Below are 144179 nucleotides of genomic sequence, written 5' to 3' on the forward strand. Positions count from 1 at the left end.
AGAACTGAAATTTCCAAAAGCCATCTTGGGGATTTGGACATGATTACAAATAATCCAAATCAGGGGTCCCTTAGAAAGCTTTGGAAAGATCTTAGGGTTTACCAGTGGTCTCCAAAGGCACCATGTCCATCCAACAGGTCATGGTAACAACCAGAAGAGGACTCAGAACCTGCTGTTCCTTAAAGCACAGGCCTCAACCAGCTAAGCTAAGAGACAATATCCATTATCAGTTAGCTATATAGGGCCTATAACATCCAATAGAGCAATTCAGATTCCTTCCAGTAGAGGGCAGTGGCTTGTTTACACACTGGCCACTCTGCAACAGTGTTATCCCTTCTCTCCTTAGAAGACACTTTTCTTGCCTAGTGTCCAGGCTGTATTCCGCTGCAGAGGCAGCTGTGTCCCAGCAGTAGGTGCATCAGTTGCCACCTGCTCATTCAGACAGAGCCTATAAAGCTGCTGGCGGCTGGCTCTGGCAGAGAGGCAGCACTGCAGGAACATGAAGGATTATTATTATCATCAAGAGAAAATGAGAAATGAGCTCATTCCTAAAAAAATATGCTGCACTGAATATTCTTCACGCAAACACGCTTGATCCTCTGTCACGTCAGGCAAGTTTCTCATATTAGGTAAAATAATGGCCTTTCTGAAGAGATATTAGTGGGTTATTTTCCTTTTGGTGCAGGTGGCATTAAGATGAGAGGCCCTGGCTATTGCACTGTCAATTTGTTTAATGTTTATTAGAGGAGCAGGTGATTTCTATTAAAGGGAAGTGACAGACTGTTCATTAGGTGTAGATGCATGTTTATTAAATTGGAAGCCTAGAGCAAGCAGCCGGGCTCATTCACATCCAAATTCCAGGCCGATCCATTTTATTTTGCACCTGGAAGGTTCAGAGCACAGCTAAAGCAGAAGCAGTTCACCAGGCAGAGGATGGGAAAAGTGTCACGTTCATGCACAGACATCTCTTTGCAAAATGGAGACTGAGCTGGGGAAGTACAGCTTCTGCATCAAGCTTCACCATTTAATTTCCCAGCATCCTAACTGGAGAGGTTTGGGAATGGAGGGAGGACACAAAGACGACATGAGGATTTTGTCTTTCAAGCCAGGCCTTCTGCTGCTGCTGTCAGGGTGTGTCCTGGCTCTTGACCTAATAGGAACATAGGAGTTATTCTATGAATTCATCTAGTTCAGCATCCTGTTTCTAACAGTGCCAGCACTGACAAGAATTGCGCATGCGATCGGCAATTATACCTTAACCTGCCCATAGGAGAAGATTCTTCCCTGCCTCCATCAGTTAGTGCTTCATTTGTGCTCTGGAGCAGCAGAATTTATATCCCCTTTTTTCTTTTATCCACTCTAATGTAACAGTGGATGTTTCCGTTATCCAAACAGAAGTTTAATCCCTATCAGTCCTGGCACCCAGTGCTTCGACTTTCATTCTTCCCAGTCCAACACCACACAATTAATGCATTCCACGATTAAATCTTTCCCTTACAAGCATCTAGTTTATTAATAAGCGTACAGCAAGAGCCATTAGCATTAGTGACACCATTGTTAGAATGATGTGTCCAGTTCTGATGTCAGCATTTCCAATAAGATGTTGAACTATTGGAAAGGGTTCAGAAAAGAGCCAGATGAATGATTCCAGATCTGGAAAACTTGCCTTAAAGTGACAGATTTAAGGAGCTCAACCCATGTAATCTATCAAAGGAAAGATTAAGAAGTGATTTGATCAGAGTCTTCAAGAACCTACATGGGAAAGAGAATTCTGGTAGTAGAGGGCTCTGAAACCTAGTAGACAAAGGCAAAATAGGATCAAATGGCCAAAAGCTGAAGCTAAATAAACTTGGGCCAGAAATAAGGTGCAATTTTTTAACAGAGAAGGTAATTAGACACTGGAACAATTTATCAAGGGAAGTGGTGGATTCTCCATCACCAGAAGCTTTTAAATCAAGACTGGATGCTATTTCTCAAAAGTTATAGGCTTGGTACAGAAATTACTGGGTGAGGTTCTCTGGCCTGTGTTATACAGGCGATCAGACTAGATGATCATAATGGTCCCTTCTGCTATTAAAATCTATGGACTATTGAAAACCCAGCCCCAGGTTCTAGTCCTGACACTTCCTGCTCCCTGAAGCTCTCTCGCTGTGTGAAAGGCAGCCTCTCAAATAATAGGTACCACTTCTTGGCTACCATCATGTGATCCTGATTCATGCGCAGGTCAGAGCTTGGCCTCGATTCCTTGCTCAACCTGTGATATTTTATTTTCTTCTGAATCTTGTTAAGCTTCTGGCTCCAGGAATACAGTTCAGCAATGAGTTCTACAGGCTAATCAGCAGTTTGCACATCTGATTCTAGAAGTCAAATTTTCTCTGCTGTGTTGCACTGGTGCTTAGATCCTTCCATGATGGAGTCCATGTAAGTAGCTAGATAGAGCTTTGTCAACAGCCCCAATGACTAGCAAGAAAGAAGAAAGCATACAAGCTCCACTTATGGTTGGCCAGGCTTCAATGTGATGTAAAAAAGAGTAGCACTGCTTTAAAACAATGGATTTTTCATTTCAATTTTCCCAAAACTGCTGGGAAAGAGGAGCCAATGTTTTTAAGCTTAATGTTTTATAAAGAAATTTTCCTCTCTAATGTCCTCTTTAGGAATGGAGGATTGTGATGAACTTTGTGTCTGTATATGCATGGACATGTGCATACTAGTCTCTTAGTTGGATGAATCAGGTATGCTCAGGTGTGGGTCATAGGTTCAATATTGTTAGTACCTAATGGAGATTCTCCTCTAGCCCAAGTGATAAGGCTCTGTGATTTTGGAGAATGTGGACCTGGGATCTATCCCCACTGCTGCACTGAAGTTCTGAGTGACCCAATGCTGTGACATGGTGACAGTCATCAAATCCTGTAGAGCCACATCGATTTGTTACAGCAGAGATCATCTGACCATGGGGAATACGGTTAAGTGACTTAAGCACAGGCCTGGGCGTGAGGGAGTCATGAGCAGATCTGGTCAGGAATTTGTCAACAAATGTTTTTTTATTGGAAAATGCAAATTTGTCAACACTGAATTTTTTTGTGGGAAATGGTCAAATTCAATAAATGTTTCAATTCATTTTTTTTTTAAATAAACCTAGTTTCCAAATGGTCAAAACATTTTGTTTTGACATTATCTGAACAAAATGTCTGGTTTGCCTGTTCAAAACAATGTTTTGTTTAGAAATTATAGCTAATTATAGTAGAGAAAAAAATGTAATGATCAAAATCAGAAACATATTTTGAGTGATCTGAATGGAAACATTTTTTGTTTTGTGAAAATTTTCCAGAGTTTGACTTTTCATCCTAATTTGGGATGGGAAATTTTTTCAATGTTTCAAAAATGTTTTGTGGGACAAGAAAACTGTCATAAACAGATAGCTAAGGGTTAATGTTCTTTTACCTGTAAAGGGTTAACAAAGGGAACTCAACACCTGACCAGAGGACCAATCAGAAAACAGGATTTTTCAAATGTCAAGGGAGGGAAGTTTTTGGGTGGGTGTTCTTTGTCTTGGTTCGGTGGCCCTCTCGGCTCTGAGAGTGATCTCTCTATCTCCAGGCTTTCTAATCTTCTGTTTCCAAGTTGTAAGTACAAGAACAGTAAGACAATAGGTTTATATTGGTTTTTTTTGTATTTACATGTGTGTAGTTGCTGGAATGCTTTAAATTGTATTCTTTTTGGATGAGGCTGTTTATTCATTTTTTTCTTTTAAGCAATTGACCCTGTATATTGTCACCTTGATACAGAGACCATTTTTTTGTCTTTTTCTTTCTTTTTAAGACCTGTTTGAGTTTTTTCACTGGTTAAGGCTAAGGAACGAAGGGAGGGGAAAAATCTCTTTGTGTTAGATTTACTAAGCCTGACTTTGCATACTCTCTGGGTGAGGGGAGAGAGAGATTTGATCTCTTGGTACTTGTGTTTCAAGGACCTGAAACAGGAAATATCCTAGAGTACCCAGGGCAGGAAAATCTGGGAGGAGGTAAAGAGAGGGAAGGGAAGTGGGTTATTTTCCTTTGTGGTGAGACTCAGGGCATCTGAGTCTTGGGGTCCCCCAGGGAAGGTTTTGGGGAGACCAGAGTGATCCAGACACTGGAATTTTCTGGCTGGTGGCAGCGATATCAGATCCAAGCTGGTAATTAAGTTTGGAGGTTTCATGCTAGCTTCTCATGTTCTGAACTCTAAGGTTCAGATCTGAGTAGGAAAGTTATGACATGAGTGGCAGCGATGTGGAAAGATAAGAATACAGAAGTCAGTAGGAATATTATTTTCTTTTCCTCTGCTAGGGCTTTTAGGCAGACAGAAAGGTTTTGGTTTTAAAAGGAGCCAGAGAGAATTTTTTTTTCTGTTCTCTCGCTGCAGTTTGGCTTGCATATTAAGCAAGGAGCTATTAAGGTTGACAAAGGGTCTTTTGTTAAACTATTGCACTCTGATTGAGAGTCAAGTACCCAGCACAACACACATGCAAATAAAGTGGTTTTTCTGGTTTACTTTACATTTAAAAGATTAGCTAGAGGAAGGAAAAAAAAAGGCACTGTTGCTAAGCAAACCCCAGGAGACAACAGAGAGCCAGCAGTTCAAACAATAAACACCAGAGGGCACCCCAACACAAGAAAGCAGGAACCATGAGTTCCAAGGAAACCCTGAGACAGGAAAGGGCATGGCAACAAGCCATGGACAAAGAAAATGAACATAGGAGACGGATGGAACTAATTAATGCAGAACTAGCCAAGGAAGAGGCAGCCCACAAAAGAAAACAAGAAGAAGAAGAGGCAGCCCACAGAAGAAAACAAGAAGAAGAAGATGCAGCCTACAGAAGACAGATAGAACTCCAGAGGGAGACCCACCGACAGGCCATGGAGTTAGCGCAGGCTAGGCAGCATGCTCCAGCCAATCCTAACAACCCTTCGCCAATTCTGGTTCCACAGTACAAGAAATTTCCCACCTACAAGGCAGGTGATGACCCTGAGGCCTTCTTAGAAAATTTTGAAAGAGCCTGCCTTGGTTACAGCATCTCTGAAGACCAGTACATGGTAGAATTGAGGCCACTGCTCAGTGGACCCTGAGCAGAGGTGGCGGCTGAAATGCCTAAGGAGAAAATGAACGATTATAAACTTTTTCAAACCAAGGCCAGATACACAATGGGGATAACACCTGAACATGCCCGTCGGTGGTTCAGAAACCAAAAATGGAAACCAGATGTGTCATTCCCCCGACACGCCTACCACATTGCAAAGAATTATGAAGCCTGGATATCAGGAACAAAGGTTAACAATCTGGACGAGCTGCACCTCCTGATACAAATGGAGCAGTTCTTAGATGGTATTCCTGAGAAAAGAGAGAGGTACATCCTAGATGGGAACCCAAAACGGTAATCGAGGCGGGGGAGATTGGAGCCAAATGGATTGAAGGGCAGAAAAGAAAAAAGCTACTGTCAAGGGGAATGAATACCCCATAGGGCACACCGACAATAAACCTTACAACCGAGGGCAACCAAAGACCCCCCCTACAACCCAAGGAAAGCCACAGACGCCCTATTCTTCCACCTCACCAGTCCTCAGTAACCCACCTCGACCCAGTGACCAGTCAGCTGGAAGATGCTTCAAGTGTAATGAACTGGGACATATAAAGGCCAACTGCCCAAAGAACCCCAACCGAGTGCAGTTTATTACACCACCCTCACACCAAAGATCCCCAGGCCCAGATGCCTCTCAAATACCCTTGGAGCGAAGGGAAATTTTGAGAGTGGGCAGAAAGAAGGTTACTACGTGGAGAGACACGGAGGCACAAGTGTCATCTATCCACCAATCCTTTGTCAACCCCAAATTAATCAACCCAAAGGCCCAAGTGACAATTTACCCCTTCATGTCACAAGCTGTAGACTTGCCTACAGCTGAACTGCCTGTCCAGTACAAAGGCTGGTCAGGAATGTGGACTTTTGCAGTCTATGACAATTATTCCATCCCCATGTTACTGGGGGAAGATTTGGCCAACCAGGTGAAGCGGGCCAAGAGAGTGGGAATGGTTACATGTAGCCAAACCAGGCAAGCTTCCAGACCCATTCCTGTTCCTGAGCCGTCCACAGGGGTTCCGTCTGTGTTACAAGAGACCCAGACAGAGGTAGTGGACCCGGATCCCATGCCAACAACGGAAACAGCCACAGTGCTTCCAGTCCCAGACCAGGAACTGGAAAAGCAGCCAGCACCAGCACCAGAACCAGTGCCAGCACTGACGACAGTGCTTGCAAATCCATCTTCAACCCCAACGCCAGAGGCCGCCAGCGAGCCTGAACTGGCAGAAACAGCAGACAGCCACACCCAAGAGGCTCATCCAGAGCCTGAAATACCCCCTGGTGCACCAGTGGAGAGCGGTTCACCAGTAACGGAAACAACCCCAGCACCTACATCGCTTCCAGAGGGACCAAGCCCAAGTCCACAGTCTAAGGGAGAACTGGTGTCTCCAGCTTCAAGGAAACAGTTCCAGACTGAGCAGGAAGCAGATGACAGCCTTCAGAAAGCTTGGGCGCCGGCACGGAGCACCCCACCGCCTCTCAGCTCTTCTAATCGATCCCAGTTTGTTGTAGAACAAGGACTTTTATACAAGAAGACTCTTTCTGGTGGACACCAGGAAGACTGGCATCCACAAAAATAGTTGGTGGTTCCAGCTAAGTACAGGGTAAAGCTCTTAAGCTTAGCCCATGATCATCCCAGTGGCCATGCTGGGGTGAACAGAACCAAAGACCGGTTGGGGAAGTCCTTCCACTGGGAGGGGATGGGCAAGGACGTTGCCAAGTATGTCTGGTCTTTTAAGATGTGCCAGAGGGTGGGAAAGCCCGAAGACCAGGTAAAGGCCCCTCTCCAGCCACTCCCCATAATTGAGGTCCCATTTCAGCGAGTAGCTGTGGATATTCTGGGTCCTTTCCCAAAAAAGACACCCAGAGGAAAGCAGTACATACTGACTTTTGTGGACTTTGCTACCTGATGGCCAGAAGCAGTAGCTCTAGGCAACACCAGGGCTAAAGCTGTGTGCCAGGCCCTAACTGACATTTTTGCCAGGGTAGGTTGGCCCTCGGACATCCTTACAGATTCAGGATCTTATTTCCTGGCAGGCACCATGAAAGAACTGTGGGAAACTCATGGGGTGAATCACTTGGTTGCCACCCCGTACCACCATCAAACCAATGGCCTGGTCGAAAGGTTTAATGGAACTTTGGGGGCCATGATACGTAAATTCATCAACGAACACTCCAATAATTGGGACCTAGTGTTGCAGCAGTTGCTTTTTGCCTACAGGGCTGTACCACATCCCAGTTTAGGGTTTTCACCATTTGAACTTGTGCATGGTCATGAAGTTAAGGGGCCATTACAGTTGGTGAAGCAGCAATGGGAAGGGTTTACACCCTCTCCAGGAACTAACATTCTGGACTTTGTAAGCAACCTACAAAACACCCTCCGACACTCTTTAGCCCTTGCTAAAGAAAACCTAAAGGATGCTCAGGAAGAGCAAAAGGCCTGGTATGACAGACATACCCGAGAACATTCCTTCAAGGTAGGAGACCAGGTTATGGTCTTGAAGGCGCAACAGGCCCATAAGATGGAAGCATCATGGGAAGGGCCATTCACTGTCCAAGAGCGCCTGGGAGCTGTTAACTACCTCATAGCATTTCCCAATTCCTCTCTAAAACCCAGAGTGTACCATGTTAATTCTCTCAAGCCTTTCTATTCCAGAGACTTACAGGTTTGTCAGTTTACAGTCCAGGGAGATGACGCTGAGTGGCCTGATAGTGACTACTACGAAGGGAAAAAAGACGGTGGCGTGGAAGAGGTGAACCTCTCTATGACCCTGGAACATCTGCAGCGGCAACAAATCAAGGAGCTGTGCACTTGCTTCGCCCCATTGTTCTCAGCCACCCCAGGATGGACTGAACGGGCATACCACTCCATTGATGCACGTAATGCTCGCCCAATTAGAACCGCACCATACCGGGTGTCTCCTCATGCCCAAGCTGCTATAGAACGGGAGATCCAGAACATGCTACAGATGGGTATAATCCGCTCATCTACCAGTGCATGGGCATCTCCAGTGGTTCTGGTACCCAAACCAGATGGGGAAATACGCTTTTGCGTTGACTACTGTAAGCTTAATGCTGTAACTCGTCCGGACAACTATCCAATGCCAGGCACCGATGAGCTATTGGAGAAGTTGGGACGTGCCCAGTTTATCTCTACAATAGACTTAATCAAAGGGTACTGGCAAATACCGCTAGATGAACCTGCCAAGGAAAGGTCAACATTCGTCACCCATGCGGGGGTGTATGAATTTAATGTCCTTCCTTTCGGGCTGCGAAATGCACCCGCCACCTTCCAGAGGCTGGTAGATGGTCTACTAGCAGGACTGGGAGAATATGCAGTTGCCTACCTCGATGATGTGGCCATTTTTTCTGACTCCTGGCCCAAACACCTAGAACACCTGGAAAAGGTCTTTGAGCACATCAGGCAGGCCGGACTAACTGTTAAGGCCAAAAAGTGTCAAATAGGCCAAAACAGAGTGACTTACCTGGGACACCAGGTGGGTCGAGGAACCATGAACCCCCTACAGGCCAAGGTGGATGCTATCCAAAAGTGGCCTGTCCCAAAGTCCAAGAAACAGGTCCAATCCTTCTTAGGCTTGGCCGGGTATTACAGGCGATTTGTACCACACTACAGCCAAATCGCTGCCCCACTGACCCACCTGACCAAAAAGACCCAGCCAAATACAGTTAAGGGGACTAATGAGTGTCAGAAGGCCTTTACCCAACTTAAGGCGATGCTCATGTCTGACCCGATGCTAAGGGCCCAGGACTTTGACAAACCATTCCTAGTAACCACCGATGCATCTGAGCGTGGTATAGGAGCAGTTCTCATGCAGGAAGCAACGGATCACAACTTCCATCCTGTCGTGTTTCTCAGCAAGAAACTATCTGAGAGGGAAAGTCACTGGTCAGTCAGTGAAAAGGAATGCTATGCCATTGTGTACGCCCTGGAAAAGCTACGCCCATATGTTTGGGGACGGCGGTTCCAGCTACAAACTGACCATACTGCGCTAAAGTGGCTTCATACTGCCAAGGGGAACAACAAGAAACTTCTTCGTTGGAGTTTAGCTCTCTAAGATTTTGATTTTGAAATTCAACACATTTCAGGGACTTCTAACAAAGTAGCTGATGCACTCTCCCGTGAGAGTTTCCCAGAATACTCTGGTTAAAAAATTGTCCTTCATATGTAAAAGTCTTGTAGTTTACATACTTAGTAGTATATGTAAAGGTGTATGTGTTGTATTCATCTGTTTCTTCAAAAGTTCTAGGAAAAAATCACCGCCAGTGATGTTTCCCACTGTCTGTGATTTGGGGGGCATATCATAAACAGATAGCTAAGGGTTAATGTTCTTTTACCTGTAAAGGGTTAACAAAGGGAACCAAACATCTGACCAGAGGACCAATCAGAAAACAAGATTTTTCAAATGTCAAGGGAGGGAAGTTTTTGGGTGGGTGTTCTTTGTCTTGGTTCGGTGGCCCTCTCGGCTCTGAGAGTGATCTCTCTATCTCCAGGCTTTCTAATCTTCTGTTTCCAAGTTGTAAGTACAAGAACAGTAAGACAATAGGTTTATATATTTTTTTTGTATTTACATGTGTATAGTTGCTGGAATGTTTTAAATTGTAATCTTTTTGGATAAGGCTGTTTATTCATTTTTTTCTTTTAAGCAATTGACCCTGTATATTGTCATCTTGATACAGAGACCATTTTTTTTGTCTTTTTCTTTCTTTTTATATAAAGCTTTCTTTTTAAGACCTGTTTGAGTTTTTTCACTGGTTAAGGCTAAGGAACAAAGGCAGGGGGAAAATCTCTTTGTGTTAGATTTACTAAGCCTGACTTTGCATACTCTCTGGGTGAGGGGAGAGAGAGGTTTGATCTCTTGGTACTTGTGTTTCAAGGACTTGAAGCAGGGAATATCCTAGAGTACCCAGGGTGGGGAAATCTGGGAGGAGGTAAAGAGGGGGAAGGGAAATGGGTTATTTCCCTTTGTGGCGAGACTCAGGCATCTGAGTCTTGGGGTCCCCTAGGGAAGGTTTTGGGGAGACCAGAGTGATCCAGACACTGGAATTTTCTGGCTGGTGGCAGCGATATCAGATCCAAGCTGGTAATTAAGTTTGGAGGTTTCATGCTAGCTTCTCATGTTCTGAACTCTAAGGTTCAGATCTGAGTAGGAAAGTTATGACAAAAACCATGTGCAATTCAGCTCTGCTCCTGGGGGCTGATCCCAGCTCTCCCACTGACTTCTTGAGTGGCCTTGAGTCTCTCTTTTTGAGTGTCCCACATCAGTGAAACATAAGCTACAACTTACAAAGAAAATAAAACAAAAATCTGCTCTCCAGTAAGCTCTCCTTCCTCGGTTGTGTACCTGTCACTGTGAAGACAGGACAGTGCACTGCTGCACACTAATAAATCACTTTCTTTCTTTCTGCAGCTCTGTACTGTTGTTGAGTGATTGTTATTTGTGACTGACTAAGTTTCTGTTCTGAGGACACTTGATTGAGAAATGAGCTGATGTGTTTAGCCAGCCCTTCACCCAGCTGGATGCAAAAAAACATGTAAATGCTGCCACCCAGAGGCAACACCTCCGTATGGAAGCACAGACATGTCTACATGGCACACTTCTTTTGTTGGCATGTAGAGTAGTACATACACTGGTATCCCCCCAGCACAGGTATAAACAGCAGTTCAGATGGTGGGGCACTGCATAGGTAAGTTCTGTAAAGACATACCTAAAACCCCAGTGTGTATATATCCTGTCTACACTGCTATTTTTAGCAGCTTAGTGTCCTGCTGCCTCCCAACTGCTGCAGCCTATCCCTGCTTCAGGGAAAAACTCTGCCAGCAGGGAAAGGCTCTGGCATCTTCCTGCGACCAGAGCCTTTCCTCACCACAGGGCTCTGGCAGAAGGAAGCTAATGAAGTCTTTCCCCGCTGCCTCCCCACCACCAGAGCTTTTCACTCTTGCATGTAGCTATGCATACTGACGTGCAGCATAGCTGTAGCTTTAGAAACAAGGAGATTGGTTTCAGAGCCAGAATAATATCATTTTTCACCCCACAGATCATAAACACACAGGTTTCACTTCACTACTGAAATGCAGCTACCTCTGGAGTGAGCAAAAGATCAGTTATCTCTGTTTTACAGATAGGAAGCTGAGACATAGAGTGATTAAGTGACTTATCCAATGTCAAATAGTAACCTGTGGCAAGGACAGGAACTGAGTCCTAACCTGGTGCCTTAATCTCAGGACCATCCTTCCTCTCAAGTGTTCTGTTTTAGGTCACCTAGAAGGGCTTCTGCCTACAGTCCTTGGTGCTTCTGGATTGAAACTTAGCTTTGGTAATATGCAAGGGACAAGCACAGAAAATCTTGCCATCAGATGAGGTTCCACCTTAGAGAAATCCCCTTGGAGAGTTTTGGCGATGGCAGATCCCATACCTGGCAGTTCCAAGCAGGGTCAGAACTTCAGACAATTTTGGATTGTTTACTCGCTGTAACCTGTGATCTCAAAACCCTTCCAGAAAATCCAGGCATGGAGAGAGGTTGTGAGTACACAGCCAAATTCAGTGTGTGTGAACAAAACATGCAAAACCAGGGGAAAGTTACTCAGCTTAGGACAATAGTCTTTTTATCTGGGAACTTATTTCAACAGCCTTCAATTCCTGGCTCAAGCATTTTAGAGTCTTAGATGAGTAGCTGATTGTAATTGTGGTGTGTCAAAGTGTAGAGGGACATACACAAATAACAAATCTGCCAGATGGCAAGCTGTCCAAGTACAGTCTTCACCATTCAAAACACGTCCCATTAGTTCCAATCACTCACAGTCCCTTTTGGCGCTCAGATGGGGGAGGGAGAATTAAATAATGACTCTGTTTAAAGGCCACAATAATACATTCTGTGCCCACCAGACGATGAGTTGCTAGGCTGTTATTTTAACATTTGGTTTTCATGTGCATGCATTCCCCCATTCAGGAGAAATCATCACTTTCACACTCAGCTGGCCTGATTGCATGAAGAAGAATCTGATTGCATTATTCATCTGAAAGCTTCATAAAAGACTTTAAAACTCTTGAGGAGCCCTAGAGCTTTTGATGAAATTATATTTCAGTGGGGTGGAAGAAAAAAAAAGAAAAGAAAAAAGTACTGAGTTAACTGGTTGCATCTGAACCCAACTTAGCAGCTGCAGATCTGGTGGCTGGGCCTGAATGGAAGAAGACGGGCTGTTGTTTTTATTGACCAATTTATTGACTATGGCATATTGCGCTACTCCTCTTCTGTTTTTCTCCCCTCTGGCCAAGGCCTGGCTATGACACCAACCCTTCAAAGACTCCTTCTTATATCAGAATGCAATAGCTTGCTAGCTAATCGCTAAGGAAATGCTGCCACCTTTGTACAGAAAGGTAGAATGGTAACTTCTCCTGAAGAACTAGCTTTTCCTTAAAATATGTTGATGAAGAAGTTTAATAAACCAGTCTTCAGACAGAAGAGAAAGAGAGTTCCCTTGTTCAATTCTGGCCGTTTGAGCTCTTTTCATCACCTCTTGTTTTAAAATACAAATGTCCTATTGTTTGTATTTCTCTTTGAACTGTTGGACCCAGGCAAGAACTCCCAACTGATCACCCCGGCCCAAATATTATGGATGCCCCAAAGTTGAAGCTTTTCTGGATCCAAATTTGGCAAATAACCCCAATTTTTAAGGCATTATTATTTATATTATTGCCTGGAGCTCCAGACTGAGATGGTGTTGTACTGAGAAACAGTCCTTGCCCTAAGGGTTTACGATTTAAATAGACAAGATGAACAAGGAATGAAAGAAAGGAAGGATTTTTCTCCCTGTTTTGTAGATCAGAAAGTGAGGCTCAGAGAGACTGTGAGATGCCCCTTTTTTTATACTGTGCTACAGCCAGCAATTGAACCATGATTTACTGAGCTCCAGTTTAATTCTTTAATCACAAAACCATCTTTTCTCTCTATTAATATTATTTATTAAGAAGAAGGTCAGAGTTTGAGAGTAGGATTGTTTGAAAGATTTTCAGTGAAAAAGCTACAGGTTATTTATGAAATGAACAGTACTACAATGTGTCTAGTATCAGAGGTGTAGCTGTGTTCGTGTTGATCTGTAAAAAGCGACAAAGAGTCCTGTGGCACCTTAGCGACTAACAGACGTATTGGAGCATAAGTATAAGCTTTTGTGGGTGAATACTCACTTTGTCAGATGCATGTACTACAATGTGTTATGACTGCAAAGAAAAATACACTAGTATCCCTAATAATAAGAGATAGCCCAAATTAAAAAAGCCCTGGATCCAGATACATCTTTTTTGCATCTCCACCTTTTGTCTTCCTGTAACAGCAGTGACATCACAGTGCTGCATGTTGATAATGATGTCACAATGATACTACAAAAGCATAGTGTGTCTTAGAACATCACAGATGAGCAGTGGAGGAAGCTGAGAAAGAAGCAGGCAGAGAGAAATGCCTAGTACTAACCTGCATGAGAACAGAAACTTCTGTACAAAATACGTGCAGTTGGCTTTTATCCTCTCGTCTTTGTCAATTTTCTTAGGAGGCCTGTTCCTCATAGTAGCTGCCAGGGTAGCCAAATATGCTTACAAGTTCATCTCAAAGTGCATTCCCAGCACAAAGGTAAATACAAAGTCTTCTTGAAGTAGTGCATGTTTGGGTGCTGACATGGGAAAATCTACATTTTAGAAGTCTTGGGCCTTTTAAATTTGGCTGCAAAAGAAAAGGAAAAGGAAACTAATAGACAATCAGACCTAAAATGCAGGTGTCTGAATATTGTAGTGAGAGGAGATGCTCACAGTTTTCTACCCACAGAATAAATCTGCATTGGGTATATATTCTACTAATTAATAGCCATACTTATAGGACAAGAAAAAAGCCCGCAAATATGGTAAGCTAATCACAGTTAGCTGATGCTGTAAGGACAATGAAAGCCCCAGTCCTGGGTCATGTTGGGGTCACATATAAGGGAAAAACAAAAGGGTGAATCTTGCAGGTCACATTAAAACAACAACCAAGAGCTGGGATATTCCAAGGCATATGTGAGAGCAATGTTTAAATGATCCAGAGTTCATAGGTTGAATTCATTCTTGGTGCAAGCAGGAGTGACATCTCACAAACTCCATGGAAGATGTGCTGGCTTACTCCTGGATGAATTTGACCCAGTTTCCTCCAGTCCAAGGTTACAAAGGGCCATAACATAAGGGTTGTCGACATATGTCATCCATGAGAGCATAAAATACTCCATCATCAGACAGGCCATGGTCCAGGCAGTCCTGTATCCTATCCCAAACAGTTACCCAAACAGAAAGGCAAGCAAACCTAGCATAATGGATCTGGTCAAATGCACAGTGCTATGTATGGGGATACAATGTCTTTTCCATTCCCTGCAGGCAGCCAACTGATATCTTGAATCATGAAGTTTGATTACTCTGGAATACTGTTTAATTCACATTTAAGATGTACAGTTATATAGCTTATTGATGGTAATAAACCTATGTGGCTGTTTGCAGGAAGAATACTTTCACTGCTTTCTTTTCAGAACTGTGTGTGTGCATATGAGTATTTGTGTGTATGTGTTCTGTGTGTTTGCGCTCAAGTGAATATTTGTGGGTTTGGGTTTGTGTGTTATGGGGGTGGTTTGTGGGGGTTTGATTTTCTTCTGACAATTTGTTTTCACTAGATGCCAAACAGTTATTAATTGACTATGTGGTCACGTGACTACCATGTGGCAGAGGAGAAACAAACCTATATGCTGTTGTGATGTGACAGTGGGATTCTGTCACGTCTGTCCAACATGACTTCTAGCAAAGTGAATCTCAGGATAGCTCCTGCCACCTCATCCAAGGAAATTCTTCCCGTTAGCTCACCTGGGAGAGCTGCAGACTGGGCACCATATAGGTTTTCTTTCTAGTCTGGCGTATTGGATGCATGTTGCAGGATCCCATTCAATGGCTTTCATGATCCTAGCAAGCCATGTAAACTCTGGTACTTCCTAGGGTCCCAAACTATTTGTGTCTCTCTTAGGAGGAGCACAAACAACGTGCTCAGTGGCTGCCCAAAATGAGGCAAATTTCAATTCCCTGGAAAGGAGCCTTCCTGGAGTCAGTGGAGATGATGCTGTCAGCTCAAACATGTGTGGGGCGTGTGCTGGTAAGTGGATTGGTTGGCTGGGTTTCATCCCCTGCTAGGGATGATAAGGCCTGTCAAACAAGTCTTCTGAGATTCTTGTAGCAAAGTGAAGCCCATTGGTGGTGCTCCAGCAAACCACACACAACAATTGACCCTGTTCCTCTAACCAGACATGATTGGGGTGGGAGGGGAATCTGAAAAGACTCCCTAAGCAGAAGAAACACAAAATGAAATGGTAGATGTTCACTACCCTGGGGTCACTCCAGGTCAGGATGGAAGAAGATTGCTGGGTCAAGTTGCACAGTCACTCTATCCTGCGGATAATCAAAGGGACTCAGTCTTCATGACCCATTGGGTGTTTGCCCCCTTAATTGAGACTGCAAGTACAGGGGCCAACTATGACAGCAATTTATTTATTTATTTATTTAATGTTACTCAACTAGGCTGAAAGTAGCTTCTCCTTCCATCAAAGAGTAATGATCTCTGTTCACTAATGCAGATGATGATGACTGCAGTAGAAATGCCTGTAAATGAAGTTATTCTGAATTAATAAACAGAGAAACTTGCATTTACCCAGTTTTTTAATGTACACAGATCCCTAGATGTACCTGGGACTTTATTGCAGAGTGTTTCGTAGATGCATACTGCTTTACATAAACATGGAAGAAAACACCTCTCTCTCCCAGGACGCTTACAATCTAAGTCAAACAATCATTATGAGCTAGACAAAATCAGGCACAAACCTGGACCATATAATACTGGGAAGAAGATCCATCAACAGTGACCCTTCATTTCCCCAAGTGCTGGGTAAAATTACTGCCACTTATCATCAGAAATTTATTGCCCAACTTATCTATCCTTCCTCTGTGTATTAGATATTGGTAAATTGGCATAATGCATTAGACATTACTGCAGCTATGTCAATTAACAACATCTGAGCATCTGTTGCGACTGATCTAAATTATAAACCATTTCCTACCTTTGTCACAGAGCTCAGATAACTGATTATTTGTTTCCTAACTTTCTCCCCAAAGTCACAGATAAATTCCACAGGGGATGCTCTAGCCGTGTTTTTGGAATCTATGTCAGTTTCAGACAGGCAAGTAACATGACATCTCCTGCTTGATGCCTACGTTTTTAGGTGATACTGGTGTTCCTACTGAGTATTGGATCCCTCATCATTTACTTTATCAACTGTGCCTTGTAAGTAGAATCTAGGAATTTATCCAAAATGTTTATTGCTTCCTTAAACATGGGAACAAGCTGTAGAAGCCCAAAATGATATATGTTCTTAAAGGGTGGTCTTGTGTCTACAAACACAGGCAAGAGGAGCCTAAGAGAGTTGCATACCCAGCTCCTGTTGAATTTCAATGGGAGTTGCATGCCTAACTCCCTTAGGCTCATTTGGAAATTACAGCCTTATTTTAAGGAGGAAGTGGCCTTATAGTTAAAATCCAAAAATGGGACCCAGGAGTCCTGGGTTCAATTGTCAAGTCTGCCAAGACCTTTGTGGCCTTTGCTTTGTCACTTAGGGCCAGATTTTCAAATCAGTTCACACCTAGGTAGGGTGACCAGATGTCCTGATTTTATAGGGACAGTCCCGATAATTTTTTTTCTTATATAGGCATCTATTACCCCCCATCCTCTGTCCCGGTTTTATGCACTTGCTATCTGGTCACCCTACACGTAAATTAAGTGGCCAGATTCTCCAAAGTATGATGCTCAGCATCCTGAAGCTCCCACCTGGGCTTCTGGAAATCATTTCTGATCATCTGACCTCATTTCTGGGGACTGAGCATTTTTTAACCTCTGACGCTGAAACTCTCTCTGCCTTAGTTCCCTTGCTGCAAAACAGGGATAGTGATATTTCCCTGTCTCACAGGGTTGTTGTAAGAATAAATTTATTAACACCCATAAACTGCTCAGATGCTAAGGTGAGGAGGGGGCATATAAATAACTAGATAGATAATAGATTATCTTATAGCAAACTCCAAATCAAGTTGGTTCCAATTAAGAGTTATCTTTTTTTTCCCAACTACTGGTGCAGCAAAGTCAAATAATATCAAGCTGACAAAATCCAGCTGCTTCTTCCATCATCCACAGCAATAAAGAAGATAGCTGATGATTCTACTGATGATGCATCAGGCAGAATAGAATCCATCTAGTTTCTGCACAGCTGCATTTGATTGGAATTGCTAATAAGAGTGAATCCCATTTGTGTCCATAAAAATCAACAGATCTGATAGTGAGAAAGAAGGGACTATGTTTACATGCAGTTGCTGTTCTGAGAACAAGACAGTATAGAAATGTAATTGTGTTCTTTGTGACATGCTCTGGTCTAAAAAGTTAGGTAGTGATAATATCCTCTTTGAGTTATCCCATTGAAACTGATCAATGAGAAGGTTATTGTTCTAAAGAAGACCCACACAACAGAGCTCATGATGTTCCTGGGCAAAAGGGGAAAGAAAATGGGCTATACTTTAAAATTAAATGTTTGTAATTACATTGTAGTTACACTGTGGTTACAATAGCTAATTACCACTTATTCATGTCACCAGAAGTTAACTACATTACAGAATTACACTTTATCATCTCTTTGATTTCATACTTAATATATGGATTTTTAGCTTTCAGGAACATTCATTATATTATATTTACACAATAATCACCCACTCAGTCATATAAATGTCCAGTTTTGCAAATTAAGTAATAATTAGAGGTGCAAGAAAGCATAACTAAAATGTAATTACACTGTAATTGCAGTATAAATACACTCACTGAATTATATAATGTAACCAGAAAAGAAAACATTCCATGAACATTCTTCTGCTCAAATTTCCTTAAACTGAATTCTTTTTTCTTTTCCCCTCATGGAGCTAATATTTTTTTCAAATGATCTTAGGGCCAGATCTCCATGTGCTCAACACCCACAATTGGGGCCAGATTTTCAAAGGAGCTCAACACTCAGTAGCTCACATTCTGACACTTATAGCCAGATTTTCAAAGGAGCTCAGGACCCAATATGTTGAACTCTTTTGAAAATCTGGCCTCTTGTTTCGCCCAAATGGGAGTTGTGATCTTTTTGAAAATCTGACCTTTGTAAACAATTTGACAGAAATAAAATAACTAGATTGAGTAGGAAACCTACTGTGGCCTCCAGCAATCTTCACCCAAAAACATATATTTTACAGGAAGTGCTCAGGGGTAAAAAATATATTAGTATGTAAAGCCTTGTGATAAATTTAACATGCCACAGCAGTGTTACTTTTCTCAACACTTTATTTAGACTGCTGCACAACACTGGGAAAATAAAATGGAATGTTAAAACAAAATAAATAAAATATAAAAGCTTTGGAACAAACTGAAGTGAGTTCAAACAGCAAGGGTAAACCTCAGAAGCAGAATTATGCATCAAGTGCAATCCAATATTGTGTTTAATCCCAAGACATCAGAAACCTGCCAAACAGTTAGGAATAGCTACAGAGGGGAAAGAGTTTCTTTTCAATAAACAAACAAGTACTTACTTGTATTTATATCCTATTCTTTCCATGAGAAAGTATATTAAGTTTTTACACTGGTTGACCTATAAGGCCAGGTTAGCTGGCCAGATCTCTCCAGTTAAGAATGCGCTCAACATGGAAGAGTCTTCAGCTGGTGCACAGCCAACTCCTAAGGCAGCCCTCACAGCCAACTCTGGCATAGGTGGCATGCCAGAGATAGCAGGTGTGAGAATCTAGAGCTCTCTCAGGGTGAAATCCTGTCCTCACTGAAGTCAATGGCAGCTTTCCCATTGACTTAGTGGGGCTATGGTTTCACGCTAGGGGCATGTCTATACTGCGTGTGAAGGTGTGATTGCATCATATATAGGCATACTCCGGGTTAGCTTTAAGCTAATTAGAGTGGGTAACAACTGGCAGTTCAGGCTTCAGTCCAGGCTAGCTGTTTAAATTCAAGTCTGCCGAGGAGCCAGGGTATGTATTTGGTTTGCTAGCTCACACTGAAGCCTGTGCTTCCATGTCTTCACAACTCCTGTTATCTGCACTAGCTAGATTAAAGCTAACACAGGTATGCCTACCCATGACACAATCACACCTTTGCTTGCAGTGTAGACATACCCTACAAATAAGTGTCTAATAAAATGCTATATAAATATATGAAAATTAAGATGTCCAATAAATTTGCCTGATTCAAAAAAACAGTTTAACTCACTAATGTTAATGCAAACCTGATATTAGTTTATACATCCCAACTCACTGAGAAAGCAGAGATTTAAATTGCTTGGTGTATTCTTAACCTGTGGTTTGGGAAAATTCCACAACCAAAACAAAAGCCAGATCAATGGCCATTGCAGGTTTCTGTACTGGATACAATGGATGTTGAATCAGGACCTAAATGTGTAAATGGGACAATGACATCATGGAGGTACACACGCATTTCAACTTTATTTGTGTTAGATTCTGCCAGTGTCTCTCTTACATGGTGGCACTACAGAAAGAGTATGGATTAGAATAGGGGACTCCAAATCTTGGTTCCCATTCCCAGCTCTGCCACTGATTTCATGTGTGAACTTGGGCAAATCACTTAATCCCCCTTTGTCTCATTTTGGGTCTGATCCAAAGCCCACTGAGGTGAATGGAAAGACTTATTGACTTTAATATGCTTTGGATCAGGCTGTGAATCATCACAAATATGGAGGAATAATCCCTAATTCATAAGTATCTTGCAAGAGTTTAATAAATTAGTTAGTCAAGCATCTGGAGATTCTTGCATGAAAAGAGCAATGTCAATGCAAATAATGATGACTTTTCCTCCCTTAGCCCTGTAGAGCACTACTTCACAGACCACACCCTTTCTATAGATATGAGCTTCAATGCATTCTTCCTCTTCTATTTCGGATTACGGGTAAGGGCATTTTACAATCAAGCTGAGTTAAAATAATAAGTACTTGGAAATCATTTAACAGCATGAAGGAACATGAAAGGAATATTTCTCCTCTCATCACAATATGAAGCAGGAATTAACTCAACTGAAATCAATGGGATTACACCAGTATGGAACTGGCATGAGATCAGAATCATGTCTCAAATTCCAATATGTAAGCGAGACTGGACATTTCTGATAGCAAGAGGGAATACCAGGGGCCTCATTACAAAGGGCTAGGTTTTGATATCCTTCATCATATAGTATGACGTAGTATGTGACATTACTCCATACTAACCCCAATAGTGAAGTAAGGCATTATTTGCTATGAGCAAGGTTATCAGAATCTCTCCCGTGTTAACAGCTATGATGGTCTGACTGTTATGTTACTGTACTGGGTATCAGGATCTGGGTTCAATTCCTAACTTTGCTGCAGACTCCCTAAGTGAGCTTAGGCAAGTCATTTCACTGCTTTGTAAGATGAGGACAAAAATAGTTCCCTACCTCCATGGATGTTGCAAATTAAGTGTTGTTAGAGTTTGTGAGGTTCAGGTACCATGGTGATGGGGAGGGGCCATATCAGTACTAAGATAGAAGTAACCTCTTTGTGAACCATGTTGCTGCCAATTAGGAACATAGAATTTGCCATACTGGTTCGGACTGTTGGTGGCAGTGAGCAAAACCTGATGTTTCAGAAAAAAGTGAATACTTATTTAATGCACCAGACTGACTGTTCATTAAAGAAACTTCCCTCCTGTCCTGACAGCAATGTCTGTGCTCTGAAGCATGAGATCTGATTGCCTTAGCTTAGCTTTTGTAGCCAAGGTACAAATGTTATCAAGGCTCATAAGAATTTTCTATCTTTCCATTTTTAATCTGTTTTTTCCCCAGCCTGATAAATTCTTAAACCCTTTTTGCAGATCCCACTGTGAACAATGTGTTCCTTGCCCCTAATCCTCTAACCATCTAGTCAATTAGCTAGATTTCACCTCCATTCTCCTTGCATGGAGAGGATCATAGTGTGCATTTGTTAAGATACTACTGGCTGCACTGATGTGAAATACACTTTTGTCTTAGTTTTTGGCATTAGAACTCTGGCAAAGTTTTTAGAAAATAGGATTTTCCTTCTGACAGATTTGGGTAACAATGGCTGTGGGTTTTGCCAACCACTGGATTTGCTAGTTCAGTGTCATCGGCACTTAGATTCCAAGAGAAAAAAAAAAGATGGGTAAATAGATGTCAGTGGAGATAGGGTTCATTACCGTGACTGTGAGATGATGGACCAAATCCTCCTGTTGTAACTCCATTCTCCTCTGAAGTCACTGCAGTTCAGCTACACTAGGAATTAAGTTGCCTCAAGCTGCCCAACTTTAAAACAAACTGGGAAACGTTCATTGGGTACCCACAGAAGCCTCATTTCTGCTCTGATGTGCTTCAGTCTCACACCGTTCTCATGCTCCTTGATTTTGCCTGTTTTCTGTAGTTCATGGCAGCAAACGACAAGCTGAGATTCTGGCTCGAACTCAACTCCATTGTGGATTTCTTCACCATCCCTCCAATTTGTGTTGCCTACTATTTAAAGAGGAACTGGCTTGGTAAGTAGGACTTGGAGATCCAGTTTCCCATTATTGTTATTTCATGTCTTGTTCCCAGGATTATTTTACTATGCAGAGGTGAAGGTGATTTATAGGTATGAGAACTTCAGTCCTTATAGTTTTGTATAATACAAGGCCTGTCTTGAGGGCTTAAATTGAACTCAAGAAGCACCTGGTCCTGAAGCCAAGTTTGATATGACATTGGCTACATAGATAAAAATAGAAGTGTGCATGTTTGCTTACATGCATGCACGCACACAGAGACATAGTCTTGTTGCTAGACTTTGCTTTTCTCTGTCCTTTTCCTTTGCTGTTTTCCTGCAGGTTTGCGGTTTTTGCGAGCACTTAGATTGTTAGAACTTCCCAAAATATTGCAGTTTCTCAAGATCACCAGGACTAGGTAAGTCAAAGTCTGGTCAAGTGATGTCTGCCATATATTATTGGCTCCTGGCCCCTGTATTTTGGCTGGCTTAGAAAATGGAGGAAATGGGTGTAATTCATTGCTGGACAATTCTGATCTAGAATTCCATGTGTATTGCATCTGGCCTCTGACCCTGAATCTAAACTGCGCAAAATATTCTATATCCAACTTTGTGGCTCTGGCTCATCTATTTAGAAGGAAAAAGGAAAATCAAAAATATTATGTCCACTTGGAGGTCTCTTGCAAGAGGCAGATGGAGTCATGCAGGCAGTTGAAATTGTAACATAACTTATGCAATGTCTTTAATGAGATTTTCCTCCTCCTGTCCTCAGTAATTCAATCAAGCTGTCCAAATTGTTAGCTGCAGTTCTCAGCACCTGGCTCACAGCTGCAGGATTTATTCACTTGGTATGTACAGTTAGTTCCACATCCTTCCTGGATAACCATAAAACAGTGCTTAGGCATTTTCTCTTTGTACATTTTGCTGGAGGAATGTAGACGTTTACTTGAGAGAGATGAGACAGAAGTAGATATTGGTCTGAAAGACCATTGTAAGGGTCTGTCTATACTACAGAGATTTGACCAGCATAGCTACAAAGCCATATTTATGTCAGCATAACCCCATAGGGTAGACAGCCTACATCAGTGGAAGGGTAGGAACACTGCCTCCCTAAATGATGATAGCAACATTAATGGAATATAGGACAAACAGGAAAGCAGTTTCTCCTTAGCTGCACAGTGACAAGCTGTTCCTTGGCAGGGAACAAGGGTGAGGTGGAATCAGAAATTAGTCTCCCAAAGGAGTAGGGGACCGTTAGACATCAGCTCAAATCCCTAATGCAGTCATGTTGTACCTGAGCCAAGCAGAATTTACACCAACTCAACTTGCTTGGGTGTGTTACCAGATTAATCTGTACTGGGGTAAGCCCCATTTTGCACTACTGTCACGTATCTGCATCATAGGGTGACCAGATGTCCTGATTTTATAGGTACAGTCCTGATTTTGGGGTCTTTTTCTCATATAGGCTCCTATTACCCTCCTCACCCCCGTCCTGATTTTTCACACTTGCTGTCTGGTTACCCTACTGCATCGGGGGGTTACATGTGTTTAGCTATGTGGATGTAGCTACAACAGGGCAAATTTCATGTATGTTATTTCCAGCAAAGAGGTTCCCAAACCCTAGCTCACAGGGCAGATGAAGGTGAGGGAGGTAAGCCCTATTATATATTTATATATTGGAACAGGGCAGCTGGCAACTCATCCAACAGGGAAATCAATGGCAAAGAATCATTATGACTCTTGCTAGGAAATAAGCAGCAGATCCTATAGCAACAAAAATGCTTGTTTCATATATGGGAAAATAAAAAAAGAGAAACAGCAGCAAGATTTGCCACTCAACCAAACTTTTCCAAAAGGCACTGAAATGTATCCATGACACACTCATTAATTAGAGATGGACCTGAACCAAAATCTTGGATTCAAAGGCTTTCCTACCCTTTTATAATTCCGGCAGGTGGAGAATAGTGGAGATCCTTGGGTCCACCATCAAAATTCCCAGTCCCTGAGCTATTTTGACTGTTTATACTTGACAATGGTGACCATGTCAACAGTTGGCTTTGGCGATGTTGTGACTGTAACGTCCTTGGGTCGTATTTTCATGATTTTCTTCATCATTGCTGGTTTGGTAAGAAACCATTATCTCCTTTCTACAAGTGGCCAGTTCTCTAGAGTTTAATGCAATGACAAGATGTTTAGTTGATTTGAATGCCAACACCAAAGCTCAGAGTTCAGCATTTCTACTGTGATAGATGTTGGCATGACTAGCAGTAGAGCAGGGAACTGCATTCACTTGCCTTTCTCACCATACAAGAACCAGGGCACATTCAGTGAAATCCAAAGGTGGCAAATTTAAAATGGCTAAAAATAAATATTTTTTTTCTGAACATTGAACAATTAGTCAGTGGAACTTACTGCCACAAGATATCATAGAGGCCATGAGCTTAGGACGATTCAAAAAGGGATGGATATATATCTATTAACAAATATACCCAGGATTTGAATAGTAAAAAAATTGCAAGTGTTTAATATATTAACCCTCATGCTTCAGGGCACAAGCTTTGTCTAATCAGAGTTAGGAAAATATCTTATCTTTCTTCTTCGAGTGCTTGCTCATATCCATTCCAGTTAGGTGTGTGCGCGCCTGTGCACGTTCGTTGGAAGATTTTTACCCTAGCAACACTAGGTGGGTCGGCTGGGCGCCCCTTGGAGTGGCGCCGCTTGGCACCAGATATATACCCTTCAGTTCCTTCTTACCGCCCGTGTCGGTCGTTGGAACAGTGAAGCGCGGCTTAGCTGACCTCCACTTCCCTAGCTACTCGTAGTTCTCGTGTATATAGTTATATAGTTATAATCCTTTTATATATATATTTATATAGTTATACATTTTTTCTTTACTAGCATAGTTAGTTTAGTAATAGTTAGCGGGGTTCGGGGAGTAGCCCCTTCCCTGCACCCAGTGCCGGAGTCCATGCCTGGCTCACTGGGTTTTAAACCGTGCTCGACCTGCCACAAGCTGATGCCGACAGGAGTTCCGCATGACTCCTGTTTGAAGTGCCTCAGGGAATCGCACTTGGCAGCTAAGTGCCCCATTTGCAAGGCTTTTTAGCCGAGAACAAAAAGGAGCTGGACTTTCACTTACCCCTCCACCTTTGGCACCGAGCGCTGGTCAATCGGTGGGCAGAAGCGCCTCCTCAGCACCGGACCCCACCGGTACTGCCAAAGCCTCTTGGCACCAGCCATCACCAGCACCGAGGTCGACTCGGCACTGCTCCCTCTGTCCGAGGTTGAGAAAGCCTACGACTCCTCCTGCCAGTGCCTGACAGCTCCCCGGCACGCGCCATGGTTGAGCTCCCTGCTCCTGCTGCTTCCATGCCAACTGTACTGCAGCCAAAGAGCTTGTCTAAGTTGGATCGCCCGGCACTGATGCCTGCAGAGGCACCGATGACGTTGGCACCGTCGATTTCGGTCCCATGGAGTCGTCGAATCCAGTGCCTAAGAGCACTCCAGCACGCGCCATGGTTGAGCTGCACCAACTGCACCACAGCCAGAGACCCTGTCTAAGTTGGATAGCCCGGCACCGACACCTATCGAGGCACTGACAAAGTTGACACCGTCGATCTCGGTCCCATGAGGGCCATCGAATCCGGTGCCTGACAGCTCCCCGGTACGCGCTGTGGTTGAGCTTACTGTTCCCTCCATGCCAGAGACATTCCCAACGGCGGGGGATCTCATTGCCATGACAGAGTCGATGCTGCCTGAACCTCCGGCACCACCGGTGCGGGTAATACAGTCTCTTGCCAAGCCTCCCTTGATATGACCATCCTCTGTCGGCACAGCAGAGCGGCACCGTTTGTGATCACGGTCCCGCAGACGCTCCAGGTCCTGTTGCCACTCCCGCTCCTGACACCACTTGCAGTCCTGGTGTTGTTCTCCTCCTCGGTACCGGTTGCACTCGCCGCACCAGTCGGTATCCCGTTCGCCGACCAGCTACTCTCGGCACCATTCCAGCTCCCGGCACTGCAACAGGCACCGTGACTCCCGTAGCCGCTCCTGAAGTCGAGCCTCGAGATCTCGGTCGACCTCCCTGCACCGTTCTGGTCGCAGGTCTGGATCTCATTCCAGGTACCGGTATGCCTCCCGGTACTGGTCCCCGGTGCCGAGTTGGGCAAGGTCCGATAGAGTCAGAGACTCTGCCCATGGTTTTTCAGCACCTCCATGGCCATCCAGACACACATCAGTGTCATCCCACGCGGACAGCTCTTATGCTCAGGACCGCGATTCTGATGTGCCCACCAACAACTTGAGAGCCCATCAGGACCTCCTAAGGAGGGTAGCACTCAATATGGACCTCCAGGTGGAGGAGGTCCCGGAGATAGAGGACCTGGTAGTGGGCTTTCTACTGGCGGTTGCCCCACTAGGGGGGCCCTACCCCTTTATTCGGACCATCCAGGCGAATGCTGATACTATATGGCAGTCCCCAGCCTCTATCCCTCCTGCGGCCAGGGGAGTCAAGTATAAATATATGGTGCCCTCTAAGGGGTACGACTACTTGTATGTCCATCCTCTTCCCTGCTCACTAGTCGTTCAGTCCGTTAAGGAGAGGGAACGGCATGGTCAGCAGGCGCCAGCCCTGAAATCAAAGGAGGCTAGGCGAATGTACCTACTCGGCCGCAAGGTGTACTCTGCAGGGGCCTTACAGCTCTGTGTGGCAAATCAACAAGCCTTGCTTAGCTGCTATAATTATAACAGCTGGGTGGAGGTGGGTAAGTTCATGGAGCTTCTCCCTCAAGACTCCCGCCAAGAGTTCTCTGCCCTCTTGGAGGAAGGGAAAAAGGTGGGCAGAGCTTCCCTCCAGGCCTCGTTGGATGCTGCAGACTCAGCAGCCAGGTCTCTGGCCTCGGGTGTTGCCATGAGGCGCATCTCATGGCTTCAGGTTTCAAACCTCCGGCCGGAGCTGCAGTATATCATTCAGGACTTACCATTTGATGGTAAAGGCCTCTTCGTGGCAAAGACAGCCCCAGGCTGCAAAGCCTGAAGGACAACAGGGTCCTAATGCGCTCTCTCAGTGTGCTTACGCCGGTGACCAAACGCAGGCCTTTCCATCCCCAGCTACACCGCCATACTCTGTGCCTAGCCAGAGACAGGACTTTGGCAGACGGCGTGGCCGAGGTGGTCGCAGACCACCGTCAGGACCCCTAGAGGGCCAAGATCAAGGTCCCTCGCAATCACCACCGGGACCAAAGACGAACTTTTGAAGGTGCACCCGAGGGCGGCGTACTAGTTACAGGCCGGGATCCCACTCCTACTTCCTCCCGGCGTGGTCCCAGTTAACTTCAGATAGCTGGGTCCTACGCACGGTGGGGTATGGGTACCACCCCCAATTTGTTCCAACCCTGTCCCCCTTCAGGGACCCCTCTCACGAGCAATTCCTCTTACAAGAGGTGCAGACACTGATGGACAAAAGGAGCAAGGGGTTTTACTCCCGTTATTCCCTAATCCCCAACTCGAACGGAGGTCTCAGACCTATCCTAGACCTGCGAGGACTCAACCAGTTTATGATAAGGTTGAAGTTCCGCATGGTATCCCTAGGAACCATTATCCCGTCCTTGGGTCCTGGAGACTGGTACGGCCCCCTCGATATGAAGGCCATGTACTTTCACATCACCATCTTCCCTCTGCACAGGAGATACCTCCACTTTCTAGCCAACCGTCAGTACTTCCAGTTTACGGTCCTGCTGTTTGGCCTTTCTACAGCCCCACTGGTATTGACCAAGTGTATGGCCGTAGTCACCGCCTACCTCCGCCGATGTCACATATGCGTTTTTCCGCATCTGGACTATTGGCTTATCTGAGGAGACTCCGAGACATAATCACTCAGCATGTGGGCATCATCAAGGATCTATTCACACGTCTAGGCCTGATGATTACTATAGAAAAATCCACTCTGGTTCCCACGCAGAGGTTAGACTTCATAGGAGCTATCCTGGACTCCGACCTAGCCTGAGCCTGCTTACCACAGCCACGGTTTCAGGTAATGGCAACAATTATCCGAGATCCGCAGACTTTCCCAATGACCTCAGCTCGCACTTGTCTTGGTCTACTGGGTCCCATGGCTGCCTGCAAGTTTGTAACCAAACACACCAAGCTCCATCTCCGTCCTCTCCAAGTTTGGTTCAACTCGGCATACCGCCTGGACAGGGACCCAATGGTCATGATAGTCACCACTCCCTCGAGTACCCTAGGCTCCCTAGAATGGTGGCTAACTCCCTCCCTGGTGTAGGCAGGGATGCCGTTCCATCCGCCCCAGCCCTCACTGTCCCTGACAACGGATACGTCATCTCTCGGCTCGGGTGCTCACCTCAGTCACTTTTGAGTTTAAGGCCTTTGGTCTTCTCAGGAGCTGGCATTCCACATCAATGTCCAAAAATGAGAACAGTCCCCCTGGCGTGCCAGGGGTTCCAGCAGCAGCTGCAAGGCCGTGGTGTCTCAGTGTTTACAGCCAACACAACAGCCATGTGCTACATAAACAACCAGGGAGGGACATGGTCCTCCTCCTTATGTCAGGAGGCCATCCATCTCTGGGACTTTTGCATGGCCCACTTGATAAATCTGGTGGCATCCTTTCTCCCAGGCATTCGGAACACCTTAGTGCTTCGACTCAGCAGGTCTTTCCTGTCTCACGAGTGGTTGCTCTGCCCTGATGTGATGCATTCTGTTTTCCAGAAGTGGAGACTTTTCCCCACATAGACCTATTCGCTTACCACGAGGACAGGGGGTGTCAAATGTTCTGTTCCTTCCAAGGTATCTCCCCGGGATCGATATTGGATGCTTTCCTGATGCTGTGGAAGGGCTTAACTCCTTGATGCCTTCCCACCATTCCCGCTGGTTCATTGGGGCCTGCTCAAACTCCGCAGGGGCAAAGCGCGCATCATCATGATCACTCCGGCGTGGCCAGGCAGCACTGATACACCACGTTGCTGGAACTGTCAGTAGCCAACCCAATTACCCTGCCACTCCACCCAGACCTCATAGCTCAGGACCACAGCAAGCTTGGCCACCCGGACCTGCAGTCTCTTCACCTCACGGTGTGGCTGCTGCGTGACTGAACAGGGGTAGCAGGAAGCCTTCCACCTGGTCAACGTACCTGGCCGAGTGGAAGCGTTTCTCCTACAGGTGCGAAACGCTTGATCTTACTCCTACTGAGGTCTCGATCCCCTCTATTTTGGACTACCTCTGGCCTACACAAGCAGGGCCTAGTGGTGTCATCGCTGAGAGTACTCTTGGCAGCCATCTCTACCTTCCTCCCAGGCTAAGGTGGTCGTTCCGTGTTTTCACACTCTATAGTTTCGAGGTTCCTCAAGGGCTTGGAGCGCTTACACCCTCAAGTACTCCGCCCAACCCCAACCTGGGACCTCAACCTGGTTTTAACCAGACTTATGTCTCCCCCATTCGAGCCATTAGCGACCTACTCGCTGCTATACCTGTCTTGGAAGACAGCTTTCCTCGTAGCCATTACATTGGCCAGACAAGTCTCCGAGATCAGGGCTCTTACGGTGGTTCCGCCGTACACTATGTTTCACAAAGACAAGGTGCAGTTACGACCGCACCCGGCTTTCCTCCCTAAGGTGGTTTCGGCCTTTCATGTTACCCACGCTTAACACAATGGGAGCAACAATTGCACTCCCTGGACGTCTGTAGAGCGCTCGCATTTATATTGAGCAGACAAAACCATTTCGTAAAATGCCCCAACTCTCTGTCGTGGTAGCAGACCGAAGGAAAGGCCTACCAGTTTCCTCTCAGAGGATCTCATCTTGGGTGATGGCGTGCATCCGCACTTGTTATGATTTGGCTGGTATTTCCCCAAGCCACATCACTGTGCATTCTACCAGGGCTCAGGTTTCATCTGCCGCCTTGCTGGCTCATGTACCTACCCACAAGGTCTGTCGTGCAGCTCCATGGTCCTCGGTCCATACCTTTGCTTTGCATTATGCTCTGGTTCAACAGTCAAGATATGCTGCAGCCTCTGGCTCAGCACTTTTACATTCTGCCACATTTCACTCTGATCCCATCGCCTACATAAGGCTTGGGAATCACCTAACTGGAATGGATATGAGCAAGCACTCGAAGAAGAAAGGACGGTTACTCACCTTTGTAACTGTTGTTCTTTGAGATGTGTTGCTCATATCCATTCCAAACCCACCCTCCTTCTCCTCTGTCGGAGTAGCCGGCAAGAAGGAACTGAAGGGTGGCTGGGTTGTCAGGGGTATATATTCGGCGCCATAGCGACGCCACTCCAGGGGGCGCCCAGCTGACCCACCGAGTGTTGCTAGGGTAAAAATCTTTAGACGAACGTGCTCATGGTGCGCACACACCTAACTGGAATGGATCTGAGCAACACATCTCGAAGAACTACAGTTACAAAGGTGAGTAACCGTCTTATTTATATGTCACTCATCAGTGTTGTATCTGATCACCTCATAATCACTAATGAACTGAATCCTACAACAACACTATGAGGTAGGGGACTACTATCCCCATTTTAAAGATGAAGAATTGAGGCATAATGGTAGATTAAGTGATTTACCAAGGTCACATAGGGAGGTTATGTGTGAGGTGGGACTAGAACATAGGTCATCTGACTCCCAGTTATATACCTTATCCTTTAGATCATACTTCCATCACTATAGTAGGCATCTGGAGGGTGTGTCTGTATGGAGAAGTTGCTCCCTCTCATAACTGCCTACTGCAGGGTTTCTTGTACTTCTCTTTGAAGCAGCTTGTATTGGTGAGTGTTAGAGCTAGGATACTGAGATAGATTTACACCTGAAATAAGCAAGAAAATTTGTGTATCACACATGTACCCAGTGGGCATTCCCCCAGTCTTTATGATGACTATAGGATGATCAAGCCTTATTGTGAGCTTCTATAATGGCTCACACTTTAGGGCTTGAAATTTAACATGGATGGGGTGTTCACTCCACACCACGCCTGAAGGGGTTAACGTGGCTCAGAAGAGGACTAATTAACTTAGTAGGCTGCACATAGGGGGAGACTTAGGCTTCCATGACAAGCATTAATTGAAGATGGAGTCCATCTGGGCAGCAGTTGATAGGGGCTTGTATAAAATCAGGAAGAGAGAGCAGAAGGGAGTTACAGTGTGGAAGTGTAACAGTCAGTGTCTGGGCCTAGTGACAAGAGAAGGTGGAAGTCCTGGGATTCTGACCCTGACAGAAAGGTTTACCCAAAGTGGGGATGGAGAAGAAAGCTGCAGAAGGAGGGCCTGGGTGTCCTAGCCACTGGGGAAGTGCAACAGTCTTGAACTGGGGAGTCTGCCTGGAATGGCAGCTGGTCTGGTGAGACTTTGTTACTCCAGAAAGGGAAAACTGTACAGTGGTCTGACCAGAGGGCCAAGCCATGAAGTGGAAGCACTGCAGCTTCTAGAGAGCAAGAGGGGTCATAGCATGAGCTACCAAAGGAAGTGGGTGTCAGAATGGACAGAGCTAATCCTCAGACACAGCCACAAGAGGATTCAACGAGTAGTACCTTTGGACAATGGGAAAAGCAGAGATGGCTCTAAGCAGGATTGTATTTCTTGACACTCTAGGTCTTATTTGCAAATTTTATCCCTGAAATTGTGGATATCGTTGGTGGCAATCAACAATACCGAGATTCGTATGAGGTAGTGAGAGGGAGAAAGTAAGTGCGATTGTTTATATTGTCTTTGCAAAACAAAGAGAAGCTTACTAGTTACTGATTATATCAGAGGAAATAAGGAATAATATGAATCTTCACAAAATAACTTGAGCCAAATCCTGAAACTATCTGTCTTTCCACCCATCCGTCTTGGCCCTCATCACCAAAGCATCTGAGTGCATATCTAGTCAACAACAGCTCTCTTCAGGATGAGTTTTGTTTCTAAGGATATATCTATACATACAGTGCTGAAGCATGCAGTTGCACCGATACAGCTGCACTGCTGCAGCGTGTATGGTGAAGACGATCGAAGCTGATAGGAGAGAGCTCTCCTGTTGGCATAAAAAACTCACCTCCACGAGCAGAAGAAACTTCGTCGGCGGGAGGAGCTCTCCTGACAACATAGCACTGTACCCACAAGTGCTTATGTCAGTATAACTTGTGTCACTTGGAAGTGGTTTATTAACACCCCTGAGCTCTGTAAGTTATGCCAACATAGGCTGTAGTGTAGAAATAACCTAAGAAGAGAGGAAGTTTAAATTAAAGATAGACAAGTCCTATCATTTCAATTAACCCATCCCTTTCAAACAAAGCAGGATTGTTCCCATGTATTCTTCAGTGCTTAGTCCATTCTATTTTTCAGTAAAACCAGTTGACATTTTTCAAATTTCAGCTGAAAATGTCACTGAAATTTAAAATATCAACAAAAATGGAGGGGGGAATGATGTCATTAGATCAACATTTTCAGAGTTTGAGGGTTTTTTATTTTTAATTTAAAAAAAAAAGGAAATATGTCCCTTAATTTGTCTTGACCTGTATGTCAGCCAACTCTGTTTTTCAGTGACGCAAGTGATGGAGCTCACACCGTTTCCTTGGGGGAGTATCCCACTGTATTAAAGAAATCACTTGTAATATTTTTTCCCTGATATTCATTTTAAATTATTTTTGGCTTAATTTTATCTCATCACTCCTACTTATATATTCATAGACTGAGAGATTTTAATGCTAAAAGGGACCAGTGAGATCATCTACTCCAACCTCTGGCATGGCATAGAATTTTACCCAGTAACCGTGTATCAAGCCCATAACTTGTGGTTGAACTAGATCATCTCTTTCAGAAAGACATCTCTTCTTGATTTAAAGGTTCGAATTGACAAGAGTCCACTATAGATCCTTTGGTAAATTGTTGCAATGATAAACTACCCTCACTGTTAAAAATGTGCATCTTATTTCCAGTTCAGAATTGTCAAGCTTCAACTTCCAGTTATTTGGATTTTGCTATGCCTTTGTCTACTTGACTAAAAAATCCTTTACTACCTGATATCTTGTCCCTGTGTAGGCACCTACAGACTCTGAATAAGTTACCTCTTAAACTTCTTTACAGTATCCCCCAAACCCTTCCTAAATGAGTCCTTTTTCCCATTGGTGTCCTCACTATTTGAATACTTGTAAAGGGTTGTATATCCCCCTTGTTTACAAAATAACCCTTCTAACCTACAGGATCATGATATATGGAATCACGATCACAGCTACAGATACAAACAAAAAGGCTTCCACACAACTTGAGTTCCAACTTTGTTGCTATATTTACCCAGGACCACACTCTGTTTGGAACTCTATACAGCACACAGAGACATGTAGGGGCTAATTAATTGTTGCACACAATGCCATGCTTATAATAAGCACTCTACAGGTTTCAAACATAACAGAGAGTTCTCTGAATCTCTTTCTGTAGGTACATTGTTGTCTGCGGTGATATCACTCTGGAGAGTGTGACAGCTTTCTTAAGAAACTTCCTGGCCCAGGACACGAGAGATATTTGCACTGAGATTGTCTTTCTGGGAGAGTAAGTATTCCCACTAAACATTTCAAAGTCACTTCCTAAGCACAGTTGTTTGGGGGAGCTAGAGGATACTTCTCTTGCCTGGTGGCTTTGGGCAAGGGAAGTCACACTGTGTAACTAATGGGAAATAAGAGCAGAGGGTCATGTGAGACCTTCCCACCTTGGGAAGCTTTATGATAAAATCTTCTCTGTGCTAAATGTTTAATGAGAATAAAAATGTTCTCCTTTTTGAGTGTATCTTGCATTTTGGACTCACTCTATATGAGACTCTATGACCCACCCAAGGATCTCTTGGAACTATCTGGCAGAGTGCACAGGGGTAAATAAGGATTACAGGGTCTAGTATCTACTTATTGTCAGATAATATCATTTAATTTCTCTAGTGAAAGTCTATGTCACACTGCTCATCATAATCACAAAGACATGTTTGTATGGAAAATATGTGAGGAGTTATATATATACAACAAAATATATTCTCTAGGTCTGTTAAGACAGGTCACCAAAAGGTGATCCATATACTACTGTCTGTCAGGGGGAGGAGACATTTATCTCTCTTTGGCTGGTCATGTGCAAATTAAGTATTGCCTGGTTCACAATGGATTCCCATTTACAGTCTGAGCAAAATGAGTGGGAGGTGATTTTGACTCTGGAGCACTGATGGGACTGGCACTGGGGTAATGCATGCAGTTCTGGCGCCCATATTTTGCGGGGGATGTTGAAGAATTGGACAGGATGTGGAAAAAAGCCACAAAAATTATTAAAGGACTAGAAAAAATACCTCACAGTGAAAGACTTAAAGAGCTCATTCTGTTTATCTTCTCAAAAATAAGATTGAGAGGTGATTAGATTAGTGTTCATATATCTTCACGGGGAGCAAGTACAGTGTACTAAAGGGGTCTTTAATCTAGTGGAGAAAAGCATAATAAGAACCAGTGGCTGGAATTTAAAGCCAGACACATTCAAATTAGAAATGAGGCATAATATTTTATTGTGAGGGTGATTACCACTGGAACAAACTACTAAGGGAAGTGGTGGATTTTTCATCCCTTGTTTTCAAATCAAGACTGGATGCTTTTCTTGGCCTTAGCCAAACATAAATTATTGGGCTGAATACAGGGGTAATGGCGTGAAATTCTCTGGCTTGTGTTATACAGGATGATCTAGATGATCTCAACTTCCCTTCTGGTCTTAAAATCTATTATTCTGCGAGGGAAGGTTGGGTCACGTCTCTTGTATTTGGAGTAATAGTAAATGAGAGTGCGGAAATGAGTTAGGAAAATAACTGAGTTTAAGGGAAGGAGGTGACCTGAAGTGCACAGGGAGGAGAGAAACGGACTCATGGTTCCACCTGGATGCAGATTACAGGATCAGGGCTTTAGCAAGTCTTGCTTTCTGCTTCTCATGCAGTATCACTATGCTGCAGAGTGTGGCTGTGCTCATTTAAATGGAATAGTACTTCTTTAAATTCCATGACACTTAGGCTGTATAAAACCTAAATGATGTGCCTTCGCTGATCTGCCAGTGTCCCTTTTACGCAGATTTTTAAAACGGCACATAAACAAAAGAAATATTTTTTGGGAGGAAGGGTCAAGAACATTGTTATTAGGGGCTGATCAGCCTTTTCCTTCTGTTCTGAATCTTTTATCATGTAGAACTCTTCCTAGTCTGGAGCTGGAAACTGTATTCAAATGCTATTCTGCCTATACCACTTTCTTCCATGGCTCTGCACTGAACTATAAAGATCTGAAGAGAGTTGCGGTAAGACCCGCTTTTTTCCATCCACCATTTTCTTTCCAGGAGTCACAGTTTTGAAAATCCAGGCTCCAGCTGAGCTCCATCCACCCAAATGGTTAAATTCTGCCACTACTAGCATAGATTAGATCCTTATCCAAGCACTCCCATGTATTTCAATGGAATAATTTGCAGAGTAAGGTGAAACTCAGTGTGAACAAGGACACAAGAATCTAATCCTAAAAGTTTGAGCTTAATGGGTTAAGACTTGGAAAGATGGAAAATGAAAATCAATGACAAAACTGATTTGGGACCAATTGGCCTTAAAATAAACATATAAAATGGTTCTCATAAATGTAGCATTTTTTGGAAAGTAGAGATTCTTGACAGTAAGTCAGCTAAACACAGAGGATTATTGTACTTCATGTGGAATCAAACCCTGAGTCTGCTTTTCTTTTCTGAGAAACAGATGGGATTTGCAGATGCTTGTCTGATCCTAGCAGACACTTGCTCTTCGGACCCTTATGTTGAAGACAACTCCAATATCATGAGGTAGGGTGAGATCCTCCAGCATTCTCTTTCTGCATCTGGGTGATATTAGCATCGGCAAACACAATGAGTGGACCCAGGAAGGAGCAGAATGTATTTACCCTGTCACAAGTTTCTCTGCAAGCAGAATCCTAACATCATCTTTTGTGTCAGAGGACCAAGGAGACAGACAACTCTCCTCCCAAACCCTACAGTGGATGATGTTTTTGCTCTCTCACCCTCATGAATACTGTTGCAGCTCTCAAGGGGACAGGTGCCTTTATCCCGAGGAAACAGTCCTGCATTCTCAGGTGGCCTACTTTGGGCAGTGATTAGGCTAAGTCAGTACTTGTATGTGAGAGTCCTAGAGTGCATGTAGATGCTGTATTATCTGGTGCTGGTGATTCAATAGGTGTGTTGCTCCTCTTCAGAATCATTACAGAAATACTGTTCTGGCCCAAATTCCAAGCTAGATGATTATTTACATTTTTTATTTTATTTATTTTACAGCACCTAGCACAGTGGGGTCCAGGACTGGGGCTCCTTGGTGCTACTGCAATACAAATAAATCATAGACTACTTGTTACTGCCTTGAATCCCACCCTGAAGTTCTCAATGGATACAGATCTGATCAGGGGTGCTGGAACTATGGGTGCTGGGGTGTGGCAGCACTCCCTGGCTTGAAGCAATTCTCATCATATACAGCGTTTGCAGTTTTGTTCAGTGGCTCTCAGAAACACTTCCCTCCCTCCCCCGGTATGATTGTTCCAATGTCACTGTGTATGGTTCTCCACTTCTTGTCTGATAATATTGTCAGGCACCCTTTCATTTCACACCAGAAGTGGCTGCATTTCAATGGGGATTGAAGTGTCTCCCCTGCTATAGATGGAATATCAATTTGTTGCATTTGTAAAACATCATTTGTGGGAAAGGCATAATGGGAAAGTACTATATGAATTATTGTTCTCCCTAAGACCACCTTCTCTCCCAGCATCAGACAGTGGATGGGGAGGAAGCCTGGGGTTGGAATTATTCCTTTGCAGAATTCTAGAACTTCTTTTTCAGATAACAATTTTTCACACACAAAAATCAGAAACTGACTGTAGTTTCGCTGGAGGGTCCTCCGCAGTTGTCCCCACCCCGTCCTGATTCATCTGCAGCAATGGGATCCAGCTCTGGATTTCATCATGTCCAACTGCTTCAACTCTTGTGGTCAGCTGTGACATCTCATGTCCCTGGCCGGTCTCCATTCCCCTCTTGCTACGCTGTGCAGTTACCACTGTGATGAGGCTATGAAACCTGAGGGCATTTCGCCCAGACAAAGCACATTAACCAACAGGTATATTTTTCACGCAGGGCACTGTCTGTCAAGAATCACTATCCAAAGACAAGAGTCATTATACAGATAATCCAGTCTCATAAAAAGGTAGCCCAGTAGCTTTGACAGTCTAATCTTATTCCTTTAGTGCTACTAATCATGGGTGAAAGACTGGCCCCACTGAAATCAATGGATAAATTCCTATTGACTTCTGTAAGACCAGGATGTCACCCCACAGATCTTCCTCCTTCTACTACTATCATATCAAGTATGTCTGTTAATGTTACTAAATGATAATAACTGAATCTTCTTCTCTCGTGCACATTGTGTGCCATCAAAGGGGCATTGCTAGATTTTTTGTTTTAAAAATATATGTTTAGGTTTTAACTCTGCATTGTGTGCTGTCCACATCAGAAGCATTGCTCAGTTGGCAGAGATTTATTTTTGCTTTCCAGCAAAGCTTCAAGTATTAGTCATAGCAAGATATGGGGGATCAAACTAGAGGGACAATTAGTCTGATCCACTGTGGCAAGGTGTGGGATCCCTACTGGGCTAGATTTCAGAACGATAGGCGCTAGATCAGGATTTTCAAAAATAATGATTTTTTTGGTGCCTTGGTGTTTTGGTGGCCAGTGTGAGACCTATTAAAGCTGCTTGATTTTCAGAAAGTGTTTAACTCCTTTAAGGTTTTCCCGTAGGGCACCTAAACCAAGTGGCACCTCAAATCTCTAGCCCCTTTTAAAAACTTTGGCCTACAGCTGTTCACAGTCTTCATTACTGGTTTTGTAAACATTTTTAGAATATTGTTATTTTGAAAATTTCAATAACTATTTTTTTCAAAATCAAAAAATGGAGACAGAAAAGACAGTTTTTATTTTATAGGAACATCATGTACCTGCCTGTCTTGACCCTCACTTGTTTTCACTATCTTATCCTGAGACAGGTATACCTGGCAAACATCCCCAGCTGGGACTGGAGTAGAGGAGACAGCATCATCTGTTTGTCTGAACTAAAACTAGGCTTCATAGCACAGAGTTGCTTGGTCCCAGGCTTGTCCACACTCCTAAGAAGCCTGTTCATTAGGCAAAAGAGTACCAAGGTAAGCCCTTCACTTGTCCAAATAATGTGACTGACCACTGCAGGATCTTATCGGACAAGCATGTGTCCTTCATTTTAGTGGAAGCTGTGCCTGGGTATTTTCAGGCTTATCTTGATTAAACTGGGACTTAATTTGGCAGGGAAGACAAGCTAATCTAATAGGCTATTTTTATTTAACACTTGAATGTAGTACCACAGGTTTGCAATAATGCTTTACAGCATGATTAAAGGTATGGATCCTGATTCTCCTCTCAAGCCAGTGTAGCTTTGCTGACTTCAGTGGAATTACTCCTGATTTGAACTGATTGATGTAAATGAGATGAGAGTCAGTCCCGGGGTAGGTTTTCCATCCTGTGTAGTTAATAGCCTGCTTCTCACAGTTTAGGATCTCTCTGTGTGCATTAATTTCCCATCTTTGTTTTATTCTTACAGAGTTAGGCTATGTCTACACTATGGGTGCCGTAGTAAGGCTTCCTGCCATGATGGAAGGTTTTTTTTCATTGCTGTAGATAATTCTCCTCTCCAAGTGAAGGCAATTAAGTTGATGGGAGTATTCTTCCATTGATCTAGTTGTGTCTACACTATGAGTTAGGATAAGCATAGCTACAGTGCTTAGAAGTGTGAACTTTTCATACCCCTGAGCACCGTAGCTCTGTGTTTTAAGTGTTGACCAAGGCTTAGGGCTTGTCTACACAGCCCGGCAGTTCAGACAACAGGGGAATGAAAAGCAGTGTGCACCAAAGCATTCTAGTATATCTCCCCCAATTGCACACTTTGGATGCGAACTAAAAGGTAAACAGGACTACATTAATGCAAGGTAGGAACCGTTTAGTTCATGCCCACAGCATCCACATGGGGGAGATAAGGCACAGCACTTTGGTGCACACCGCAATTCATACCCCTGAAGTCTAAGCTGCCGGGCAGTGTAGACATAACCTTAGATTCAGCCTTTACAGAGGGATAGAACAAGGCCACTGAACCACTTACACCCTCCAAATAAAATTTCATTGAGGATTAAGTGTGCACAGGACTTAGGTACTGTCCTTCTGCAAAAGAGTGAATACTAACATACTCTCCCTTTCCTGGTCTGACCCTATTAAAGAAGAAAAATTAACAAGTAAGATATTAGCTTTTCAGTACACAAAATTGCTCGCAATTCTTACAGCCAATGCTGGAAGATGTAATAAAAAGAAATAACTATCAGGCATTACGTTGTTTAGAGAAGCCTCATGTTTCCTTGTGCTGCAATGGATATGTTTTTACTATCACCTAGTGGCTGTTTGAGATGCCTTCCATAAGTGACTTCTATGCTAATTGAATTTCCCTCTATTCTAGATTAGAACAGTGGCAAGAGAATTATACCATTTCTGATTTCTGATACTTTTCATTCACAGGTTTCGCTTATACTGATTAAGTGAATGGAATATGAAATAAATATAGGTCTGGTTCATATACAAAAGTTGTACCTAAAACTTGTTGGAAGATTTTTGACTAAACATATTTTCATCAAAATATGCTGTGTTATCAAAACCAAAATGTTTTGAAAAAAATTATTGATTTTTGACAGTTTGGACGGGAAGGTTTCTAATGTGCAGGGTTTTCTGCTGACCAGAGAAAAAGAGAGACCCACATTACAAACCTGATGCTTTGTATTGGAAAACAGATATTTTGACACAATTCCGTTTCACAAAACGTTGAGAAGGTTTTTGTTTTATTACAATGTGGAACAAAAACAAATTCTGAAATCTCATGTTGCAAAACAGAATTGTCATCCTGTGGCCTGCTTTAGTTCTTCAGCTTTAATTATAGTTAAACAGATATAACACCTCTAGCAGGGATGCTGTTGTATTGGTATAAAAGTGCTTATACCAGCATACCTAAGGAAACAATTATTTTCTTTGCTTATATATGGGATGAATAAATACAGATTTATAAGTCTTAGCATTCAAATTTATCGCCTTAAATGACAAGGATAAATCATGCATGCAAATTGCACATCAAAGTTGTGAAATGGGTTACAAATGCAATAAAAAATAAGGGATTCAAAAGATTAATAAATGGAAGGGGTGTGGCACCAAAGACATTCCTCACCTGGGGCAATGTTTGGTCTAGGGCTGGCCCCGTACTGAGCCACTTCAGCTCCCGCTTTCTTCGGTAGAATTTTTGGTGCTCTGCACGTCTCAAAACCAGGCCTAAGGTTTCTCTAATCGAGCATCCCAGAACAGAAGCACTCACAGTTGGTAGCCACTCTTAAAAATCTGGAGTCTACATAAAATAAATTATTTTAGTGTGCAGGAACATGGACTGTACATAAGCTAGTAAGTCACATACATGGCACCTGGATGTAATGCAGGTATCTTTTCAATTAGTCACCTTTTTTAAAATTATTTTTGCCTTTTCCTTCCAAGAAAAAATTGTATATGTGATTTTTCAAGTGACAATAGAATTCAGGTTAGATATAAGGAAACGGTCCATTATCAAACAGTAATTATGGCCATGGAATAAATTGCCCAAGATATTAGTTAACTATTATTAATTGTTCAAACTGGTTAAGAAATTTTCTTTCCTGCAAAAATTTTCAGGTGTTTAGTTTCTGATCAAAATTTCTGTTTTTCTAATTGCCAGAAAAACAAAAACAAAACAAAACAAAAAACTTTTTTTTTATTTTGTTCTGTGAAATCCTGGAAGTCTTTGACAATTGGCATTTTTTTGCCAAAATTTCCATTTTGTCAACAAAGCCATTTTTCGTTTAAAAACAAAAAACAAAACCTTTTCGTTAGAGAATTTTCAAACAGCTCCATTAATTGTTTTTCTTGGCAGGCAGTAAGATACCACGGTGATGGGTGGCAGTATAAAATCCTAAGGACTTCTCTGCACTAGAAATTTTTGCTATTTTAACTATACTGGCATAGTTAAAGCAGCAACGCTCCTAGGATGGACACAGTTATACTGGTTTAAAGAGACTATACTGGTATAGCTTATTCCAGTTGAGGAACCAAAATAAGCAATACTGATATAAAGCACCTTTGTAGCAGTATAATTGCCCCTACTCTATGGCTTTTACCAGTATAACTAAGCCTGCAAAAAATCACAGCCCTAACCAACGTATTTACATCACTAAAACTCTTAAGAGAAGACCAGCCCTATAATAGATAGGTAGACAGAATAATTGTTATTGCAAAGTAAAGGAATTTTTGCTCAAAATTATTTGACTCTGGAACTTCTTTGTATGTTTTCATCATTACGTGACTTTCTCTATTTTTAGTCCTGCTAAACAACCAACCTCAGTTAATGTATGAGTGTGAAGCGTTCAGATCACTTATGGTTTAACTTGGCCCATTATTCTAAGTGCTGTTCATGTGGCTGTTGCAGTAGCCAGTGGGTGTCACTGAATTCTAGTAACTGTCAGGGTTGCCGCACTAATATATAATCGTGGCCAGAGGCAGCCCAGTTTACACTGCCTCTTTTGCAAAACAACATTTGCTCCATGGTTATTTATTTTAGGTGAAGAGAAAAGGCCTGCAGCACAGGAACATTTTTGAGGGTAATGACTACAAAGTGATGACTCATTGGCTCTCCAATGATTTTGTGGACATGACTTTTCCAGACGTTTGCCGGTAGGTAGTACAGAGTTCAGTGTTACTTCCCTGCTTCCCTTTTGAACGTCAATCCATAATAAGAAAGGGTGTAAATTTAAAGTGAATTAATTATTCCTGATTAACTTCATGTGTTGGAAGCTCTTAATCCAGAACATTACCCATGGAATTAAACAGGAATAGCTATTCTGGAATAATTCCCTGTGTAGACGTGCTATTGGGCCTTAATTTGATTTCACTTAATTCACTTCAAAAGTGAATTAAGATGAGCTGAATAAGGACACTCTAATTCTGAATAAAAGTGTTCACATAGGGACTTAATGCAGTTTAACGAATCCACTTCAGGCCTGTTTCCTTTCCCCAGGTTCTGCTTTGTGAAGCTGGACCTTGTGCTGCTCGCAATTGAATTCAGATCTGGCGTTCATGAAAACAGGTGACTAGCGAAGCTGCTGATCCATTTCTTTTAACAAGAACTTGTCTATGTAGTAACCATTCCCAGCCCCCTTTGGATGAAATTTGTCTCTGGGCAGACAGCTAGCACAAGGTCTTTGCATAACACCCCACTTCAGCCCTATTTTGAAGACATATGTGAGATTAGTCTTTGGGTTGGTCAAATGCAAAGGGGTAAATTTCACCCCATATGATTAGTTTCCTCTTCACCTCCAGGGTGATCAGCAGAAGAGGCAAATGAACTACTGTTTTCATTGTCCACTCCTGTACTGAAGTGACTGCCCATTCCTCAAAGACGAATGGATCCTGGTGACTCTATAGATGTGAAGTGACATACTCATGGTCACTCAGCAGGCCAGGAGCAGAACTGGGCATGGAATACAGATCACTTAATTCCTAGCCTTATATTCAATCTGGGAGGCCACACTGAATCACGTGACTTGATATTATAGGCTGAGGTAATATCAGGAAGAAGTGTCTCTAAAAGCCTCTGAACAATTCAAACTCAGAAAGCCCTTAGTGGAGACTCAGCATTTCCTGCAAGGGGCCAAGCAGAACAGGTTGAAATTTTTTTTGTTCAGAGAAAAACACTATTTTGCTGAAAATGAATGTTTTACTAAAATGTATTGGTTTGGGCAGAAATGTTGCAAGACTTAAGTGAGACTCACTTGGGATATGACCCAGGTTCTAGTTCTTGATCTACAATAGGGATTAGAACTGGGGTCCTCCACATCCCAGTTGAGTGTGCTGGCTATTCTGAGACAAGTCTCTCTCTTTTTCTGTTTTTGCAAAGAATTTCAAAAGGTTTTGGTTTCACTCCATGTTGGAATGAAAACAAATTTTGTAATCTCTGGATTTTTTGCAGCCAGCCCTCCTACTGAGCACTCTCATCTCCCACTGGCTTTATGGCAGATGAAGACTGGCAGCACTTCTTGGGTTCAGACACAAAGAAAGTTGTGGTTTTCTTTGTGTTGAAGGAGGAGGGAAAGTCCCCTGAATCAATATGTGACCTTCTGTATAGCACAATTATACAATAATGACTGGCGTAGTGGCCCTTTTCCCAGCCAATACAAGACCACGGTACCAGGGACATGACAATGATGACTATAGACAGAGACAGGCACATGAAAACAGGAATTGTACAGCAGTTTAGGCCTCACTTCATGGTCTTAACTGGCATCTCCTGTGCAAACTGCAGATGTTTCACCTTGATTTGGGGTGATCCAGCTCAATCTGAGCCCATTTCTTTCCATCGCTAATAGAAACACTTCCCTAGGTTTTAACCTCAAAAGTTGTCAAAGTTCCTCAACTCCATGACGTGTGGTCACAAAGGCATAGTCTGTCAGTGCTGAAAGCAGAATCTGCTAAAATCTGAAACTAATCTGGGCCAGAGCCAGATAGTAATCCCTAACTGCTCTAATGATGAAATGCAAGATACTCTAATGGGAATGCTGGAATTGGATGAGAAAAGAAGAATGAGCCAATGCTGCAGATTTTAGAAAACATTAAGAAATTATCCAGAAAACAGCAGTTTATTAAGGTCAATTATTTTTTTCTGCCTTTGTAAATGAAATGTCTGCCTGTTTGGGGGAAACTTCTGAGAACATGAAAAGAAACACTGACAATAAAACAAAGGAATAGGAATATGTTTTTCTTCTGCCTCAGTTGTTTGTTCATTAGTAACTGGACAACTAAAGAGGAGAAGGAACTGAGGGGAGGGGTCCTCTTCCTTTTTGGGTGGGAAGTGAAAAGATGCATCCTTATGTGGCTGTTCCCTGTTCCAGCTGTACTGCCAAGACCCATTAAAACTGGGTTGAAATCAGTAGGATGTTAGGATATCACTGGTACATCCAGCAGTTGAGCAGCTCTGCCTAACTGTATCTGATAAATTTAGTAACACTGCAGGAGGATTCTACCTACATGTACCTAGTACTTATAGTAGCACAGCAGGTGCACGCTCTCTGAATGTGCCTGGGATGTTCAGGTGTCTTTTTCCGGGATGTAGTAGTATGTTTAGCAGCACAGCAGGTGCATTGAACCTGCCCATCCCTAATACATTCAACAGCACAACAGGCTGGCATTCTCAGTATTTGGCATTCTCATCAACACAGTGGGTGCACCTGGATCTATCTGGAATATTCAGCAAGTGCAGCTAGACTATGAATTTATCCATTACATTAAAATAAATGTTTTTAAATTGTTTGGAGAATGAAAAAAGTCAGTTTCCTATAAACTTAACAATCTAACAAATGTTTAAAAAACATTTTTAAAACATTTTTTAAAATGTTATATCGTGGTAATTCTATGAAGATTGGTCTTGTCATTAAGATATTAGATTGGGACTCAGGAGATTGGGGTTTGAGTCGTGGCTCTTCCACAGATTCCCCATGTGTCCACAGGCAAGTCACTCTCTCTGCCTCAGTTCCCCATCTGTAAAATCAGGCAAATAACACTTCACCGAATGATGGGGGTGTTGTGAAACTTGAACACAACAGTGATAGTGAGGTGGTGTATAAGTGCCTCGTACACTGTAAGGTAAGAAGGAACCATTATGACCATCTACTCTGACTCTTTGCAGAACACAGGCCAAAAAACCTCACCCTTGGAATCTGTGAATGGTAATTTTCCTTTTTTGTTTGTTTGTTTGTTTGTTTCCAAACTGTTTTCCAATAGCATCTTGGTCAACCCATCTGCACAGATAAAGATCCATCGAAACACAATGGGCTTTTTTATTGCCAAATCCAAGGTGGAAGTCGAAAGGTAAGTTTCCATACTAACCTATAGTAAAAAAGTTCTAGAAAAGTAGAGCTTTCAAGAGTTAACAAATTCATTTGGATCTGTTCCTCCACTCTGCTAAATTTAATCCAGTTTCTCCCGATTTTCTTTTGTTGTTCAGGGCTCATTTTTACTGTAAAGCCTGCCATAGTGATATTGATAATCTGGAGCTGATTAAAAAATGTCACTGCAGAAGCAAATCTCGGACAAGATCCTTTTCAGGTAACTTTCTGTTCAGACAGGGTCTCAGTTAGAGGAAATAGGAAGCAGCTAGCTAATTCATACCTGATTCTTAGGTTACTGAGCCATCCTCTTCTTTATTTTGTCTGTGAAAATGTAGGTTTGAACATAACCCTTTATCCTTCTGAAAGATTGAAGCTGAATTACATACAATTTATTGAGTGTAAATCTTTCAGACGAGTTCTCAGAAGACCTTTTGATCCCAGCTACTCTGACTGGACAGTAAAGGTTCCTGTTCCATTTTTATAAGATCCACATCTCCATGGCCAGAATTTCCCCTATGCTCATTGTCATACTTTGCATGGGCTGCTGCTCTTTAACTCCAGAACTGGAGTCTGGGGCAATTGCATTTCATTGGTTCTAGATATGTATAGTTTGTGAGGTGCTTTGGTGTGAAAGGTACTACAGGATAAACCCAGAGGTCCTTACTCAGTTTGTACTCAATTCTTGCTCAGGCAAAACTCTCATTAAAGTCAGTGGGAATTACCCTAAGTAAAGGTTGCGTATGACAATGAGTACAGATGTCAAGATATTACTCTATATAAGATATTATCATCATCATCATAAGACTAGAAAATAATAAAAATGAAGGCAGCAAAGATGTATTTGAGGTTGAGCAAGATTGTATTATAAGATTTAAGGAGTTTAGACTAAAAATTGAGAAAGCATAGATTGAATGGGAAAAACTCCTATTCACAATAATGTCAGTGCAACAGTGGAATGGCTCATTCCCATCCCATCCCAAATTCCCTGGCACTGGAAATGGGACCTACAGCTTTTCAGTACCATATCACCTGCTGAAATCTACCCCAGGTAGTAAGTGCAAATTCCTTCAATCCATTGGTTCTTCATTGGCTTACATGAATGATTTGATGGATCTCAATTCAATCATTAGTGGATACCTGTCCATGCCAAAATGTACATCACTTTGGTCATTACTAATTAACACCCTTCTTGATTCATAGATTCATGGAGTTCAAGGTTAGAAAGTACCATTACATCATCTAATCTCACCTACTGTACATAACAGGCCATTAAAATTCACCCACTTATCTCTATATTGAGCTTAATAACTTGTGTTTGATTAGAGCACAACTTGAATTATACCACCATGACAAGAAAGCAGGGCTGGCTCCAGGCACCAGCCGAGCAAGCTCATACTTGGGGCGGCAGATTCTACAGGGCGGCATTCTAGGATGGCACGGATGTTTGTTTTTGTTTTTGTTTTTCGTTTTTGGTTCACAGATCTAGCCGCCCTATAGGGGGCGGCAGCATGGAGGGGAGGAGCGCCCTGCAGCAAACTCAGCAGGGCAGCAGCCCACGTCCTTCCCTCCCAGCCAACCAGAGTGGCGCAGAGCCCTCCTGGCAGGCGGCACGGCAGTCAGGGGTGCGTGGCAAATGCCTCGCTGAAGCCTTGGCCACCCCATTTCTCTCTCTCCTCCCTGCTCCTTCCCTCTCCCCTCTGCTAGCCGGAGCATGTCTGCAGCTCAGGGAGTCCCCCTGCACCCTGGCTCCAGCCGCGCCACAGGTTTCTTTTAGTATTTTCCCCCCTGCTTTGCCTCTCTGGCCATGCCGCAAGGTTTTTTTTGTTTGTTTTTTTGTTTTGTTTTTTTTTGCCGCTCCAGCTGCACGTTCTTTCCCTCCCCCTGCTTTGCCGCTCTGGATGTGCCATTTTCCCCCTCCTCCCTCTTTGCTGCTCCGGCCATGCAGCAGGTTTTTATTTTGGGGTTTTTTTCCCCTGCTTTGTCGCTCCAGCCACCACACACACACATCTTTTTTTTTTTTGTGCTTGGGGTGGCAAAAAAGCCAGAGCCCGCCATGCCAGAAAGACCATGGAACTGTGATACCCTCCTATTCTCAAAAAGTGTTCTCCTCAAAATAATGTTGAGCTCCGTTTTGGTGCCCCTCTGGAGCACCCCATGCGCAGCAGCTATACATACTGGCTGAAATTTTCAAAAGCAGTCTAATGGAAGAGTTGTGTCTAAATCCCCTAGTTTTAGTGAAGAATGTATATGCAAATCTAGACTGTTTTGAAATTCTCAGCCACTGTGTCCGTGCCCTGGATATAGGACTGTTGCTGTATACTGCTGTCAGTCAGGTATTTTTCATCAGCACTCAGCAAATTCATACACACAAAATATATATTTTAAATTAAATCTCCTTTCAGCAGTAGATGGCAGTGAAGCCCCATTATTAAATATCTGGCTGACGTGCACAAGGCTGAGATCAAGGAAAAACTCATTCATAGAGAGTGCTCAACAAAACAGGCTATGTGAACAAACATAAGCATGCTGACACCTGGAGGAGTCCGTGTAGGAATGTCATTTATAAAGAGAAATCGTAGCCCATTTTTCAGTCCACATACTTATTAAAGTAGATGCAACTAAAGTCCCCCAAAGCCAGCTGATTCCCAGAACAGAATCTTCTGTATAATACAAAGATATCTCAAAAAGACTCATCAAGAGACAGATGGACAGACATTGAGACTTTAAGAACTCTCACACCTGACGGCTTTTCCTTTTCCTTCCTATGCAATTTAAGGCAGTTGGATGAAAGGGCAAGATGGGATTTTAATATAAACGTAGCCTGATAAAAAAACAATTGTTTACAGTTCTGCACCAGATAGACTGCAGGGAAACATGTGCTTCAGAGGAATTGAAGTATTACCAAACATAAGAACTTGCCATCAGTTCCTCCTAGCATTTTGGATGTATCAGAGCAAAACACTGCATAAAAATAAGTGTTTTGGTCTGTGACAAAAGAAGTAATGCAGCTTAATCAGTACATAATGTCCTGGCTGCCTTTAGTTCCACTGTCAGCCGAAGTGAGATAAGGAATCGTGAGCCAGATCCCCAGCTGGTGTAAATCAGCCTCTCTCCATTGTATTCAATGAAATTAGGCTGATTTTACACCAGCTAAGGATATGATTCATTTTCATTAATCTTCAAACGAATGCAGGAGCCTAAGAGACTTGAACTTCAGTTAAAGTAGCCAAAAGTTTTCCCACTGTGCATGACATACGGTGTCAGCATTTAACTGGAGTACATATGGCTGTGAAAAACCAGGGCAATCTGTTAAAATCAGAGCAAAGGCTATTCCTGCCCTATCCCCAAAATACCTAAATCTTGCCAATAGCTATTGATAATAAAACATAACCTTCCGCCATCTGGGGCTGCCAGGGTATTTTTAAGAAGGGAGCCAGCCTGAAGCCTCTATCTAGAGACCATGTACATCTTGAGCAGTTGTGAGGCCTGGTCGACACTAGAAAGTTTTACTGGAATAGCTATGTTGGCATAGCTGGGGATGTGAAAAAAATCCTATGCCAACCAACATAGCAATGCTGGCAAAAGCCCTAATGTAGACAGTTATGTTGAAAAGAATCCTTTTTCCGGTTTGGCTTATTCCATCTGGAGAACAAGTTCAAGCTGTCCCAACAAACAAATTATTTTGTTGGTATAAGCTGTGTCTCCACTGGGAGGTGTGGTCAATATAGGCCTACTAGTACATCTATGCCGGCAAACCCTCCTAAGTGTAGACAAGGCCTGAGATTTTTAAACATGCCTAGAGCTTGTCTACACCAGGAAATTTATCAGCATCGCAATAATTATCTCACTATAGTTGAATCTACAGCTATAGTTATACTTGTATAATTATATATATACATATAATTATATATATATATACAAAAGCAGCAAAAACCCCTGTGGCACCTTATAGACTGACAGATGTTTTGGAGCATGAGCTTTCGTGGGTGAATACCCACTTCGTCGGATGCATGTAGTGGAAATTTCCAGAGGCTGGTATATTTCCACTACATGCATCCGACGAAGTGTGTATTCACCCATGAAAGCTCATGCTCCAATACGTCTGTTAGTCTATAAGGTGCCACAGGACTCTTTGCTGCTTTTACAGATCCAGACTAACACGGCTACCCCTCTGATATATATATATATATACAGACGCTCCCCGGGTTACACAAACCTGACTTACACAAATCCGCACTTACAGAAAAAGTTCTGTAAATTTCGTAAGCTAGAAAGGTGGAGGGGGGGAAAGGTTTGTGTGTGTGTGTGTTTAATGGTTGGGTATACGTTCTCGACTTATGCAAAATTCAAATTACGCAGGCGTTCCGGAACCGAACACTTGCGTAAGTTGGGGAGCGTCTGTGTATATATATAGTAATATCAGTAAATTTCCACATGTAGATAATCCCTAAGTAACTTAAGTTAATGGGTCTTGTGCTCATAAGCCACTTAGGACCAGATTTTTAAGTGCATTTTGTCACCTACAGATGTAGACCAGCACCTGATGAGATTTTCAAAAATCCCTTGGTGCCTAAAGAAGGTCCTCAGGCATTTTTGAAAATCCCAGCTCAAACTCTGAGACTACAAAATTCAGTCTTACCACCTTGAAAGTCAAGGGTCCTGATTTATATCAGTTGAGAATCTGGCCTTATGTGAAATACACAGGGAGTTTGTGGCAAAGCCAGCAACTAAAACCAAATCTCCTGACTTACAGTCAAATTCCTTAACCTGAAGACCATCCTTTCTCAGACTCAGAGGTTTCTCAGATGATTATTTCTCCTGAAGCTAGTTAGGCTGTTTTCATACCATATCAGTCTTGGCTTACCATACTTTTATTAAGCCTGATCTCTTGTAAAGGCTGACAGCTGCATGCTGTGCCCTCAGAGCTGGTGTTTTTCCCACCCACCTCCTGGAAAACAAATCCCCGGATAAGGAAACATCAGTCACTTGGATAAACTGAGACAGGACACTGTAAGTAAATAGAGATGGGTAGAATGACAGATAGAGCTATCTTGTTACCAGGAGTAAATGCACCTGCTTCTAAGACACCTGTGTGGTACAATTGCTACTTATTAAAGTTGACAAATGGCCCATGGAAAAAAATGTCCCTTTTCTGCCAGGTGTATGTTCCAACTCATGAGACCTTTCAGTTGGATTAGAACAGTCTGGGAAGAATTACAACATCAGAAGGAAATAATGCGCGTGTGATAGGTTTCCCCTGTCAGACTGTGCGATTAAGAGATATGTGGGTCTGAATGCCTCTTCAGTCCAAGTTCCACCCACATACACACATGGGACATGTTTGGACACACGTAATGTAGAGCTCTTTGCTGAGCCTCCTGTCTGGATCCGACAGTGATAGGAATGCAGAGTGGATAGGCAGGTGGCAAGACAGACTCTGAGAAGCAGTGGGCCAAATCCTGAGACCTTTGCACAGTTGTTACTCAGCAGGAAGGACCTCAGTATTTGGCCAAGAGAGGATTAGATGGAACATAAATTTATTCAGAGAAATGATACTACAGTGGTTAGAGTGCTAGTCTGTTACTTGGGAGGCCTAGGTTAGTTTCCCTGATCAACTGCCAACTCCCTGTGTGACACTGGACAATTCACTTGATCTCTCTGTGCCTCACTTCTCCATCAGTAAAATGGACGTAATAACTGCCTTTTTTCACAGAGTGCTATGAGGATAAAAAGGTTCAAGACTATGAGATGATCAGACAATTGCGTGAGTAATGGAGTCCATATAATGCCTAAGACAAATTCACTCTTCCCTCTATGACTTTTATTTCTAATCAAGAGGAAGAGATTGTCTGGAGCTTTTTCTCTAATCTAAGCGTAACTCACACATAAAGAGCATCCCCCACTCTCTTCCCACAAAATGCAGTTGAACACCCAGGCATAACAAGCTGTGCAAGTGTGTGTTATACCATAGGACCTAAGAGCTTGGCTACATGGGGACAGTAAAGATATGTCTACATGGAGATTATACTGGCCTAACTTAAATTTTTTTTTGTTGGTGCAGGAACACCACCTCCCCAAATGAAGTTAGCTGTGCTGATGGAAGTCATCTTTCATAGAGATAGTTGTGTTTACACTGGGGATTATGTTGGTGTAGCGATGTCAGTCCAGGGTGTGGTTTTTTTCCACACCCCTGATCGACATAACTATGCAGTTATAACTTTTTAGTGTAGACCAAGCCTCAAGAAAGTTAATCCAAATTACCTTTAAAATGAATTAGTTGAACTAAATCTAAATCTATTTAAATCCATGTGGGCAGTCTGATGCAGAATTATAAAGTGGCTTAATTTGGTTGATTTTATTTCACCTTGGAAGTGAATTAAACTAAACTGAGCAGGCTGCGGCTATACAGCTCCATAGTATGAACTGGAGGGGTGTGAATGGCAGAGTGCACTGAAGAGCTGTGCTCTAACTGCCCCAGGTGGATGCAGTTGGGGCGAACTGAAAGGTACGTTGTTCATGTTAACATAGTCCTCCTTCAGACTATACTATAGCATATAGTATGCACATGACAGCCATATACATGGCCAATACCTCATAATTATCAGTTAATGCAGTCTTCTTTCAGACAGGACTTAATTATGACAAACAGTGTACCTTTTAGTTCACACCAGCAGCTTTCACATGAAGTAGTTAGAGTGCAACACTTGGGTGTTTTCTGCAATTCATACTCCCACAGTTCACACTGAGTTACGGTATAGACAAGCCTTGAGTTAAGGCCCCTTTAATTCTGAATGAGCACGCCCACACGGGGTTTAACAAATCCACTTTAAATTCACACCTTTGTTAATTCGGATTACTTTTCCTGAGTGTCCCCACACAGACAAGCCCTTAGTGCATGGTGAAGATATTCATCTTTCGCTGAATAAGACAACTACCAAAGACACTGGAAAAGTCTGATTTAACCCAATGGTATATAGCTTGGAGTTTGCATTACCAAAGGATAAATGGGAGGGTCACCTGTTTTGGGGGGCAAAACTTGGCAGTTTTGAGTGAGTTTTACTTTTAGTTTTTTGGTTTATATGAATCTCCTAAAAACCACAAACAAAAAGATTTATTTGAACAGCCCTTTGGAATGAAACCACGAGTTGTATGTAGTATTAGTCATGTATAAGGCTATCATGTACATACTATACATACACACCATAATATAATACCATGCTTTATAAGCTGTGTGGTTATTTGGCTAAGCAATTACCCAAAGCCCCATTGTCAAGCATTTTTAAGACCCTGGAGAACTCTTCTATGGCACGGTGGCCACTTGCAATCAGCATATAAATACAACCAAGGGATATATAGAGGGGCAAGTTCCTTTTCACTGCCTTTGTTTTCAGACAAGCTGAGGATTCCCCGAGAAACACTGTACCTTCCAGACCGACAGCCAGTAAAGTCAATGTCTCTTGGGGTTCTTCCTGTTTCAGGTATCACTCCCAGGTAAGAAATTCAGAACTCTTCTTGGTCTTGCTGCTGCAATGAATATTTGTGTGAGAGATGAGAATGGCAAGGTGTTTTCTTTCAGGATGGAAGTAAAAACCCTTTGCACCTACTACTTCTTGTGGCATTGCTACTGGTTTTGATTGCAATAAATGGTTTAATGGCTCCTCCCTGCCTTGATTAATTGAATGGCCTCGCAGAAGCTCAGTTCAGCCCTACACACCCATCCAACTTCTCAGTCCATCAACCCATACTCTCCTTGAAGGGCTCGATTCTGCAAGAAGCCAGGCATTCTGAACTCAGCACCTGACAAAAAAGTGCTTGCATGCCTGGAAGGTTTAGCAAATCTGGACTCTGGTGCAGCATGGGAAAAAGATGATATATAGTTGAATGGCCTTGAATCCCAGAGAACTCTCTGACAGCAGTCCCACTTGTCTAGCCTAAGCACCAGCCTGAATCAGTCTGCTGACCATAGTGGTGGCAGTACCACCAGGAGAGACCTTCCCAGGTTTCACAGTCTAAATTCCTCCAGCTGTCTCCACTGGATATATTGTCATCAGAAGAGTTTGAAGCTGGGCACCACACTAGAGACCTCTCCTGCAGAGACTAAAGGAGTCACTCCAGTTAAGATAGATTGTGCTACCTCTTACTCACATTGAGTAGTAGTTACCTTCCCAAGCAGCCCTACTGACCTTCAGTGGGACTACTTATTGTGTAAGGTGCTACTCAGCCAAGTAAGGGGAATTACTATCTGATACTTAGCTGGCAGCAATAGTAGGCTGTTATACCGTGATGATACCATGCACTAGAGGGGGATGAAGCACATATTGGCCAGAGTTGTTATACAAAGACTTTTGGAGAGTACACAAGATCCTGGCTGGGGAGGAACACACAACCAACATGTGACATTATCTTATTAGAATATGACCATGTAAATCATTGTTGTTATCACTGTTATAGAATTGCAACAAATCTTATGCAAAGTGTGTCAAGTAAGGCGTCAATGGAAAAGTTTTGATTTCCTTTATATGATTATGCTATGATTATGCATATATTGTTTGCTTCTGGGTAGCACGCACAAGGTATTTAGCCAGCACATTGTGAAGAAACTATTCAAGTGAACCGCACATTAAAGAATACTTAACTCACAATGGAAGATGCCCATCTACACTTAATGGACTTTCCTGCTATGACTAAGCAAAATCACACATAGACATGTGACTTGCCCATGTGACTCCAAACACCATCTTGTCACCTGTAATTTTCCGCAGTGAGAACAATGGGTTTCCCTTCACTTGAGAGAAGCTATAAAAGGCCCTGGAAACATCTTCATTTTGCCTTTTTCCTGCTCAAATCTCTGGACTATGGACTGACACTAATGGGAGCATTCTAGCCAAGGGATCAAGGACCTTCCAGTGATTTGGAAGCACCCAGAGGCTTAAAAAACCAGCAGTTTATTCCATCACTGCTACAAGCCTGAACCAAGAACTTTGCAATTACTGTATGTATTTGATTCCTTTATCCAATTTTAACTTTCTTTCTTTCTTTCTTTCTTTCTTTCTTTCTTTCTTTCTTTCTTTCTTTCTTTCTTTCTTTCTTTCTTTCTTAAACCTTTAGATTTTAGATAGTAAAGGATTGGCAACAGTGTGATTATTGGGTAAGATATAAGTTATATATTGACCTGGATATGTGGCTGGTCCTTTGGGATCAGAAGAATCATTTTGTTTGATGAAACTAGTTTTAAATAACCACTCATCTTTAAGTCTAGTGTTTGAATGTTGAATCCAGGACTGGAATGCCTAAGGAGACTGCTTTCCTGACTTCTTGTTAGCCAGTGTGGTGAAACCAAAGTTTATTTTTGTTGATGGTTTGGTATATCTGATGGGAGAATAACCACCAGTTTTGGGGTGTGTCTATCCTATATCTCAGCAGTTTGTCCTGAATTTGATATTCTCAGTTGTGACCCTGAGAGATGCACAGTGACACTATAATAATTTTCAGCAAATTATAACTTTTCTATTGACACCTTACTAGACACACTTTTTGTATAAGATTTGTTGCAATTATATAACAGTGGTAGCAACAACGATCTACATGGTCATATTTTAATCAGATATCGTCACACAATGTTTGTCACCTTCCTTCTACAAAGGCTTGAGGTCTAAGTATGTTAACAGCTCATGAACACCAGAGACCTGAAGAAAATAAATCCTAATAAATACCACCCCCACCACCCCCACACACAATCCTTTTCTCTGTTTTGACAGCAAAGACAAGCATTGGCATAACAAAAACTCCAGGGTCTCCTCTGGGTAGCTTTGCAGCTGAGCAGCTGTCCCCAGCACTTACATAGGATCAGAACAATAAAACGTTGTTCATTGCTCCTGCTCTACAACCAGTTAGGTCAGTTGTAAATATTGGAACTGCATAGTAAACACATGCACACAGGCTGTTAGACTGTGCTGACTCGTTAAATATAAGTGAAAACACAATTAATTTATAACACATCTCTTTTCCCCTTACATCCCACAACATAATTTAAAAAAAAAAAAAAAAAAAAAAGCCCTCACAACCTGCTGAAATATCATTTTTAAAATGTGCATGAAAAGTCAATTATGCCAGAGGGAGGTATTCAAGAGAAGTGAGTTTCCATTCTTTGGCATTACACCTTGGGGATTAGGAATTTCTTATTTATTTATTTTTTGCTGAGATCTTTGCTGCCGTTTAACGAAAAGGAACACAAATTTTACTAGGAGATGTTCTGTAATTCTCTGAAGATGCAGCCAAATATGCAAATACATAATTCCCTTCCCCATCAAGATTCTCTCCCACCATCAAATCACAAAAGAGGCAATGATGTCCCCTCTAGCCAAGTCATCATTGTACCCTACACAAGGTTTTGGATGTCTAGATTTAAATGCCACCAGGGATTGGACTTCCACTGCTTCCCATGGGAGAATATTTTACAATGTTACAGTTAGTAGTAGTACTTATTATTGGCATTATAATAGTGCCTAGAGGCTCCTATTGAGATCAGGAGGCACTGTGTAAACACATAGTAAGAGACAGTTCCTTTTTTAAAGAGCTCACAGTCTAAATGGAGAAGACAGCCAAAGTCTCAGACTATGTGACAAAGTTTTGCTGGCATAGCTGTGTCATCTGTGAATGGGAAAAAAGCATACCCCTAGCCAACAGAGCAATGCTGGTGAAACCTCTGGTGTAGACACAGCTATGTCAACAGAAGAGTGCTTCTGTTATCTCAGGTAATGTCATTCTGGGAGGTGGTGTGGTTATGCCTGGAGAAGAACTTCTGTCTGCTTAAGCTGAGTCTCCACTAGCGGGATCTGCTGGCATAGCTATGCCAGAGAAGGCTCTGCAGTGAAGACAAGCCCAAAAGGAAGGAGCGCACGGAGAGGGGAAGTGATGTGCCCAAGCTCACAAAGTGGATACACACTCTGCTAGGTAGAGTGTCAGGAGCACAACAATTCAGTGCCCCGGTAACTTTCTTCTCTTCTTCTTTGGTTCACGTCCTTATTCTCAGCAATGACAACGGGGCCAAATGAAGTCTTTTCCATTCTTCATTCACTTTCTATTGTCTAATATTCCACAAGTGTTTGACCCTGACTCCTTGGAGGGCCAGGCATGCCCTTCTTTAGCGGCTCTCACCACTAACTACTCTCACTAGCTTTAGCATGCCAGCTGAGGTAACGTACTAGGGTATGACATTGCAGTGTACATGCAGCTATTTAGACCCACTAGTGGGAGCTAAGTGAGTGGCCAGGACCAACTGCAAGCAAACCACCCCCTACACGTGTGGCTGTCTCCCCTGCAGGGGCACTACCGTATTCATCCCGTACGTTATTAAAGTCACTTTCCAGGTTTGGTTTTGTTCTGCATGGAATGAAACAAAACTTTGTGCATGTCTTTGCAACAGTGGAATTGAGTGACCATGCCTGATCATTTCCACCCTGGGCTGTCTAGTGAGAGGATGGCTATCACACTCCATAGCACAGAGGTTAGGTTAGGGCAGTGGCCTGCAATGTGCACAGCCCATGTTTATATCCCTGCTCTGCACCCCAAATGCAGCAAAGCAGGGATTTAAGCATGGGTCTCCCACATCCCAGGCCATTGCCCTGACCACTAAGCAGTAGAATGTGTCTCCCCGGCGTGAACCTGGACCAAACCCCTTCTTGACAAATTGAAATGTCATCAAACTAGGGATCCTTTGCCCCTCCATTGGGATTGTAAAAGAGGATCTATGGAAATTTAGAAGCCCAGCTCCCAGTGATCTTCAGTGGGAGCTGGGTACTTAGCTCCCAGCTGCTCCTTTGAAATCCCAGTCCTTGTGTTCATGTACAGAAGTGCTCCGAAAGTTTTCCAGACTGGCTTAATGCCATTTGGAGTATGCTCTGCTGCTGCAGCATTAGAAGCCACATCCTCTTGAACCATTGCAGCGCATATATGACACAGACTAACTGCATTGGTTCACATTGTGTACAAGAGGCTGTTCAAAATCTTCAACATGCACCACTTCTGGGAGCTATGGTGAGAACTTTAGGATAGATGCCAAGAGGGCATTGCAGTTGAAATGATTTAGGGACAGTGCAATATTTAGGGAATAAGCAAAGGATCTTAAATCAATTCATTCTAGTTAGTGTAAATCTACTGAACTGTTCATGCTTAAACCAGTTCAGTTACAAATGGCTCTATTCCCTACCATAGACAAGAACTTAGAGATCACATGACCCCTTGTTTAGGAAGGTTGCAGGGACTTGGGGACTTTCAAGGCACTTAGATTTAAGCACTCTATAAAAAAGGTGCCCAGATACAACTAAAATAGACTCCATCTAAGGAGTTAGAGAGAGAGAAGGTAGAATAGGTACCCCCTCCCCCCAAAAAAACACCAGGAATTTTCAAAATATGTTAATACATTTTCTGAACTTTTCAAATGTCAAAATCAGCAAACTTTTTTCACTGCATGTAAAGTTTTCACTAGCTCCATATTTAGTCAAAAAACTCAATTTTTTTGACAAAACACTTGTGTCTATATTTGTCGGGAGTGGGTTCTTTGTCAAAAAATGTATTTTCAATTTAAAATTTCATCAAGAACCTGAAATTCAGAAAATTTCAAGGAGGTCCAGATGGAGGGAAAAGGGCAGGGTTACTAGACCTCAAACACTTACCGGGCCCAGGCCATGCATAGATTTTTGGTTGCATGCCGAGATCTGATTAATTATTTCTTCTCGCAAACTACACATACAAAATTTAAATACACACACACACACATACACACAGACACACATTTTTTCACCCAAAATCACCAGGAAGTGGGTCTTTATATCCTGGAAATTAACTTAACTGGTACCACTTCACAAAAGAAATTCTATAAAGCTGGGTTATAAGTGAAAGAATAAAAACCTGTTAGGATCCTGAGACACTTATAAGTCCTTCCATCAATACATTTCCTTTACTAGACATGGTTTTTCCACATGTTCTTGCCTATAGGCATGACAAATTTAATGGTATATTTTTTGCTGAGTTGATGACTCTTGCTTTTCATTCCTGCTGTTTCTAGATAGGTACTAAAGAATGTTTGTGCATAAGATCCCATATTGCTTCTTGATTGTGCTGTCTTGGGCTCCTTTTTGTCCTGGATGGGAGATCATTTAGCCAAACAAAGAATTAATAAAAACTGAAAATTAGATGAAAGGGAAAACCAGGTTGAAAAAAACAAATTTTAGTTCCTCTTTAATTGAAACTTATCTAGCATCTGGATAATTGTTCCTAAATACCTGCTGAGTTGCGACGCCTACGTTCGGGCTTGTCAGTTTTTAATAAATCTTAAAGATGTAAAATCTTATTCTTTGATGCTGCCCATCACATCTCAATCCAAAGGCAAGGCAAAACAAAGCAATAATGGTAAGCACTCCAGCATTCAGCTAATCTGGCAGAATGCATCGCGATCTTTATGAATGTGTGTGAGGGGCTGTGCAGGAGCTCACGAAAAGGTCACTGGTATTTTTGGAGCAATAAATCACATAGGGAAAAGATTTGCATTTTGGCTGTATAACATCCAGGGCCGGATTAGAGAGAGAATACTTTGAAGTAATATTTCTCTGCTGACTTGTTTTATTAGCTTCCTTTAAACATGTTACATTATTGCTTATAGAATTTCATTTACTTGGATTGGCAGCTTGATAAATATGTCTATTGGCGATGATTTGGATTGCTCTGGGCATTAATATTATTAAAACCTGTCACATGGAAATGTCTGAAAGATGACTTACTGTAAAGATTACAGCATGAAATAAATCATACAATGGTATTTGTTACCGTTTATGGCCTCTTGGAGCCGAGTCAATCCCTTTTTATGTTGCATTATTTTTCAGGTTTTTATAGCCTTACATTATATATCGCTGTCAGAAATGAACAGATGGGGTGTCAAACACAAGCCTTCTGAATAATTCTCACCCTCGGGTTATTTGTATGAAGGACAAGTGTAAAACTGTGTTCTCAAGAAAAGGGAGATAGATAGAGGTGGAGAAAGTGTTGTTACAATAAGCAAGATCCTTTTTGTCGGCATGAACTGCGTGCTTTTGATCCCTACCTGGCATTTACCCTGAAGGAGCAAGGGTTCTGGGAAACTTTAGCTGCCTGTGTTTCAGTCAGGAGGAAAACCTAACTTACGAGTTAAACAAGTTTCACTTTCCCTTTGTTTTTCTGTTGATGGAAAAGTCAGTGGGTGTCTAAAGCCATAGTGCAACCTCAGAGGGTTTGGATAAATGTGAAAAGTTTGGATGCTTCTCCATGCCTCTTTTATCTAGGAAATTTTGGGCCTTCCAATGTCATTTGGAAATTGAAATTTTAAGAAGGTCAAGGAATGAAAAACAAAGTTAACCCTTCTGACTGGGTTTTTGGAAAATGTTTAGTAGGCCATTTCTTATTTCATCCACATTTTCCCAAATCTTGTTTTGAAAATCTGATTTGCTGTATGACCTTAAATGAAGAGTGTTGGGGGGTTGTAGGGGAAAGATGAGGGTGGGTAGACTCATGTGAAATGAACAGGGTTTTTTTGTTTTTTGTTTGTTTGTTTTTTGATATTTGTGAACCTGATCTAAGGCAGGTTTTTGTTTTGTTTTGTATTTTGGGAAGCAAGGGTACTATTTTGCATTCTGTTCTTTACTCTAGAGTGGAGTCTATGCTTCATGTTGTGTATTGGCAAAAAGTCCTTGTCTGTGTCAAGATGACAGATTAGATAAATTGATAGATAAGATCTGCTGATAAGTGCAGTTCATTGGACTTATCTAGACTGGAGAAATCAGGTGGGATACATTCAGCTATATTCTCTTTCTCTCTCCACAACTCCTAAGCCCCAGAATCCTATAAGGGAACTCAACACAACTCAACCTCAGCTCCAGCAGCATTTTGTTAGTTCCTCTTTTCCTTTATAAAAGAATTTTTGAAACGTCCTCATTTATTATTCTAACGCAGCGCCGGGTGAGTCTTGATCTTGGAGCTCTGATGTCTTTTTCAGCTTAAGGATAACTCAACCAATAAGCCTTAAAGATCAACACACCAGTGTATGAGACATTATAGCCTGGATCAAGTGGTGATATGTATAAGAAACTTAGTGACAGCTCTAGCTGTGCAAAGACTGCAAAACCTGTCAAGAGGTGTCTGGTTAGTGACATCATAAATCTGTTTACATATAAATCTGATTCATTTACTGGTACCAAAACACAAGTACCAAATTTTTGCATGACCACTAATGAGAAAATGCCCATTTGCATCTGGAATTTTAAGGACATGCTATAATTTATGGAGGAGAAATCCTGTCCCCATTGAAGTCAATGAGAGTTTTGCCACTGATGTCGATGGGACCATGATTTCACCCACAATTTCTTGACTTAAACTCAGCTGAAATCTGTATGTTGGCCTCCATATCCTCTTGTCCCTGCTCTCCAGACATCAGGACATGCAGAATTTTATGCACCAAGAGGTGACAACTACATCTGGGTGGGAAATGTTCTTTTTTCTATATTGGGAAAATATTAGAAATTAAGGGGAAAAAAATGTCCATTCCAAATCAGGATGAAAATTCAAAATCTCAAATTTTCACAAACCTGTGAAAAACTGAAAAAAAAATGGTTTGGGTTAATTGATACCCTATTTAGGTAATTTAGGAACATTTTGTTTCAATCTGGACCATTACAAATTACTATTATTAGCCCAAATTTCAAAGGGAAAGGTCATCGTGAACTGTGAAGTTGAAATTTTTTGTTTCAAAAACATCAAAACTGGACTTTTCAATGATTTCTAAACTTTTTTTTTCAAAATTTTTTCTAGTCAAGAAATTAATCGAAACAAACCCTTTCTCGCAAACAGTTTCAGTTCTGAGAAATCAACATATTTTGATGCGAAAACAATTTGCCAAAAAATTCCCAGCCAGCTTTAGTGCCATTTCAACCCCTGCCATCTGCTGACTTCCTTGTTTATTCATGCATTTCACAGTCCAGTACAAATCTCCCTTCCTTGTTTTTAAAGATGAGTATGGACTTGTTCCAGCCAACCTCACAGACTTCATCTCTCTCATCTCCGCTTGCTACTCTCTTCACTCTGTTTCTTTCTCTCCAGCTTGCCACTCTTGATGAGAGAGCCTTCTTCTCTGCAACTTCTGCTACTCCGTGCATTTTTCTACCTCTTTTCAAATCTCATGTGAAAGCATAGTCTTTCTCTCTCCTAAGCCTCTTTATTCCTTCCTCTCATGTCCATTATCAAGCTTTCCAAAGGGCTTGGGCATATATTTACTATGCAAAATGAAGTTGCTTTGCACAACGTAATAAGAGTTATTCCCACCATATATTGCTCACTCTATTTCACATTGTACAATAGTATTATCGCTTTAAGACATTATGTGACTGACTATGTGAGTTCTGAGTGCATAAGGATAAGTTTCATAATTAGCTTTCGCTGTGAACTTGTGCAAACCAATCTATTTCTAATTTGGTCAGCTCCTGATTTTCAATGAGGGTGCAGAGAGTGACTGAAGTTTCTAGCAGCATGCACTTTTTATTTTAATTACCTACAGTAATTCAGAGAATTACACAAAAGTCATAAATCACATTGTAATGATCCATTTTAAAAAAACTGTTTAATTACTGTATGGGGATTTGAGTTAAACAGGTATGCAGTGGATTAACAACGAACTTGAGCTCCTTGGAGTACAAGGCAACCATATTTTTTTGGTTGAATTGCTGCGCTAGCATGTGAGAAATACTGGTAGGAAGCCTCTTTGACGGGGCCAAGTCCTGAATTCCTTAGTCTGCCTGGGTGGAACTCAGCCCTGTGCAGAGGGCTAGCCACAAGACCTATGCACCACTGAAGCACTCAAAATAGGGCCTAAACAGGACTTAAATGGTGCATTGGCCTTCTGTGGGGTGAATTTCACCTTCTGTGCTCAATCCTGGCTCAACAAAACTCCTCTTTGTTTCACTGAGTCCAAACACCCATTACTCCACCAGGTATGTCTCCCTAAGAGAGAATGATTGTTTTGTATTGGATTAAATCCGCCTGTAGTGTTTAGATGTTGCTTGTGATTATTAGAACTGGGAGCACTGGTTGTTGGGAGTCTGAAAGGACAGGAAACAGGAAGGAGGGGGGAGGATTTGAGGAGGTAGAATGAGAGTTACAGAGGATGCAGCAGCAGCTTGGTAAAGAGGTTTCCACTTTAAAAATAAAATCCTTTTGAAGTTTGTTAGTACCTTGCCTGGTTAATACAACATTATGGTGATGAGGATGGATCTTCTGCCTCTGAACCCACCTGCACCCTTTCTGCAAAGCCCAGGTGAGCCTCCAATTGCTTTTACTGCCTGGATCCGTATATTTGAGACTTATCTGCTTGCAATCAGTGCTACAGAGATTTCTGAAGTAAGAAAGCATGCTCTGCTAACCTTCAGCCTTGGAGCAGAAGGACAGTGTATATTTTACACTTTTCCCCTTGCGGATGACAAATATGAGACTGCACTCACTGCATTCAAGAACTTTTTTGTGCCAAAAGTGAATGTAGTAGCTAATCTCTACAGATTTCACCAGCGTGAGCAGAAACCAGGGGAGACTATAATGCAGTATATTGCTTCCCTGAGGAGTCTGACTGTAACTTGTGACTTTGGGAATATGGCAGATGAAATGATTAGAGGCTAGCTCATTGAGAAAACAACCATGCTTCATGTAAGAGAACGCTTACTTCTAGAACCACGACTTACACTAGGAAAAGCAATAACCATTGCTACTCAGATTGAGTCAGCTACAGCTAAACCAAAATAATGAGCAGGGATACAGGAGGCACAGTCCAGGCTGTGACTCCTTTGCAGAAAAGTTCACTATTGCTGCAGACAAACAATTGCAGGAGGAAAACTAATGAAAAGCCACTGAATCGGCAAATTCAAAATACAGTAAAAGCATGCTTTCACTGTGGATCCCCATAAAACCTTGCGAGCTACACAGTATGTCCAGCAAAAGTAGCTCAGTGCAATCATTGCAAAAAGATGGGGCATTTTGCTAAAGTATGTCGCAGTAGCCAGTTCAATCAACAGGTGCATGCAGTTACAATACCAGATGTTACTGTGCTGAGCGTGGACAAAATTACTACTGCACATATTCCAGAACAGATAGCGTGCACTATAAATGTTTCCTCCGTACCCCCAGGCAAATCACACTCTGTTCAGCTAATGTTGGACAGTGGCTCAGCAGTATCTATACTACCTTATTCCATCCATTTGCATTACTTTAAAGATGTGCCTCTTACTCAACCCAAACTTCAATTGGTGTGCTATTTGAAAAACCATATTCCAGTACATGGCTGCCTGCCAGCAATAGTTACTTTTGGCGATTGCTGTGTAACTGCAGAGTTCTATGTTGTCCACAAAGGCACTCCTATCCTTGGCAGAGATTTATTGGCTGCTTTAAATCTCAGGGTAGTTAATGGATGAATTGACCTTCATCAGCAAAACACTCTTACGGTACACACACACCAGTTTCATCTGGGACCCAACACCAGGCTGTGCTTATGGGTTTCTGCATAAAGTTAAAATGCGGAATAATGTGATGCCTGTATGATAGTAATTACTGCCCTTACCATTTTCAGTCAGGGAAGCTGTTTCAGAGGAACTCAGGCCATGTCTACACTTACAGTTTTGCAGCGCTGGTAGTTACAGCTGTGTTCGTATAGCTGTGTAGGGCCAGCACTGCAGTGTGCCACACTGACAGCTACCAGCGCTGCCGTGTGGCCACATTTGCAGCACTTGCAGCGCTGTTGGGAGTGGTGCATTGTGGGCAGCTATCCCAGCATTCAAGTGGCTGCAACGTGCTTTTCAAAAGAGGGGGGTGGGGTGGAATGTGACAGGGAGCGTGGAGGAGACAGACAGAATGGATTTTTGGAGTTGACACTGTTCTCAGCTCCCTGCCTTGCAAGTTCTAAGGACTGGAAGACACACAGTGCCTACCTTCAATCATTTTAAAAGTTCTGACCCCTTCCCCCACTCCTCTCTCATTCACTAAATGCAAATTATGTACTTCTAAATACCCGTCAGACCAGATAAGCAACTGCTCAACACGGACTTCCCCCTCCCCCTCTGCCGTGTGAGCGTGCTGTTTCTCTCTTCAAGCAAACAGCTGTGAACATTCCAAAGTAATTCCCCTGCCTGCCTCCGCTCACTCAGCAAACAGGAGCTGTGTTTTTTTTTTAAATAAGCAGTTTGGCTGAACTGCGAGCTCTCCCTTTCTTCCGGTTTATTGTGGACAGGAATTCTGGGATACCTCCTTATACCCCGGAGGTCAATAAAAGCGCTGGTGGGCATCCACACTTGCTGACCAGCGCTGGATCACCAGCGCTGGAATCCCTACACCCGATGCTCGACCGGGTGTACAGCCAGCGCTGCAACCAGGGAGTTGCAGCGCTGGCCGTGCTTTGCAAGTGTGGCCACATCCTAAGTTGCAGCGCTGTAACCCCCTCACCAGTGCTGCAACTCTTTAGTGTATCCATGGCCTTAGAAAACTTGTTCAAAAGGACATTATTGAAGAGATTAAGCCCTCGGAATGGGTTTCACCTATAGTAGTGACACTGAAGAAGGGTGGAGGCATTCACCTTTGTGTGGACTTAAGGGAGCCAAATAAAGCTATTGTGATTGACAGCCATCCTCTTCCTCACATTGAAGAAGTATTTGCAGAACTCCGTGGAGCAAAGATGTTTCCTGCTCTTGATTTGCAGAGCGCGTACCACCAGGTTATGTTGCATGAAGATAGCAGAGACCTCACAGAATTTATTACACATCAGGGACTAATTTGTTTTAAATGTGTTCCATATGGTCTCGCATCAGCCCCAAGTGTCTTCCAAAAAATGATGTCATTGATTCTGAAGAATCAACCAGGAGTTCAGTTCTATTTGGATGATATTATCGTTTTTGGAAATATGACTGAGGAGCATGATGATAACCTGCAGTTTGTAGTAAACTGCATCAACAAAGCAGGCCTCAAGCTCAATAGGTTCAAATGCAAATTTAGACAAACTGAACTCTCCTTTCTGGGGCATACAATTTCACAGGCTGGACTAAAACCTGATCCAGATCATATCCTTGCAATTTCAAATGCTCCTCCTCCAACAGATTTGCAAACCTTACGTCCCTTCTTGGGTCTTACCTTCTGGTATGCAAAATTCATTCCCAATTATGCTTCTGTCATTGAACTGTTACGAGAATTACTATGGAGAAGTTCAACCTTAGTGTGGACAACGGATGCACAAGCTAGTTTCAAAATGATGAAAGACTTTATTGTACATAGTCCAGTACTTGCACTATTCAGTCTTTGTCAAGGTATGAACCCCCACTCTGAACCTTAGCGTCCAAAAGATGGGGTACCTACATGAACCCCCCTAACCTTAATTACTAGCTTAGAAATGGTAGAGCTGCCACCATCCAAAAATATAGTGTTTTGGGGCACTTTCTGGCCCCCAAACCCTTCCCTGGGGACCCCAAGACCCAAAGTCCCTTGGGTCTCAAAACAAAGGGAAATAAACCATTCCCCTCTTCTCTTCCTCCCAGATCCTCCCTTCCCTGGGTTACACTAGGAGATTGCTGTGATTCAACTCCTTGAATCTTTAAACAGAGAGGAAATCCACCTTCCCCTCCCCCTTTTTCACTCCCCCTCCCAGACTTTCCCTGACAGAGAGACAGTGATACTAACACAGAGAGAAATCAGGTTTTTCCTCCCCCACTTCTCTCCTTTCTCCCACCAATTCCCTGGTGAGTGCAGACACCCTCCCTTTGGGTCTCACACAAGAATTAAAAAAAACAATCTGGTTCTTAAAAAGGAAAACTTTTAATAAAAGAAAGAAAAAAGTAAAAATTGTCTCTGTAAAATGAAGATGGAAAATGTTACAGGGTCTTTCAGCTTATAGACACTAGAAAGAATCCTCCCCCCAGCACAAATACAAGTTGCAGCAATCAGAGATACAATTCTTCCAGCAAAATACACATTTGCAAAAATCAGAAAACAATTAAAAGACTAAACCGCCTTTCTAACTGGTACTTACTAAATTGAACAGAAGAGGCTGTTTCAGAAACTTGGAGATATCTGCTTACATGTCTGGTCCCTCTCAGAGCCCAGAGAGAACAAAGAAAAAACTCAGAAAGCACAAACAAAGGCTTCCCTCCACCAAGATTTGAAAGTATCTTGTCTCCTGATTGGTCCTCTGGTCAGGTGTTCCAGGTTTACTGCTAGTTAACCCTTTACAGGAAAAAGAGACATTAACCCTTAACTATCTGTTTATGACAGTCCTGCATTGCCCACAATTGTAATTACTGATGCTTCTGATTATGGACTTGGGGTTATCCTCACACAACTTCATGAGGACAACATGGAGAGGACTGTTGCGTTTGCTTCAAGGACACTAAGTAATGCTGAGAGAAAATATTCTACAGTCGAAAAAGAAGCACTTGCTTGTGTCTGGGCTACTGAAAAATGGAGAACTTACCTGTAGGGCTGCACATTCAAGTTGCGCACAGACCACAGCCTTTTGATGACATTGCTCACCATGAAAGGACTGGGAAGAGCAAGGTATCGTATTGCTAGATGGTCTGCAAGACTACACTCTTTTAATTATGAACTGGAATATAAGTCTGGAAACAAAAATGTGGTAGCTGATTGCCTTTCTTGCCTGCCTTTGCCTTCACCAGATGGTCCACTGGAGGATGAGGGTGTAGTAGTCACACTTATTACAAGCACTCTTACTGCAGTTACAAGAGAACAATTTCAAGCTGCTTGTTCATCATGTCCAATTCAACAAAAACTATGGGAATTTCTGACAAAGAGATGGCCCGGTAACCCTAAAAATCTTGACCCAGTTTTGCTGCCTTATTTTAGAGTTTGGGATGAACTTTCTTTGCTCGATGGCTGTGTGCTATGAGGTAAACACTGCTACTTGTGCCAGAAGAATTACAATCAAAACTCATACACCTGGCACATGATACTCATCAAGGAATTATCAGAACCAAACAATGACTACGGGATCTGTATTGGTGGCCAGGGATGGACTTTCAAACTGAAGCACTCAGAAAATCCTGTGTCACTTGCCAAATGCATGATAAGACAGCAGTGACATGTACCCCTCCATTACAGCCTGTTCCTCCTCCTGAATCTGCATGGGAAAAAGTGGCAATTGACATTGTAGGACCCTTTGATGCTGCTCCAATTGACTGTCATTATGCCATCACTTTAATAGACTATTTCAGTAAATGGCCTGAGGTAGCGTTTACATCGCAAATCTCTTCTGCTACAGTAATTAAGTTCCTCTCTTCAGTTTTTAGCAGGGAAGGTAACCCCAAAGAACTGGTTTCAGATAATGGTAGTCAATTTACTTCCCTGGAATTTGAAACTTTTCTAGCAGAGAGGAACATTTTACACAGAAGATCATCCCTATATTACCCTCAAGCCAATGGGGAAATCGAATGCTTTAACAGAAGTTTGAAAGAGAGCTTGCAAACAGCTAAACTGGAAGGGCGACTGTGGATACCCTTCACTACTGATATCTTGCAAGCATACTGGGCAACATAACATGCCACAACACAAAGATCACCTGCAGAGTTACTGCATGGGAAACAGATGAATACTAAACTGAACATTGCTGAATTGTTAAAGGCACGACCTGAGGCCCCAACCAAAGATAATGTGAGGAAAAACAGTTGAACAGAACCAAGCAAAGTATAAGCCTTTCACAGAGAAGTGGCGGGGTGCTAAGGAGCCAACGTTTGAGTGTGGTTCCTTCATTAGAATACAAAAACCTGGAATTTTATGCAAAAGGGACCATAAATTCACAGCTTCTCTTAAAATCATAGAGAAGAAGGGATCTTACACCTATTGACTTTCTGAAGGGCAGGTATGGAATGCTTCTTATCTTGCACCTGCCTATGCACCAAGAGATACAATTCTTCCAGCAAAATACACATTTGCAAAAACAAGAAAACAATTAAAAGACTAAACCACCCAGGAGATTATGTCAACACCCAGTCTGCTTGGATGACTTCACAGTAGTATCAACACAAGACATTGCATTGGAACTGGGGCTTGAGAGACAGCCTCTCAGACCCAGACGACCACCTGTCTGGACTAGAGACTATGTTATGTAGTATCTACAGTGTTTCAGTGTAATATTTCTGCCAATAGTTTAGTGTCTTGTTTCCTATTTGTTCCTGTGGTTAGAACAACTTTATTTTAATTGGGAGAGTTTCTTAAGAGAGGAGGGAATGTGGTGTTTAGATGTTGCTTGTGATTATTAGAACTGGGAGCACTGGCTGTTGGGAGTCTGAAAGGACAGGAAACAGGAAGGAGAGGGGAGAAGTTGAGGAGGTAGAGTGAGAGTTACAGGGGGTGCAGCAGCAACTTGGTAAAGAGGCTTCCACTTTAAAAATAAAATCCTGCTGATGTTTGTTAGTACCTTGCCTGGTTGATACACCACCACCCCAGTGTAGAAAGCCAGCGTCAGACCTGCATGCCACTTGTAGAGGACTCAGACCAGTCCGTCTCACATGCTAGAGATTCAATTCATCTAAAAATCACATGGTGTGTAGCTGGGTCCCAGCTTTTGCTGGATATTGGCCTTAGTGAAAAATCACTCCTATCATCGAAGATCTTGACTAACCAAAGTTCTGTTCTTTAGATTATTTTGCTATTAATTATGTAATGATAAGTGGAGGGAAGTAGCTGATGGCACTAAGTTACAAATTATCCCAAATGTTCCCAGTCACTATTCTCCTGCAAACTTTGACAGGTTGGAAATGATTAGAACAATATTGCAACACTCAACATGTGTTTATAGGACAGTGATCTGTTCCACGATGGCTTCCAGATGTGTGAGTGTGTGCAATTTCATAATTCAAGAACAGATTCTGTTGCCCTTCACAGATCCGCCATCAGGATGTTCAGAAGCGCTGCTCATAATTAAATTAACCCGCTAACTAGCCATGCAAATTCTGATAAGCAGTGACCAAAAAAAAAAAGAGGGAACTGTTGAGAAGCTCTCAGAAAAACAAGGTTGTCATTGGAGATTATTGGTCATTATGACCAGATTTGTTTTTCCTTGTTTGCCAAGTTCAGTGTTGTTCCTTCATACATATCAAGTGCTTTGGGGTTTTAATTAGGGGCCAAACTCTGCCACATGTGCTCAAGCTGAGTGTGCCTTACTCTCTAATCAGTCTGTCATTTAGAAAAGCCACTGCTGAAAGTGTGAGTAGCAGAATAAGGCCCTCCTTTTTTAAAGTTAGCATCCACCCCATTCTGATTGACAATAGGCTTGAATCCAAAACTTTGCACTGTAAATATCTGTGGTCATTTTCCATCAGTACAGCTGTGTTTAAAGTTCTCTCATAGTATAAAACCAGCTAAATATGGGCTTTTCACCAATTTCCACCATAAGGCAAACCACATCATTTCTTCAGCAGTATACCTTCAGAAGCTTGTACTGTGAGTAAAAGGCATTTTTCCTCATCCCGGTGAAAATGGTTAAATTTAAATCAGTGGTACAGTGACATGAAATAAGTTGGAATGCAGGGAGGGTGGGAAGGAACCATGAGCAGGACACCACAGGGAACAGTAGTTTTGACAGTGTTGTGTCAGGACAATACCCCTTCAACATGATGTTTTGGTAATCACGGGTGATGTCACAGCTGATGAATTGAGTGTATATCTGTGTGTGTGGAGTGGGGAAGGGGGGTTGAGTCCCAGACTAACCTAGTTAGGGGCTGCCAGAGTCCTGAAGCTGATACTACTCTGAGTCAGTGGTTTTTAATTTTAAACCATCTCTCAGTTGCAATACGTTATACATAGGTGTGGGCAGGACTGCGTTTTAATGGTCCTACAGTAACCCTTGGGAACTTCAGCAGAGATCTCAAAATGGACACCACTCATAATGAGCTATTGTTTTCTGTTAAAACAATTTGCCGACACACACATTCAATCTGCAACCGGGTCGTCTGGTTTTGTTGTGATAATGGTGCGGTTATTAAACACGTCAGTGCTGGAGTTATGGCACCTGGCTTTTATCTGCGTGCTGCACAACGTGTCCTTGTACAGTAAAGCGATAGCAACCTTTCTGAGGAAGCTAATTAGAGTGGATGGCAGAGAGGGGACATACAGATCAGATGACAGGCTTACTAAGGAAAGTCAAACAGCTTCATAGTGTTTAGAGGTGGAAAGGACCCATGAGAGCACCTAGGTCATCTCGCCAACGGTGCAGCATTTTTACCTATTGTACATTTGCACCCAAGTTTTGTTCACAGAGTTGCTAACTCATGATTTTATCACAAATCATGTGATATTTGGTATTTTTATTAAAGCCCCAGCTCCTGCAGTCATGTTATTACATGAGACTCCTGGCTTTCATTTAAAACAAAAATTGCTAACCTTGTCATTGCAGAGAACTTTATTCTTGTAGTTAAACATAAAGCAACTGGCACAATGCTGGTGCTGTCTCAGGCTATGTCTATACTACAGCCTATGCTGGAAAAACTTATGTTGCATGGAGGTGTGAGTATTTCAGACCCCTGAGCTACGTAAATTACACCAGCATAAGCGTTTGTGTGTACAGCACTATATCATCAAGAGAGCTTCTCCCGCCCACATAGCTTATACCGTTCACGGAGGTGTTTTTTTTTCAATGCCGCCGGGAAAGCTCTTTCCCATCGGCATAGAGCGTCTTGACCAGAGCATCTGGTATAGCTGTGCTGCTGCAGCGCAGTATGTCTCAATGTGGCCTTGCTGTGGCTTAATGGATTAGTCTGGGAGTTACAAAATCTGGGTTCTGATCTCAGCCCTTCTATCCACCTAGTGTGTGACTGCAGGCAAATCACTTTCCATCCTGTCTCTATCTTGTCAGTTCATACTGAAAGCTTTGGGGGGCAGGGATTGTCCCTTACCCTGTGCAGGCAAAGCACCTAGTATAATAAGGCCCTGATCTCATCTGTGGGCTTTAGGTGTTTCTGTACTATAAATAAAATTGTCTGTTGCAACTTTAGTGATACCTATGTAACTCCACTCACTTCACTGGGGGTTGCGTGTATGTTGTTAAGGAGCTATTTGGTTCAATGGATATAATTACAATACTTTTTTATAAAAGGCTTATTTTTTAGATAGGTTTTACATGTTGCTCAATATGTTTGTTAACTGTTTGTTGCAATACGACAAATAATGATACTTTGCAATTATGCACAGCTCCTCTGCATACATTAATTAATTACACCTCACAGTTGCATGCAAAGTACGTAAACCACTTTGATCCATTATGATTGAAGTGATATAAATTAATCTGTGATGATGAATAAGCAATATTCTCACAATGCAGCCATGGCCATGAAAGGAAGACTGTGTAGCAAACTGCTCAGGCACAGTCAATTTTTGCTTTCTGTTTGAAGCCCCACTCCTCCTTGAAGTATAAGACTAACATATGTCCAGTGCAATATCTGGGAGTGATTAAAAAAACAATAAAGATGATTCCCAAATGGGATGTGAACTGAATAGCCTATATTCCATGCATTAACTCATTCACGAGCCTCAACATGCAGAAGACAATGGAACGATGTCCAGGCTGGTGGGATGAGGACTTTCCAAGCTCCAGCTGTTGAATCAACCTGTTTGCTTCATTCAGGTACCCGGAGATTTCTTCTTTCTGAAATCTTCTCCAATCGCCCCTCAGGGATTTACCATGTGTGTTAGTTGTTCAGGCATAATCAAGAAATTCTTCCATCCACCACTAATGGTAGGATGCTTTGCATTCAGTCTTATGTCCTTTTCCTTTCTTCATTACAACACTGGGAGACAGAAGGCAGCATTGTGTCCCGAGGATTTGCAAAGGTTCTCGGCTTGCCGAAGCCAAGGGAATACAAGTAAACAAAGAACTCAGCAAACACCAAAAAAAAAAAAAACCTGACACCAAGACTCACTTCAAGCACATTCTCCTATGCAAGAATGAAACATCCAAGGTCATAATGCTGCAGGCTGGGGATTCAAAAAGATTTCAGAGCTTTGCAAAGACATTGTGAAGGATTTAAAGATAGCTTATCAGCAGGATGTTGTTGGCAGTTGAAGATATGATAAAAAGGCTTCCATTCCTGTCTTGCAATGATATAAACAACTGTTAATCACTTATGCTAGTTCAAAGTCCTCATATGAAGTTTGAAACATAATGGATCTGTCTGTCTTCTAGCATACCTTGGAGCTGAGGTACTGATCTAGTGTTCACTAAGACGTGACTGATGGGTTTCTGTTGCAATTTTGACTATGAGTTGATATAGGAAAAGAACAATCTTCACTATCAAACTGTAGTTATCTATCTACCTATCATTTCAACTCTGGAGCACCTGTGATGGCTGCCATCCTGGCTGACACACAGAGGATTAAATTGGGGACCTCTAGAGCTGAAAGCACAAGTCTTTCTACGGCTTGGTTAAACAGCCAAGTATTGTCAGGTGACGCTATAAAAGATTCATATTCTGGGTGGATCAGACACAGAGTGGGACCTGGAAACACCCCCACACACCCCCACATCCCTACGCATCCATCCACAAGTGGGATATGCACCTATCTCCAGATTTTCAAACATTCAGCACTCACAACTGTGGCCAGACTTTCAAACAGCTCAGCTTCCATTCAGGCATCTAAACAAGGCTCAGCTTTTCTGAAGCACTCAGTAAGCAGCAGCTCTTATTCTGACACCGAAAGCCAGATTTTCAAAAAAGCCCAGCACCGAACATCCTCGGTCCTTTTGAGAAATTTGGCCCCAACAGTAAGTGACGAGCTCTTGAAAAGCTGGTCCTGAACTCTTTTGATAATCTGGCCTTAAGCATCTACATACCAGTAAGACTCTTTCCCCCACTTTCAAATTCCTAAGATCTCAGTGTAGGCTGATTTATTCCTCTTCCAAGGAAAGCAGATTTAGGCAAGGATCATGTTATTTTCAGAGCATGTGGCAGAAGGGAACCTTAGTTAAAGAATGGTGAGCTAAATTACAATCCTCTTTGCTTTGGCAAGGACATCAGGTGGATGTCTTTATGATGAAGTGGGTTTCTTGCAGTCTTTTTTTTTTCATCTCAGGTTTCCAACAGGTGTTTCCTCCAAGGCATATATGTTTCCTATAATATTGGAATGAAGGGAGATGTCACCCATGACGGCTTGTATATATAGATGATGGTTTTATTATGACAGAAAATGGGTGCACTGATTGATTGGTAGAGCTGAGTAGATAAAAAGAGCTTCTGAGAAGACTGTCTCTAACTTGCCAAAATACCATTTAATCACTGGCTGGGACATTCATTATCTGGGCAGCAGGGAGGAGGTCTTGAATACTGGGGAGGAGCAGTATGGCTAATGGACAAAACTGTCTTTATTTGGCATCAGACTGTACAGAGACACTGGAGAGATTTAAAGGGATGCAGATTTATTTATTCCCCTGGATATATCAATTACTGTAGACAGTTCTGTTTAGAGAACAAGTTTAGACTATCTCCCTGTCTCATAACACTAGAACAAAAGGAGAGCAAATGAAATTGGAAAGTGAAAAATTCAAAACTGATAAAAGGATATTTTTTCGTGCCACCTGTAATTAGGTAGTGGAACTCACTGCCATAGGATGTCATTAAGGCCAAGAATTTAGCAAGATTCAAAGAGGGACTAGACATTTACATGGTAGCAATAATATCTAGAGTTTTAATAGTTAATAATAATTAAATTTGGAAGAGATATAAGACCTTATGTTTCAGTGTTTAAGCCAATCTCTAAAGTGAGACCATCACGGAGGGCAGATTATCCCATATCTGCCATGGGTGAGGGTTCTTTCACTTTCTTCTGAAACATCTGGTGCTGGTCCTTGCTGGACTGTGCTAGCTAAGAGGGAACAGGGTTAAGAAGGCACTGCAGGTTTGCAATGGAGCCAGCTTTCTGACTTCTGATTAAAATTAAACTCAGCACATGTTCTAATATCTTGAACATGTCGCAGAGAAGGCTTGCAGGCTGCTTGGCAAGCTGCAGTCATTACAGCTTTGTTCAGTGCCATTAATAGACCCTTTGTGGCTTTTATATTTTGTGCTGGTCTCGTGATGGGTGAATGTTTATAAAACCTGGAAACATGTTAATTTAAAAAGAACAAAGCAACCTATTCTAACGAGGACACCCTGGGGCTTTGTTATTATTTCCTAAGGTTGGTGAGCTAGCAGCAGCCAACTGGAACTTCCAGCCTGGTCTTTGATGAGGTCTCCTGTGGAAAGAAACAGACTCAGAAAGGCCCTGCAAGCCTCATAAAGGAATGTCACCCTTTCCCTTCAGACCTCCCTTCTGCCCCTGCAACACCCTCCCATTCAGTGAACCTCGCCTTGCTAATTCTGTTTAGGTGAGAAATTACTGACACGTGGTCTACACCAGCAAGGTATGTCGGTATAACTGCATTGTTCACCATGAATGATGTAGTGATATCAACCTAATTCCTAGTGTAGACTGTGCTATATCAATGGGGCGGGGGGCTTCTCCTGCCAACATAGCTACCACTTCTTTGGGAGGTGGAGTACCTATCCCAGTAAGAGAAGCCCTCCCATCGGCACTGGTAGCATCTTCACTGAAGCACTACAGCGACACTGCTGCCTTTTAAGAGTAGACAAGCCCTAAGACATGTAAAATATGAAGGGCTAGAACCTCGGCTGGTGCAGGCTCATGTAATTTTATGGAAGCAATGGAGCTATGCCAATTTACACAAGCAGAAGATCTAATCTCGTAAGTGGGTTTTTTTTAAATTCCCCCATTATTGTGGTCATTACAGTCATAGGGTGATCAAGTAGTTTTGTACCTGACTTGACAAATGTTCTTGACAATTGTTCAAGATTGATTTTACCCCAACTTTAGAACCAGAGAAAATCGTTCTGAGTGAACTATTTATTCAACACATTTGACCTCTTTTCTGTTCAAGAGTTGGCTGTGATCAGATAGTGATTTACTCATAATTATCTGTCATTCAGAAATATTCTCCAAACAATTCTTGAGGACAGGAACAGTAACATCACAACAATTTGGCATTCAGAATTTAACCTGATTGGATATGTAAATCACATGGTCTTGTTTCTGCTCCCTGATTAGATGAGTATAACATTTTGAGCACAAATACATATCTGAAATTTACTTTCTGTCAACACTCTGCAACATTGTCCTGATCCAAAACTCATCGAGTCCATGGAAAGGTTCCTGTTGATTTCATTGGGTTTTGGGGCTAGACCAGGGTTGCATAAAAATCGCTCTTTCCATGAACATCGCTGCTGATGAACTTTATGCTTAGAGTATTCAGGGGAAGCAAGCACAAAACAGCCACTAGAACCATCCATATAATAATTCAAAGAAATATTTGATGAATATGTTTTCCCTGCATTTGCTTGGCTCTACACAGCACGTTAACAAGAGGATTCATCTAAATAATCCCCTCTTGTGTTCTCTAAATTGCTCCACCATCACTGTAACCATGTACCAGCAGGGTACAGAGCTCTTGTGTTTAGTGTACAGCTCCATACAACTGATCTGCCTTGCTGCAGTGGGACAGACTAGCCATGAGTCAGACAAAGATGGGTTTTTGCCAACAGGTACAAATATAATTTCAATGTGGCTAAACTCTCACCATGGCTGCGATGTAGCTGATCAGTTGGTCTGTCTATTTAGGACTGCAGCTGTCGTGATAGAAGAGGATAGAAATGCTTTGCTGGATTCAACAGGAATGTTCCACTGGTGCGAGGCTGTCCCATTGGAACAGGCTATCCTGGTAGGTGTGATGTAATTAGCTAGGCATGGAACTAACATGCCTTTTTAAATATTGAAGGGCTCTGCTGTCTGCAGAGGTTGATACCCACTGTGTACTCAGTACCAAGGACACATTCAAACCTGCACTGTTCACTCACTCACTTTACTTGTGTTCTTTCTTGTTCTCTTCGAGATACACTGTGCCCCTTAGGCATTGATCTATGCTACGAGGCCCTGAGGGAAGCTCAGAGAGGGGTTGAGCCTCAGGGACAGGTGGGAATGGGAATGTCTGGAAGCTGTACCATCCTTGAGGGTGTTCCATCTGCTCCTGCTGGTTATTATTATTAGTACGACAGTAGCATCTGGAGGCTCCAGCCAAGACGAAGATCCCATCCTGCTAGGCACTGACATGTACACAGCAGGAGACAGTCTCTCTCCTGAAGAAGGTATACGCTACATGCAGAAGACAGGCATAGGAGTGTTGTCCCCATTTTACGGATGGGAATCTCAGGCTGAGAGTGGCTAAGTGACTTGCCCAAGATCATAGAGAGTGTCTGTGGCTGAGCTGGGAATTGAACCCCAACCTTTCTAGGGCTATATGCGAGGCACAGAGAGGGGGCTCTTTTTAATATATCTCTAATGTAATACTTAATCGCTCCCCAGCAAGGCCTTTCCTATGCAGCACGAGTGGGGAGGCAGCTGATTCACTAGAGGGTCCTGGCAGGTAGGCAAAGGGGAAACTGATTTTCAAATATTTTGGTTTTAAAATGACTTAATTGCACATTTCAAGACTTTGTGTGTTCTGATTTTACCAATCTGGGAATCTTTAAACTTATTTTTTTTAGTTCATTTATTTGCTATAAGTGTTAGTCTTTTAAAAGAACAAAATTCCATTTAGAAATGGCAAGCGGTGCTCTGAGCTGCCAGGATGCTGAGAGGAGGCAACCAAATCTTGCAGTGAGGTGATCAAAGATTTCATCAGACTTACAGAATGTTCAAGCTGTTCTGCCAGCTGGGAGACTTGCAGCCAGTTGGAATTCATGCTGCTTGAAATGCAGCATCCTCCTTCTGAGCATGTAAAAGGATTCTAAAACCCATCAATCAAGAGAAATCATATCAGCGCTAGGTCTGATCAAACCAGTGTGCTAAAAATAGAGTGTAGCCACAGCAGTGCAAGAAACCTGAGGTGCTGGCCAACACAACTACGTACCTAGCATCTCAGGTGGGTATGTGCTAGGGTGGTGCTGCTCCCATTACTCGTGCTATGCTCTTTTTAGTGCACTAGCACTATTAGGGCTAGCACCAGTGTGATTCTTTAAGCTGGGAATTACAACCCAAGTGTGTAGACTTGTTTCTCCAAAATGACATGCCAGTCCCTGTTGCTTACTTATTATACCAAACTTGCTCCTGTTGATCTAGCAGTTGCATACAGTATTTCTTTCTGCAGATTCCAGCAGCCATAGTTTTTCCAATTGTTCCTATTAAATACACTATATAATAGGTTGTGTTTTTTAATTGTTTAGCTCCATTCAACAAATTAATCATTGGACTTAAGGCATGTTGCATTAAATACAGCTGAAGGTTTCATTATTCAATATAAACTAATCCAATTAGTTAGAGACAATCATTTAATTTAGTTATGATTGTAATCTCTCATCAGGAAAGTTTCCTCTGCCATAATGCTTTTGTTTCTCTGGGAAGAGAGGCAGTTGGGGAAAGAATGTTATGAGGACTTACTAATTTGACACCTCATTGGCTAAGGTGGACACATACCATGTACACTGACAGCTCTTGACTGGTTAATGTGGACACATATCATGTACCATTCAAGTAAGGCTTCCTCAGTCTCATCTCATTACTCAGCACCTTGTCATGCAGAGGGGATGATGAAAACAACGGTGTAGTGTGTCACAAGGAAACATGACATCACAGAATCAGAAATGCAAAACCCAAATATACATCTGGTCAAAAAATAGGGAAACAAATTCCATAACATGATTGCTCTGCCTCCCCCCTGAGCTATATGATTTAAATGAGATGACAATGACTAACCATGTCTTCCTGTGCATTTGTACCTTGCCTTGCACAATAGGGCCCCAACCCTGAAATTAATAATAAATACATAACTGGATAAATAAGATCCTATGCAAATAACAAATTGGCCAAAGTTGTTGTTGTTATTAATCATATTGACTGCAGTGGTGCTTAGGAACCAAGCAAGAATGAGGGCTCATGCACAAACACAGGGTAGCAGATACAGCATGAGGACCATGGTATAAAACACAAGCAGAGAGAAGGTGTCATGTTACTGCTACAACTTAATGTATGGATGCATTTATTTATTTGGGGGTGGGTTTGGTTGGGAAGATATCGGATAAATAGACAGAAAAGAAGGGAGCGGGGACCCTGAAGGGAAGGGGCTTGAGGGGGACACAGATGAGAAGGGCAGTAAAGCTGAGGTGAATAGACTGTGAGGGAGGGGAATGAAGAGGGTTTAAAAGTGTGTATGTACACCACTGCTCTCTACTGGAGAGACTAAGAACTGCTCCACTGTGCGTTATAGGCCCTATACTGCTAATAGCTTGTTCCAAGCAATACTGCTCTGTGCTTTTGGAGCAAGATGACTGGAGTTCTAATCCCACCATTGCAATGAAGTACTGATTAGCCATGATATGGAATACACTCAAAACCTTAGCACTGTAGGAGCAGCCAGTGCAGAAAGTGGGGGGAGTGTCCCTTTAAAATCCAGAACTCTGGCTGAGCACAGCAAATGTCTAGGTAAAATTCTTCTGTTTGCAGCAATCAACCTGTGTTTTCTGACAGGAAGTTGCAAGCTTCGTGGAATTTACTGCTCATACATACTGAGAGGAGTACACTTCACAGCAATGTATGTGTGGGTGAGGGGGAGAGATTTTGACCACAACTTCAAGGTGAACTTTCAATCCTTAGTGAAAAAGTTCCTTGTATCTGTAATATCCATGCACAGCTAACAGGACCTTACTTTTTAAAGGCTCACCTGAAAGACTCATAAATACAACACTGCCTTGCATTTATTTTACCATCTTAGAAGACTGTAGGGCTCTGCAGATACTGTTGGGATTTGAACATGCAGCTCACCTCACCCTTGTAGGCTATCTTCTGTGCTATGTTGTATTCCTGCCATCAAAACTTTAGGGGAGTGAGTTTGGACTCAGAGAACTTATGAAGAATTCTTCCATTTTATACAAGGTCTGATTCTATGGCAGGGGTATTATCCAGTAAGAAAATGATCCAAAAAAAATGTAAAAAACTAGCAGCATGGGGGCTGTTCTGTTTTAATTTAGAAGCACCAGGGACAAACTACTTCACCTCTGCATGATCATATCGTGGTTTGTGTCTTTGGAGATGCTAACTCGACATTGATTGGGCTACGGAACTTTGTGATGCCTTTACGAGCCAGTAACTTCACTTACCAGGAGCTGAAAGACATTGTCTTTGTTGGGTCTCTGGAATATATGAAAAGAGAGTGGAAATTTATCCAGAATTTCCCAAAACTGCTATTATTCCCGGTAAGAATTTCTCTGTTCAGTCTCTCACTTTCTCTCTGTCTCTCTCTCTCTCATACACACACTCACACCATTTTTAGACAGTTTTAAAGTTCAATATGTTTTTAATAACCATGTGCAAAACTCCAAATTTGGCACTCCCCTTATGACAGGACTTTGCTTCTTTTGTTTTCCACTGGATTTTCCTTCTGCAATTCTGTATTCTCATCAGCGATGGACAAATCCGTTCAGATCCAACAAGAATTTAATTGATCCTCTGCCCCAAAACTTGAACCTGAACCCAAAAATTCCTTGAGAAATTTTCACTTCTCCGAAGTTTGTTTTCTTTGCGGGTGCCTCTGCACTCTCTGGTTTCCTGCAGAAGCACAGAGAACCTGCTCCCTACAAGAAATGGGAAAGTATCCAAAATTTCACAAGAGAAGTTCAAAGCTTTTGCAGTTTCTACTTCTGTTTCTGGACCTTTGCTGGTGAGAGGAATGTTGGAGAAGTTTCTGAAATGTCTTTGCTTATCTGAACCAAAGCTATGACCCTTTAATGTTCTCCCTTCTCTCAATCTCATACTCCAATTATCTGTCATTTTTTACCAGGGCAACGGTCTCTCCTGTGCAGACCTGAGGGCAGTTAACATAAGGTACTGCACCATGTGTACCATCCTGTCTTCTAACCTGAGGGCTTCCACCAACCCAACTCTGGTGGACACAGAAAGCATTTTAGCCACTCTTAACATCCGGTCTATGCAGTTTAAGTGCCGTTCAACTGCTGGAGGTAAGAACTTCTCAGTTATGTAGATGAGCATCTTGATGTGATGAAGCAAGGGAAAATAAAATAATCTCTGTCTCCTCTCTCAAGCAGCAGCATTAGAAAAGGAATGTTTCAGTTTACTTCTGCATAAACCTTGAAAGGGGTCAGGACTTTGCACTAACACCATCCACGATGGTAACATGCACTTTTTGTCGGCAATTTTAAGGTTTTTTAAGGTCCCGCCAGTAACGGATTGTAGGTTGAAACTCTTGCCACAGTCCCTGCCCTGCTTTGTCCAACAGGAAGAAGTAAAAAATGCAGCCACTGCCCTCTGTCTGCCTTAGTACTGGTGTCGGATTTGGTAGTAATCAAGGGACACAAGGTAGCAGTTCCCACTATCTTGCAGCTTTGAGGTGAGGGGCACCAATTAAGAGCAACTCCTTGGCAAGGGTCAGGGAGAATAGGAAGCTAACTATTCTCACCAATGGGCAGTGTGTAATGGGAAATATACCCACTACCACTGCCAGGAACAACCATAAGGGCATAGATGTCCCACAGGCCATTCTTTGGTTGCTAGGAAACCCCTCGCATAAAATAATTGTAAAAAAAAATTAAAAACAGAGAAAGCTTAAGTAATGAGGTGAGTCAGGGAGTGTGGAAGGACACTTTTTTGCTTGACAAGCAGGTGTTTAATGAGAAGGAAAACCAGTAGGTCTCTGGGACCTATTCTCCGTGTGCTCAGAGAGCCACCCAGTGTGTTATAGCAAAACACGACACAGTCAAATTGAAAAATTTTATGAGGAATCATCTGTGTCCTCTCTCTCTCTCCACCACCCATTGGGCATTGCCCCCTCATTTACCACTGCTCTAGTCACTAGCCTATCCCTCCAAAAGATAAATACATTACAGGGCTGACTTTAGGAAGTGCGGGGCCCAATTTGAACAGTTTCGACGGGGCCCCGGCAGGGAAGACCAACAACAACAAAAAAACATGTAAAAAAACACATCGGGCTTGTGCTCACAGGGCTGTGCTCTGAGTCTTCGGCGGCACTTCGGCAGCGGGTCCTTCACTCGCTCCAAGTCTTTGGCGGCACTGAAGGACCTGCTGCCGAAGTGCCACTGAAGACCCAGAGCAAGTGAAGTACCCACCACTGAAGTGTTGCCGAAGACCTGCCAGGTGAGTAAAAATTAAAAAGGCACCTCTAGCCAGGGAAGAGATTCTCACTGGGTGTGGGGCCCTCTGAGGCGCGGGGCCCAGCTCGGGGGAATTGGTGGAATTGGCCTAAAGCTAACCCATGATCAGTGACTCTTCCAAATTCAGAGCAATACTTCGGGTTTCTACCTTCTGAGGATGAGGAATGGAGGAGTGCATCCATGCTTACTTCTGAAGCTTTAGTAGCTTCAGTTTTGTTTGCAAAAGCCTATGTGAATGGAGCTAATGGGCAGTGGTAGATGGCAGATGCATTACACACTCCCTGACCTTCAACACAGGTAAGAGATTTGTATGTTTCCCCATGGGGGATTTGAAGGGGTGGGTTGCTGCTGTTTTCATCTAAGCAGCAGTTGTAGCACAGAATTGCCATGGAAGCAAAACATCCCGTCCAGTAGAATATTTATTGCATCTCTCTTCCTCCCTTCATTTGGCAAGGGAGCCAAGATTTGTCCTCCTCTTGGGAAAGGAGAAGTATTAATTAACTGAAAACAGGCTGAGAAATATATGGCTCTCCTAAGTGTTTTCCCATGCTTTATTATCATTCACAAGGCTTTTAAAACAATGGCTGTGCCAAAGCAAAGATTAGAGTAAGGCAGAGATACGTTTTTAAATAATAAATTGACAAAACAATATGAATATAGGACTAGAAAAGAAGAAAAAGTAACTAATAAGGGATGTTTGAGTATGAGGTACATGTAGCTGAAACAGATTAATTAGTTAAAAAGCGATCTGTACATAGGTATAAAGTTAGATCTATAGTTATAGATCTATATATCGATCATACAGATAGATAGATATACCATGTATGTGTATATATGTATATACACATGTGTATGCATATATATATATATATATATGTTTGTATCTCTCTATCCATAATAGATAGCTATAGCTACTGTAGATACATCTTTGTACGTATGGAGATAGATTAGATAGATACATCTACAGGAATAAAAAGAAATTTATTACTATCAATCACTGGCTCTCTTCAGCATTTTTGCCTTTATCATGAAAACTTGTGATAAGCAGAATCCAAACACCTTACATGAAATAACAATAATAGAGAAAAATAGAAAAACAACTCTTCCCACCCCATCTGGGCAGTTTCCTCAAGTACATTTTTACCCACCTTTCTTGGAAATACTTCTATAACTTTGTCCATCAGAAGATTTCAGAGCCCCTTATAAACTTTAATTAACCTCAGTAAGCCCCCAGGGTGGTGGGTATTATCAGTGTTTTACAGTTCTTTAAACTGAGGCATAAAGAAGTTAGGCAACGTGGCTCAGGTCCTCAAGGGTATTCAGGCATTGTGGGCTCAATACCTTTGTTGATCTGGGCCTATGCCAATGGTCACACATCATGTCAGCAACAAGGCAGGAATAGATCTCAGATCTTCACTCCTGGGCTTTAATTACAAGGCTATCCTTCCTCACACAATGTCGCTTTCCAACAATTCTGTTGGGAGATAGACAGATGACAAGATGATTTGTTCCACGGAAGCAGAGCATGTGGAATAAGATGCCTCTGATTTCCTCATTCATTAAAATGACCAAGAGGGATGGGGGAAAAGAATCTTATATCATGGATAATGAAAAAGCTCAATGCTCAGCCCCAGAATAGGAGAAACAAGGATACTGACAAGAGTATAAGGAATCAGATTGCTTCTCTGGAGAGGGAAAAAAGGGCTAATAGTTAGAGTATAGAAGTGAGAGCCAGGACCCCTCGGTTATGTTTCAGTGACGGAGTCTAGTGTACTGGTTAGAGATGGGATGATTAAAAATCAGGGCTCCTGGGTTTTCTTCCTGACTTATGGATAGAGTGTGGGCTAGTGGTTAGAGCAGGGAACTGAGAGTCAAGGCTCCTGGGTTCTATTTATGGGTTTGGGAAGGAGTGGTTAGAGCAAGAATCCTGGCATCAGGTCTATTCTTATCCTTACCACTGACTTGCTGTGTGTCCTTGGGCAACTGCCTAGCCATTCTGCACCCCATTGTACACCTCTGTAATCAAAGTTGTAGGATTGTTGTGAAGCCAAATTAATTACCGTTTGCAACATGAGTTGAGATCTTTGGCCAAGAGGCAATGTGGAGATGCAAATCATTCTTGTTTTTATTACTCATTACTGTGATCAGTTCTTTCTAAAAAAATAATCTGAATAAAAAAAAAGAGATTCTATCACCACTGACTCGAACAGCTTTGACATCTTCTGACAAAAGACAGAATTCCCCAACATGATCCCTTTCTATCTATTCTAGGTTTTTCACTCAGGTATATATAAGGTGCCTCTCTCCTAACTCACTTTTAGTGAGTTCTGGATCCCTAAAGTGACTACAATCCCAATTTCATAAATCCTTGACTACTCAGTTAAGGTCATTTCTCAGATTTACACTGTTTTCTGGGGACAGAAAAGTAGTATTCACTTAAAGGACGTTATCATCAATAAAAAAAAAACACCCTTTTCCCTTATCCAGCCATTAAATCTGTTTAGTGATTCACCTTCTGAGTATAAATTAGCTCTTTCCTCTTTCTAGATTCATTAGATGTGTTGTTAAAATATCCAGCCCACTTTCTTCCTTGCTGCTGTAATTATTTTTAATTATAGGCCCAGATCCTGCAGCTGGGTCTACCTGTAGGAAGTCCCTGCTGATACAACAAAAGATTGAAGCCATATTTTATACTCCTATAGGGCTTTTCATATAAAGATCTCAAAACCGTCTTATAGACATTCACCTCCTAGGAAGAAGTAAATTATTATTACATCCCATTTGCAAATGGATAAATCAAGTTACAGAGAGGTTATATGATTAGCCAGCAGGTTATGAACTAAGGGGAGAGAGGTTGGAGTAGAACCCAAGTGTCCCAGTTCCCACTGCTATAACCACTAGATTCACTGTTTCCTCTTAATTATTTTGTAGTCCACCTGTAAAAATCAAAATAGTGGTCAGTAAAGGCAGGAGATAAAGTAAAAATGTTACTTTTTTGAATTACTGTTTCTTTTTAATAACCTCATATATAAAAACAAAAGTCCCCAGCCTTGCTAGATCAGATAGTCCTGTACTTGAAAGCTGCCCTTAGGCTGTCTGAAGGGTCAGTCCAGGAAGTAACTAAGGTACTATGCGTTAGGTATCTAAATCCCCAAGTGTGGCACCAAATCTCCTGCTTGGCTGCCACCTAACTTTGTAGACACCTAAATTCACTCAGTGCCTAGCTTTCCTCTGTAAAAATCCTGTAAGTGCCTAAGCTTTAGACACTGGCATTCACTCACTGCTGCTCCTCTGTCTGTGCTGTGCCACCTATCTCCTGCCAAAACCTCAGAGTGACTCCGGAGCTGGGGAAAGATAGACATTCGGCTGCCTAAGTCATGTGCAGGGCACAATCCAGTAGGCTGCCTCTGAGCACATCTACTGGATTGGGTCCCATTCAAAAGCCAGCTGGAGGAGGAGGTAGTGGTACCCATTTTATAACTGTTACTCATGTGGGAGACCCAGGTTTAATTCCCCCATCTGTCAGCAGAGAGAAAGGATTTGAATAGAGGGGGTCCCACCTCTCAGGAGCGGATCTAACCACTGAGCTATGGGATAGTCTGGTATGGGGCTCCTTCAGTGTCTCTGACTGAAGCTGTTCCACTGTGGATAAATAACAAGTGATTGGAGTAGGTAAACGGGTCCTCTCCCACCTTCCAGGTGGATCCCTAACCACTATACTATAAGGTCATTCCTGCTTTCTCTCTGACTGTTCCATGGGAGGAGCGGGGCTTAGCACTCCTTTCCCCTATCAGCTAGCTTAGGCCACTCCCTGCCTCACATGCTGACTTTTGTGGATCGCATTCTGAGGCACCTCTCTTTCCCCATGCATTGTTAGTAGGGAATCTAGATGCCTAACCTGGCTTTATTGATCACAGTGTTGTCCCTGTGCTTTTCTAGGTACTTAAAAGTTAGGTGTTATAACATTCAGCATTGCAATGCCTAAATCGCTTCATGGATCCTACCCTAGGTAGCTAACTTGATTAGCCACTTTTGAAATTCCCAGTAGGTGCCTATTTGCATATTTAGATACCTAAATACCTTTGAAAATCTGGCCTCAAGTGCAAATTAGGGTTGATCTTTCCTTTCTTTATGAGCATTGTTACAGCAGGGCCACTGTGTATGGTGCTGAAAGGGGGCCATGTATGTGGTGCTGAAGGGGTTTAAAATCTCTTGCAGTAAAATTCTAGCAGGTAGCTCCCTGCTGCTGAGATTATCTCAGGTAGCATTAATTGAGGGGAATACTTCCAGGTGAAATAGCTGAATAATGGTAGCAACTAAGGAACCTCATGAGGTCAGCTGATGATCTAAATATAAATGAGGAAGCGGGGGGGGGGTTCTATTCTCTGTCTCCATTTTGGTGAGGTCGGGGGAAAAGAGAGGAGCTTGGTTACTTGATTTAAGCCAAGTAAAAGAACTAGAAGGGGGTAGGGGAGAGAAAAGAGCCCACAGAGATAGAGGATGTCCAAACAGTTTGCCAAACTCAGCTGATGTGAGGCTGGCAAAACCATTCATGCAGGAGCTTTATCTCAAAAGATCCCTGACCTTGCAAACACTTGGACACATGTTGAAGTTTAAGATGCAGATAGTCGCATTGACTTTCTTGGGACCGCTGTATTCTTAAAATTAAATGGGTGTTTGGCTTAGACTAGGGAAATTTGGACCAGTCTATATACAACACTGTGGTTGCACTGCTACAATCCTCTAATACAGCTCCTTTATTTTTCTTTGAGGAGGCTTTGGAGGAAGGAGTGAATGGCTACCTATAAATACATCTTCTTATTCAGTGAATTTAATGTGTGGAGTAGGTGCCCACAGCACAGGATAGACACCTATAGTTATATTTTGGAAGCTTGAGATTAAAATAGTAAAGTAGACCTGTTTCCCAGTAGAAGCAAATCAGGGCTTCTACTGTTGTAACCCACCATGGTAACTCACTGGTATAAATTGCACTAGCTTGTACAAGCTCCATTTCATACCAGTGTAGCACATGTAGACTGGGGTTTTCATTGGCATAGCTTGACAGTCCAAGACAAAATTTAAAAAAAACCCACAAAAAGCCTCCCCAAAAACCTGGTGTAGACAGAGTCTAACTGTTCACAGAACTGGGGTCAGGGAGGAGACATGTAGAAGATAAATAGAGAAGAAGAACTAAAGCAAGTGCAGGGGAACCAATAAATAGTCCAAAGTAGTCCATCTGAAATAAATGGGATTGCAGCACATTCATGAATTCAGGATCCCTTTTTTAGGGGGTGTGGGGTTCATACCAGAGAACCAATGACTGATGAAGACTTGCCCCTGGTATGACCCAGATTGATCTTCGGGACCAAGAGTAGAAAAGCATTGGCTGACAGTAACTATTGGTCTGGAAAATAGGAGGAGAGAGCATAGATTAAGAAGATCTTTCTTTAACATCATCATAATCTGAGGAGCTAACAAGTACAGAAGGGACCAATTTAAAATACCTGTCTATGTATGTTATGAAGCAGCAAACCTGGTTTTAAAAAAGACAGTTAAAAGCTGGACTTTTCTATGCAATATTTATCATTTGCTGATGGACCATTCAATTACTTGGCTGGACATCCAGCCACCTTTCTGACCCTGACTCTCCATCATCCTAAACTTTGCAGCTGTAAATAAAACCACCTCATTTCAAATCTGCAACCTTGCAAAAGTTGGACATTTGTCATGATTTTGAGGCAGAAGTCCTAGCTAGCTTCCTCGAAAGTTAAGTGAACATTGCCTTTTACGTCAACATTGCAGCTATATGATCTGAGTCTGGAGTCTGTAAAAAAGCCTGAACCAGCCATGTGTCTTGTGGTTTTGGATTTCATCATAAACATTTCAGAGAGCTCCATCTGAGCCCACCACATCTCTTCCAGACATTACCTGTCCCCAGGGGTATACAACTGAAGAGCTCTTAGTGAGCCAGACCCCCATGGAGGTCAACATTATTTACACCCACAGGAATAACCATTTATTAGGGTCAGCTTGAATGCCAAGGGCTCCTAGTCTTTCCCATGGAAACTTTTAGGTTTTCCTGTAATGCTGTAATTATCATCCTGTCATGTCACAAAGTGAACAGGTTGGCAAACCTAGGTACTGAACTAAATAATCTGTGGCATAATCTAAATATATAACAGTAATTAAGTCTGACAACTTAATATGCTATTGAAATTCAAATGTACAGTAGTAATCTACAATTAAGTAATCTTTTGTAATAGCACCCTGCCAGTTTGTAAGATTTCAGGTACAGTGCTGTGTACTGTTTGGTAGCAAAAATATTGACATAAGGAATATGTATCCAGGCAATGATCTGACATACATTCAAATCAGCTATTACACTATGTGGAAAGATAGAATAAAGGCAATAATTCATTTTCAGACATTTAGCTGATGTCACCAGCAGATGTTCAGAAATGCCAGTGCATGCCCAGGAGGTGCTTTTTGTGCTGCTTCTCTGCCCCATATTTCAAATGTTTTTGGGCAGTTCTGTCACCTGAATTTAGGAATTGTCAGGATAGATTAGACCAGTGGCCCATCTAGGACCATATCAGTGTCTAGACAGAGAGAAGGTTCAATGCATTTTACTTCAAGACCCAGATAATACTTCTGTTATCACTGTTTGTTCAGCCACTTGATATAGGATTTGTAAGAGAGACGATCCACTACCCAATATCCTGTCTCTGACTGAGACGAGACCCTGCTTTTAGACAGAGTCCCTAGTACAGTTTGGATCTTTACTTGGAATAATGCCTTACTCAATGAGTGGTCCAATTAATAGTCACCTACTCATATATTAGAACGATGGACACTTATATAAGCACTTAGGTGTTGATTGATAGAAAATAAGTAAGGGAGACAGAATCAGATCCTATCCAAACAAGAGATGGGGAAAGCAGACAATCTGGCACAGTATCTGAAAACTGTCCTTGAATAAAATGGGCCTGGTTTTCTTCTCACTTCCACTGATGTAACTCAGAACTAACTCCTTGAAGGCATCCAGATAGTGTAAAGTAAGAGGAGAATCAGGACTAATATTTTCCAGGAGGCCTTCACGTCTTGCTTAAACCACTGGCTTATGTCTTGAGTTCCAAAACGCAGACCATTTTGCTTTCCCCTTCACTTTTGCTGTACATGTCCTATCCCATTTCTTTACAGCCTCCTTCAAGCAAAACAAAACAAAACAAAACAAAAAACCCTTGGAGTGCAAATTGGCTTACTAAGGGCTTTGTGCCTAACAGCACTATTACCAGCCCTGCTGCTCCTCAGAGGGTAATTATATTTTAGTTATGATGTCAATAAGCAGCTCCCAGGAGAGCTTTTCTTTTTTAATCCTTTGAAACTCTGAGTGAATAAAATACAGCTTGGAAAAGCAAACCGAGGCAAGAAATTTTCTATTTATAGGAAGTGCTTTGGGATTTTTACATGACAATGACATTTTTTTAGGCTCAGGTAAGTGCCTTTCTGCACATGTCAGTCTCTGAACCATTGTCTTCCGCCTTTACCTCTCTCTTCTCTCCCCATGTTGTTGTTGACTGTTTCTGCAGAGGCAGTTGGCAGAGTGGGAACACTGGAGAATGAATCAGAGCCAAGTTATAAAAGGATCCCCGTCATCACAGAGCTGAGTAAGTTATTCTTTGGGAACAAATTTCACAGAAGCAATATGCGTACTGCATTATTTATTTACCCCAGACCCCCTTTAAAATTCACAGACAGAAAACAACAAGCACTGCATGTCCAAGGAGCTTTAAAAGGGTTGATTTAAATGTTAATTTGGTGGCTTTGAAGAAGTCAGGAAAAAAACCCTATAACAGTGTGTTACAAAATCCCCAGTGTATAGTGAGTCTATTGAAGAGAGAAAGGATACCCTGGTGGCCATGCAACTGACCTAGACCTCAGGAGATGTGGGTTCAGTTCCTGGTTCTGCTGAAGACTCCCTCTGGGACCTGAGCAAGTCCCTTAATATCTCTGTGCCTCACTTCCCCATCTGTAAAATTAGGGCTAGTAACACTTCCCTCTTTCATCTCATTTGTACTACACTGTCACCTAGAGGCCCATTGTCCAGAAAGACAGTCCCTGTATCAAAGAGCATGCAGTCTAAGTACCACCTGCCTCACAGAGGTGTGCTGTGAAGATCATTCAGAAAGACTGTGAGGGATTCAGACACTGCTGTGATGTGGTCCATATTAGTCTGGAGACAGCTCGAGAGCTCGGCGCATTTTAGTATCAGATCCAGTGAATACGTCTGTCCTTGACATCCCATATTGTTCAGCCACTCTGGATTTCATTTATAACAGAGACAACCCACAATGCTTTTTCATGCTACTCTTGGCAGTTTCATCTTCATCCCCTGGTGATTACATACTAAATCCATTAATTAGAAACATGTGCAATGATTAACTGATTACTAGTAACATAACAAGCAGTGTGACACCAGAGTGGTATGGCTGGGCTGCTAGTCTCCAGGGATGCTGATGTTTAGTTCCATTTAGAGTGCTGACACAAGGCAGTACTCATCAGATTAGCATAGTGTGTCACTAGGCGTTCTGACTGGGCCCTGACTCCCTCAGCCACTGTTTTGTTTGGCATGATCCTTAAAAGTGCCATGTGCACTGAACAACTCAGTGACAATTCTGTCAATGGAACCACCCTCCATTCATAACGAAGCCCGAACCAATGACCTACCCTTCCTTCTTGTCCATCTGTAACCACCTTTCAAAGTAACCCTTTCAAAGCTGGATCCCCTGAGGCGGTGGTAGGAATGGCTGAGATGGTTTGAATAAGAGGTTTACTTTATCTGAGGTTTGACAATAAAGTTATTTTATATTTTTTATTTATGTATTTATTTTTTATTTATTGTTTCTCCTATTCCCATGATCCCCTGTGCTTCCCAGTTCCAGCTGGGGTAGGAAGTAAAAGTATGGAAAAGCTCCAAGGATGGCTGTGGTGGTGCTGCTTGTGAGCTGGTAGTCATTACACTTGGAATAACTGTTAATGAAGAATCCAGAGACACATTCGAAAAATAACAAAATTTCTATTAGGAGAGTCTATTTGGCTGAGCTAATTGAAACTGCACCAGCTGGAGAGAGAGAAAAACATAGCTCCCCACATAAACATGTTCCTCCCCAAAGCTGCCCAAGGTTCAGTGACTGTACATTCTACCCATGTAGGTCTCCATCCCTATAGTATATTATCAGCTCACATCCATTAATTAATTTACCCTCACAACACTCCAAATGTCTATCAGGGATGGTCTAGACAGTATTTGGTCCTGCCATGAGAGCAGGGAACTGGACTCAATGACCTCTCGAGGTCCCTTCCAGTCCTAGAGTCTATGAATCTATGAGTCTATGTAGGGATGTATGACTACCTCATCTTACAGAGGTAAATGAATGAATAAATGAGTAAATGAATTATTTGCAAAAGTCTTCACTGCTGATGATGTGAGGGAGATTCCCTCACCTGAGCCATTTCTTTTAGGTAACAAATTTGAGAAACTGTCCCAGATTGAGGTGTCAATAGAGGAGGTTTTGGAACAAATTGGTAAATTAAACAATAGTCAATCATCAGGACCAGATGGCATTCACTTAAGAGTTCTGAAAATATGAAATTGTAGAACTGCTAACTGTGGTATGTAACCTATCACTTAAATCAGCTTCTGTACCAGATGACTGGAGGTAGCTAATGTGACACCACTTTTAAAAAAGACTCCAGAGGTGATCCTGGCAATTACAGGCCAATAACCCTAACCTCAGTTCCAGGCAAATTGGTTGAAACTATAGTAAAGAACAGAATTATCAGACACATGGATGAACACAATTTGTTGGAGAAGAGTCAACATGGCTTTCATGAAGGGAAATCATGCTTCACCAATCTATTAGAATTCTTTGATGGGGTCAATAAACATGTGGACAAGGGTAATCCAGTGGATATAGGGTACTTGGACTTTCAGAAACCTATCACAAAGTCCCTCACCAAAGGCTCTTAAGCAAAGTAAGGAGTCAAGGGATAAGAGGGAAGGTTCTCTCATGGATCTGTAACTGGTTGAAAGACAGGAAACAAAGGGCAGGAATAAATGGTCCATTTTCAGAATGGAGAGGTGTAAATCGTGGTATCCCTTGGGATCTGTGGGACCAGTGCTGTTCAACATACTCACAAATTATTTGGAAAAAGGGGTAAATAGTAAGGTGGCAAAGTTTGCAAATGATACAAATTACTCAATCCAAAGGTGACTTCACTGCGAAGAGTTACAAAGGGCTCTCACCAAATTGAGTGACTGGGCAACAAAATGGCAGATGGAATTCAGCATTGATAAATGCAAAGTAATGCATATTGGAAAATATAATCCCAACTATGCATGCAAAATGATGGAATCTAAATTAGCCATTACCACTCAAGAAAAAGTTCCTGGATTCATTGTGGATAGTTCTCTGAAAACATCCACTCAATGTGCAGCAGCAGGCAAAAAAGCTAACAGAATGCTGGGAACCATTAGGAAAGAGAGAGAGAATAAGACAGTAAACATCATAATGCCACTATATAAATCCATGGTACCTCCACACCTGGAATACTGCATGCAGTTCTGGTCACCTCATCTCAGAAAAGATATATTAGAATTGGAAAAGGTACAGAGAAAGGCAACACAGATTATTAAGAGGATGGAACAGCTTCCATATGAGGATTGTTCAGCTTGGAAAAGAGACAACTAAGGGGAGATATGATAGATATCTATAAAATCATGAATGATGTGGAGAAAGTGAATAAGGAAGTGCAATTTAACCCTTCAAATAACACAGAAACCAGGGGTCATCAATAAAATTAATAGGCAGCAGGTTTAAAACGAGCAAAAGGATGACATAACTGGCTCTGTGGTTGAGGGGAAAGCAGTGGACGTGTTATTCCTTGACTTTAGCAGAGCTTTTGATATGGTCTCCCACAGTATTCTTGCTAGTAAATTAAAGATATATGGGAAGGATGAATGGACTATAAGGTGGTTAGAAAGCTGGCTAGATCATCAGACTCAACAGGTAGTGATCAAGGGCTCCATGTCTAGTTGGCAGCCGGTATTAAGTGAAGTGCCTCCAGGGTCGGTCCTGGGGCCAGTTTTGTTCATATCTTCATTAAGAATCTGGAGGATGGAATGGATTGCACCCTCAGCAAGTTTGCAGATGACACTAAACTGGGAGGAGTGGTAGATATGCTGGAAGGTAGGGATAGGATACAGAAGGACCTAGACAAATTAGAGGATTGGGACAAAAGAAATCTGATGAGGTTCAACAAGGACAAGTGCAGAGTCCTGCACTTAGGACAGAAGAATCCCATGCACTGCTACAGACTAGGGGATGAGTGGCTAGGCAGCAGTTCTGCAGAAAATGACCTAGGAGGTACAGTGGATGAGAAGCTAGATATGAATCAACAGTGTGCCTTTGTTGCTAAGAAGGCTAACAGCATTTTGGGCTGTATAAGTAGGAGCATTGCCAGTAGATCGAGGGATGTGATCATTCCCCTCTATTCGGCACTGGTGAAGCCTCATCTGGAGTACTGTGTCCAGTTTTAGGCCCCACACTACAAGAAGGATGTGGAAAAATTGAAAAGAGTCCAGCAGAGGGCAACAAAAATGATTAGGGGGCTGGAGCCCATGATTTCTGAGGAAAGGCTGAGGAAACTAGGATTATTTAGTCTGCAGAAGAGAAGAATGAGGGGGGACTTGATAGCTGCTTTCAACTACCTGAAGGGGGTTCCAAAGAGGTTGGATCCAGACTGTTTTTAGTGGTAGCAGATGACAGAACAAGGAGTAATGGTCTCAAGTTGCAGTAGGGGAGGTTTAGTTTGGATATTAGGAAAAGCTTTTTCACTAGGAGGGTGGTGAAGCACTGGAATGGGTTACCTAGGGAGGTGGTGGAATCTCCTTCCTTAGAGGTTTTTAAGGTCAGGCTTGACAAAGCCCTGGCTGGGATGATTTAGTTGGGGATTGGTCCTGCTTTGAGCAGGGGGTTGGACTAGATGACCTCTTGAGGTCCCTTCCAACCCTGATATTCTATGATTCTATGATTCTGAGTATAATGCAAGTCAACTGTTGGAATTCATTGCCAGGGGATGTAGTTGCGAAGACTAAAAGTATAACTGTGTTCAAAAAAGTTTTAGTTAAGTTCCTGGAGGATAGCTCCATCAATGGCTATGAGCCAAGATGGTCAGGGATGCAACTCCATGATCTGGATGTCTCTAAGCCTCTGACTGCCAGATGCTGGGACTGGATGACAGGGGACAGATCTCTTGACAATTTCCCAGTTTTGTTCATTTCCTCTGAAGCATCTGGAATTAGACACTGTTGGAAGACAGGATACTGGACTATATGGACCATTGGTCTGACTCAGTATGGCCGTTTTTATGTACAGAAGGAGACCTGAGGTATAGAGAGATCTCATGACTTGCTTAAGGTCATATAGGGAGTCTGGGGCAGAACCAGAAATTAACCCCAGCTCTTCTGAGTCCCAATCCAGTGCCTTAGCCACAAGACTATCTTATTTACATCCTCAAAACCTCTTACTATGGTCCTGATGCTGCCTAATCACAGCTTAACTTCCCATAGGTGCCAGGAAGCAGCAGAAATCATGAAAGAAGGTTGAGCTCTGAGGGTTTCAGTCTGATTTCATCAGTGTTTTGTCTCATGTCTTGGAAGCAATTACAAAGCATAGGTTTAGGGCATGATACCTCACTTACATAGTAAGCTCTTCAGGGCATTGACCATCTTTTTGTACAGCACCTAGCACCATGGGGTACTATCCATGCCTGGGATTTCTAGCCAATATTGCAATAGAAATAATAAATAATAACACCTGTCCTACCAGCATCTCAGACCTATGGACCACTCTGACACTTGAATTTCCCATAGTCATGCTTTGATATTCACTTGTGCTGTGGTTTGTGTTTTTATGTCTCTGGCCTCCCAGCATCTCAGAATGTTTTGAGCAGGCTGCTACGATCTGGCCCCACTGAGGAGAGAATATGCTGTCAAGCTGGTGTCTTGAGATAGGCAATCGACGAAGTGCACAATTCCTTCCAGGATTCCATGTGGCAGTGGAGGGGAAAACACCTGCAATCAGTTGACATGGTTTTGCATTGTCGTCATGTTAGATCTTTGACAAAGAAACAAATTGGAGCCAGTCCCATAGCACATGCTTCTCTGCCCCCACAGTGGCCTAGAACAGATTGGGAATCTATTTGCAGACTCAGGGGTAAGGTAGGAAGGCAAATGCCCTCAAGAGTTTAAGACCTGAAAGCACAAAAACAGCTGTCTTGCAAAAAGTCCGTCATATAGTCCCCAGTCCAGTGACGCAGTTATGCCTGTGCCTACCTTTAAGCACATGACTAGTTCCAAGCCAATGGAGGAATTACTTGTGTGCTTGAGGTTAGCCATATACATAAATGCTCTTTTGGATCAAATCTGTGGCTAACCTCTGGTCACTGCTCGGTACTACATACCAATGTCAGCAATAGGACATCCATTACCAATATTGCCATCTACCAAGGGCATATTCTGGATACCAGTCACACACTGTTCAAAATCTGCCAAAAGAAGCATCTTAGTATCCCTTAATGTCTTAGACCCTTAGAATCTTTGGGTGAAATCCTGGGCCAACTGAAGTCAATGGGAGTTTTGACATTAATCTCCATGGGCATAGGATTTCATCCTCTCTCTTTTAGATTGCCATCTCTTTTGGGCAAGGCTTGACCTTTGCTCTATGTCCATACAACACTTAGCACAATGGAGTACTGACTGCAAAGGCCTCCAGGAGCTGCCACAATATAACGGGTAAATAGTAAATTCATAGAAGCTCTTCAGTCGCCACCTACCAAAGGAGCCCATTACAGACTCTGAGCTCCTAACAGGCATAAGAAGGCATCAGCAGACCCAATTTCTACATTAAAAAATGCTTTCCAGGAACTCAGACCCATTGTATTAAAAGCAGCCAAGCCATTTCATCAGGATTCTCATCAGCAATATGATATCTCAGTTGATTCAGCATTGCCAAGCTTGGCTGGCCAAGTACCCTGGCCTGAGTACCCATGAAAGAAATAGACATGGATATAGCTGTTGGAGGATCATTCCCACATCTGGAGAGTTGTGTTACTGCCCTTATACTCTGATCGACTGCTGCTTTTCCCTGACTTATGGGGACATGAGAAAGAGTATTCAAGGAAGGGAACTAGCCATACCAGCCACTCCCATCAAACTGATCTACAGCTCATTGAAGTCAATAGAATTTCCCACTGAGTGCAGTGGGCTTTTGTTCAGCTCTGGGAACTGGCTGGCAGAGCTTGGATTTTCAACGCAACAAACTTCTGATTTGCTCGGCTACTCCCTCAAACACAGGATGACTGGACATTCCTCTGGAGTTATGGCAGCTAGATACCCCTGGCAAAAGAGGCTAATAAGCGAAACAGAAAACATAGAAACAATAACAACTCCCCTAAACGGGAAAGAATAGGTGAAAAAACAAAACAGGTTTATTTCAATTTATGCTAGTATGTCCATGGGTTTTATATCCAGATTTTTATGGGCCCATCAATGGAGCAATGCTGATTTATACCAGTTGAGGGTCTGACCCCCAACATCTAGGTTTGGCTAAATGTCTGTATACACTGCTGAATGATAACGCCAGTGTCACCGGGTCTTTCAACAGCAATGTGAAACTGGCCAATTTTAGTCATCTGCTTTAAGTATCTGTTCAAATGCCTCCTAGCTCTGCAGGGCACAAAATACATTAATCAGTAATCACAGAAAGGTTACTTGTTAAGATTTTATTTTTAATGGAAAAAATGGGTTCTTGGTCTTAATTCCTTTGCTCATTCTGTCTCACTCCAGCTGTGTTGCTGTCATTCATCAACATTCTCACTGGCATCACTGGAATACTAGCATATACCTAGTGCATTCAGGAGCACAGCAGGTGCCTTCTGCCTGGATGGATTTACACAGTCTATTAAAAATAGATAAGAAAGTTAAAGCAATGCCATTTTTTATTATGAGGATTTCTTCAAGAACTATCTGTTGGCTCTTAAATGTGGGCAAGACTGACAGACGGCCTGACGTCCCACTATGTCTCATAACATAAGAACTGGTGGGGTAAGGGTTTCAAAAAATTAACTAGACACATTTAAACACATAGCATTTTTCTTTTTTATGATTATATAATTAACTCATGGAACTCACTGCTACAGGATACTGAGGCATTATGGGTAAAAGTTTCCAAAACATTTAAGTGACTTGGGAATTTAGGAACCTAAGACTTAGGTCATTTTTGAAAATGAGACTTTAATTCCTAAGTCATTTGAGTGCTTTGGAAACTTTTTCCCCATTTCACTAAGGTGTGGGTTCTTGGTGTGATAAATTTTTGCCCCAGTGCACAACGGTCAGGTTCATTAAATGCTTTTTTTCCTCTTCTTCTAAAGCAATAGATTCTGGCTAGTGCAGGAGACAGGATAATGGGCTAGGTTAGATGAATCATTGTTCTGTTCTCATCCTGTATGGTAACTACAGTGTTTTTAAGATCTTTAGTGTTCCTTCTTTTATTGATTGATTGCTTGATTGATTGATTCTACAGATGCTACATCGAATGTCCAGTTCATTGATCACAACATTAGCAGCACCTCTCACATCCCAGGGCAGGAGCTGGATCTCACCACCACCTTTTCCAGTGGAGCTATCTTTTCAGATAGTTTTTTGGATTCGCTCTTGTCCGCTGTAAGTACATCACTGACTCGTGTAACTGGTTGCCTCATAAACAACCACTTGCTAGGACCGGGACAACTGATCAAGGAACATAGCAATTGCCATATGGGATAAATCCACCAAGTCTCCCATCCTGTCTCCAAAAATAGCCAACACCAGCTACTTCAGACCAAGGTGCAAGAAACCCTTCAGTGGGTAGTGATTGGATTAGTTAGAGTTTGCCTTATGCCCTAATGCAGGAGGGTTTATAGCTGTTCCAAAACTCTTGTATATTTTTAAACTTTTACATTTTATAGCTCTAGGTATTCCTGTTATCCAGAGAAATGTTTACTCCTTTTTTGAATCCTGCTCTTGGCCTCAATGATATCTTGTGGCAGTGAGTTCCACAGGGTTAAGGGAATCCGGAGAACCATAAGTTCCAAGGGACATCTTATTCAGTGCACACCATTATCAGCACTCTCATTCTCTACGCCTGGGGTTCTCAAATGTCATTGCATCGCAACCCCCTTCTGATAACAAAAATTACTACATGACCCCAAGAGGAGGGACCAAAGCCTGAGCCTGCCCAAGCCTCACTGCTCTGGGTGGGAGTGGGCAGGTCCAAAGCCTGAGCCCCACTGCCCCAGGTGTGGAGCCTGTAATCTGATCCCCACCACCCAGGGCTGAAGCCCTTGGACTTCAATTTCTGGCCCGGGCAGTGGTGCTCGAGCTTCGCTTCGGCTGCAGGCCCCAGCAAGGCTAAGGCCAGCCTTGGCGACCCCATTAAAACAGGTTGTTCCGATGCACAGTTTGAAAACAGCTGCCCTATGCTATATAAATAAGAGTTATCTGGAGTTATTTTATAGTGTTTTCATTAGAGTTTTTTTGTTTGTTTGTTTGTTTTAAAGAATTCTTACTTACTGTAAAAGATATTTAGGATTAGTATGACTGTTTTTTTAGCATGATTTAGATCAGGGACAAGCTGTTCCTGTGAAGGGAAATGTATTTGTTCTAACCATCATTACCTTTGACACCAATTGGACCTTTTGTTGGAAATCACAATAGTAGTGCCAAAAACTGAATGGCCCATGAAGACTCAAACTTCTTGTTCATCCATGGGAGGGAGGGACAAGGGGAGTGGGAAAAGGTACCTCCAGGTTCAGCTTGAAGTGCATTAGTGAGCTGAAGTGTGGGGGGACATTTACATGACCACTACCCTGCTATAACTGATGTGGGGATAAACACAACACTTCATTCTCCAGGGATGTCCGTCTGGCACCAGCATGGAAATTCAATTTGGCTGGATTGAAAAGTGAAGTCAATGGGAGTAGTTCTATTGACTTCTGTGGGCTATGTATCATGACAGTGGTATGTTTTCTACAAAGAGATTTAGGTGTACAACTAATGCTACACGTGTTGCCACAATCATAGACCCTATGTGGTCCAGATGTCTGATGTTTGCAAGCCACATCAGATTAGGACCCTTACAAAAGAGGTAAAGTTGTGAACCTGCAAAAATTGTTGGCAATGGCTCCGTATAACATTTCGTATATCTTTAAGAGTGTGTTTAACATGGTACATGGGATTGAAAATGTAAGGAGAGCAGAGCGAACATGACAGTTCCCCGCCCCAATAACGTACTCATGTCAGATCGCTGACAGACGTGAGTGATTCTGATGGTAGTGACACAGATGATGGAAAGTGTGGGGCAGTTAAGCCAACATTTTGTCAGCAAGACAGCAGCTCAATTCATAATAAGCCTGCATCTCCCAAACTGGCTGTCCTTCTTTCTTAACTGTGCCACCTCCCATTCCCCTCGACCTCCAGTGCTGCAGGCAAGTTACATGTGATGTGCCTTGGATTCAGGAGTAACAAGATACTGCTTGGGCGGCAGTTTTAAAGAAATTGAATAAATACACAGCAAACCGCTTGAAGGGAAAAGCAGTCCAGAAAAAAAGAGTGTCAAGTCCAGTTATGCTTTTCTGAGAAGGCTCCAGTGTTAGGGAAAGTATTATATTGCTGCTAGTCACTGATATGTCAGTCAGCCTGACTGTAATTAAGGATTGCTGGTGTCAAGTGTAAAAGTAACTTGAGATCTAGCATGACCTGTCTTCAAGGATAAAATTTCACTCAGGCTTCAGATCCCAAGTCAGTCCAGGAATGAACAACTCTCAGATCTAATTTTTCAGCAGAACGTCTTTGGTCAGATTCAGCTGGTCATTAAATGTAGGAAAGAAGGAAAAGAGACATGATATTGTTTAGTCAGGCAGAGGGTTGGGAAAAGCAAAGCAAGCGAATGAGAATAAAGACTAGAGAAAAGCATTCAGCTGTTAAATATCATCTCTGCTTTCCCATCATTGTGAAGATCTGCTGAAAGTTCCTGGGTTTTTGAGGCTGCCTGAGAGCCAACTTGTTGTTTTCCTGTAACTAGAAAGGATAGTGCTAGAGAGGTCAGAGTGGAGGAAAAGCAACGACAGTAGATTCTGTCAAGTGAAGCATAACCCCCTGGAAAGTCCAAAGTAGAAATGGCTCTCGTGCTAACCTGATACTTGATGGCTAACTAGGCAGAAAGGAGCTATATAGCGCAAGAGAGAGAGGATGATTTTGTGATGAAGGCACTGAAAAGAGTTCAATTAATGGCTCTGCCACAGGTTTTCTGCATGATGGGGGGCAACTCATGCAGGGCCAGGTTTGCAAATGCTCAGCACCTACAATTAGTCTGGATTTCCTATCATGCTCAGCAAGGTAACTGCTCAGTAATGTGAGAATAGGGTTCACAGCCTGTCCTGTTCTATGCAGTGGCATTCCAAGGACAGCCACACTCTTCAGGCTGTAACCAAATAACAGATGGAGAAGTCAGTGGTGTCTCCCCCTTTCATCACAAGAACTTGGCTCTTTTACAGTGAGCTTGGAGATCCATTTTATGCATGCTGAAACTTGCCTGCGTGCATATACTCTTACACATCTCTTTACTTGTTTTGCCTCTTTCAAACTTCTACAGTATAACTGAGCAAAGAAAGTACAGAATGAGGGTGACATGCAAATCCTATTAATTCACCCAAGTATGGAAATACAATTCTTTTGATGTCAAAAAGTACAGCAACGATATGTTAAATAGCTCAGTGCTCTTCAGTTAAATATGTAAAATGCAGATTCCTCTGGAACAGTATCACTTCAGAATAACCCTGCACTACAGCTCCTTACTTTAAAAGGCTGATAATTACTCTAACAGCATTATAGCCTTTTGCCCAACAACATGTTCATATGTTCTTAAGCGGATTTGAGTTTAGCTTGGATTTATTCCTTCTCCACAGCTTGTTTAGTTTTTCCTCCTGAGAATGCAGGTGACAGATTCCATAAGATTGCTACCCCACCATGTGGGAAATGAGTTTTTGAGAAAGAGTAGAAATTAAATGATTTGATGCATTGAAATTATGGACAGAGGGAATTGATTCAGATAAACATAAGAAAAATGCTATTTCCCCCTCTCCCCCCAAAAAAACTGAATTTGAACCAGACACCTTTTTTTTCAGGTTTGCAAAAGCTCAGTTGTCTTCCCTCCCCCCCACCCCACCACGTTTCAAGGTGTGCTTTACAGTTTCTCCAGTGAGCCTCCTTCTCTATGTTAAATGGCTGGCACTGATTCTCCTTGTGGAGTTGTTTACATTGTGAAGAGTGTGTTTCAGAAGCTATCTTTCTGAGCTGGTAGTATTTTTTGCCTACTATTATTGGTATAAATGAATTCACAAAGTGCGGGACAATAGAGGATCAGGCCCACTGCGTCCTGCAGAGTTTGGACTATACACTTATTGAGTATTCTATTTCGCCACTCTGGGATGATATTTTGAAAGCTCTCTGTGTTAGTTCTGTCTTCAGCAGTCTTTTTCCAAAACAGAGGGCCCAAGAAGCTAAAGCACGCTGCATAACTTTAAAAAATACAGCCACATAATTAGGGTGCTGTGCTTGGAATCAGAAGTCCTGGGCTTTCTTTCCATTACTATCACTGACCTTTGTGTGACCTTGGGCAAGTCTTTTCATTACTTGCTTTCTCTGTTTCCCCTTTCACCTGTTGTCTGACTTGTCTACTTAGACTGTGATCAGAGATAGATGGGAATTTGTCAACTAAATATTTTTTCATTGGAAAATACAAATTCATCAAAACCAAAACTTTTCTCAGAAAAGGGTTGGTTTCAATTAATTTCTTGTTTTGAAAAAAAATTAAAAATAGAAGTTTCAAAATTGCCAAAATGTCCCCTTTTTGACATTTTCTAAGTGAAGTGTTCCATTTTTTGACTCCAAACAACTTTTTGCTTAGAAATTTAAGATAATTTATTGCAAAAAGCATTTAAGAAAATAAAAAGCTCAAAATCAAAATGAAACATTTCTGTTGACCCAATTCAATTTCACACACCCCTCCCCCAGATTTCTGGTTCATTAAGATTGCTGAGATTTTTTTTCACTTTTGTCCTGATTCAGGACAGGAATTCTTTTTCATTTTCATCTAATTTGGGGGGGAGAGGTGGCAGGGCTGGTGAGGTAGGGGGGAGAAGTCCCATTTTCTGACCAGGTCTAGTCAAAACACTGCAGCACACACTGTGGAGAATAATCATGCACCGCAGAGATTACTGTACTAGAGGTACCCAAAGGTCATTTCTATCTTAAACTGATAGGGTGATCGCTTTTGTCAGCCTGATATGAACTGGAGGTTCTCCTGTCTGCTGTCACCTTCTTTTCCAGACCTACCGTAACCACCACATCTTGGCTCTGCTCCAGACTCTGGTGACGGGTGGGACAAACCCTGAACTGGAGGAACAGCTGGCGGAGAAGAATATGCTAAGTGGCAGTTTCAACAGCATGGCATATGTGGCCCCCAGAGCTAGATGCAAACTTTCACTTGTGCCACTGTCTAAGAGACTGTTAACAGATTCCCGGGTGAGTTATAGCACAGTCTTGGTAGTGTTGTCCTTTGTGGGCTTGGTTCTGATCTCACACTGGTGTAAATTAGAAGTAACTCCCCTGAAGTCAATGGAAACCCAATATTGAGAGTACAATCAGGTCCCATATCACTATTCAGTGCAGCAGTGTGAACAGACTGACCTGTGTATATGACATATCCTGTATCTCAGTGTTTTATGGGGTAAATATTTCATGACCTCGCACTGAATAATGGGTTGGTTACCAAGTGCAGTCAGTAAATATCTCCTCCCTTATCCAACCTCACCACGTACGTAGTCTGATGCCAACTTCTATTACTACTTGGCAACAGTGGACCAGAACCTCAGATGGCTGTAAATTGTCCGATTTACACCTACCAAAGACCTGCTTCAGTACCACTAAGATACAAATGCAATTGGTTTGGGCCACACCTGTATCACAGGATAAATCGTCCTGCTTCTTCAGTCTTTTGTATTAAGTATCAGAGGGTAGCCGTGTTAGTCTGGATCTGTAAAAGCAGCAAAGAATCCTGTGGCACCTTATAGACTAACAGACATTTTGGAGCATGAGCTTTCGTGGGTGAACACCCACTTCACTTCATCAGATGTATGTCTGCATCTGACGAAGTGGGTAATCACCCACGAAAGCTCATGCTCCAAAACGTCTGTTAGTCTATAAGGTGCCACAGGATTCTTTGCTGCTTGTATTAAGTCATGTGCTGACAAGTACCATTGCATACAAGTGCAGGCTGGCCTGAGGGTTATACGGCAACACAATACAACAAGCACCATTTCCACTCCATGAAACAATATCACTAACTAAGGAATAGCACAGGCTAGCAGTGATGCAGGATCAAGAGTGGGACTCAAATTCAGACACCTGTGTGACACTGACCTGAGATAGCCTATGAGTGGCCAGTAGTGACCATCTCAACAATATCCTTTATTTTTACAGCAAGATATTTTGGAACTTTAATAAGAATATGACGATGTACAAAATATCCCATGATTCACCTGTGTAGCTGGGATATTGGTGTCTTAATATGATATTGACACTCTGGCCTCCTGCAAGTCTCAGAGTGAAATATCACCTGAATCACCCTCTATCCAGGGGCAGCTCCAGGCCCCAGCACGCCATCTGCATGCTTGGGGCGGCAAGCTGCGGGGGGCGCTCTGCCGGCGCCGTGAGGGCGTCAGGCTGGCTGCCTTCGGCGGCTTGCCTGCGGAGGGTCTGCTAGTCCTGTGGCTTTGGTGGACCTCCCGCAGGCGTGCCTGCCGTGCTTGGGGCGGCAAAATCCCTAGAGCCTCCCCTGCCTCTATTAACTTATCCTCTTGTTGTTCTCTTGCCAAAATGCTGGTGCCTACTGACCAGGGCCTGGCCTAAATGTGTCTCTTCCAAAGAGACTTCCAAAGAGACTGGCTTCCTTTGGTCCTGATTGCTATCCATGGTCATCTCTCCAGTGGTCATTATTGTCTCCTTCATGCAAATCCACAGGTACCAATGGAGGGGGCTGGTAGGGTGAGGAATCTTGGCATGTACCATGTACCAAGGCTAGTGAATGTTATTTTCAAGGCTAGGCAATGATCATCCTTATTAAGCATTTTGAAAACCACTCTCCAAAGTAAGGCCCTGATTCAGCAAAGCCCTTCAGTCAATGGGACTTAAGCAAGTGCTTAAAGTTAAGAACATGCTTATGTACTTTGCTGAATCAGAGTCTAATTTATTTGGCTTTGGCTTTTCTCTGGCTGCTGAATATGAAACACAACCATTCCCACATGCTCTAGTGGAGATATAAGACTGAGCTGACATATGTAAAATTCAGGTTCATTAAATTGGATCTGAATCTGTGGCTAAGGGTGTCAGATATCCTTACTTAATATTACTTAGATTGTAAAAACTCTTTGGGGCTTATTCCATGCTTCTACAGCACCAAGCACTATGGGATTCTAGTCCAGGACTGGGGCTCCTCAGTGCTACAGAAATACCAATAATAATAACTCTGCTAATTGACTGATCTCACTAGAGGGCTGAACGACCACTCCAGATAAGAATACTTTTTGTTCTCTCACTGCAGGATTCCTTTGGAGACATTTACTGCAAAGCATTAGACTTGTTTGGAATCCTTTGCTTTGGACTCTACCGTCTGACAGAAGAGCCCAATCCGTACAGGAATAGGGGAGTGCATTTTATTTGAAACAGTGTTTTATATTCACTTCAGTTTGAGCTGGGAAAGAAAGAGCCAAAAAATATCTGTTTAATCAATCATAATCATAATGCAGCAATTATTTTAGATGGTGGGAAAGGAGATACAATCAATTTTGGAGTGCTCATGAAAACAAAGGAGTCACAGCATTCACTAATTACACATGCAGTGCAGGCAGATGAAGCCTTCATGTGGCTCTAATAAGAAACCTCAGTCTTGATTTGCAGCTCAGATGCTAACCTTAATCTTAAACTAGAGCAGCGCCATCTGTTCCAGTGCTGTGCCTCCATGATATCCTAATTCTGGTCCCTTCCCCAGTTCTGAGTCAAGCTAAGGACCCTTGTTATGGCCCTGGATATCCCCTGAACATAGACCTTTAGATATATCTAATTCTTTGGTGGTTACAGTGCCTACTATGGGCTAGCATGAAAGACAATGATGCTTATTTAATATCTGATTATTCTTTACACGTGAACACTGGCCATTAGTGAAAGGCCAGAATGTGACATTAGTGGAGTTGTCCAAATTCATAGATTCCACAGATTTTAAAGTCAGAAGAGAGCACAATAATCATCTAATCTGATCTCCAGCATAACCAAGGCCAGAGAATCCCACCCAGTGATTCCTGCAATGAACCAAAAATATTGGTTGAACTAGAGCAATTCTCTTAAAAAGACACCCACTCTCCAAGTGATAAAGCACTTTATCACATCCCTTGGTAATCTCTTCCAGTGATTAATTAACCTCACTTATAAACTTACATCTTACTCCTAGGTATAAGTGAGGGCAGAAGAAAGCCCTATGAATGGTACTGTATAGTATGCACCTTCTAAGTCAAGGGGTGGTAACCTTCAGCATGTGGCCTGTCAGTGTAATCCACTGGCGGGCCACGAGACAAATTGTTTACATTGACCCTCCACAGGCACAGTCCTCCACAGCTCCCAGTGGCTGCAGTTTGCTGTTCCTGGCCTATGCGAGCTGCGGGAAGCAGCGGGCTGCAGGGACGTGCTGGTCACCATGTCCCACAGCTCCCATTGGCTGGGAACGGTGAACCATGGCCACTGGGAGCCAAGGGGGGCCGTGCCTGCAGACAGTCAATGCAAACAAAATGTCTCACGGCCCGCCAGCAGATTACCCTGATGGACTGCATGCTGAAGGTTGCCGATCCCTGTTCTAGTATCAGAGGGGTAGCTGTGTTAGTCTGGATCTGTAAAAAGCAACAAAGAGTCCTGTGGCACCTTATAGACTAACAGACGTTTTGGAGCATGAGCTTTTGCGGGTGAATACTCACTTTGTCAGACGCATGTGGTGGAAATTTCCAGAGGCAGGTATAAATATGCAGGCAAGAATCAGTCTAGAGATAATGAGGTTAGTTCAATCGGGGAGGATGAGGCCCTCTTCTAGCAGTTGAGGTGTGAACACCAAGGGAGGAGAAATTGCTTTTGTAGTTGGCTAGCTGTTCACAGTCCCTGTTCTAATTATTCAAAAGGATTTTTCAAGTGTAGTTAGACATTGCAAAAAGCTGCTATTCCCTAGCTGCCCTGAGCATTACTTAGCAAAGGTCAAAACAGCCCACAGAGCTGTTGGAGTCTCATGTTCTGGTGCTTTTCCAGGTATCCAATTGCTCGGCCCCCAAATGATTTCAAGATGTTACCTATGGATATGCTGTTTTGCTTTGTCCCATTCGGCACCACAGCAACTAGTGACCTGTCAGTTTGTGAGGATCTTTCACCAAGGATGCATCAGAGTCATATGGACAGCTCCAGAAAGCAGAATGACGTGACATTGTGATGTATTCCCTGGAAATAAAAAGAAAGTATTGGTTAATAAGACCCCATAATGAGCTTTTTTGGTCATTTTTTCCTAGCAGGCAGTTGAAATGCTTAAACACTGACATGAGCAACTGTGTAACCACTCAGTCTGGGATTTTCAAAAGTGCCTACAGAAGTTAGGCATCCATGTTAACCTTTGACCCATGACCTGAACTCAGATGATCAGGTAAATAATCATTTATAACTTAGCAAGCATCTTAACTCTTTCTAAACTAACATCAATGAAACTCAAGTTTTCATGCAAGGTAAGAGTAACCAAAGAAATGTAAGGATTATTTTCAAATAGGCTTTGCAATAGACCTGGGGTACAATATTTAGCTTGGGGCCTAGTAGTAGTAATTGTTAGCATGAGGCACTTTAGGCTTAATGTAAGTTAGCATAGGTAAGTAACCTTGGATTAGAAGATTTAGCAATATGTATCCTGTAACAGACTGTTAGCCTGCAAAGGCTGTATTTAGCCAGACTTCCTTAATGTCATTGAACAGAGAACCTTCTACCCTTACGACAATAGTGGGAATACCCAAAATAGATAGCCCAAATGTCCAAGAATAGACAAGAGGTCGAGACTTAATCAAATATGGTCTCAGAAATAGGTGGATGTAAGAAATAGGGGCATACAGGGGTATTGAACCTGAGCCTTGGCAAGAATTCAGGATGGCAGGATGGTGTCAACCTTAATGCTTTTCTCTCATTAAGGGGAACACACAGCCCCATGGATTCATGAGTATACAATATGTGAATTCTGCTGCTGTTTGTGTTTTTCTAATTCTGTGATTTCACTTATAATGATTGTGGTATTAATAAAATTCATAAAATCTCTTTATGTGTCTCACCAATCATCTTCTTCATAATTAATCTCTAAATAGCCACCAAAGAAAGAGGCTGTTATTAGTGACACGTGCATTTTGCCCCTCAAATTAATCATCAGGCTACACCTCGCTTGCGGGGAAATTTAATGGAAGTTGAGCTCCCAGTTCCCAGCTCTACCTTTGAAAGTAACCCATCTGTCCCCAATTAGCATTACCCACTTCTTACTGATAAGGTATCTCCCCCTTGGTTCTCAGGCCACACACAGAGCTAAGGCATGTAACAGTTTTCCCTTCTAGACAGAAACAGGGATAGAAGAGGGGCAAAGCCAAGCGTAGCTATCTGCTGCCCTTCTGTGGAAGATGGCATGGAGAGCTTGGCCCTGTGCTGTTAAATCAGTGGCAAAACTCCCATTGACTTCAATGGAGCAGCAGACTCAGAGGGAGCTCCCCAGTGCATTCCTAATTGTGAAATACGCGTTTCTGATTTGTCTCTCTTCCACTCTGTCTTCCCCTCTCATCTTTTGTTTACCATCTCATTTCCCCCTTTCCCTTTATTTTTGAGCTTCCTCCCAAGTAAATGTAGAATATAGATTCTTTGAAACATACCTTGTGTGGTTAGACTACCTGTCCTTCAAGGCCAGTTTTCTGCCTATGGCCAATACCTGATACTTCAAAGAAGGTAGTCCTCACCTCCATCTTATAGGTGCCAGTTGTGCCAAGGGGGAAAAGCTTCCTTGCCTGGCAAGCTGCTCTTCTCAAGTGTAAAACAACAGCAACAAATGGGTCAGCTGGAAGGCTAAGAATCTGGGCAAAGGACAGTTGAACATAGATGTTCAAAAACCCATGATAATGCTCAGGAAAAAAGGCTAGAGTATCAGGCCTTTTCTCCCAGAAAATATTCCAAGTTCCTCAAAATTTGAAATTCAAAATGTGATTTAAAAAAAAAATTGAAATTCAAAAAAAGGCCAACCAACTCTTGAGTTTGTCCAAGTATGGGCATGTGGAAGGAACTTTTGTCCTTTTTGTTTGGTTTTGCTTTACTTTTTGGGTGAGAGATAGATTTTGAAAATTAAATTGTTATTGATGTTTCAAGATGTTGACAAACTCAAATGCTAATACCACACCAGGGGAGAGGAGGGGCTGGCAGTATCATAACCAATGAAGTTAATCTGAGGTATGATTATTGCTAGTTGAAATCTTTTCTCTAATAGGAGGCGGAAGATACCTGAATCTCTGCTGAACAATGCATGGAATAGCCATAATTAACTACTCTTGGGAGATTAGTGCTTCTTAACCATGCCGAGGGAGAAAGGACCTCACAGTTCAAATACTCTAAAACACTCTTCTCATGCAAACACAACAGAAGATATTGCTATGAAATATAAAAACTCAAAAGGAACTTGTGGCATAAATTAGGCTCTGTCCTTACATTACAAAGTCAGCTGAGGGAACGAAAAAGGGTGTTGTTTTTTTTCCCTCTTCCCCTAACACTAATTAGGTTTGAAAGACTGCAGCTTGAGTCCAGCCACCGCATGCCGAGAAGAAAGGAACCCGAACAGCTGAAGCAGAGTTCAGACTAAACTAACTGCAAGCTCCCCAGGGACGTCACAAGGTAAACCTGATAGTCTCTGTCATTTACAATCATTATCAGGCAGCCGACTCTGTGTAATTTTACTAGGGAGCCAATTAACAGATCCCTGAAGCTCAAGAAGAAAGTCTTAGTCCTTTTTCTATTTTAAAGGAGGAAAAAAGGTTGAATAAAATGAAGGAGTGTGCCAGGTCTCTGTGTCCTATGCAATGGACACATCCAAGCCTACACTGTTATTGAGACGAAGGCTAAGGAACTGAACTCGGATTCAAGAGATCTGGGCTCATTTCCCAGCTCTGCCACAAACACTCTCTGTGATCAGGGCAAATCACTTAATCTCTGTGACGTAATTCACCATCTGTAAATTAAGGATAATAATTGGCCCTTTGTCTATTTAGATTGTAAGCTCTTTAGGTCAGGGTCTATCTCTTACCATGTGTAGAGCCTAGCACAATGGGACCCTGATCTAGGATCCAAGTGCTACCATGATAGAAATAATAATAATAAGCATCTAGAGACAGGCTTTAACCAACACTCCAGATGGACAGAAAATATCATAAGATAGAAAATATCATAAAGCCACTATGTAAATCCATGGTACACCCACATCTTAAATAATGCATGCAGTTCTGATTGCTCCACCTCACAAAAGATATATTAGTATTGGAAAAAGTACAGAGAAGGGCAAAAATGATTAGGGGGATGGAACAGCTTCCATGTGAAGCGAGAGATTAAAAAGACTGGGACTGTTTGGCTTGGAAAAGAGACAAATGACAGGGGGATATGATAAAGGTCTATAAAATCATGAATGGTGTGGAGAAAGTGAACAAAAAAGTATTATTTACCCCTTCATATAACATGTGAACCAGGGGTCATCCAATGAAATTAATAGGCAACAAGTTTAAAACAAACAAAAGGAAGTGTTTCTTCACAGCGCACGGTCAAGTTGTGGAACTCATTGCCAGGGAATTTTGTGAAGGCCAAAAGTGTAACTTGCTTCAAAAAAGAATTAGATAAGTTGTTGGAGGATAAGTCCATCAACGGCTGTTAGCCAAGACAGTCAGTGATGCAACCCCGTGCTCTGGGTGTCCCTTCACATCTGAGTGCTAGAAGCTGGGATTGGATGTCAGGAGATGGCTCGCTCAATAATTCATCCTGTTCTGTTCATTCCCTTTAAACACCAGGCATTGGCCACTGACGGAAGACAGGCTACTGGGCTAGATGGACCATTCGTCTGATCTAGTACGGCCATTCTTATGGGACCATTCCTGAACTTTGGGGAGGTCTTGGGTTTGGAGACAGATCTGAGCTTTATGACTCAGACTCAGCTTTCTTGGAACAAACTAATCATGCATTTTCTGTTCAGGACAGATTGCAAGTAAGGATGGGAGAAACCTGCTCAGAAGCACTTATTTCCCTTGCCAGCCCTTTGTAGAACAAAACTTGACCAAGACCGTAGGCTGATTTTTTGGTAGGAGAAAACCACTCACTATAGGTAAGCCTCAAAGGCAAATCTGTACACTGGAACTTGCACACATTCCTAAAAATATAGAAATTGCTAGACTACAGCATTTCAGCACTGCATCTAGTCCAGGATCCTGCCTCCAACAAAGAATGTCTCCTAGTCAATATAGAAAATGGAATTTATTTTAGAGAAACACATTTGGGTTCCCTTAGAATTTAAAGGTAGAGACCTAAGGTTCTTTATTAATTATTTTTGTTATTATTTTTTTGTTTGCAGTAGCACTGAGACCACAATTGAGATTAGGGACCCATTGTATTAGGCTCTGTACTGGCAAAAAGTAGCTCAAGATCTGTCCTGAAGAGCTTACAATCTAAATAGGAAAGACAATCAGAAGGTGAGAAGAAGAGAATACTCTTCTCCCTTTTCTACAGCTGGAGGAATGAAACCGAGAGAGATTAATTCACTTGCCCACAGTCACACAGTGAGTTTGTGGCAGAACTAAGAACTAACCCTATGTCTCCTGACCCCCAGTCCTGTCCCTTAACCACAGGATCATCCTTCTGCAGCATTCTTCAAGCTACTCTTGTATTATTTTAACTAGTAGCAATTAGATAATTTATTTTAAAAACTCCTTCAGTCTGCTCTAGTGGGATCTGTTTGTGGAGCTGTTGTGGCTCATGATGTTTCCATAGCAAGTTGGTGAAAAATTACTCTCAGAAGGAAGGATGGGTAAGAAAAACAGCTATACGCATGCATACACAAATCTCATGAGATTGCACTAATTACTGTGTAAGTGGCAGACTCTGAGGTGGGGTCTCACCTGCGGCAGGTGAGAATAAGGTGCTGACAGAATTTAAATGTAAAAGGTTTTTTGAAAAGTACGTGACTGTAACAGATTGAATCTCTGGGAGGGGTATGGAGAGTCACAGGCAAACCCAGATAACCTGTCCTTCAGTGATTACAGCTCAATGGTTCCACAACACACGCTGGGAATTTCCATCACTGCATTCAGCCAAGCTGGCTGACTTGCTCATCGATGTGGGGTTTTTTTAGGGTGCATTTTGCTTGATCCGTTCATAGATTTTAAATCCAGAAGAGACCATTATGATCATCTTCTCTGACCTCCTGCATAACACAGGCCTGAGAATTTCATGCAGTGATTCCTGCTATGGCACCAGCTAACTTACCATGAAATCCTCCACACAAACTCCTTTTGTGCAGCCCAAAATCAACATGGCTTCAGTGGAAGATAGCAAAACTACTCTAAGTGAAATTAGAACTACTCTAAACTTTTTTGCCCAGATTTAGAAGATTCAGTTAGTTCAGAGAAGCCACCTAACTTTGGGGCACTTAACTAAAACTTTAGTGTAGTTGCTCTTTAAAAATAAATACATAAATCCCAGACCCATAATATGAAGAGAAACTTTGCAAGCCTGTCACTGTGGAGCAGGGTCCCTTTGATGGAAATAGGGCTGGACAACTTCTTATACAGAGAAAAGAAGAAAACTCACCAAGATGGCATGTATTCTGCTTCCTCCCACAACAGACTAGCACAGCCCAATTATTTTCAAGTGCGAAAACTGATTGTCTGAATGCTTTAGTTACTCTTTAACATGGTCAATTGATTTTACATTGATTTCCACTGTGGCTCATGCATGAGTCTGAGAGAAGTAAATATTCAAAAAGAACCTAAACCAAGGGACCTGGATGGCTCAGGGGGATCTGATGTGGGGCCTTTTGCTGTCACTAGCTGGAATGCAGATCTATAGCATCAGGATATCTATAGTACCTGCTGGCTGGTCAATGGCCTATTTGAGTAGTACTGTTGGCTGGTTCACTCATGAGCTGCACTGTTTGCTGAGATGGGCTGGATGGACAAACCCCATACTGTATCAGAGAAGGAAGAGTTTAATGTTCTCTCTTGGAGACAGCTTGCCCTTCCCCAAAACATCTGCCTGCAGTATAAAGCCTGGAGGAGAATAGAAAAGGAGAAAGCAGGTCTCAGAGCTGTGCTCCCCTGAATGAGAGGTCTTGGTCTTAAAGAACAAGGATGGTCCAGTGATTAGGGTCCTTCCCTGGGATCTGAGAGTTCAGTACTCAATTCCCTTCTCTGCCACACACTGCCTGTCTGACCTTAGGTAAGTCACTTCACCTCTCTGGACCTGTGTTCTCCATTTGCAATATGGGGATAATAGCACTTCCCTGCCTCACAGTGGTGCTGTGAGGATAAGTACATTAAAAATTGCTAGGGTCTCAGATACTATGATAACAGGGCCATTTAAACACTGTAAATTGGTAGAGGGAGGGCAAGTCTATACTACAGCACTACATTGGCATAGCTATATTGGTGCAGCTGTTCCGCTGTAGCGCATCTGGTGAAGACGCGCTATGCCAACAGGAGAGCACTGTCCCATAGGCATAATTCCTCCATCTCAGTTTCTGCCTTTTGCAATTTCAGCAGGAGAGCATCTCCCGCCAGCAGAGCGCTGGTGTGGACAGTGCTTTGGTCACTGCAACTTGCGTCACTTAGGGGATTGTCTTCTTCACATCTCTGAGCAATGAAAGTTAAGCGGTAGTGTAGACCTGCTCTAAGTCTAAGGCAGAGAAGACATAGGGAGTGGACTGAACAGTCTTAAGGAACCCAAGGACCAATTTAGATTGGGGAGAATTCTTGGGCAGGACTTTGCATTGTTTTTGTAAGTCAAACACCTAGGAAGGGGAAGGAGAGTCAGTAAATTCTGACTCTACATGGAGCCTGTGGATTCCTCAAACATAAAGCTCACTGCTAACCACCTACACTGTTTGTCTGGATCCATTTTCAATCTCAGCAGCAGATTCCTCAGCCAAATCCAGGCACATATGAGGAATGGAAGCACCGTTTTTTTTTTTTCATTCTTTATTGTTCTATTGCTTAAAAAGAAAAGGCATTCACACAGGCATCTTATTTGCTTCTCTAACTGGCTCCTGCACATTGAGAAGAGATTTTAACCAAGACAACTCTGAAGAACATCAAAGTCTGCTCATTCAGAGGTTCCCCATGTTCAGCCCCCCTCAAAGCATGTGAAAATTTTATTTTTTTTTCTTGCCAGCAGAGTTTCAGCCTTCCCTTTGTCCCAAATCATCAGCCTTCCATAGAATGGATGGATAAACATTGGAGGGGCTTCTTCATTACTGAGGTATCTATAGTTCTCAGAACTCTGTTTTATCCAGCTGCAAGATACATTAAACATTCCAGGCCCAATTTACCACAGGGTTACATTACATGGTGAAAAACTGGAATAACCCCAGGGTGAATCGGCATTTTTCTTTCTAGCTAAAGGAGAAGCCTGAAGCTAGTTGTTTTGCTTGTTTGTTTACGAACTTTGCATCCAAGTGCTCCTTAGGTGTGGGACTGTCAGTCGTGTTCCAGAGACTGGTGACAGGTGCTCTATTTTCATACATTCATAAGATTTCTGAAAGAAAAAGGGGTGATATGGGAAGTGAAAAAGGAATAAGCCCATCTCAATTGAGGGAGCTTTCCCTCTGTGGCATATTTCCACCTGCCTTACCTAAAAGCCTCTACTTCTTATCCCTGGTAGGGTTCTTTTTCAGGAGGGGGGACTGGGTGGTTTTCACATTGCTTACTCCAGCTTGTTGTTTGGTTGTCACTTATGTGCAAATGTATTTTTGCTTTGCAAGAGAGAAAGAAGCGCGGGGGGAGCGGGGGGGAGAGTAAGGTGAAGGGGATTCTAAGAAAGGTAAAAGAGTTAATAAGTCAAGGCATCCTTTGCATAAGTCTATTATCACCAGGAAAATTCTGCAATAATCATGTTAGGCATGTGCTGTGGAGCATCAAAGTGACTTGTCTTACCTTACTTTTGATGTTAGACAGGTTTAAATGCTTTGTACGGGTGAGGAGCCTCAGACAGCTGATCAAGACAGCATGTGCTGTTCAAGCAAAGCAGGGGACTGTTTTTTTATATCAACAATGCTGCATTATTCCAGTGAGAAATAATCTCTGTTGTCACAAAACTGCGAGAAGCAAAGGTGTAGGAGAGGATCTCTGTGTGTGTGCATGTGTGCTCTGAAGCGATTCACTTTGACTCTTCAGCTACAGGATCTTCTAATGCATTGGTCTGATTTCTATTTATTTTATGTTTTTTATGTGGTTTAGAGCCAGTGACAACAGCCCTGGTGAGTGAATTCCATAAAGGACAGACAATAGATGTCCAATCTCCCCACCCCCTGACTTTTCCCTGCTGATCTGCCTCTGACCTAAGCTGCAAAGATCACCACTGTGAGTGAAAGACAACTTGTTCTTTTTAATTAGTACTGTAGCACCTAAAGGCCTCCAAAGGAGATTGGAAGCCCACTGGGCCAGGAGGTGTGCATGTACATAGTGAGAGGCGGTCCCTGCCCGGAAGAGCTGACAATCTAAATAGACAAGACAGAAGAAGAGTAGGAGAGGATGTGACTTGCCAAGGCCACCCAAGAGAATCTACCTCTCCCAATGCCCTGTCTAGTGCCCTATCCACTGGTCTGCGCTGCCTCTCTACTACTCAATCCTAAATCTCTGATCTATGTGGAGAATGCCTAATAATTAATTCCACCTCAGAGACTGAATAGGGGCTATTTAAGTCCTCAGCCCCTGAGGGTGTACAGCCTGCCTCATTCCTCTCCCCAGGCACATGTTTATAATATCCCTCTGGTGGAGAGCACCCAGGGCTGAGAGCACCCAGGGCTAAGAGCACCATGTGAAAGCAATGACATTTTCAGAGCTGGCTGGCTGGCAGTGAGGGCACACTAATAAAATTACTGTGTAGCAATTTGCACATGCGATGTCAAACCAATTTACAAAGGTGTGAGCATCACTGCCCCCTTCTTACAGACGGTGGAGTTGAGAGACAGAAAGAGGAAGTGACTTCTCTAAGAGCTCCCAGAAGATCATTTGCAGGCCAGGGATAGAAAGCAGGTCACCTGACTCCCAGATACTTGTGTCCTGTCCACTGGGCCACACTATGGTATGATCGACAAAGAGATCTCAGGCTGGTAGGTGAGGAATTGGCATCTGTGGGCAGGAAACTGGGCATCTGTGCCTATAAACTCCCCATGTATGCACTCGGACCTGCTTAGACACTTATCCAGACACACCCATCCACCCAGACACCCATTCATACCTATACACACACACAAATGTGTGCACACTGTACATACTGCCCATACCTGGGGACATCCATGCATGCACACCCATACCTGTTTGCAGACTCTGCACACCCCTACACTCACAGCCCATGCTTGTGGAGACACATATGCACATGCATACCCACATGCAGCTATCTCTGTGTTTTCTCAGCCTGTAACTTGTTCGCCAGCCCAACTCTGCCTCTTCCCCCTCCCCATTCACCTGTAATCCAGCACAGGGAGAGGTGAGTGGTATCACTGCTGTGCATTGTATTGGGTTTTACAGTGCAGCATGTGGCAGGTACTGACTGACAGATATTTGATGAAAATCCCAGATTCTATAAATGTTGGATGAGGCCAGCTGGGCATTGACAAAACAAGAGGTGACTGCTAACACTGAGTTTCATTATTGTCCAAGCAGGGACTGTGAAGATAAGCTACTTCACAAGGGTCCTGAAGAACCATTTTCTGATACAAGCAGGCTTCTCCTCACCCATCTGGGAGCACTTGGATGGCAATGGTATATGGCAGCAGGAGCAGCACCTCTGAGCACACATGATGTCATAAACAGATAGTTAAGGGTTAATGCCTCTTTTACCTGTAAAGAGTTAAGAAGTTCAGTAAACCTGGCTGACACCTGACCAGAGGACCAAGAAGGGGACAAGATGCTTTCAGATCTTGGTGGAGGAAAGTCTTTGTTTGTGCTCTTTTTTGGGGGTGGTGTTCGCTCTTGGGACTAAGAGAGACCAGACGTCCATCCAGGTTCTCTAAATCTTTCTGAATCAGTCTTTCATGTTTCAAACTTGTAAGTAGCCAGGCAAGGCGGATTAGTTTTATTTTTGTTTTCTCAACTTGTAAATGTCCCTTTTTTGCTGAGAGGATTTTACCTCTGCTTGCTGTAACTTTGAACCTAAGACTAGAGGGGGTTCCTCTGGGCTATAAGAATCTGATTATCCTGTAAAGTATTTTTCTATCCTGATTTTACAGAGATAATTTTTACCTTTTTTTCTTTAATTGAAAGCTTTCTTTTTAAGAACCTGATTGATTTTTTCCTTGTTTTAAGATCCAAGGGGATTGGATCTGGGCTCACTAGGGAATTGGTGAAACCTCTCAAGGCTGCCTAAGGAGGGGAAGGTTTTGTGGGGGGGACAAGAAGTGCTCCAGACACTGAAATTTCTGGATGGTGGCAGAGTTACCAGATCTAAGCTAGTAATTAAGCTTAGAAGTGTCCATGCAGGTCCCCACATTTGTACCCTAAAGTTCAGAGTGGGGGAGGAACCTTGACACATGACCACTCACTCAGAGTATGCGTCCCGCCTGAGAGCTGCAGAAATGTTCATCTCTCCAGACAAATTCCAAATAACTGACACCAGAACCATGCCAGAGCTGCATGAAGTCTCTCCTGTAATGAATTATTGGCCGGTGACCCCCACCAGACATTTCTTGCTCCATTGCAGGGCAGAGGGCTCTGTACTGCTGCCTCCTTCCATCCATTCATGCCATTCTCCAATCCACTAGGGAGAGGGGGCCTATTCATTGCTGCTCCTGTCCATCAACCTCAGCCACTGTCTGCTCTGCTTGTGGAAGAAGGCCTCTACTATCACACTGCTACCCAGCATGCACCCCACTGGAGTGGTGGGGGTCCAGGGGTGACGGAAATGGGAAACCAAGGATGTAGCTGATGTTGTTTTGCCTGAAAGATATCACTGCAATTTCCAGGGGGTGCTGGGAGGGAACTCTTCATTAAATGTTCCACAAAACTTTTAATAGAATCTTGGATTTTTTTTTCCTGGTCTCTCAATTTTTGTTTATGGCTCTACATGAATTTCACACAGGTGAAAAGTGATGGAGTTGAACTCTTCTCCTTATCCCTCGCCGCACAACCATTGATGGAACAAACTGCCTTGGAAAAGCCTTCACTGGAGGTTTTCCAAAGGAGGCTGGATAGCCAGTTGTCTTGGACGGTTTAGACACAGCAAATCCTGCATCTTGGCAGGCGGTTAGACTAGATGACCCTTGCAGTCCCTTCTAACCCTATAATTCTATGACTGCGCTTCATCCGTAACCAGCAGTAGGGGAGACGGGGGAAGTTCATTCTCAGTTCAATCCCTGACCTCTCTCTGCTTCCAATGCCAGCAGTCTTTGTTACTGACACATTTTCACTTAACTCCATTAAAAATTAATGTCTGATTAGCACTGACAATGTACTTACAAGTTGGCCCAGTCTGAGACACAGACAAGGATGGTCCTTGCCCCAGAGAGCTTACCATCTGGGTGGCAGATACAGAACAAGCCAAGATGCACCATCAGACCCAGAAGAACCCCCGCCCCCATCCCGTATTTTTACAGGAGGCTTTGTTTCTCAAGCACTGGGGGTGGGGAGTTGTTTTTCTTTATTTTTCCTCGTGTTCTTCCTCTAACAGACTCGCACTACTGGAGGCTTCTGGGAAAAAAAAGTGCTGCCATGACTTAGTCCTGTTACTGTTTGGGAACTTAATCTTTATTGATTTGTGGGCATTTCCCTTCTTCCCCAGCCAAGTCCCTTTGCCAGGAGCCCCTGGCCTGCTACTGTTGAAGTTTGTGTTTTTATGCAAGGACATTGGGTAGAAACGGAAGCTGGCTGGTGTCTCTGAATCCATCCTGCTTTTTAAAACATACGTTGACACGAAAGCCTCGCCCCCGCCCCATCCCACTGACACAAGAGCTTGAATTTTCAGAAATAGCTACATAAAGTTTGGAACAAGTTATTTAATAGTGACTGAAAATTTTGGGTGCCTCCTTTTTTCATTACTGAGTACCCACCCTCTGAAAATCAGGCCCCTTTAAGGTGTCTTAAATTGGGTACCCAAAACCCCTACTCCTTTTGGAAAATCTTGGCTGAAGGCTCATATTTATATGCCAGAATAAGTGGCCTGATTTTCAGAAATGCTGAGTAGTCAGCAGGTCCCATTAGAACAGGAGCTGCTGGTGGCCCAGCTTTTCTGAAAATCAGGACACTTTTATAGGAGGCTAAATGTGGATTTAGGGGCCTATGTTCACACACCCATTTTTGAAAAATTTGGTCTAGCCCTATACCAATATTTCACACACACGAACACACACACTGTCATGCACACAGGCACACACCAAAAAGAAGCTGCAGCCTCTAACTTTAGACTAATACATCAATCATATTTTCTCAGCTGCCAGCAGTCATGTAACTGCTTAAAGACCTCAACAGCCCTCTGGCACTTAAAGAAAAAAAAATCATCTAATTAATCACAGGTGAAACAGCTTGGACCTGCTCCAAAAGCCCCTGAATTTACTGCCAAGCTTTGATGCTAATTTTCTTTCCAAGTAACGCCCTAAAGAGATTTATGATTAGGTAATTAAAGTGATGACTAAAGAGATACTTAGAAGAAGGAGTGAAAAAAAACACCTCAACAACCTTGAATCAAAAGTCTTATATCTCCTCCGTTCCTGAAAGAGGAATGTTAGTCATTGTCTATAAAAACCAGGTTGTATTCCCACCAGAGGCTTGGGAAATATTTCTTAAGTCAATATTTGTGTAACCAAATAAAACAGAAATAATGGGACCTCTAAACAGATCATAATATCAGGTGGGCTAAGATGGGAAGGGCTTTAGACCTCTCTCCAAGAGCCACATGTTGTTGAACTTGTATATCTCAGGTGGCTGCTTCCCTGCTGTCCTCTGTAACTAATCTACCTATCTATCATGTTGTTATCCAGGACCCAATTCATATAATAGAATGCAATTGATGCTTGTTCAATATCTTCTTAAGGGGTGAGGAGTCTCTTCCTTTGATTTATTTTTTTAGAGGAAAGAGAACTAAATAGCCTTTGCTTTGTTTTCTTTAAAAAAAAAAATCTAAAAAGCCCATTGCTTTGTGAGATATAGACCCAAGGCCTTAACCATTTAAGGTAATTAATTATCCCTTTGTAAGCCTAGAGGTGCTGACCCCAGTCCCCTGGCCCAAGTCCAATTAAAGTAATTACTAGAGCCATGTGAAATGTTCTCAGTGAAACCCAAACCCACAAGCAAATAGTCTGGTTTTGTGTTTCATTTCACACTTGGAATTCAAACTGGGTTTGTCTAGAGGCAAGTAAGGCTTAATTAAATAACTAGTTAATATTTGTTAAGCATTCAGCAGATTAGAAGAGCTATACCATGAATCCGAGCATTATTAGTCATTTATAGCAAGGCGCCCAAGCTGCCTACTTGTGACTAGGTTCCAGCTTTTGAACCACATCCTGGATCAAGGAGTTGGTTCAGCCCAGAAATGGAGAACCAGTTTAAAATTCAGGCATGCCAGTACCCAGGGATCCAGTTCAGACCCTTTTCTATTATTTCTTTATAGACTACAGTTCTGGGCTGAAACCCCGATGGTTGCTGTTGGGAGCCCATTCTTGTGACCAGTGAGCATGAGGCCTCTCCTACTCCATGAAGCCTTTTCTTGAGGGCCACAGAATAAAAAGAGCTGCTGTGTCCAGAGGAAAAGCCCTTTCATGGCCTGGAATGATATTTGCCTTCTAAGGCAAATCCATCACCTTTCCTCTTCCCTCTCTTTGGTTCTGGTCCCCACCAGGGTGCAAAGCAGCCAACATTCACCAAATCCTCTCCCCTCTGCTCTGGGATTCTGCTCATTGATACATGATATGCCTGACCTTTCTTTGATAATAAATAATTGCTGACCCTGTCACTCAGCACCCTGGTGCTCTGCACAGCACAGAGGAAGAGGTTGCTGGATGATTTTAGAAGGGAGCAGATAGAATAAAAAATGAGAATGGGGCCGATTAGATCTGAGATGACAGGGATGAGAAATAAAAGCCATTAGAGCCCATTTGCAATGTGCCCTCATTGAGTCAAGTTTCAAGGTGTTTCTCCAGATTATTAATGGTCCGGCAGTGTCTTTTGTACAGGAATCTGATAGACAAAATAGCACTCATGTATACACGCTGTAGTGTAGAGGGGGAAAGTGGACTCCCCTCATTTATTTACTTGCAGGGATTTGAAATACAGTGAATCAGCCAGTTGGGTTACAGAAAAAATAAACATTCTTTATTATAGTCTCAGCACTGTCAGATGCATGTCTCCATAATAATGCACTGGTATGAAAGAAACTACCCTAGACTAGGATTAAACTCTGCTCTCCATCAGATGGGAGTAAATCTGGAGTGACTCCACTGGTGTAGAGTGCATTGAAGGCTCAGTTTCATCCATGGCTCACAGGAGCCAGGTCTGCATCCAACGGGATTGTCTGTAACCTCTTGGCCAAAAGTTTTTCCTGGTTACAGCTGCTGTTTGGTTATCTAAAAAACAGAAGGGAATCTAATCATCCCCACCAGTTGCAAATATTGCTTACAAATAACAGGCCAAACACCTCCATCAGGGGAACTGTTATAACTCCTGCCAACTCCCTCTGGTTGCTTCCCCCAGCCCTACATAATCATCTCATTCTTCTCAGGATTGATCCCAAGGCCAAAAGCAGAAGGAGAGAAGAAAAAAGAAACATAGGCAAGGGGGAAAAAGATGTTCAAAGGTAAAATCTGCAGAGACACAGATGTGAAATGGAAGATGGGTAATGCTCTGTGCTCCATAGGACCCAGCGGAATCGCTATTCCCATTATAATTAATAGAAGGCTCTGAAAATCAGAGCAATATATCTTATACTGCCTATGAAACACACAAACATTCACATAGGCAAGATGGAGCTTCTCCAACCAGCATTAAATGGCAACATCTGCTTTGCTGTGACTGCTGATTTTTCCTAAACTCTGTTCTTTCTATTGTTACCTCCTCCTCTCAAACTGCTCCCCCATTTACCTGTTTTGCCCTATCTGACTATAGACTGTGAGCTCCCTGGGGCAGGGACTGTCTTCTCTGCTAGTTGTCTTAACAGCACCTACCACAGAACCCAACCTGGGGTTCCTAGAAAATACCGTAACACAAACCAACCAACCAACCAACCAACCAAACACAATAGTAGTAATTAAAACATTTTCAGATTGCAACATTTTCTAGCAATATGGTAATTGCACAACTTTAGCCCAAGGTACAGGGCTGTCCCTACGAACGTTGCTCAAAGCCATTTTTTTTTTTTTTGGTTCTCTTTCTAGCACAAGGCAGATGCTCATTGTGTGCATAAAGGAGCCTCCAATGCTGTGAGCCTAGGATAGCAAGGAGAACAGAATTTACACTGAGAAGAATTCTATATATGGAGAGACGTATATTATTTATTGGCCTTTCTGCAAGAGGGAGGAAACTAGCAGCCCGACTGGGTCATTCTGGAGGATTACACGATCTGAAATCCCTGCAGGGTCATTGAGATGAGATTAGAAGAGCAAAGTCCTTACTAAATCTCCTACACCACGCCCCCTCCCTTGTTTTAACGGTCTCACAGTTTATAGTTTTAATAACAGGAATTGCAATTTGAATGTCCGCAGCCTTGGTCAGTTCAGGGCGCTTAACGATGTTTCTTCCCAGCAGAAGACAGAGATGAACTTAAAACACTCAGTTGATTTCTAATGAAGCAAAGCTCCCCCTGCCCCAGCAAATGGGGCTCTGCCAGGAGACGGATGAGGCTGGCTGCAGACCCACTCCTGCATCAGGATCAATTACCTCCCAGTGGAGTCCCACCACCTAAAGGAGTGATTTAAATAATGCAGAGGATTTTATTTTTCATTCTCAGGCAAAACCTTCTTGCTGCTCTCCATCCGGCCTTTTATTTTTTATTTTTTCCCTCTGCTTCCCTGGCTTGGCTTTTCCAAAGTGCTGAGCACCCACAGCTCTGGTTGAGTTCAGTGGTGTTTGTGGCTTCTCAGCCCTTCTGAAAACCAGACCCCATGAGGAGACAAAAAAGCCACAATGCATAGGAAAGGCTGATTAACAGGATGTGCAAAATTGACAAGGACATAGGGACCTGCAGATATTTCCAGAAACAGAACAGAACCTTGATGCCCAATTTTCAGATGATGTAATCAGCATAGCTCCAGTGGAGTCAGGGAACTACAATGATTTTCACCAGCTGCAGATCTGGCCCTGAGTTTACACTGAGACACTAGTTACTTCTGTGCTCCAAATACTCTCACAGGCACTCTAATAACTTCTACACTAGTTGATTACATTAAAATAATACTGCTTTATATCGCCATCACCCTTTATCCTCACCAGTTTTGCCTGAGTAAGTGCTGGTATTATTATTATCACCCTTGCAGTTATTGTAGCTGGTTGAAATTTTTCAAATGAAAATATTTTTTCTTTGAAAAATAGACTTTTTTCTAAAACAAAAGAAAAACTGGACTTTTAAAAATGTTCCATTTTCATAACTATTATTTTAATCAAAAAATTTTCTCATACTGTGGTTGAAATTTTTCATTTGCTGAAAATTGATTTTTCAATAAAAGTCAAAAATTGGGTCTGTTTGTGATCCTGCAGATAACAAGAGTTCAGAATCTGAAGATCCTCATTAAATTGAAGGGGGGAAGAAAATCCAGAGACCCAACCCTAGTGTTTACATCTACAGTTTGCATAGTGCTTTATGATCCTTCATCACGGCCCCATATAAATGGAAGATGTTATTACACTTCCTTTAGTGTTTTGTACATACATGTGTTTACTAACCGCTAAAGGGCCCAGTGTGAATTTCTCTTGATGTCACCTCTGTTGCCTATATTGTGGTTGGCAGTTGACTTTCTCTCACCTGACCAGTCACAATGCTGCCAGTGGCACATAGATCTGCTAAACTCCTTCCTCCAATAAAACCTTAACTGGCTGGAGTGAATTTTCTAACACATTCATGTTCTTTTCCACCATGGAAAATATCAAAAGAGAATTCTTGCAGCCTATGTGGGTTATAGCAAAAAGATGCCTATTTACATGGTTCAAATTTCCCTTCAGGTAAACTACTAGTTGTATATACAGCTCTCATAATTAAAGCCACATCTTATAGAACAAAGTCCTCTGTGGAAACAAAGAGAAGGGAAGATGAAAGCTCCACCAAAGACACGTCAGGAGTCCAGCTACAGGTCTGTACATGCCTCTCTCTTTTTTCCTATTCGAGGAATCACTCAGAGCCTGAAACCCCTTTTGACAAGTAGTTCTTCTGATGACAGATGCTCCTGGCTGCCTCCATAGGCTGCAAACAAATACATTGTTCTTGCTGTCAACTCCTCACTGAGAGGTGATTCCAGTAAGCAAGAATTGGCCTCATTTGTTAGGCATTAGTCAGCAACACAAGGCTTGGTGCCTTATCAAGAGAAAGGGAAACACAGGTTTAAGGTTGCAAAATAAGAAATTTAGAGTCGGGAATCTGTCAGCGCACTGGGCAGTTAATGTCACTTTTTTGGGAAGTGAATGAAAGGCAAGAAGCAGAATAACAAACGGTGGGCATATAATCTGGTCTGGAAAAACAAGGAGTGAGAAACTGTACTAGATGAATATTGACCTTATCCATTGCATGATACCAGACTAAAGAGACATTTGGCCTGATTAGTGTACAGGAGGCAGGAATCAATATTTGAGGAGCAATCGTCTGACAAGAGGCAGGAAAACAAGACTGTAGGAACCACTGGTCTTGTCAAGTATGGCAAACATCTATGTTCCTGTGCTTGATTTTCCACCAGAGAAGATTCACAGTAGCCCATGGTGAACATTCATTATGGAGAGATTCAAATTGCACGGAGGACCGCTGGTGGGTTTCATAGCTTAGATAATTTTGGACAAGCCCCAAGAGATTCATATCCTTATCTTGTGATTGTATCATGAACTGACGTGAGCAAGAAAGCAGGATAAAACTGGATTCTTTATTTCATCAAATTCATAAATAGATCTGGGAAGCATTTTTCAGACAAAGTTTACTTTGATGAAAAATGGAATTTCGATTGACCCCCAAACTCTTTGCAAATTCACAAAATGGCCAGAGGAGGAAGAGGAAGAGGAAGGTGCCATGCCCACCCCTCCTCCCCCTTATAATCTTTAGCCCAGTAGTTAGGGTACTTACCTGAGTTGTTTGAATCCCTGGTCCTGAAATAGGGACTTTTTTGATCCACCAAATTCTGAAAAATTTTAGATTTAGTTCAATCTGAACAGATTCCACCCCTCACATCTCCAATTTTTGGGAAACTGAAAAATCAGGTTATTCATCCAGCTCCACTCCTAAATACAAGAGTTATTTCATCTCACCATTCTCTTCTTTGCTCCCCTTTGATGCTTTCCCCACAGCCCCTCTAGTATTATCTAGTATGTGTTGGCAATTCATTAACTTCTCCCCTGTTTAATTAGCTTTAGATAGTGTTTGCATCTCCACATAGATGCAGTAGTGGGGTACAGCCTGAACTTTCCGATCTATTATATACTTTCTGTCAATATCTGTCCCAAAATCCAATCTCAGATGAACCATGCCCAGTGTAAATGTTACTGGGATGTTTTTTTGGCTGCTTGTTCCCAAAGTCCGACTCAGGAATCTGGAAGAACCATCTAAGGATGGATAGTACACTAATACTTATCTGAAAGTCTTTCATCTGGAATTGCCACTAGAATAGGTTCTTCCTGGGTGATTCCCATCACTTCTTCCTACCTGGATTAGAAGGAGAGAAAAAAAAGCAAACAGGATGCTAGGAATCATGGGAAAAAGGGATTGAGAATAAGGCAGAGACATCTCTTATTGCCCTTATATAATATCCATGGTACACCCACATCTTGAATACTGTGTACAGTGTACAAAAAGATATACTGGCATTAGAAAAGGTTCAGAGAAGGGCAACTAAAATGATTAGGGGTTTGGAACAGGTCCCATATGGGGAGAGATTAAAGAGGCTAGGACTTTTCAGCTTGGAAATAGAGTACTAAGGGAGAATATGATAGAGGTATATAAAATCATGAGTGATGTGGAGAAAGTGAATAAGGAAAAGTTATTTACTTGTTCCCATAATATAAGGAACTAGGACCCACCAAATGAAATGAATGGGCAGCAGGTTTAAAACAAATAAAAGGAAGTTCTTCACACAGCGCACAGTCAACCTGTGGAACTCTTTGCCTGAGGAGGTTGTGAAGGCTAGGACTATAACAAGGTTTAAAAGACAACTAGATAAATTCATGGAGGTTAAGTCTGTTAATGGCTATTAGCCAGGATGGGTAAGGAGCGATATCCCTAGCCTCTGTTTGTTAGAGGGTGGAGATGGATGGCAGGAGAGAGATCACTTGATCATTACCTGTCAGCTTCACTCCCTCTGGGGCACCTGACATTGGCCACTGTCGGCAGACAGGATACTGGGCTGGATGGACCTTTGGTCTGACCCAGTAGAGCCGTTCTTATGTTCTTAAGGACAGTGGGACAGCCTTGCTCATGACATTTCAGTCCATCCAGTTCCAGCTGAAACAAAAAAATGAAGAGGTCACATGTGACCCTTTAAAGCTGTAATCACAATTCAGAGAACAAGGACAAACCTCTGTTCTTGTTTCCACCAAAGCAACCCTGCTGGTCTCAGTGAGGTTGCTCTGGTGTACCAGGGTTTGGCCAATGTGCTTGATTCAAATTTAGGGTTACCAACTTTGGTTTGATGTACTCTTGGAGGTTTCATTATATAACATAATTCCTGGAGACTCCAGGACAATCCTGGAGGGTTGGTGACCCTACTCAAATTATGATTTGGAAAATTCAGACAACTAGGTAAGGCATTGCACCCTCCCACATTCTCGCAGCTGCTAGATGACCTGAATAATTACTGGCTCTGTGTGTCTCAGGCTCTAGATAACTAGAACCTTAGTATGGTGCTGGCTCTAATTTCAGGCTTGTCAGTAGTTCTTTGCTGTGCTTCACAGAGCATCAGAATCCCTCACGATGCAAAATACAGAGCAGATGTGAGCCATGGGGAAGGAGCAAACAGTTAATGCTGAGCACACAGGCGTCCTACCTTGAGCTGCAGTTTTGTTTATTGATTTTTTTTTTAAAGTGCAACTCAACACTTCCCATCGCACACTCAGGATACTCACAATTAGGAGGAGTTTTTGTGGTGGGTGCATGTCATTGCACGCCAGCCAGAGCAAGGCTCACTCTTGAGAGTGAATGGCTAGTAGCATTGCAGATACAGGCCTAGATTTTCCGAGGTGGCTAGTGACTGAGGGAGGCTCAGTTTTCAGGTGCTCGACTTCAGACATCTTAGAGGGGTCTGCTTTGCAGAAAGTGCTGAGCGCCCACCTGCTGAAAATTAAGCCCCTGTAACCTGTCTCGTTAGGCAGCCAAAAACAGAGGCATGCAAAATGACTAGTGACTCTGACAATCTTGCCCTTAGAGCCGTATTCTCCTCTGATCTGCAGCATGTGTCAAGACTGACCCACGTGTAAAATGCTGACATCTGGATTTGGTAGTGTCTTACACCCACTTTGTGCAGATGTAAATGACAACACAAGATGCAGGGCAAAAGGAGAATCAGGCCCATAGACTTCAGGCAGATTCTGTACAGGCTTCCCCTCCCCACAGCTCTGCCCATGCACCTTAGAGTACGTCTACACTGCAAAAAAAGAGACCCACAGCCACCAATCCCAGAACCCAGGTCAACTGACTTTGACTGAAAGGACTCATGCTAAAGGGCTAAAAATAACCACGCAGACCTGTGGGCTTGGGCTGGAGTCTGTGTGCTGAGGACCGGTAAGGGAGGTGGGTCTCAAAGGCCAGGCTGCGGCTTGAGCCCAAATGTGTACATTGCTATTTTGAGGCTTCTGCTAATGCACTCAGCCCAAATTAAACCTTCGCTCCCCTTCCTTCCCCCCACTGATGTCTCAGTTCTGAGCTCAACACACCCAGATCCACCGAGACCCCTTATTTTGAGCTACCATGTACCGGGGCTGTTCTCTGTCAGAGCCTTTTCTTGAGAAGGATTGTCAGCCATGTCAACTGCATGTCTCTCTTGACGGGTGGGCCAACATCCACATCCAACAAGGGTGGAAACACCAAACATATTTTCACCTGAGAGCCAAATCACTGTTGAACTCAGCTGCCTAGAGGCAGAAATGCCTATTGAGTGAGCTAGAGGAATGTAGCTTTATTTATTTGGGGCCAAAGCCTTAGAGAGATTAGCACCTACAACTCAAAGTCAATGGAATTCACAAAGTATCAGCACCTCTCAGGATCTGGTCTTTCTTGTTTTTAATTCAAAATCCGGCAAGTTAAGCCTGGGCAGCAGCACTCGATGTTCTGGCCAGAGAAACATCTGTGACTGTGCAGTGTCATTTGCATAGTGAAACCCCTCTAATCCCTTGAGCATGTCACTCTGCAGTGACATTTCCAGGACATCCACTCTCCAAAAGGCACGAAGTAGCCATGGATTAGCGTTTAAAATAGAAACTTGTTTGTCTTTGTGTAGAGCAAATGATTGCTAGGGAGAAATCGCAATGAGTGCATGTAGCGGAATCGCCTGGCACTTGGCAGTTGTACGGTTCAAAGGGGCTTGTGGGAACAGGTGATGGGATCTGCTCTGCTTTTCACAGTAGGAGGAAGTTCTGAGTAATTGAGATGACACAGACAGGGGACACCTTAACTTCTCACTCTCCCACCAGTTCAACTTCATTGATTTCAGTAGCATTTACCCTAAATAGCAGTAGCCTAAGTGAGATGAGAGTCAGGCCTATAGAGTTTATGACACCACTAATCAGAACTACTGAGCTTGTGGTTTATCAGAAGGTTGAAAACTGGATTGAAGCTCTAGTTTTTAACAGAACACAAAGCCAGATGATCCTCACTCAGTTGTCATGGAATAACCCATGCATGAGGCTGTGAGAAGCCTGTCATGGACCTCCCCACCACCAACCATCTGAAAATTCTTCCTGCTTAAATAATAACAGCACATATTACAAGCTGGAACGGCGTCCTTGTTGCAAATGTGTCACAGGCAACACCCTCCAAGTCAGCTCCAAGTTCTCGCTATAGAGGATGTTACCAGCGGGCTTTTTAGCTAGAGGAGCTGGCCTTTGGTTATCACAGTAAGAATCTTATGCCTGTGGGCATTCATGATTGCTCATGGCTTTATCGTACTTTTCATAAGAGTAGGGATTTTGTTAGCTCTGGTTTCCCTGCTGTATCCCCCTGGGCTAATTAAATGATGTCTCCCTTGCAGTAGTTTCCTTTGAATGTGATCTTGTTCTTAACCGATTAATAATCGGGGATTTCAGCTAACATATACTCTGCCAAGTGAAGTGTCTAAGTATAATTAGCCAGACCAAAAAAAAAAAAATTTGAAGAGCAACTAGCAAAAGACATAAAAATTAACAGCAATTTTTAATAGTACATAAGAAGCTTCAAAGCAGGATAGTTCCCAACTCCTGTAGATAGAGATGGGAAGATTTTCAAAAGGCAGATAGATGCTCAACTCCCATTGAAAATCAATGGGAGTTGGGTGCTTAATTTCAATTTGTGCCTTTGACGGTCTCCCCCCACCCTTATTTATATATACCCTAAAATGTTTAAACATGAGGATGGAATGGGGTTCTGGATGGCTCAGTTTTGAGATGTACAAATTGAGATACTTTAAAGGGGCTTGCTTTTCAGTGATGGGTGCTCAGCAGTTTCTCCTTCTTTCTTTCTATCTCATTGGTCCAGTCTTCAGAGGTGCTGAGTCAATGGAAGCTTTTGGTGTCCAGCACCTCTGAAACAAGGCCCCACATATTTTCCATCCAATTCTGCAGCGGCATTTCCCACTGGTTAATAGCAAGCACCCGTCTGATTTATTGCTCCTAATGTCTCTTGGTTTGTAATAAAGTTTTCAGCAGCTCTGTCGAGCCCTCCCTCTACCCCCACCCCTGCACACACACACATCCCCACGCTGGCTTTGTTCTTCTCACACATAATGTCAACTCATAAACCTTTCATCAAATCAACCAGGTGGAAAAAACCCATTACTGAAAGAAGTGCTCATTCAGGTTGGGGAGGGGAAATGGTGGGGAAGCAGAAGGGGGAGGAGAACGCTCCCCGACAGGAAAAAAAAAAAGGCGTTATGCACTCTTAGCCGAAAAGCCGGTTTTTCTCTGCACCCCAGGTGCCAGGCCTCTGAGAAGCCTGACAAATCTGTCATCCTGGTGACAGGATATGGAATGTGCTGTGTACATATTCAAAGAGGTAGAGCTTTGGGCCTAATACCAGGTGATGAAAGGGAGGCTTCAGCACAGCCAGGCTTTGCCTGCTCAAACAAAAATGCTTGTGCTTTTGTGGGGCATTGTCTTGTGTAGGAGTCTCCCTGCATACACACCATCCTCTCCCCCGCCATCCCCTGTCAGAGATGTGTTCTAGCCGCGCTGGCACATGCTAACACATTGAAAGATGATGTTGGCTACTCGATATGGCAGGTGATGGATGTTTCAGCGGAAGCCATGCTGCAAGGGGAAGGTGCTGAAAAATGGCCATATAGGGGGAAGGGATGGGTGAGATGTGGAGAGCAGGCAATATCTTGTGGATCACTTTGTATTCAGACAATGTGTGACTGAGAAAGTGCCGGTAGCAGTGGGTACTCGGAGCCCAGGCAATGCAGATTGCGGTGCCAAGAATGCTTTGGTGAGCTGCCAATTGCAAGAGGCTTTTGTGCTTTCCATATACAGTCCTGGAAAAGCTTAATGCCATCAGGTGCTGAGCACCCTCTGTTCCCACCAGTGTCAGTGAGGAGCTTGGGGATCTAAGCACTGTGCTGTACTGGACCCCAAACAAACTACATCTCTACACAAGGAAGAAGGATGGGCTTGTGGATAAGGCAATGGAGTAGGACTCAGAAGATCCGGTTTCACAGATTCCCTTTGTGACCTTAGGCAAAGTCACTTACTTTCTCAAGGTGGGGATCCACAGGTCTCGTGTTGGGGTCTGCGGGTCCCTAGGCAACTGTCACATCCCAGTTGCCACCTAGTAACTAGTGTGCTGACTGGCTAATGGAACTCTTTCCCCATAGAGACACTGCCTCTGGGTGTCCTGGCTGGGGGAGCACCCAGCACCAACAATTGGTCCTGCTGCACTATTTAAGACAAGAGAAGCTACAGGAAGTTGTCTCTAGAATTAGGTGAATCCCTGGCTGGCTGCTACACTGGACCTTGCTTCCTTGCCTGACTCCTGCCTTCTTGATCCATTCTTGGTTCCTGCCTTGTTCTTGATCCCTGCCTCTGGTCTCTGACTCCCAATGACATCTCTGACCCTTGGCTCATCTATGATGTCTGCTCCGACCATAAGCCCTGGTTGTGAACGCCTCATCTATAAAACAGAGATGATCATACTCCTTTCTAACACCGTTTGTCTGTCTTGATCTCAGGTTCTTTGAGGCAGGCACTGTTTTTTATGATGCACACATGTAATGTATAGGAGTTAGCACAATGGGTGACTAGAGCTGGTTGGGGGGGTGAGAATTAACAATTTCATGGACACTTTTTGAAAGATTCTATTGTTTCATTTTAAATTTCAGTATCTTGTTAATATTTTTAAACTGGTGAAAAAATTTCAACCAGTTCTATCGGTGTTTGAAAGAAGACCCTGTATTTTTAAATGAAAATTTGTTTTCTTTTCTCCCAAACAAAAAAAAATCAAATTTTGAAAAAATATTAAAAATTAAAAAGTTTGAATGTCAAAATTCAGGAAATTGCAACATCTCTAAATAGGACTGAGTGGAGGCCGAATGATGGAGATGCTTTTCCTCCTATGGTGCAGGATACTTAGACTTGGTAGAACTCAATTTTTATGTTTTTATAATTTTGATGGACAATGTTGATTATTTTAAGCATTTTTTTATTTTTGTCAATTTAAATTTTCACCCTTGTGGGAAATTATGAGGGGTCAGACAATAATTACTTAATGATGGTAGATGTTGGGATTCAGAAAGTTAAAGCTTATAACAGTTAAAACACAAATTGTCAACATCACATATCAAAATAAACAAAGTAAATATTCTTAAACCAAACTCTAATAAGTTTTCAAGCAGAATTTTTCTTACTTTGCCTCTCTGTAAACTTTGATTATTACTGATGGAAATGTTTTTCCATTGGTTTGTATGCATATGGAGAAATTGACATTTACCAATAAAAATGTGGTGATTTTAAGCCTTCATTTGAAATAAAGCAAAATGTTTCACTTTGATCTGGAGCATTTTTTAATGTTAAAAAAAAACACAAAGTCAGCACACATCAAAAAATCTAAATGTTTAATTTCAGAAATGTTGAAATAAAAACCATTTTTAGGGTTCATGGGTTTTTAGTTTTTTGTTTTTGTTAAATGAAACAACTTCATGAAATCCACAAAAATTAGTAAAATGTTTTGATGTCACTGAATCTTCATCTCTCTCTCTCTCTCTCTCTCTCTCACACACACACACACACACACACACACACACACAGTTAAAAAATGTCACTCAGCTCAAGGCAAAAAGGAGTGAAGAAACCATCATAACCACAGTCCCCAGCCTCTCCCACCCCAAACACACACTCAAGTGTATCCCAGAGCTTAGAAGCCAGCTATTGAGTGCATTATGACATGAAAATGCTGAGCATTTATCAACCCCAAATCCCTCTCCCTTAGTGTTACCACAACTGCTAAGGATATAATAATTCTTTCCCATCTTCCTTCCTATCATCTCAAAGAATTTTTACATAATTAATCTTCTCGATATCCCTCTGTTATTTCCACTGTCATTATCCTCATTTTACACATAGAGAAACTGAGACACAGTAAAGGGATGTGGTTTACTCAAAGTCACACTGTGAGTCAGTGCCACAGTCTAGAATAGAATCCAGGAGTCTTGATGCTCAGTCCACTGCTCTAGCATTAGACCCAACTGTCTCCCAGTCAAATGGCTCATCATTAGATCTGGTTAAAAAAAAATCAGAAATTGACATGACAATATCTGTCTTTGTCTGAAGTTTTCAGTTTTTATTGAAAAAAACAAACCCACAAAATCCCAAAACTCATCAGTTTTTTGACAACCAAAACAGGATGGCTTTTTAAAAAACAAAGTCTCAATGAAAACCTAAAAACTGTATGCAAAAAAGTTCAATGAAAATGAAAATAACATAATTTTTCCATCCTTGTTATTCTCCAGAATTAAATATTTCAATAGAATATTTCCTGGAGAGTGGTGATGGTGGGGCAGGAGATGAAGAAAGGTTGGTTAGCAACAGAGATGAGGAGGTTTGTTTCTAGAATTTTTTAAGACAGAAAGGCTGCTATTAACTACTGCCATCCTGCTTGCTACCTAGGGTTTCAGCAATAGCAAAATAGCCTTCATTTCTACATAAATTAATTCAAATCTCTCGTCTGCATCATATGGGATAAGAAAGGGGACATCTGGTTCATGTTCTACGTGTCAGAACCGCTCACACAAGCATGCTCCAATACTACAAGATGTAACTTGACGGCGTGCATTAGCGTCTCCCAGAGACCTGATGCTGTTGTCCTATTATGGTGCTGCCATTTACAATGTCAGTAGCAATAATAATAATGCAGTACTTGGCATTGCATAGAACCTTTCATCCAAAGGGCTCAGAACACTCTACAACGTAGCTAAATATTGCTAACTTCTCAAAAACCCTTCATTGTTGTTATTTCTTTGTTCAATAGCACCTTGGGACCTCATTATACTAGACACTACAAACACGCAGAAAAAGAGAAAATCCCTGCCCTAAAGAGTTTATAATCTAAATAGACAAAACAGACAAAGAGTATGTCTCCACTGCAGTGGCTACAGCTGCAGTGCAGTAGTGTAGACATATCCTACATTGACAGAAAGGGTTTTTCTTTTGATGTAGGTTATCCACCTCTTCAAGAAGCAGTAGCTGGGTCGATGGAAGAATTCTTCCATCAACAAATCTGTGTCTCCAGTGGGGTTTAGGTCAACCTAATGACATCACCGAGGGAGCTAAATGTTTTGCAGCCCTGAGTGAAGTAGCTAGGTTGAACTGAATGTAGGTGTAGACCAGGTCAAAGAGAAGGAGCAGAAACAGAGAAATAGAGCAGTGAAGTGACTTTCCCTGTAGAGCTAGGAGAAGAAGAAAGCTCTTGGATTCTAGCCCACTGCCCTCTGGTTTGCTGCAGACATGATGTCTTATTATAGTGGGTAAATTTTTTTAAAAGTGGCTATGTGATCTAGGAGCCTGTCCCATTGATTTAGGCTCCTAAGGCATGTGGATGCCTTTGAAAATTTTACCCAGTGTTACCACAATAATGATTATAATAATAAATCTGTTTTGCTTTTTTAATAGCAACTGATGGATCCTCACAGCCCTTTGTGCGATACAGCACTGGAGAATCCTGAATGATTCATAGCAAAAAATGAATTTGGTGAATTTCACATCTCTTTTGGCTCTGGAAATCTCTGAAAGCACATTGTAAATGCCTGGGATTTACTCAAGGATTTAGTATTGTGAATTTTATTGTTTTTATTTAGTGGACTGATCACAAACAGCGCACGATGATCATTTGATATCTGATTATACAAAATCCATGTTAGTTTGTTTTGGCTGGTCACCTAAACAATATGAGTTCTCTGAAACTAGGTCATATCCTCATAGGGAATCTTGAAGAGGGCAGAGGAGACAGAGTCTCAGATGGTGCTAACTGGCTCGACTGACCATCACAAGGGCCCCAGATCATGAATTCCTACTTAATTAGGAAGGATGGTTAAGCATGTGTCTATTTTTAAGCACATGCTTAAGTCCCATTGAAATAAATGGAAGTTAAGGATGATCTTAAAATTAAGCATATGATTAGATACTTTACTGCACTGGGGCTCAGATGGAGATCTGGTCTTGGAGCTTTGAAACGCTTAAGGGAGAAGAAGCAGATTATGAGGATTAAAAAATGTGAGGAGATTCTGTAGCTTTTCTTTTCTGGGCTGCACAGGCCTTGCCTGATGATCATGCTTGGTCATTTTAATCTCTCGCAAGATGATATGGCTGGGTACCGATAGGCAAGGCAAATCTGCAAATCAGGGCAACTTGATCATCTGTCTAAATTTGGCTGGAAGGGGGTGTGGATTGTCAAAGGTCCAAGGATCACAAAAAGAGTTGAAAGTCAAGGGTACCTAACTCCTAATTCTACTTCTGAAAACCTCCCCTTTGGTACCAAATTTTTGATATTTGGTCTAATTTCCTTGTTGAACTTTGCAAAGCCACTGTCATTTCACACCATTTATATTACAAACAGGTGGATTATATGAAAAACACTGTGGTGACAAAAGGTGAAGAAGGGGACATAAAACAAACCTGGCTTTGCCAAGAGATTGAAAGTATACTATGGTCCATGTGGATGTCAGATTCTGCCCCGCGCCTCTCCCCCGCCCACATACACACACACGCACACTTTGAAGTAGAATAGAAACCTCCAACTTCTGCCTCCAGACCAAAGCTGTGCCATCTCTGCAGTGCAGTAGTTAGGAAACCAGCATGGCTCACCTAGTTACCCTTTGACATGGGTTGGTTCTTGTTTACTACATGACGCAATGTAAGCCACCCTTTTGAGAGTACTAGAGTGCCATGTAGGTTGTTGGCCTTAGGTGGTGAGGGGGCATCTAAAGTTCCTCTGCAGGCAAAGTGAATTGATTTCTCAAAGATTTTATTTGGAAGGAAAGGGATACAATCCCAACTTTCCCTAGACAAACTCCCCAGTCAGAAGCCCCAAATGGTTTCTGGCAGGGGATTTTTCACCAACGTGGATTTCCTTGAGGCTTTGTTTGTGAGTTCATTCGCAGTGATGAGCTGGAGCTGGTTCCCACAGGTTCCCAAGAACCGGTTGCTAAAATTAGATCTCCATGGAGAACCGGTTGTTAAAGGGCCAGGGAGTGAGCAAAGAACACCAGTCTGTGGGCCGGACCATCCTGTTGCTCCCAGGATTCCCAGCTGGGGAGGCTGAGGCTTTCCCTAGCACTTCCCCTGCTTCCCCCTAGCTGCAGCGTGGCCAGCTGTTGGCATCAGCTGGGCAGCTCAGCTGAGCTCCAGAGTCGTCCTGCTGCTGTTTTTTGAGAGGCCCGGCAAGCTGTGTTGAGGGTCCTGCTGCAAGCTCCAGGGCTGGCCAGAGGGGAGGGGAGGGGGCAAGTGGGGCAATTGGCCCAGGCCCTGCAGAGGCCTCTGGCCCCACGAGGATGTCTCCCTCGGGCCCTCTCCTGCTTCCCCCACCCCAAAGACCCTCAGCATGGCCAGCAGCTGGGCAGCTCAGCTGAGCTCTGGGCTGCCGGCAAGGTAAGGGGGCTGCAAGCTCCGGGGCCATGGGGCAGGGGCAAGTGGGGCAATTTTCCCTGGGCCCCTAGCCCCAGGAGGATGTCTCCCCCCAGTCTCCCCCACAGAGCTGCAGCATGGCCAGCAGCTGGGAAACTCAGCTGAGCTCCTGAGTCATCCTGCTGCTTTGAGCTGCTGGCAAGGTAAGGGGGGAGGGGGCTGCAAGCTCTAGGGCTGCCGGGGGGGCAAGTGGGGCAATTTGCCTCAGGCCCTGCAGGGGCCCTCAGCCCCACAGGTATGTCTCCTCCCACCCTGGCCACTCCCCTGCTCCCCGCTCCCCCCCGCCCCCTTAAATCAGAACTTTTCATAGGGAACCGGTTGTTAAGATTTTGGCAGCTCATCACTGTCAAACCTCATGGTTTCCCGGTACCATAGGCTCTGAGGGGTGTCATGGGAACAAGTAGAGTGAAATTCTGAGGAATTGCAAAATCTATCCCTGCGTATTCTTCATTCCATGCCAGTTAGCCTCCTGCTGGAGCCTCTTCCCTGCCTACATGGGGGAAGGAAGAAGAGGCCAAACATAAGTTAGATCTACACTGGAGCTGGAAGGTATAAATTCCAACTTGAGAAGACATACCTTTGCTAGGTCTGATTGAGCTAGCATGCTAAAGTAGAGTGCAGCCACAGTGGTGCAAGTATCAGGACTGGATAGCCACACAAGCATGATCCCATCACACACCCTAGGTGTGTACTTGGGCAGCTAGCCCATCCCTCTGCTCATGCCAACAGGGGTACACTCCACATTGCTCCTCCAGCTCCAGAGGGGCATAGTTGTCAACCGTGGTCTTTGTCCTGGAGCTTCAGGTATCCTGGGCCCAGGCCATGGAGCTCTGTGAAGATAAGGCCCAAGATCTTGATCTGATGCTTCAGATGAAGGCCATAGAACCCCATGTATTACACCAGGTCAATTGTGTAATACTGTACATGGGAGAGAATATTCTGTCTTGACCTCAATAGCCAGTAACAAGGAATTTAATGAGGGTTTAAAAAAAACAAAAAACTGCAAACCCACAAATATTATTGATGGCCCTAAAATTATCCAGACTCTTTAGAACCCAGCCAAGTTACAGTATTTGCCATGAGTTCATTTGCTGCAGCATTAACAGAAGCCATATGAAATTTTGTGTATGCCTCTGGAATGGACCCTGCACCTCTGCTTAAGTAGTTGCTGTTGTGTTATTTCTCTTGTATGCTTCTTTCTGGGTTCTTTGCCCTACATTTTGTCCTGAAATAGATGAGTGAAAAGTTGGGGTGTGTGTGTGTATGTGTCTGTGATCTGATCCACAACCTCTTACAAATGCTGATGGAAAGGCATTCTGCTATGTGACAGATGTTTCATATTAATATCAGATTTCATATTCATATTAATATCAGATTTCAGAGTGTGGTATCTTTGAAAATGAGACACAGTTCTTATCCATTTGCATACACCCAAATTTTGGAAGAGAATCAGGATCCAAATTTGCAAATGGCATCTATCTTTGGGCCAGATTCCGCCACACGTTGAATAGTAGCTTACTCCTCAAGTAGTTCCATTGGTGGCAGTAGTGGTGTTGCTATTGCCATGATTTTATGGTGAGTCTCACAGTATTTGATATTTATCTTAAAGCCCCAGTTCCTCGAGTCATGGGATTATGTGAACATCAGGGTGGTCTGCCCCCTTATGGCTGGGGAGGAGCCCAGCAAGCAGGTGCTGGGAATCATCTCACTCAGCTGAACAACATGAAGTGATTGTGTTTGATTATTCCCAGCTAGGGGATATAATGGAGGGGCCTAGCTCCAGGCAGGAGGCTAGGACCAGGAGAAGGTTTGGAGTACACTCTCCTGTGGCTACAGCAGAAGACTATGAGAGGACAAGCAGGCACTGTGGAACCCCCTAGATTGCAGATGGTTCTGGACATTAAGCTGTCCCTACAGGCTTGATTAGAAACAAGACTGTTACTTTATGTCAGTGGCTCTCAGCCTTTCCAGACTACTGCACTCCTTTCAGGAGTCTGATTTGTCTTACCTACCTCAAATTTCACCTCACTTGCTTACAAAATAGGACATAAAAATACAAAAGGGTCCCAGTACACTATTACTGGGGAAAAAATTGCTTTCTTTCTCCTTTTTACCATGTAATTATAAAATAAATCAATTGGAATATAAATATTGTACTTAAATTTCAGTGCACAGTATATAGAGCAGTATAAACAAGTCTTTGTCTGTATGGAATCTTAGTTTGTACTGAGTTCACTAGTGCTTTTCATGTAGCCTGTTGTAAGACTAGGCAAATATCTAGATAAGTTGATGTACCCCCTGGAAGACCTCTGCATAACCTGGGTTGAGAACCACTGCTTTATATTATTGCTCAATGTTTCTCTTTGTATGTCTGTGTGTGTTGGCAAAGAATAAATAGAGTCCTGAAGTAGGGGGTAAAAACTGAACTGGGTGTGGCTGATTATTTTGCCCAGGCTGATGATGGGATGCAGCAGTCTACAGTGAGAATCTTAGTTTTCAGTTAAAAAAAAGTATGTTCTAGCCGTCGCGGTTATAGAAAATAGCTTGAAAACATCAGCCCATAAGGTTCAAAACCCAGAAGGAAAGTAAAAAGCAACCAACAATTATTTAATGTATTAAAAATAAACAACTCATGATTTTTAAGCCTATCTCATGATTTTTTGCAGGAGAAGGGGAAACCTGACATGATTTTTGAATGTTTAAAAGTCTAAGAGCTGCAACAAGGTCTGCGTGTGGAGGAGCACCCCAGTCTAGCAAAGCATGTGCATAACTTTAAGCATGTGAGTAGGTCCACAGAAGTCAATGGATCTATTAAAGTGCCTAAAGCAATGCATTTGTTTAGGTGCTTTTCTGGATCTAAGTCCAAGGTCAACGTGGAGTTGGTCCTGCTTTGAGCAGGGGGTTGGACTAGATGACCTTCTGAGGTCTCTTCCAATCCTAATCTTCTATGATTCTATGTGTATGAATGGGAGTATCAGGTCCCCAAGAATGGATTGAACCTCTGAACAGAGCATCATTGAACTTTGAAATCCAGACCCATGCTGCGTCTACACTATTCAGCTTGTCCCATGTCTGTGTTAAACTCACTTCATTGTACTAAGATGTACCTCCGCCTGCCACTGGAAAGAACATGACTGACAAATTCTATTTTCCAAGTGCAGCTACTGTTGCAACAAGAAGGATGCTAGCAAAGAGCAACAGCCATGTTAATCCAGGGAGGGTGTGCAGATCAGACACTAAATCTAGAACGAAGGGATGGGAGCACGTTTTCCAAAGAAAAAAAGCACTTTCATAGACTCATCATTGAATCTCAGCTTTCAGCCCTTCACTGCTTTTGGCAGAGCAGGAGGCTGAAGAGGAAAAAGAAAAGTGAATGAGTGAGACTGGCCAATCTCGTCTGGTCTCTGCACGCTCCATTAGCTCTGGCAGGTGATAGAAATGCAGATTACACTGTGCAAAGGACCATAAATCACTCCTGGAGATGGGGGTGTGTGTGTGTGCAGGGGGGGGGTGGAATTGGGAACGGAAGAGAGGAGAGATTTGTAGTCGAGAGGCGCACGTGGCTGAGGCCAGAGCAACATGCACATCAGTAGGGCCCCCTGGAGAAGGAGTTTTGCAATAACAGATGTTGAGTTAAAACATAGAATATCATAAAAAATGAAACCATCCCCCCAAGTGATTATGGAGACCAATGATTGCTCTGGCACCAATCCTGCAACGGTATCTGCATGCACCTAATTTTTTATAAATAAATACTCCTCTTGGCTTCAATGAGAACACTCACCTGCGTAAAGCATATGTATGACTCTTTGCAGGATCAGGGCATGAAAGGTTGTTTTGGGCTTCTCCGTCTCTGTGAGCTGGGCTGCATGTGGGTATGGATCCAGAAAGGGGCAAGAGGACTAAAACAGTGTGTTCCTGTGACGGGTGGTACCACATGCTGCCATTTCTAGGTGAGGCAAGTGCTGCTGCGTGCAGGCTCTGGCTGCATTAAATTTCTTTGGATTATTAGGTGCACTCTCACCTCATTTGTTGGGTACACTTGGAGTGGCCATGCTAACAATAAGCACCCCAGGGTGAGGTTCCTGCTGTGCAGACATCCAGCACAAGACCTTGGCACTTCTTATGGCTTGATCCAAAGTCTGCTGAATGTGAGTTTTTCTACTAACTTCAGTGGGCTTTGGATCAGGCTTTTAGTGCAAATGTGGGGTGCAGACTCTAAGCCGGGAGGGGACAATCTGCGGCTCCAGAGCCACGTTCGGCTCTTCAGGAGTTAATATGTGGCTCCTTGTACAGGCCCCAACTCTGGGACTGGCACTACAGGCGTCAACTTTCCAATGTGCCGGGGGATGCTCACTGCTCAACCCCTGGCTCTGCCACAGCCCTGCCCCCACTCCACCCCTTCCTGCCCCCTTCCCTGAGCCTGCCATGTCCTCCCTCCTCCCCTTCCCTCCCCCCAGAGCCTCCTGCATGCCACAAAACAGCTGATCAGGAGGTGTGGAGAGGGAGGCGGAGGTGCTCATCAATGGGGGTGCTGGTGGGTGAGAGGCACTGGGAGCAGGGCAGGGGAGCTGATGGGGGGCTGCTGACTTATTACTGTGGCTCTCTGGCAATGTACACTGGTAAATTCTGGCTCCTTCTCAGGCTCAGATTGGCCACTCCTGCTCTATGCTCTCTGCTGATTCTCCTGTTACCAGCAGCTAATTGCTCAGATCCTAGTCAGTATGACTGGGGCTAATCACAGCGCCTGTTTTAAATTGGCCTGCTCATTATTATGGTTATTAATTTAGTCACAAAGGTATCACCTAGCGGCCCCTATTGAGATCATGGCTCCATGGGGCTAAGCACTGGCCAAACGTAACAAAAAGAGGGTCACAATTGCAATCTGAGTATCAATCATGCAGTAGAAGTAGAGCGGGGCTATAGCTTTCTCCTTTCTCTGCTGTAACCACATGCTACATATGTGCTGTTCATTAGTCCAAATAATATTAGAGAAACGTTGTTGTTGGGAATTTCTGTAACCTCCACTGGGAAAACTTAGAACAAACAGTTTAATCTAGGCAGGACATTCCCTTTTTAAAAAAAATATTAACTTGAGCTAGCCAAGAAAAACTGAGCATTTTCCAATAACCCAGAGCCATAATTATTGTCTCTAGGAGGAGAATATAATGAAGATTGAATCAGTGCTACAGGTTATCTGAGTTTTTGGCCTGAATAACCTTTGCCATGATAAGTCATTTACAGAAGTGCAAAATAAAAGACTACAAAATGAGCATGGGACTTAGAGTGTGCACAAGCTGCATGCTGACCCTCAGCACAGGAGTTTGGTTACTTCCACCCCCATGGCTAGGGGGCATGAGGCTCACTGTACACCTTAGCTAAGATTCTACTCCGGAATGGTGTAAAATGTTTCTGGGTTATAACCACCTATGAATGGGGTGGGGTTGAAAGAAGAGAGTTTAAACCAAACTCTGTAAAACTTTATGTAAGTAATAATAATAATAATTAATAATACCTGCCTCTGACATGGTGATTTGCAAAAAGTGCCGCTAAAGTGCTATATAAGCGCTAGTTATTATTCATGTTTTATTTATTATTTTAGCCTAACTCTGTTCCCATTACCACCCATGCCGTAAGTATGAGCTTTTCCTTTGGCTTTACAATGCAGCCCCTGAGGAGCTGCCCCAAAGAGCAAGAGTGAGTGAATTCTACCAAGCCTGGGTAACATGACAGAAGGAAGATGAAGCAGCAGAAAGAGTGAGTGAATTGAAGAATAGAAGCAGTTTTGGAAATTTCAGTGTTCAGGACCCTCCCTGTTGCCCATCTTTTCAGCGCCATACTGCTGCCTGCAGATAGTCAGGGTAGAGCAAATGTTTCATGCTTTTATGCCCACTTAAGAACACCAAGAAATGAAGCCAAGGGACCAGCGGACCCTCCGCAGGCAAGGCGCTGAAGGAACTCTGCCTGCTGCCCTAGCGGCAACTGGCAGAGCGCCCCCTGTGGCTTGCCACCCCAGGCACGCACTTGGAGTGCTGGTCCCTGGAGCCGCCCCTGGTTGAGTCACCCAGTGAGTCCAGGTATTGATCAGAATTCCAGCTAACTGCTCATGGGAATGTGAATTTGAACTTCTCTTTCCAAACGATTGGTCTAGATTATTGACAATATAAATGTTTCCTGAAAGGTACCAATCTGAGTTAAAGAGGCAGTAGAGCCTACCAGTTAAAGCAGAGCACTGGAGACACCCCTCCTGGGTTCTACTATGGCGTCACTTTGGGCCAGTCACTTAGGCCAGCATTTTCAGTCCTAGGTGCCTTAACTTAGCTTAGACCCTTAAATAAGTGGCCTCATTTTCAGAGATGCTGAACACCTACAATTTGCATTGACTTCAGTAGGACCTGTGAGTCAACACCCCTGCTAACCAGGCCAATTATATTTAGGTAAGTGCCACTGAGTTCTGATGCAGCTTTCAAGAATTATTAATGACACAGTAAGAATCGGCCCAAACCTTCCAAAACTTGAGTCGACACAAAATCAGCTCTGAGGTTTGCAGTGTAAATTAGCTTGATTAACATGTCATTTTTCATGCACCTCCTGGCCACATCTGGTGCAAGAAATATCACATGAAAAGCTGTAACACTTCTGCAGCAACCCCTTTGGCTTGATGGGTCATTAATATAGAATGAACCAAGGGACTTTCAGAACTAAAAGCAGAAGCCTCTGCTATTGGGGCTTAAGGAGCAACTCCTTTAGCTGGAAGCATTAGTAGGCTATTATCCTCATGCGTGGACCAGACACAAAAGAGAAATGTAAGACACACAATGGAGTAATGTGCTAAGCTTCAATCCCAGCAGTCAAGGAAGCTCATCCTTGTGAGGTTTAGTTTCCAGACATGAGAGTGTCAGATACATTTTGATATCTCTATGAGGTGAACACCCACTCTTTGCAAGTTCCCTAGCCCTTCTTTGGGAACAGGGCTAGGTCCTTCCTTTCCACACAGAATTCTGCAGAGTGATTCACACACAACAGTGTTAGCATGGGTCTGGAATATCTCAGCACATAAGTATTTATCCTTCACTAAAACAACGAAAACCATGTCTGGATCTGAGTAATATCCTCTCTGCAATCTGCCAAGAGGGGCCTTGTGTTTTCAGTATTGAAAACCAAGCCTGATTTTTTGCATATTTTATGTTACCATGGTTTATGTCCAAATGCAAGGATTTAATTTCGTCCATCATCATGCCATGGTTTCCGTATGACACTAGTGCATTCCTGCCTGCTATTCTGAGGGATGACAGAATAGAATTAAATGTTCCAATTACCATATTTAAAAGCAAGAGCCCAATTTCCTTAGGCCCTGCAGTTCACAGGGCAGAGCCTCAACCCAGGTACATTTTTTTCCATGGAGCTATGACATTTTACACCAGCTATGGATCCATCCCCAGATGTATTTGGTGCAGAAGATAGTCCAAAGGAAGAAGATATAATGAGACTGAGAAGTGAGATAGATTAAGTGAGATTTGATAGGGTTACATTTAGAGTTTAAGAGGTAGAACCCTTACCAGCCACGACCACTGGCATGATCTAATCCATCATCTATCTATCTATCTATCTATCTATCGTGAGTCTCTTTCTCCCAGTCTCCCTACCCAGGCTGTTTCTGTCCTGTTCAGTCTCTATGTAATGTAGATGTAGACGTGTCAGTTGCAGAATACTAGACAAGGTAGGTGATATCATGTTTTTTAATGTTATTTATCAATTTACCAAAATATATCTCTGTTCAATCTCTAATTGTTCTCTCTAGCTGGGAATATTATTGTATTTTCTGGTTTAACATTCATTAACCAACCCAAATTCTTCTGCTGAGAACCCAGGGGAAGGAGTCCCACCAGACATTATTCCACCAACCACAACCTACCCGTCATGCCAGCCAACTTCTGGTGAAAGATATCACAGAAGCATTTGTCAACCAGGAGTCTTCTTACTGTGTGAGGCTGTGGATGGAAGAATGGAGTTCTCCTCTAAGAAAATAGGCTGGAATTTACAAAGGAGTCTAAAGGAGTTAAAAAAATGATCTCCCACTGAAATTTAAGCTCCAGTTCCTAAACATACTGAGCCATAATGTCATCACAACCTGCCAGCACAAGAAGACCGCTGATTGGCTGACATTTTGTGATGTCATCCCATAAGGGCTAGTTCTTTGGATAAGGTCAACACACAGCAGCAGGGAGCACTCATGAGATAGCCTAGTTCAGAAGGCCAGCAGGGAGCATTCGTGAGGACTAATGACTTTCATGCCTGTTTGTCACACTCTAACATTCACACCATGAGCTGGAAATACAGTGTCCCACCTGAGAATTGTAACAAAGACAAATTGAAAAATCCCAGTAGATAAGGAAAGGATACATGTTCCATAAATATTTTATTTTCTGGAAGGAAAAAGACTTCAGAAGGCAGATGATAACTAGCCATTTGGACCCGGGAGTCAGCACTATTGCAGGAACAATTATCAAACTTGGTCAGCTTTAGGATCTTGCCCTGGGATTTACAGTCACATGACTGTGTGTTGTCATGGCAGCTAAAGGTGTTGTGGTCACTGTGGTGATGGAGCCAGTGGTCTGGAAGGGGAAAAAGGGAACCAACCAGGACTCAGAGATGAAGAAACTTTGTATTAATTAAAAGCAAATGTTAGGTGTTGGCTGGTGAGTTCCGAAGCAGATGTTAGTAAAAATAGCCAAGAGCAAAAAGTTATAAATAATGAGGGTAATAAACATATGTTACTGTTATTTCATATTTACCCAGGTCAGAGCCATGTGTCATCCAGTGCTGGAAAATATCATGGTGTGAGATGTGTCACATTCAAACAAACATGCACACAAACATACTGTAATGTACACTCTGAAGAGAGCCAGGTCTTCATCAACATACCTCCTGACCCAGTCACTCATACCAATGCCCATCAAGAGCTGTATATGTCCCACGCACACCCCATATCCACATACAACTCCTGCCTCATTGTATAGAACTTGAACTGAGTGTGTCTCTCACTTTATAGTCCCTGCCTGAAACGCTGTACACTCAGCAGAGGTTGCTTGTCTTAGTTCCTTTGTGAAACTGAAATTTTCCTTACAGCCAGCATCTC

General features: G+C 42.8%; 1 protein-coding gene and 1 pseudogene across 1 annotated transcript; both read left to right on the forward strand.

Moving 5' to 3' along the window:
- Positions 1 to 20119: 20119 nt before the first annotated feature.
- On the forward strand, positions 20120 to 105788 carry KCNU1 (potassium calcium-activated channel subfamily U member 1). Its single transcript, XM_030549526.1, has 24 exons — positions 20120 to 20161; positions 21663 to 21774; positions 22099 to 22174; positions 22528 to 22603; positions 23710 to 23880; positions 31360 to 31451; positions 33184 to 33294; positions 34944 to 35049; positions 35492 to 35574; positions 36907 to 36976; positions 37812 to 37967; positions 41471 to 41583; positions 41927 to 41995; positions 44686 to 44772; positions 44909 to 45009; positions 52184 to 52283; positions 75516 to 75615; positions 78917 to 79141; positions 79726 to 79903; positions 88663 to 88740; positions 96718 to 96857; positions 101562 to 101756; positions 103834 to 103940; positions 105576 to 105788. The coding sequence occupies exons 1-24, from the start codon at positions 20120 to 20122 to the stop codon at positions 105751 to 105753; spliced, it is 2766 nt and encodes a 921-aa protein (XP_030405386.1). The 3' UTR covers positions 105754 to 105788.
- Positions 105789 to 107748: 1960 nt separating this feature from the next.
- Positions 107749 to 107812, forward strand: LOC115647376 (annotated as a pseudogene).
- Positions 107813 to 144179: the final 36367 nt, after the last annotated feature.

The sequence above is a fragment of the Gopherus evgoodei genome, chromosome 2 (genome assembly GCF_007399415.2).
Source record: "Gopherus evgoodei ecotype Sinaloan lineage chromosome 2, rGopEvg1_v1.p, whole genome shotgun sequence".
NCBI classification, from domain to species: domain Eukaryota; kingdom Metazoa; phylum Chordata; order Testudines; family Testudinidae; genus Gopherus; species Gopherus evgoodei.

Coding starts and splice junctions, on each gene's coding strand:
- KCNU1 (XM_030549526.1), top strand. CDS start 20,120: ATGAGCTTCAATGCATTCTTCCTCTTCTATTTCGGATTACGG. Junction 35,575..36,906: donor GACAACTCCAATATCATGAG/GTAGGGTGAGAT, acceptor TTTTTCACGCAG/GGCACTGTCTGTCAAGAATC. Junction 101,757..103,833: donor GACTGTTAACAGATTCCCGG/GTGAGTTATAGC, acceptor CTCTCACTGCAG/GATTCCTTTGGAGACATTTA.